The sequence below is a fragment of the Mytilus trossulus genome, chromosome 6 (genome assembly GCF_036588685.1).
Source record: "Mytilus trossulus isolate FHL-02 chromosome 6, PNRI_Mtr1.1.1.hap1, whole genome shotgun sequence".
Taxonomy (NCBI): Eukaryota; Metazoa; Mollusca; class Bivalvia; order Mytilida; family Mytilidae; genus Mytilus; species Mytilus trossulus.
In genome coordinates this window covers 15,087,889-15,232,067 of record NC_086378.1, presented here as the reverse complement: position 1 = coordinate 15,232,067, position 144,179 = coordinate 15,087,889, and the positions used below count along the sequence as shown (strand labels likewise).

Here is a 144,179-nt window from a genome sequence, read left to right as displayed (position 1 = left end):
TTTAAGTTCAGCGTTTTAGCGAAAGAGAAATATACTTTTATTCTTTCGATGCATTTTGTAAACAAAATAATTGAATCGACCAATCAGAGACTGTCATATTGCTATTGATAGTGATATTGAATTTCATATTGTCAGGAAATGACATTTTTTTGGATTGTTACTAGAACTAAAGATAAAGGATATTATAGATACAGCTAAGTCTGCCTCCTATCTTGACTTACATCTAGAAATTGACAATGAGGGTCGATTGAAAACAAAACTTTAAGTTGCCCATTGTGAACTTTTCTATGTAGCAACATTCCAGCAGCGCCTTCATCCAGAGTATATATCTCCCAATTGATACGATATTCCTCGACTTGTATTTCTTATCATGATTTGCTTGATAGAGGATTGCTACTGACAAGGAAGCCATTAAACCTAGAGTTCCGAAAGGTGAAGTTCAAACCATTTATTCGTAAACTTTACGGACGCCATCACGAGCTGGTTGCCTGTTATGAAATAACCGTTTAACAGATGATATCGGATATGCTCCTTATGTTGTTACTTCAATACTCTTCTCTTTTCACGAATGTGACCTACAGAATTATACTATTTACTTGACTTGTATCAACATAAGCAATACGACGGGTGTCACATGTGAAGCAGGATCTGCTGTACTATTATTTGTCTGTTTGTCTATTCATTTTTAGCCATGGTGTTGTCAGTTTATTTTTTATCTATGAGTTTGACTCTCCCTCTGGTATCTTTCGCCCCTCATTTTGGATACTTTTCAAACAGCATTTTCAGACATATTACATTATCTAACCAACGCATAAAAACAAAATATATGTTGGTCAATCAGCTCCTTGATCTACAAATAGGCATGGTAATATTTCGTTCAGGGGTTATGCAATCAAATCATAGTACGTCACTTCCGTGTTTTTAAAAAAAGTTCGAAAACAAAGATTCTCTCGAATTTGTCGGCTATGTGAATGTTATGCAATATTTCATTACGTAAAAAATTTCTGAGTCAGAAACATATGTCTTGGGTGTTTCAAAGCATTTTCATTTTTTATTTAGTGTTTCCATAGAATATTTTGAAAACTTGAGGTTCCATGCTAAGCTTGTACACAGGGAAAAGGGCATGTAATTGTATACAACTTCCATCTAAAGTTATTTTCGTATATGCAACGCAATGGTATGTGACGTTTTGTATATTGAACTTGCAAAGATAAAGAATAAAACTTATACATGCCAAGTATTTCTATATTTTCATCAAAGATCACAAAGGCTAATAGTAGAAACTCAAATGGTGGAATTGCACGTTCACAAATCTTTTGTTGAAATAATAAACTTCATCAGTTACACTATGGGCCTACATTGAACAACTGAGCCTGTCTCCGGTATTCGATGCTTTAAGGAGTTGCAGTTTTTGGTCCAGTACACCTGCATATTTGAATGAACTGAAAATTTAAAGACCAACAGTATCATTAGAATTATGCATATATCAAAGCACTTAAAATTTGGCGTTTAGTACATACGGGAGGCGGTACGTCTTGTTTGTGAAACTTCGAGTAGTGTGCTAAATAAGTTCCGTACTTCGTTGTTAATCGTTTGGTACTTGTTCTATATCCATGCATATTCTTACTTGAATAAGTATAACCCTGCTTTGTTTTATACTTCTCATTGAAGACGATTTTGTCGTATGATAATATCATGCATTAGAACATGTACATCAACCGGCTTAAATTTGTGTGCTTAGCCTTAAGTTTTATATGTTGTGTCGTGTGTGGTGTTATGTGTCTGTTTGCTTTTGCTATTTAAGCCATGGCGTTGTCAGTTTATTTTCGATCAATGCGTTTGAATGTTCCTCTGACATATTTCAGTGTTTCATAGTATTTAAATAAAGGTAACTGTAGTAAACCGCTGTTCGAAAATAATAAAACGATTGAGAGAAAACAAATTCGGGTTACAAACTAAAACTGAGGTTAACATATATCCTTCTAGAATGAAATAAGTACTTCACAAAATTGCACTTTCTATTTCAAGAACTATATCATGAGAATGACAAGGCGGGATTTTAAATTATGTTTTATTTCATTGCATAAGTCTTGATATAAAGAAATTTCTTTTTCAAAATTATTTTAATAGCAATTGAGATAGATAATTTCACGATATCATTATTTAACTTGTTTTAAATAGAAGGCATCAAGCGTTAACCTAGCTCTAATAAACAAAATACTGTACTATTATCAAAAACGGGTACATTATTGAATCGTAATAAATGTTTAATAAAATATGACAAATGTTTCGTTCAAAAAAGAAAGAAAGATATTAATAGACACTTATATAAAATAAGCATTTACGAAATGTTCAAATTACAGCTATTTAGATATTTAATGTTTAATATCTAGTATATTTAGTTATTTATGATGCCAGCATATTTGAATATGAAACATAGCAGGCTACCAAAGAACAAAATAAGCGCTTAGAAAACAAATTAGAACTATGTTAGAAATCCGTGTGTTTGATTAAGAATGCACTTCTGAATGCATGATCAAAAAGTTATCTATGCTGATAGAGTATTCAGTTTTGGTTCAAGTGGATTTCTTTTGCCCATATTATGACAATGTACTTCGTCAGATAGTTATTCTTTCAGGTAATGGACTGGCGAATTCGCATAAGGTAACAAGTCTTTAAACAACATTAAGACGATCCAAGTTTATCTTGTTCCATCAAAGAATAAAATGGTTCAAGCTGTTTTTGCGAATTTGATTTAGAGAATACATTTAGTGAAGTTGAGAATTAAAATGGGGAATATGTCAAAGAAACAGCAACCCTACCAAAGTACAAATAAAAACCGATAGCCACCAAACGGTCTTCAACACAGCTTAAAGATCTAACATATGGAGATCGTCTTCAGCTGGCTCCTAAATATAAATGTGTACTAGTTCAGTAAAACCGGACGTCATACTAAACTCAAAATGAACTTAAATTAACATGCAAGACAAACAAATGCATGGGACTCTGATTTGGACAATGTAGAATACACAGCAATATGCACAGTAAAACGCAGTTTTAAAGAAGTGTTAGTAAATGGGCTGATAATATCTTCGGGGTCTAGCAATATGATGTAATTTGACTGTTTCTCACTTTATTTTTCCCCCTTTTTATCTTTCTATTTTTTTAGTAAATGTACATAACTACATAACTAACGAGTTTTATGTTGTTTTTGTGTAGATTGTTTATCTTAAATAAAATGAGGAATTATTTCGAATTTGATTTCCAATTTTACATCAGCTAGCTATTTAATGTATTTAAGAACAACTGTCTTCCATTCCTTTGTTGTGTTGAAGCTTTTGATTTTGCCATTTGATAAATTTATGGAGATTCAGTTTAGAATTTTCCATGGCGTACGGTACTTTTGTTATTTTATTTTTGCAGTCAAAATTGAGTTGTTTCGCTTTTTTTTTTTCGATTAACAGGAGAACAAAATGTTTTCCTGAAATATTTCATTTTCTTATGAAGATAGTTGTTTACCTGTTGAAGTGTTCTTTCGTCTTTTTATGTTGTTTGATGGGTTTTTTCTATATTCAAAATCAATATGCTATTGAGAAGTTAAGGAATTGATACAGTTTTTCAGCATTTTACAAATCAAAAAATTAAACACAAAAATAAAAATATAGCGGCACAAATAATATAACACCTAATGCAAAAATAGTTATTCTTTCTTCATTCATACTGAGTTGTGAAATTCATATACTGTGGTGTCAGATGTCGCATTTCTAAATATTTCATTTTATCGTAAAGTAAACTAGGCATGAAAGGCATAAATATTTAATTCATCTTTATATGTATAAGGTTAAGATAGATACAGTGTCCACTTTGGTATTTTAAAGACGAATATGTTGTATATTGCTACAAATAAATATCCATTATTTACGCCTTGTATAATGGTAACATTTAGATTGTTTAAATAACCACGTTTTCTGGTATATCAATTTTACACACATTTAGATCATGAACAAGAGAGGTAATCTAATAGCTCAGTATTTGGTGCTGGCATGTTATAACAAACGACCTAGCGTTTTTAAATTTAGAAGTTATTAAGAAACAAAGGATTTAACTCTATCAGGCAAAGTTGGCCTTATATTGAGTTGGCTTTTTTCTTTTAAGTCCTTTTGGTTTCTAGATCTTCAACGTTTTCTCCTTGACACCATTTGCGAGTATGGTTTGAAAGTCCGACGGGAGGGGACGATAAATGGCGTACCCGTGTTAAGAGAGAGCCACATCGCTTGCACGTTAAAGACACCATTGTAGATTTCGAAAAAGAGCAGGATAATGCCGCTACAAGGCTGCACTCGCACTCGCAAAGTAGAAAGGGTTAATATAAGTTACAAAGCTTGTTTCCCCAATCCACTATAAATAGATATGTTTTAACTAAACTAACGTTTGCGGTGCTTTTGCATCCTCGGCTTAAAGATAAGTTGTATAAATACTTTGTTTATGTAGATGTATACAAGCTTCAGAATAATTCGTTACGAAACGTTTAATTATATATTTCAGAACTACCTACCCCCTGTTTCCCTTAACTATTCCATCTAATACTCACTATATGTTTTTCAAACATAGTTAATAAGATATATTTTTATTATTATTTTTTGCCGTTAATAGGTGTAATACATACTTATATTTTTTAACGAGTCTTAATTTCAATAAACAATGAAGTGTAACAGATCAATAGTTGACTTCCTATTCGTTATCGGGGTTTAAATTTCTGTTGATGACGCAGGTGTCTATATAAGTATATAAGTAACAATTAGTTAAATTTTCTTTACAGGTGAACAAGGTTTTAAAAGATGGGGAAAAGACGGAAAACAATGAAGAATGTTTTTCTTAGGTGTTTTATTTATTTTTTGACGATATCTTCAGCAGAATCAGGTAGGATAATTCACTAAATTAGTTTTAAATTTTGTAGCAAAATAGAAAAAAAGAAACCGTCTTCTTATGTTGTACTGTTACGGGGGTGTTCGTATCCTGCTAACACATTTAACGTCTCCACATTATGTATGACCCAAGTCAGGAGACTGTAATTCAGTTGTTGTCGTTTGTTTTTGTTTTACACATTTGTTTTTGTTAAATTTTTGTACATAAATTAGGCTATTAGTTTTCTCGTTTGAAAAGTTTTACATTGTCATTTCGGGGCCTTTTATATCTGACTATGCCGTATGGGCTTTACTCATTGTTGAAGGCCGCCGTACGGTGACCTGCAATTTCTGAGGCATTTGGTCTCTTATGGAGAGTTGTCTCATTGGCAAACATACCACATCTCCTTTTTTATATTCATATATGTTTTTTTCTATATTCAAATTTGTGATATCGGCGTATAAAAAGATAAATCAAACTGTTATAAATGAACAGTTTTATCTTATAGGAACTCTCGGTGTCAGAGCAGAAATATATCGACGACATAAACTAAAACTATTACTTTATGAAACAACTTTTGATGGATTTTCAGGACTTTTTTTTAAAATAAATTATGTAACAATTATTTAATATACATTTTACTTTCCTATTATTTGTACGGATCAGATATGATTCAGTTAACGAGGCAAGTTTGTGGTAGTTAGTTTTATTACATTCAGCATGTTTAAATATCAAATTATCTTTGTGGATTTTTGGTTTCCAAAACTCATTTCCAGATTTGCGTTCTATTAATTCGAGCTTAAATTGAAATAGTTTACATGCGTATATATTTTATAATACCAGCAATAAAATAAAAGAAAACAATTTTATGTTATATTACAAATCCAGGTAGAAAAGACTTTATATGAAGAAATCATTTTTGGTTGGGTTCGTTTTACTCAGTCTCATGTTTTTTTATCGTGTGTTTTGTCTGCTTCTGTCTGTCTGCTGGTCTCTTTCTGTTTAAACCATGGCGTTGTCCGTTTTTTCTACCTATGATTTTAAATGTCCGTCTAGTATCTTTCGACTCTCTTATAAAATTGTACATGTAAATAGATTTAGACTGATTTCATACTTCGTTTACCGTGAAGGCAAATCAGTGTCAATTTCTAAAACTGTAAAAATGTACGATTGTTTATAGACTATCTCTAATTTATTTTTAAAGACGTTAGCGATAATATTAGTGTTACCCATTTTATTCCTTTGGAAACTAATGTTTCTAATTTCGTCTCTTTGTCAAAAAGAATATGGTAGTTTTGTAATAATTTAGAATGAGTAACTAAATTCGACTACAGACGGTTTAGTCACTTGTTTTATAGGGCGTATGGCATTTGCGCCGATTATGAAAATTTTCATTTTTTCATTTACGCCGATTTTATTTTTTCTTCTAATTGGATTTTCAGGTAAGTTAATACTTGTACATGGGCTGAGCACAGAGTATAAAGACAAATTAAGCAACATTGGTTAATGACTGTCCCGTTTTTTCGGGTAACCATTCCTTCCCCCAAGTGAAATCAATGACTGCTTTACGATTGATTATATGTCTAACACTCCTTCTGATGACAAGTCTTACATTCTTAGCCTCCAGAGTAAGTACATATATATGCACAATATAACGCTATCTTCCTCATTTCTGAGCAGCTGCACCCCAACTTATATGTTTTTTTTTATAGATGTTATCATGAAAATCCAGGCCGTTACGTATGTTAAAATGCGAATTCACTCTAGAAATGCCCGTATCAGTACGTAAGACAAAGAAAAGATGGACCTCGTTATCGACAATTTTTGTCAAATATAGAACAGGGAAAATATAAAAAAAAGGAATATATTAAATGCGTTGCCTATGCACATTCGACAAGGACAGATTTATGATTTGAATGTTGTAAATAGATTTTCGATTCTTTTTCCTTTAGCATTAACAGAGTGCTTTCATTTTTGTTTTTTTTACTTCTTAATTTTAAAGTATAAAAATATATAGATTTTATATTGATTTATTCTGCTCGAAACTCTTCTTTCACCTCCCCCTGGTAAATGATAAATGAAAAATAACATGACTGGGATAGAGAGTTGTCTAATTGGCACTCATCGACATCTTTTCACCTGTAACTTACCTAAAAAAAAATCGGCGCATATGAAAGAAAAAATCGGCGCAAATGCGAAACGCCGGTTTTATATCCATGCTATCTTATATAAGACTCTTGGTACTATAAAATGATAACGCCATTGCTCAAAATGGGAAAAAAAACAGATACACAATAGTACACATGACACAACATAGAAAACTAAAGAATAAGCAAAACGAACCCCACCAAAAATTAGGTTTGATTGCAGGTGCTCCGGAAGGGTAAGCAGATCCTGCTCCACATGTGGAACCTGTCGTGTTGCTCATGTTATAAAAAATCCGGTAAATAGTATAATTGGGTAGGTCACATTCATGAAAGGTAAGGGGATTGTAGTTATTCGATGTCATCTGTTAAACGGTTATTCCCTCAGGCAAAGTTGGCTTTTGACGAATTTGGCTATTAATTTTAGGTATTTTTGACATATAGCTCTTCAACGATTTTCGGTACTTATACATCTTCGGATTTCAAATGTTTGGCTTTGAGCGTTCCTGATGAAGGTAAATCCAGAAAAGCGCTTCGGACGCAATAAATTATAAAACGTGTTGTTTTCCATTTTTTATTCCATAACGGTCAACCAACTTGTGATGGCGAGTGGCACTCTTGGTTTAATAGCTTCCTTGTGAGTAGCAACACTCTATCAAGAAAATCATGACAGGGAATACAAGCACGGGAAAACATGTTTCGAAACTAATATCAACTCTTTCTGATTATTATGTTATTTTGATAATTTAGGGTTGAAGTCCTCAAGATACTACTAATCTTGACTGACACTATTTATATGTCCAATGAGCTTATGGAAAGACATCAGCTATTTTTCTTAAATGAGACTTTTCAAAGAATTATCCTTTTTATGGGGTTTGCATCGTCTGGTCTTTAGTTTTCTATGCAGTATTTTGTGGCCTGACTTTCGGTGTTTTTTTATTTCGTTGACAGTTTCTTTTTTTTATGAATCTTTGATATGTTTTAGTTTTTTAGTGTCTAAAACCTGAAATGTTTTGAAAGTAATCATTTTATTAACATGGGTTTGTATACGCTGAAAAAATGATCTCATTTTAATTATTTAATTTTTAGGTTAACTGTAATGATCGTTCATATTAACTTTTATTCCAAATAATCTATACATTGAGGGAAATGTTTTTGTCTTTTTTGGTGCTTAAAAGTCATCCACGTGTATCCATACACACCTTACTTAAGAGGGACCTTTATTTACCCACACTTGAAATTGGTTCAAATATTTCTTTATTCAATTCTAGGCCAAAAAGTCAATTTTCTAACAAAAGAATATTTGAATATTTGTAATTAATTATTCCTATTTTATACTGTGGAAATGTGTTTAATTTCATATTAAGTCATTAGTATATAGTTTAATTTGAATAAGATAATCAGATATATGTACTTGGTACTGAGTTCTCATGCACAGATTTCTTCATTTAAGTGTCTTCCTGAGAAAAATATTGAAACATGTACTTCTGATATATGATTTTTTTGTAGGTCAATACGATTAAAGATATTTACATAACATAAAAAAAGAGACCGTTAACATATGATTCCATCGAAATATTTTAATTGTTTTTACATACAGTCACATTTAACTTATTCTATATTGTATTGAATATGTGAATCTATATAAAATTTGGATTCTCAATGCTCTTTTACTCCTTATAATGAGTCTTTGATGACCGAAACGCGCTTTTTGTGTAAAATTGAAATCCTGAAAGGAGTAGGTCCAGTAAGACCACCTTTTTGGCCCAAAAATATAGCAGTTTTACAAAGTTGTTAAAATGTAAACTTTAAGTTATTCATTGGACAGTAGAATGCTTCTGCTACATAAATATGAGCTGTTTTTGACACAACAATGCACATATATCGGGTTATTACATCATTAAGTCATGCTAGATTACCGAAATATTCACAATTCTATCATTTTAGTTAAATTTTAGACGGTTTTCGTGTAAAACGAAAGTGGCCGCATTCGTGTTCATCCTTAATATTGAAATGTTAGTTGTAGTTTATGATTATACATAATAGTTATCAAAAGTACCAGGATTATAATTTTATACGCCAGACGCGCGTTTCGTCTACATAAGACTCATCAGTGACGCTCAGATCAAAATAGTTAAAAAGCCAAATAAATACAAAGTTGAAGAGCATTGAGGACCCAAAATTCCGAAACGTTGTGCCAAATACGGCTAAGGTAATCTACTCCTGGGGTAAGAAAATCCTTATTTTTTCGAAAAATTCAAAGTTTTGTAAACAGAAAATTTATAAAAATGACCATATAATTGATATTCATGTCAACACCGAAGTGCTGAAATCAGCGAAAATGTTTCACATAAACTAATTGATTCAAACGAAGTAGACACTTAAGTGTTTAAAACGTGGTCAAAATCTTTCGTCAGATGAACCTGAAATTAGAGGCCAATATCGGTCCTTACCTGACCTACTCCTTTATGATGAGCTAATATACGTCCAGCAAAATTGATAATATACTCAAAAGAATATGAAACTTGTATCCAGTATATATACAAAGTGTCACGAACAAACCTACACACACACTGAACCGTAATTTAAAAGAGGGGCAAAAGATACCAAAAGCACAGTCAAACTCACAGATCGGGAACAAACTGACAACGTTGCTCTTGAAAAAGAGAAACTATTCAATAGAGTTAAATCATCATTGAGACAAAGACTTTTACCTTCGTTGGTCTCATCATTGTTTTCAATGCTTCTGTCGTTTTTCTGCATTTCTGATTTAGATGGGGAACATTTATAAAAAATGTAAGGAAAAAAAAACCAATGCTTTGCAATAAAATATAAACTACTTTTCAACATGATAAGGAACATGTAAGGCACTTGGACGACCAAACTAAACTGAATTAAAACTCTAATACGTATAAACTGTCAAACAATATCTATTAAAATGATTTTTGTAACTTTTAGTGACTACGGAATGGCAAAAACTTTTTAAAAAAAAAGCTAAAGATCAACACAACATAAAAAACTATAAACTGAACAAGACTCATCCCACCACAAAATTGGGGTGATATCAAATGATCCGGAAGGTTAAGCAATTCCTTCTCCACATAAGTTGGCCTTTGAAAATTAAAAATTAAGTATTTGAGTTAGTTCTCAAATCAAGTTATCACTATTTTAAATTTGGTTGAGGATTTGCTGAAATCTAAGTGTAATAATGGCGTTTTCAACTTTTTAGCTGAATATTTCAAACTTAGTTGCATTGTATTTCTTTGTATTGTTGAAAATGAAATATGATTTCTGAACTAATCTTATGTAGGAAACTATTTCCTTTTTTTTAATTTAATTGTTAAAACAATGTACAACATGGATGATTTTATATGTTTTGCTTAACATATAACAAAGTCAACTTCTCGAAACTTGCAATATTTAAAAATAACATTAATTTCAGAGTTTATAGATATAAAGCATTCTTAAACTTCAGAAAAAGGTTGCTCACCATATATTTTGTATTATTAGTACTTTCTATATACATACTCACGATAACCTGACGTAAACTTTAACTTGCGTAAGGGTACCCCGAGTGATCATTTAAAAAAAAAACAGTTTATTGCAAAACGGTTGGTGTTTTATTAGTAAAATTACAGTATTACATTTACAAATGGATAAATAATTAACATTTCTAAACCTATTTGAATATTAAGACGTAAAAAATTAATTAACCATGATTTGCTAACGGGTCATACATTAGATTTCAGAAAAACAAAATGTGAAATGTTTTTAGTAATTTAATTATCATACCCAATTCATATTTTCCCTAAACGGAAAAAAAATGGAATGTGTATTTTAAATAGACTATAAAATTAATGACAAGGTGATCTTTCAAAAGTAAATCGCATTTTTTTTAGTTTTTTATGTGCTTTTGCTTTCAATTGTTGTGACTAAATGCAACTGGTGGTTATATATGTAACGCGGTTCCTGGTTACCAAATCACGACGCTGGCATCTGATATGAAATATTTTATAGACAAATGAAACAAATACTGCAGCAAACAGTAACAGTACTGTGTTGAACAGGATTGAACACGTCTGAACATAATTAATGAAAATAAAAAGTATGAGAAAAAATCTACTAAGTATCAAATAAAAAAGGAAATTACAAAAATACCGAACTCTGAGGAAAGTAAAAACCAGAGTCCCTAATCAAATGGCATAATCAAAATCTCGAAAATCAAACGAATGGATAGCAACTGTCCTATTCCTACTTGTAACTGGCATTTTCTAAAGTAGATCATTGTGGATTAAACCTTGTTTTACAGCTAGTAAAAAGTGAAAACACAAAAATACTGAAATCCGAGGAAAATTCAAAAAGGAAAATCAAAAATCAAAAGGCAAAATCAAAAGTCCAAACACATCAAACGAATGGATAACAACTGTCATATTCCTGACTTTGTACAGGCATTTTCTTATGTAGAAAATGGTGGACTGAAGAATGGTAAACCTCTCACTTAAGTGTATCATATCTTTGAAATTATATTTATGATAAGATTTCAGTGAAGGGACATTTTTTTCAAATTCTAAGACTTAACTTATTCCCCTTAAATAAAAGAATTATTAGTAATTAAATACATTTTCACTACTTTTCATTTGTATATTGATTTAAAAATTATTTAAATGTTTGGGTTATGGATAATTTCCATTTTGTGTGTGTGAATAATAACATTATAAAGATTATCTTTAGCATTACTTTTAATAAATTGCATTTGAAGTATCAATCACAAAAGTAAAGACAAATATTAAATACAGTATGAATATAGAACTTCATTTATTTGCATCGTTTTGCAAAACATTATAAAACAAAAAGTAATCGGTGCCTACAGGAAACTTAATAGCGGATTAGAATATACGAATATACATCGCTATAAAAATGTACAAAATATAGTTTATAGTGGTGTCTTTAACGGACATTTGATTCTTACAAGTCATGATAGTCTTTTGAAGAAATGTTTTAACGGTTTGAGTTCTCAAAACACTCATAATGAATAACTTCAACGAACGTTTAATCCAATGTCTTTCTTTCTTTTTGAGAACGCTATTTGGTGTGTGTTGTATTCTTCTTTTTAACTCATATTACTTATACTCAAAATACTTCCATATTGTAATGTTTTATAACGTTTGAACAATTAGAAAAAGATCTAAAATCTTTTGAATTGATACCGGTAACTAAATTTACCGAAAATATAGATTTAATAGTATGGTCAAGTTTTGATCTGAGCGTCACTGGTGAGTCTTGTGTAGATTAAATGCACGTATTGTGTTTTAAATGATAAGCCTGGTACCTTTCATAACTATCAGAATGTCGAAACGTCTTATTGTAATGTTTATTTGTGTATTTATTGTCCTGAATGTTCTTGAATTTATTTATACTGTAGTCCTATCTTTAAATGTTGTTATTTTAATGTTATATTTATCATTGTCAATAAAGCGCGAGGTTTGGTTAGCCGCAAAACCAGGTTCAACCCACTATTTGTTGTTTAATTGTCCTGTACCAAGTCAGAAAAATGGCATTTGTTATAGTTCGTTTCTGTGTGTGTTGCATTTTAGCGCTTCTGTTGTGTCGTTGCTCTCCTCTAATGTTTTATGTGTTTCGCTCAGTTTTATTTTGTAATCCGGTTTTGTTTTCTCTTTATCGATTTATGAATTTTGAACAGCGATATACTGCTGATGCATTTATTAAAAGGGACACTAGTTACGAGATATAAAAAAATCTACCGTAAGATTTTTTTTTTTTTTTTTAAATCATTAGCAAAAATTTGATAGTGAAAGGACAATTTGCTTTTAGCCGCCAATATGGTTCAATTTTGTGAAATTAAGCTAGGAAACATTGAATCCGTATTCATGTGAACTTCAATTTCACCCCTTAGCTAGAGTTGTATAACGCATGATTGTGCGTGTTCTGTTATTTAAAGGAACATAATGCCAACATTTAAAGTGAAACAAATGTCAATCATTCACTTGACTGATTCGATTCACAAAAAAGGCATTCTTATACAGGTAAAAACGATAATTAACATATATTTTTAATTTATAATATGAAATTAAACAGACTTTAAAAAATAAAATCGCACGACTTCTCTTTCTATTTATATAGATATATATATATATATTTATTTATGGTGATATCGTTTATATGATCATCAGAGGTTTTCGGATGTCAACTCGAAAGTTAATTAGATGGTGACTGAAATACACTAGAAACAAAATTAAGTATTATCAATTCCATGTCCTGTAAATTGTTCATTTTAGACTTTTTTGAATTTTGGATAAATGTTATACAGTATTATAAATGAAATAGGATAATTTGAGTCTAATCGGTGAACATCATTTGGGAATTTAGTGCCCCTTTAAAAGGGTGTCGTATAATTATATCATACTTGTTATCCTTCGACTAATACATTTTAGCAGTAAATCGGTGGAGCTACAATATAACCAAACTTCTATCTGCCTAGAGCTTGTTGTGGAAAGAAACACTTGTTAGATAGTGCATAACAACCATTCTTTTATATTACTTTTTTTACAAATCTAAGTTTTGAACGGACTTTTGAAAATTCTAGAATTAGGTTTGACGTCACAAATATTCATACCAGTTTTGTGTTACCTTTGTTTATTATGCAAATTACACCCCTCAATATTCATTTTTGTAAATTCATGAATTACTGATAATTAACAAATTCGTGCCCCCCCCCCCCCCCCCCCCCCACCCGATCCCCCTGAAACTCTTCTAAAGAACAATGTAAGTTTGAATCATCGAAATAATTTATAAATGTAATTTCCTTTCAACATATTTTCTTAAACAAAGAGTGACTTTGCTGCATTTAATTTGTAAATATACGTTTTACTTGTACTTCATACCCGCGCTTGAGTGAGTAATTCTCTAGTAAGATGATAAAACAAAACGTTTACAATAAAAACTTTAATCTCATATTCTAAATGATAAAAACAAAATCGTCAAACAAAGAATTCATTCATTTTGTCACAAATAAAATCATTTAAAATTAAATTCATGACCTTACGAGTCGTTAACTTTGCACACAGTTTTAAGTATTAAGGAGGTTAAAATCCTTCACAGGTGTGCGTGTACTTCAATTTGCATATATAATGACGTTACATTATTTTATATCCGGGTATATGGACTGATTTTAATAGAAACTTCAAAGATAAAATACAAGACCAAAAAACGATGTTATTTTTAAGTGAAAAAAGAGACGTTTATCCAAGTGTCATATTTGCGTCTTCAAAAGATAAAACATGTGTTTAGTACATTGTCGTTTAAAAGCAACAAATATAATTAGATGGAGTTATATTTGAAGTTAGTTATATTTGAAGTTTTAAAACTTGCAATATTAAGGTTTAACTTAAGTTGTGAATTGTTTTTTGAAACGTGTTTACTCAGAAGATGTTTCTTTTTCTTTCTTTTTTATGAAATACAGAAATAAGGAACAATATGTAGTGTATAAAAAACTGTTCTTGTAAATAGTTATCAAAGGTACCAGTATTATAATTTAGAACGCCAGACGCGCGTTTCGTCTAAATAAGACTCATCAGTGACGCTCATATCAAAATATTTATAAAGTCAAACAAGTACAAAGTTGAAGAGCACTGACAAATATTAATGACTCCTTTTGTATATGTTATTTTATTGGCTTAAACTATACTCAGTACACATAGAGGACTTCACAGTTTTTCAATCAGCAATTTTGTTAAAATTGCAAAATAGATATTTGTTCAGCGTTCTTTTTAAATCAAATTTCCCACGTCTTATTTTTATTCTAAATGTGCTTACTTTACCAAAGAAATAAATGTTTCTTTAATGTATACAAAGATCTCATATAAAATTTTGTAAATGTAAGATTTAATATATTTTTAAGTCTTCGTCAATTTTTACATTATGCAGTAAAAAAAAAAATCGGGTTTTTTTTCATCATTTAAATCAACTTTGAAGTTTTATTTGTATAATCCATGGCTCACTGAATGGAAACATGAGGGTTTTTTAATTACTCCAATTACAATGAGACAAATGTAATATATGTATATATTTTAACTATTAATAACAAATAAAAAAAATAATGTTTGAAAAAAGGAAAAAAAATAATCTATAAAGCATCATGCATAATTAAGTCTAAAATAATAGTAAAATGAGTTGCATTCTTAACAACCTATGCTTTCAATTGATAACAAATAAAACATGACATCATTATAACGTTCCGAAAGTAATAAACTGTTATTTTGTTTTGGTTAAATCGCTTATAAAAAGTGTTATGATTAACTTTCTTTCTTTAAAGTTGAAAGATGGCCAACTATTCACTTAATGATTATCCTGTTTCACCAAAAACTTAACAGTAAAATTACAACCAAAGCCTTACAATGCTATTTAAACCAATAACTTCTTTCCAGCAAACTTCTATAAAACTATTTCAACCTAAATCTTACATGGTCTTTTTAACCAAACTACTTTTGTGATGTCTCTGAAATACTAAGGTTGTTCTACTTCAGGAATAGTTTTTATTAGATATAGGAAGATGTGGTGTGAGTGCCAATGAGACAACTCTCCATTCAAATAACAATTTTAAAAGTAAACCATTATAGGTTAAAGTACATCTTAGCTGTTTTTGGCAAAACTTGTAGGAATTTCTGGTGCTCAATGCTCTTTAACTTTTTACTTTATTTGACATTTGCAACTTTTTTATTCGAGCGTGTCTAATGAGTCTTTTTTAGTTCCGTTTCTTGTGTTCAAGCTGTCCAACCCTTTTTAATCAAATCTGTACTGCTCTGTAACAATCAAACATTTACAGTTTTATTGAAATCGAGTCAACCCTGTACAGCCCTTTTTCAGGTTATAATAAAGATATTATGAAATCATGAAACAGTTGGCGTCATCACTTTATGCATATTGTTAATATTGTTTGCAACATGCCATATATGTATACACTTTTGGAATACATCTTTACAGTTCAATTTCTAACAAATCTATTTAAGTCTATTTTATTTAAATCTGTACAGCTCTACTTCTATCAAATCTGTTAAATCCATTGCAATCAAATCTGAACAGTCCAATTTCAGTTAAATCTGTAAAACTCTATTTCAATCAAATCTCTACATCTCTATTCTCATCACATCTGTACATTTCTATTTCAATAGCACATGTACAGCTCTACTTTAATCTAATCTTAACAGTTATATTTCAATCAAATCTGTACAGATCTTATACTTTTTCAATAAAATCTGTACAGCTCTTAGACTATTTCAATCAAATCTGTACAGCTCTTAGACTATTTCAACCAAATCTGTACAACTTTTTTCTATCAAATTTGCACAGTCATATTCTAAACAGATAATTACAGCTATGTTTCAACCAAATATGTACAGCTCTGTTTTAATCAAATTTTACAGTCCTATTTCAATTCAATCTCTACCGTTCTATTCAAATCAAATCTTTATATTTTTTTAAATTTCAAACAAATCTCTATAGCTTTAATTAAATCATTAAACCTCTATATTGCAATTTTATCTGTACACATTTATATAAAAAAAAAGAACAAAATTTCCTTAATACAGAATGACAATTGCACAACACATTCTTCAACTCCAACTGATCCTATAAGCAGTAAATTAACAGACAATGTACATTTTCCATTTTGCGTTGCCTCCAGGACTTGTAATATAAATAGCAGTTGTATTGACCCTGTGGGAATTAACCAAAAGTTTCTTATACGTACTGACAATACTTTCGTCTGGCGTTTGCACTTTAAAGCCTGGATTCTATGACAAGTTAATGTATAAAACTTTAGGTAATTTCTTAAGGTTTACATTTATCTGTATAATTCTCAACGAGTGTTTAAAAGGTATTTACTTATTATCATATTTAACAGTTTATAGACAGATAAAATTGAGAATGGGAAGGGGGAATGTATCAAAGAAACAACAACCCGAAAAGTCATTTGAATGGAAGATCGTCAGGGTCATTTCCTCAACAGGAAATATTTACTGAATAAAGGTAGTTGGGTGTCTAAAATTTCGAAAATACATTGCAGTTTAATTTACGAATTCACAGTTAGTTTTAGTCTTATAGTAAACGATGTAATTGGTTTAATTTCATGAAATATTTGATTTTCGTAAATACTTTCGAAATATCAAATTAAATTAAAATAAACTATGATTCATAGCATTCAATAAGCAGTAAATTTAGAGAAAATGTACATGTTCCATGTTGCGTTGCTTCCTGTACTGGTAATATCAACAGTATAGCTGTAATGAGCACGTAATAATTTACAAAAGGTTAATAGTTATTACTTTCTTGCTAACGCACGTTCACAGCTTAAACTCTAATGACCTGTTATACATTTAATACTAATTGCTTAAAATGTTAATGGAAACTTGTGGAGTGTTAATTCAATTTTTGACAATTTGCCGAATTGTTCCGGATGTCACTTTCAGTGTAATGTGGTTTCGACTGTTGTATGTGTATTCAATAACTCAGTTAATTCTGATATAAAAAGAAATGAAAAGTCCCATGTTATGGGAGGTGTGGCGTCTTCATTCATGGTTAACACGGCCATATCATGTATGTGCCTGTATCACGCCATGCATCTGTAGTGCAGAGGTTGTCGTCGGTTCATATCTGTCATGTTCGTTTCTTGTAGATTGTTTTTATAAGCTTCTTATATATCATGTCGTTTGTTTTCTCGATTGAATTGTTTCTATTTTTATTTTTATTTTATTCAATTTCACATTTGAATATTGCCGTGGATATTTGTCTCATTGGAAATCTCATTGTATCTCCTTGTTTTATATCCATATTAAGTAACAGATATTTGTTTATTCACTATAAGTGTGTATGCTGTTTGTATGTTTGTTTTTCTGGGTAAGAAAAACTTACCTATTATATTTGTTAGTTTTGTTCACACATCGTTGTCAATATAATGGAATTTTATACGACTGTCATACAAGTGATATATTTAGCTAGCTATAAAACCAGGTGTAATCTATCATAATCTACATAAGAAAATGCCTGTACCATGTCAGGAATATCTCATGTCTATTTCAACTAAATCTGTAAAACTCTATATTAATTTGTTCTTTACAATTTTGTCTTTCAATCAAATATGTACAGCTTTTTTCAATCAAATAACTTCCTTGACAACCAATTCTGATCAACTTACATCTTATAAATTTTTATAATACACGACATTAAAAACCACCACCCTTTAGTATTAGATTAACAGGGATCCATAAAAAAAATAATGTCAAAACTAGAATCAAAGCAAAATGACAACCAATATGCAGAAGTGTCTTTTACTTGAACGGTCGTATCCTATTGATACTTAAAGACAGTTTTATTCGACAGAAAATCTTAACATTGTTCCAGAATATCATAACCGATACCACACAATCTCAACCTGGCATACTTTATAACATATTCAGCTTCATGATATTATATTCGTAAAGAAATAGAAGAAGAAAAAAACTGTTATTATATATATATTTTTTTTATCTATATTGATTGAGAAGAATACCAATATACTTATATATACGTAAACCTTGTTAATTAACTCACTGTCATTTTGTCAAAACTGACTGTGCTGGTCGCATTTACCAGCGGGAGAAAAAGTTATTCCGATGTCATTTTCAACCATATTGGTCCGACTTAAAAACGCGACAATTCTCATTTAGATAGAGCTATGTTATGGCATTCTCATATTTAACCCCAAAAAATCACCATCTACAGATCGATATTTAATTGATGAAAAGTCGATCTGTCATATCTATATTTTTGATACATGTATGTCATGAATGGCCAAAACAATTCAAAAGAAAGTCCCTGTATTTTTTTTTTATCTCGCTTAACAATTCGGTTATGATTTTGATGGTTTACCAGCAGTGTAAACAAGGGAGTCATCCTCAAAACAGTTAAGTAAAAAAGTTACAAAATTTCATTAAGGTAGAATGACGATTACATACAATATTCCTCGCCACCAACTGAGGAGATCAATAGTGTTCGCTGTTAAAACTTATCAAAGATGGCAGGCTTATAAATTGAAATTTGGTATTAACATCAGCACTTGTATCGATCTAGTGGTAAATAACAAACGTCTTGCTTGCACACGTTCACATCTTATAATAAATGATCTGTTACACAAAAAACATTGTTTGTTCGTATGTTTTAAAAATAATAGCTTTAAATGTTTATTTAAACTTGTGAAGTGTTAATTATGCCGAACTGTTCAGGATGTCACTTTCAGTTTTATGTGATGTCGACTGTTTTGCTATTGGATGTTTATTCAATATATCAGTTCATTCTTACATATGAAGGAATGAAACGTCCCCGGTTAAGATGTGTTGGCGCCTTCAGAAATGTTTAACCCCGCTGCATTCTGCATGTGCACACATCAGGAGCTTGCAGTGCAGTGGTTGCCGTTGGATCATGTCTGTCATTTTTGTTTCTCGTAGATTGTTATTTATTAGGCCGTTAGTTTTCTCAATTGAATTGTTTCATGTGTCGGGGCTTTTTATAGCCGACTTTACGGTATAGGGTTTTTTTCATTGTGAAAGGCCGTACGATTAACTTTAACTGCTTGCATCCATATCCCATTTGAATATTGGTGGATAATAGTCGAATTGGTAATCATATCATATCTCATTGTCTTATATTCAATTAAAGTTAACGTTTGAATGACCTTCTGGTATATTTCGCCCCTCTCTTTTTATGCATATTTGTTTATTCAAAATAAGTTTGTATGCAGTTTGTATCGGTTATATATGTTGTATGTTTGTGTATATAAAGTGTGTCTTTTCTACCGCAGGAATAGATTACCTTAGCTGTATTTGACCAAACTTTTGGGAATTTTTGGTCCTCAATGCTCTTCAACTTTGTACATTATTTGGCCTTTTGAAAATTTTGATTAGAGCGTAACTGATGAGTCTTTTGTAGACGAAACGCGCGTCTGACGTTTATATAACATTTTAATCCTGTTATCTTTGATGAGTTTATTGATAGAGCCATTTGGCTGGTACAATTTTCTGCATATCAGCTGTTAAGTCTTTTTAAAAGAATTTGAAAATCTTTATTCTATCCCATTCAGTTTTCTGATGTTGTTTCAACATCTTTGTGCCATTCACTGATACGAATTTTTGGTAACCCTACTTACAAGTGTAAGTCTACAGACTTTAAAATGTTTTACCGTATAAATTAGCTTTTTTACTTTCGAGATGGTTTTTTAGGGGGGGGGCTCAATACTCTTTAAACTTTTTGCCTTATTTCGCCTATTTAACTTTTTACAGTTCTTATATACAAGTATGCAACGCAAACCATTGCTCAACTTGCTTGCTATGTTTGTCTGGATGTTTGTAAACAACAGGTAGGAAGTTTGTTTACTACTTACTGGAATTTTATTGGGCAATAAACATTAACTTCAATTCATGTCCAATCAAATCCCAGTATATATTGAAACTCCGCCTTCCTATTGTTTGCAAACATCTAAGCAAACATAGCAAGCAAGTTGATCAAAGTTTTGTTTTGCATGCTTTTATAGAAGAGCTGTAAAAATCTTATATCACTGACGATACTTGTGTCCGTGTGAATAATGTTAAGCCTGGTATCTATAATGAGTTAATGTGTAAAGTTTACTTTTATCTGTATAATTCGTAATGAAAGTTTAAAAAGTAATCACATATTATCATATTTAACAGTATATAGGTAGAATTTATTGACATGGAAAATCGTCAGGGTCATTTCCTCAACAAGAAATATTTTCTTAATTAAGGTAGTTGAGCGTCTTAACTTTCGAAGATATATTTTTCGTATACTTCTTCTAAAGAATCAAAGGGTCAATTTAGTATTACTTTCAAATTTCAATATAAAGATTGGGGGTAACCTGCCTGGCCTTGTTTAACTCCCGTTAAAATACATTGCAATTTACTAAAACTCAGTAAGTTTATAGTCTTATATAGGGTTAGACTTTTTCATTTATTGAGAAAACATTAAACGATATAATTGGTTTAATTTGATGAAATTATCAAATTAAAATAGGGGGATTCGATCTTATTTTGCTTGAAAAATATTTTATTGGAAAATAAATTAAAACCAGGTTATGTCTTTGGTAAAACAATGTATTTTTTTTGGTCCTTGAATTTAAAAGAATATATTTTTTTTAATTTGTTAAATACACTTACTGCCATTACTTTTTTAATAGTTTAATATATAAGATTCAACTTTAGATGTTTCTACTGTTACATTATATGAATGATATTTGGTTCAATACTTTAAACCCGAAGAAGCAGTTTTGTAGCATGCGCAGTAGAGATGCTCAGAAAAAGACACCCGATCTACCCTAAAACGTGAAATTTTAAAATACACGAATGTATACATTGATTTGTTTAGAAAGTTTTTTATATTTAAATATCACGCTCAAATCATGTCGTGACCTGGCGCTATAACAATGCTACCTTTTGTAGGGGGGAGGGTGTAAATACGCACTCTGCAGGTCGTGATCTTGCGCTATAACAAAGCTACATTTGTTATTAAGGGGGTTGAATACGCACTCTGAGAACAAATCGTTGTATGACCATCTTTGTATTAAAACAATATTGTATCGAGTTTTTAAATATCATATTGTTTTACATTTAATTGTTCAGATTGTGTCACCTTTCATTTGACAGAATATATCAATGTTCACTATTGATGTTATTAGCTTATATAATTCATTGTTTGTCCTCTTAAAATGTGTATCACTTTAGAGAAGGTAGCCGAGCTACGGTATACCCTCTTCTATCAATAGAAAATTTATATATAAGGAAAAGTCTGTACCATGCCAGGAATATGACAGTTGTGCTACATTCGTTTGGTGTACTTGCTCCTTTTATTTTGTTATTTAATAAGGGAAACTCTGTTATCGATTTCTTGGACCTCGGAAGTTTTGTTATTTTACTTTTTTCTATACGCTTTACTTCGTATGGTAGTTTTCAGAAAAAAAGAATAAAAAAGTTTATCGAAAGTCTGTAGATACTCCTATGGGAACCAAATGCACCATGTTAAGGACATACGATACAGTTTCGATCCCATGATGGTTTTTTTTTCACATTTCTATTCTTTTTGATAGATATACTTAACCTTTTTGTCTCATAAGATGAACACAAGCGGATCTTTGTAAAAACATTTGGATAATCTTCTTTTAATAAGTATGCTCTACGTTTGCAAAAAAAATTAAAAAATCTTTGGAAACAATAATTTTCAAAGTTTCAGGATTTTTAGAAAAAAAACTTAATTTTTGACAAAAAAATGTTCAATCGTAATTTTTCAATTTATTTGAAACAAAGATTATGAATTTAACATAATATATTTGAATATCGGTTCTAACATTGTTTTTATAAGTTAAAAAAACTAGATTGTATGTAGTCCTACACCGTTATGAACGCGTTATGTCCACATCCTGTCAATACTTGTATTTTTGGATTGCATGCAGTGTCCAGTTTTCTTAGACTGTTACTGAAGGCTTTACACTAAATCTATTTGGTGTGTACTGATTGATATTTCAATCTGTAGCCTCTGTAAACATGATTTGTTTTACTACCTTTCTATACATGCGAGTACTCTTAGCTCTGTACTGTATGCTATTACATTGCAGTTTCGTTAAGGGAGGGTCTAGCATTCGCAAACATGTTTGCCATATTCTGTATATGGCTGTCCCATGTCAGTAGTATAGGATTCATTGGTTGTACTCGATCATATTTGTTTACATTTTGGCCATGCCGGTACCATCTATAGCTGACTACACATATAATTAAGAAGATGTGATATGATTGCCAATGGGACAACTCTCCACAAAGACCAAATAGCACCGTGAAATAAACAACTATAGGTCAACGTACGCGGCCTTCGACAATGAACAAATCCCACACCGCATACTTCAGCTATGAAAGGCTCTGAAATGACAATGTAAAATAATTCAAACGAGAAAACTAACGCCGGCCTAATTTATGTACTAAAAAATGAACGAAAAACAACTATGTGACACATAAACAAACGACAACCACTATTTACAGGCTCCTGATTTGGGACAGGTACATACATACAGAATATGGCGGGCTTAAACATATTAACGGGATCCAACCTTCCTGCTAACATGGGACAGTGGTGTAATAGTATGAACGAACTATAAAGATCAGTTGAAAAAGACTTTTAAAACTCATCAGATGGATAAAAATACCTTGATATTACCAAGTACAAGTGGACGTGGCCGGGTACTTGTACATCCCGACAACAAAAAGACACTAAGTACAAATCTGAGAGTACTTGCAGTTACTGACAGCTATAGTTCAAAGCCACTAGCCACTAATGAAAAAAAAAATATGAATCTTAGACAAAATTCATTTGTCGTTGTGGGCGGCACGGTGAAGTATTATAGTTCCTTTCATTAACGTTGTGGGCGGCACGGTGAAGTATTATAGTTCCTTTCATTAACGTCGTGGGTAGTTGTCTTATTGACAAGCATATCACATCTTATAGTTAATATTAATTATTTATTTCCATTAAAATGGTTATTTCTATCTATTCTTTCCAGTATCATTCACATTAATTTCAATTATATACATTTCATTGAGTAATTTATACTGAATCTCAAATTTATCCTGCGTCCTGTATTTAAAAGTGCATTTAATGCATTTAGTCATAAAGAATAACTTATTGTATAAATTGGCTAAACTTGAATACCTGACTCTTCAATTAGCATGGCTATTTTCCTGACTAATTGTACAAACTAAGATGGAAACATATATTCCATGTCTTCATAAATGAAAGGAAAGTAACAACGGTGTAGGATAGTCACTTTTAGCAATGTTTGGGTTGGATAATGCTAAATATATTTATTTAAAACTGATTTTTTTTTCAGCCGTCCGGTCAGTATTAAAAGTAAATACTATAGCCGGAAGTTTAAATGGAGGAACAAAGATTACAATTGACGGAACTGGATTTGCCACAAACCAATACGATGGTGGCAACACAGTATTCCTGACGTCAGATACAGAGGTAGTGGAATGTAAAGTACAGAAGGATGGAACAACAGAAGTTCAAATCTTATGTGTAACAGAGTAAGTTACATGGATAGAGAGAAAAGAGGGGGAAAAGGGGTGGGGGTGGGGATTGGGTTCCCGGCAAACCAATGATTATTTTCTTGTACTTTAAAATTGCCTAAAAAGTAAATGCAATAATTCAGGTGTATTGAGATCCCTTAATAATTTAATTTCAGAAATGAGTGTTGATTATGAATCATTGAGATATATATTACCAGAGACTAATGTTATAGTAGTCTCAGATATTAAAATATAATTTTCATGACTTTGTGTATTGGTGTGTAAACGGTAAAACTAGACTAGTTGAGATATTTGAACTTAGAGTGGATTTTTTTTTATTTGGAAAAACTCCGAGGCTCTCACAGCGTAAGAAGCTTAACTTTTAGTTAGGCTAGCGATGAATAGTAACAATACATGATACGCCGGGGACAAATGTCGATTGTTGTTTTGTCAGTTTTAATTAGATACAACACGTAATTTGTAACGTAACACACACAGTTCTACTCAAGGCCTTACATTCATCAGTAAACTTGAAAAATAGTTAAACATATTGTACCTTGACATAGATATAACCTGAGAGTCAGATTACTAGTACTATAATATAACACAGAGCAAACGAAATACTTAACGATTGTTATGTCCGGATTTGTTAATACCGACTTTGATGTCAATTTTAGAATCGTGCATATTTGGCTGCACGTGCATCAATGGAGCAGGATCCGAATAGGCGCTTCCATCCTTAGTTGGAAGGGTTGGCATAGCTGATATTAGTCATGACTTTACCCTTTTTACATATTTAGTATAACAGAAATATATACCATATCACATATTTTTGTAAACAAAATTATGTATGCCAGTACGGACTTTATAGTTTTACTTCCAGTGTCTTCCAGTTAAAATTTATCATAACGATAGTTTTCAAATATTTATGAGATCCGTAAACTAAGTGAGACACTTGGTTACTTGGAACCCTTTTATTATTGAGCTTAAAGATCCATCAGTAACAGTGGCGGATCCAGGAATTTTCATAAGTGGGGGCCCACTGACTGACCTAAGAGGGGGCCCGCTCCAGTCACGCTTCAGTGATTCCCTATATAAGCAACCAAATTTTTTCCCAAAAAGGGGGGCCCTGCCCCCCCCCCCCCCCATAATCCACCTCTGAGTAATGTCATTGTAAAAATCATGTAAATCATCTCATGTTTTTACAAAAAGTATTTTTTTTTCATGGCAATAACGTAGTGAGGGGGGATAGGACCTTTATACGGACTCCGGGGTTGGGTGTATTTAATTAAGCTGGGGGTTTTGTGATTGACCCTTTTGAGATCAAGAAATTCTTTTTTTTCAAATCTCAGGACCTCGTGATTTCGTGTTTTTCAAAGCCCAAGATTTAGGGATTCAGACCTGCCAACTATCCCAATTTTCGCGGTATCATCCCGATTTTTACCCCTCAACCCGAATCCCGATATAGGGATCGTAAAATTAGGAAAAATCCTGATTTTCAACAATTATACCCGAAAAAATTATTGTTTACCGATTTTGAAGTTTTTCTGATCAATTTTAAAAAATCAATCATTTTACCTGGGGACTTATTATGACAAGTTTATGACCCTACGCTAATCAACAGTCACAACAGGTGTCATAATTAGTGGTTGTAGGTAATCAGATTACCTAATGGGTCGTCAAAGATCTCAAAATTAATTTGTATACACAAATTTGGTCAAACAGCCTTTCAATTTTAATCAATTTATCATACAAGCACAATTTGCAACATTTGCCGTAGTTCCACAGCAAAATCATAATTAATTGAAAGATGGGAACTGTAATGAACTCTCAAGAAAACATCGTTTATCTTGATATCTGTTTAATTTTTGAAACCAGACATCGTGTGTCTGATGATTTAAAATCGACGCCATTTTGTATACACTTCTACTGTGTTACTGCATAAGCCTCCACCGGTAAGAGCACCTCTGAATACAAAGAAAGATAACTCAAATGTTATCCATTTTCTCATTGATACAAATAAGACCATAAGTAAGACTACATCAAAATCTGTCTTCATCCTTCTTACTTAAGGACATGTAGTTTTAGGTGTTTTAAGTCGAGGTTCATAGATGAGAAGGTCTTTGGAGGGGGAAAGGGGGGGGTGGTCTCTACTTTGAATCCTTTCTTTATTTTAAATGCCATTTTCTCTATTCTTCAGTTATTTTATAATTCAAAAGTATAAGAATCATGCAAATAAAAGAAATCAAGGCCTATAAACTCATCATTAGTATACCAAAAAAAAAATAAGGAGAGAACTTAGACTATTTTAGGAGTAAAAAACAATGCTCACAGAAAAGTCGCTATAATTGTAACCCTTAAAAATCTTGTCGCTCGCTAAAAGTTGGCAGGTCTGGGATTTCGTATTTTTAAGCACAGGATTTCCGGATCAGGACCCCTCCTACCCTCCCTCTTAAGTGTAAGTGAATAAAAATCTATATAATTTAAACACAGGGTTTATACCACGAAAGGTATGTTGTGATTGATTTTGGGGGTTATGGTCAGACAGGTCCTAACAAGAATTAAGGGCCAAAAAAAGGCACAACAAAGCAATTTTCTAGTTTCGATACAGAAACTTGTGGAACAGTGTATAATGAATGTCTCTGAAATTATTCCACAAGATTCCATACAACAAAGAGATAATGTTTAGGATTTGCTTTGAGTGGTAATGGCTCACACAGTTTGTGAATTGGAGGCAAAAAAGGCAGGGAAAATAAGAAATTCCTGATTAATGGACAATTTAAACGCATTGTAAGGGAGATAATCTAATTTCAAATCATATAACCAATTCTAAGTTCTTTGACTGCAGTTATTCTGTGTCAGAAACCTATTATGTGTCAAATATTTAATTACAATTCAGAGTCAGACCTGTATCAAGTGTGTGAATATTGTGTCCATTTTTACCCCGATTGTTCAGGGTTGGACTTCTGATTAGTCTTATCCAGCTGCGCTCAAAGAAACATTTTATTTTAAAAGTGTTTTATAACCAAAAAAATGAAAGCAGTAATTTCTACAATAAATGACAAATAGTTATGATATATTTTTATTTTACAGACCAGCAAAAGAAGGATATTATTTTGTAAAAGTTAATGTGGATGGTGAGGACATTCCACCAGAATTCCTCTGTAAGGGTAATCCAAAACACTCAAGCTGCAGATTTAGAGTAAGTATTTAAAATCTAATACTGAAAACCAACTATATTTTTGCGACCTATTTGCCTTTGCTCATCACAAGTAGAAAAATAATGTGAATAAAAATCATAGTGAAAATTTGAAACTCAGGATCTTTCCTTTTCTAACATGTCTAACACAGGCACTTGTCTCATAATTTTTTGTCTATATATACCTTTATATATAACACTTTCTCTTAAGGTATAGAAAAACAATTCTGATAAAACTATGTACATGATGTATGAAGTGATTTTGAAAATCGCAAAATGAAATTGCCGTGATATGGGCTAGTAAGGGTTAAATGTGAAATAAAGTATCTGCAAAAATAAGTTGGCTTACAGTGGTCCTTTGGTTTTGGCCTCTTTGTATTGCTGCTTTATAGGCCTATATTTAAGTAATGCCTGAGTTCCTGCTAGCATGCTGGGAAAAAAGGGTAGGTAGGCAAATGATATATTTTTAATTCAATTAGTTGAAACAGTTTATTAATAATTAAAAATGCTTGTTAAAAAATTAAAAATGACAAATAGAAAAAAAGGGTAATCAATAAAAGTCACACTTTATGATCAAAATGTATTTGTATTGAATCTACATAAGATCTAGCAAACTGTCGCTGTGAATTCATTATTTTACCATTATTTGTGAATATTTGATAAAGCATTTATTCTATTTGGATACTAACTCAAAACTCATTCTACTATATTTAAAATCACACCCAGCAGTTCCAGCATTATAAGCCTAATGGTGGCGCTATTTCTATATTTGTTCTAAGACCCCAACTACCTATTTTATTTTAATTTAAGTTTTTTTTGTTTGAAGAAAATGTTTATTTATAGTAATCATAGCTATCATATTTACAGTAAAAAAAGTACTTAAAAAGTTTGTAAAACCTTAAAGAAGAGTTGATTTTTTCTTACTCTTTTTAAACTTTTTATTTTAAGTATACCATTAACAACACTCCAACAATAACAGAGATGCAGCAGTCAGCACCACCTGGTGAGTATACAATAACTGGCATGCAAATGCACATGCACACATGTGGGTTAAATAATATCTTTACCATAGAGATATGTTTGATTTTTCCAATTATTTAATTTACCACGACCATTATTCAATATCTTTGAGAATGGAAATGGGGAATGTATCAAAGAGACAACAACCAACAACAGCAGAAGGTCACCAACAGATTTTCAATGTAACGAGAAATTCCCTCATCTGGAGGGGTCCTTAAGTTTAATAACTGATAACATTGAAAATGGAAACAGAGAATGTGTCAAAGAGACAACATACAGACCAAAGATCAGAAAAGAGCATAAGGCCACCACTGGGTATTATACACTGTGAGTGAGAAAATCCTGACCCCAGAAGCGTGCTTGGCCCCTAAACAAAAATGTGAACTCATTTTAAATAACAATAATATGCAGCAATGTGTCTCTTTAAAATTTATTTATTGATAAGTAGTTTTTATTACTTTTGCTCACATGACCATGATAATGTCATCATCAAAGTTATAGCCCCAACTGCTAACTGTGCCTTACCTTTCTCATATCAGTTGTATATTCAGGTTCAAATTTTTTTCTATATAAAAAACAGTCTGTTGGAGAATTTTGAAATTAACAAATCTTAAACATTTGTTAAATTCATTAGGGTTGGGAACAGGAATTTTGACAGGAAAAATAATTCATTAAAGGTTATAATTTGGGACTATTTTATGCCAAAAAATCATATGAGATATATAGTTTTTTGGGGGCAATCAAAGAGGGGCCACCCTGGTTTCGTTACTGATGAAGCATGGTAATTACTTTAAGAATGGAAAAAGGGAATGTGTTAAAGCTACAACAACCCAACCAAAGAGCAGAATCCAGACCAAAGCGCACTAACAGGTCTTCCAACACTGCAAGGAAATTAATCCTGAAGGCTGGCTGTAGCTGTTCATTCAACAATAAGTGTAAAAGTTTAACATGTTTAAGGAAAATGATCGTCACACTTAACTAAGAAACCTATAAATTAACCAGGTTTAAAAAAAAACATACAAAGCTAAACAAAAACCAGGCCTTGTGGTCATAAAACTTTTGAGCACGATTTTTGTACTGACTCAAGAATCGACCAATCAAAATACTGGATTTTATGTTTCGAGCACTTATTTTGTACTTGGAGTACTGAGTAAAGTTTTATGACCCAGTGCCCAGGGCATTTTGACTTGAAAATGTGGCAAGTTTTAACATGTTTTGTGAGATTTTAAACCTCCCCTATACCTCTAGACATTACATACCTTATTCACTTGTTCACAATTCAGAGTTCAGTATTTTTGTGATTTTACTTTTTACTGAAATTCAGAATAGTCTTCATAAAATACAACCAAGTCAAGTTTTGTTCATTTTATTAATAATTCGCATGATTTTTTGTACAACTTCTTAGAGATTACAATGTGATTTCAGGTGAAGTTATTGAAATGAAAGGTAAAATCATGTCAGCAGTATATGGCAGTAACATAATCAGTACAGCAATAACAAATAGTATCAGTGATCCTATACTAAGGTAAATACAACAACATTATTTATATTTAAGGAGGCTCGAGGGTATGAAAATTTCTGGAAAAAATAACCATTTGTTTTTCATTTCAAATTTTATTTGTTACCTTTTGTAGTTGTTACTTATCATATGGTACAAAAATCATTCAAAACAAACACTCCGTGTTGGCCCCTGATGACTCCATCATTGAAAAAGTTACAAATTATCTCCCTTTGGATGAAAAATGCCATTTTTTGGCTTTAAAATTGAAATATCCTTTTTAACTCATCGGTGACCTATATTTTTTAATATAGTTTCAATATAAGCTGTACTTAAACTAAATTATTGTAAAATTTGAGCGATTTCTGTAATAAATTTCTTTTTTATATTTCGATATTACCTTTATTTCTCCTATTACTCCAACAGAAAAAACCCACCTTTACAAAAATGTATGCCTCTTTCGAAGGCAGATTGTGAGCGCAAATGAACAGTGACCCCTCCTTTTTATTTTATTTTTCTATTAAATATAAGATAAAGTTTATGTATAGAAAAATATAGAGAAATCCTATATAAATGATTTAGACCTGTGAACCCCCTTAAACTGGGTTTTAACAAACAATGATAATTAATTTACTTGTGGGCTGTTTCATATAGAGCGCCTATGTAGTACATTTGACCCTGGGGAGGCATAGTCATGTATTGGGTATGCTTTTCATTTTGAAAATAAGGGAGGGTTAAGATTGAAGAAATACGAATAGGGCAATTAAAAGTAATTTATAAATCAAAGAAGGAGAAACAATACCATGAATACCAAAGGAAATTTTGTTAACACTGATACCTTTCATGAAAGCTGGGAAACAGAAAAAGTATTATTATTAAGACCAAGGCAAAACAGAATTGAATTTAGGCACAAGACAAAAAAATATTGAGGTGACATTGTTATAAAACTGTCATGTAAAGTTCATTTTTACATTGTTATAAAACTGTCATGTAAAGTTCATTTTTACATTGCTATAAGACTGTCATGTAAAGTTCATTTTTACATTGCTATAAGACTGTCATGTAAAGTTCATTTTTACATTGCTATAAGACTGTCATGTAAAGTTCATTTTTACATTGCTATAAGACTGTCATGTAAAGTTCATTTTTATAAAAAAAAAAAATATTTTTTTACATTAATTGAGTTTTAAAGATATATGTATTTTTTTTTATATTAGAGTTTATGCTGCCTTCCAGTTGTGTGATTTAAAGATGCCAAATGATGTGTTGTAAGTAACCATGGAAACAATTGTGCTGGATTTATTATTAAGATATAATACTTGACTTTTTTGAAATATGAGAAATTTATTGAAATGATAAACTGATGATTGATAAAAAGTGAGAGTAAGAGAAAAAAAGATTTAGTTTCTGAGCAACCTTGGCAATTGGAATCTTTTGTCCATTTTGTAATCCAAGAGAAGGAATTAAAATTTGTCTTTTAAAGGATTTAATATTCTTATATCATGTTAATATTTTATCATGTTAATATTTTTCAATCTGTAAATCAAACAAAATATTCAGAAAAAGGTCAAACACAATATGCATGTATGTCATTGAATTTTTAACACAATTAGAAATTCATGCTAAATATTATACAACCAAAGTATGAAACACATTTGAATTGTACTATATTAAAAATAGAGCAGGCTTTTTGTAGTTTAAAATTTGACTTTAAATGATTTAAGTGTGAGAATGTAATTAAAGTGTCCTAAGGGTAACCTAAACCAAAATTAGTAAGCTCACCTGACCCAAGGTCCATGTGCACTTTTGACTTCACTTTGAGTCTGTTTATCCTAAACTAACTTTGCTATAAATGTATTCTACTTGGAAACTGCTCAATGGATAGAAACCATAGTTAGCTAATTTTCATCAATTGTTCATGATTTTCTATACAGGTTGATATACCAACATGGTGGCTGTAGGTGAAACTCAGCCGAAGTTCATAACAATTACATGTCAAACTAGAGTATTAGCATATATTGAAAACTATAAAAAATAGAGAAAAATTGACAGTGAAATTGTCCAGCACAACATGCTGGACATTTTCACAGTTTATGACTTATCTTTAAAACTATAAGAGCAAGGTCAAGAGTATATATTTCTAAAGTGAGCAAAAAGCACAACAGTATTCACCTTGAAAAAGCAGAAAGAAATATATTACTGATTTGAAGTTGTTGCTCCTCAAATCTGACCCTTAAATTGGCCATACTCTGTCATTCTACAGTGGTTTTTATTGGACCGTAAAAATGTTTGCGTCAAATAATGCTTTAATGCTGTTGTTGTCTGAGTTGTATGAAGACACATTTAGTTTCCAGACAATAACTTTAATTTAAATTAATGGATCTCTATATAAATTTTTACCAGAAAGCTCAATACCACTTAAAGAAGGTTGAAATTGTTTTTGTGGGTTATGGTCCCAATAGTTTAGGAATTAGGGGCTAAAAAGGGGGGGCTCAAATAAGCATTTTTGTAGTTTTCATACAATAATTTGTGTTTCAGTGTTTTAATATCTCTGAAATTATACCACAAGTTTCCATACATACTATGGAGGGATGGTTAATATTGACTTTTTTTAATGGGTTATGGCTCAAAATGTTTTGGAATAAGGGCCAAAAAAAAAAGGGGGAAAAACTAGGTTTTTCTGGTCAATGGACAATTAAGACAATTTAACAGCAGTCTAAGGGCTGTAATTCAAAAACATTTAAAAGACAATGTTTAGTTTGTTCAAATTTACATCCTTTTTACTACTTGTAAATTATGTATAAAGAAATGTCAGGTTTTTGACTAATTGCAAAAAAAAAGGGGTGGTAGTAATTTTCATTTTTTTTCCTCCAAATTTCTAAAATTCCAAATTTTTGAAAAGCTTTAATTGCACAATATTGTGCATTAGATTTGTAAGATCTTGACATTTGTTTTGTGTAAGAAACCCATATAATGTAAAAAATTTGATCACAATCCAAATCCAGACCTGTATCAAGCTTGAATGTTGTGTCCATACTTGGCCCGATTGATCAGGGTTCGACTTCTGCAGTCTTATAAAGCTGTGCCTTGTGGAGCACCTGTTTTTTACACTGAAATATCAATTTAGTGCATTTTTGCTGTTATTTTGAAATCTACAAGTTATAAAAGAAAAAGTAGTCCGTATGACAAGATCTTTTTACTTACTAATTTACTATGAAAATTAGTTTGTGTCTAACAGTCCATGGTACAATTTTTTTCACCAGATGGGAGATACAGGCACAGGTATCATTAATGCATTGCACAGCTTATAGAAAAAGTTTTATTGAAAAAAATCATACATATCATTAACGCTTTACTATTTACAGTTATGGTATAACATTAGATGATGATGGACTAGCCAAAACAGGCACCTTGAAATGTAAAATGACTGGAACCTTCATAGGTAAGTAGTATAGATAAGATATATAGGACATCATAGGGGAGCTTGCACTGTTAGGGTCAAATACTTAGTTAGATAATGATAAACAAGTTCTAACAGGATATATGGCATCATAGGGGAGCTGGGACTGGGTCATATCATACATATGAACTTAATAGTCAACTTTCAAGTTTGATGCATTTCCTTCAAAAACTCTGGTTTTAGTGAACATCATTTGTGCGTTTTGGGGCATCTTCACTTCCATTTTAATATTGAGCCTGCAGTGGTTGGAAAACTGTAAATCTATATTGTACAAATTATCATGCATGATTATACGGCAAATTGAATTCTCAAAATTGACAATCAGCACTGCTGTCATTAAGGAATTGTCATTTAGTACCTACAGAACAACCATTATTTCTAGTTTACCCTGCACAATGATGATCCCTTAGACGCTTGACGAACGTAAATAATGTAGGGATACAGGCGATCCTCTCTATCTGGTAAATAACGTCATAAAGGCACACATAATTGAAGGAAAAACTCAAAAGTGGTCTATTAGCAATTTTGTGCTCACAGTGCTGCTGTAGGTAATCTTCACCAAAAATGCACAAAGCATTTTACCAATTAGAAAAAAGGTATAACATAAATCATGTTTTAAAAAGGTAATGTAATGTCTTTTAAATAGACTGTTATCCAATTGTGTGGGTACACCAAGTCTCTGATAGAAGTATACTAAAGTTTATCAGTTGTACTGATGGTTGCTATAATTATTCACTATTGATATCAATTTATATTTCTTGGTTTTCTTGACAGCTTTCTCAATAACATACATTGTGTGTTTTATATTTTAGGTAACAGTAATGCCAGTATTATAGTTGATGGTCCATATGGAAGGCAAGTTCCTTTTGGTTTATATATCATAGTCCTTTAGTCTCCCCTGGAAAGTTGTCTCCTGGCAAACATGCCCCATCTCCTTATATATATATGTACTAATAAAATTGAGAAAGGAAATGGGGAATGTGTCAAAGCGACAATAACCTGACCATAAAGCAGCCAAAGTCCACAATGGGTTGCTTTGAGATTTTTAAGAAAATCAACCAAAAGATTTCCTTTTTAAACTACGTCCTGACACACGGTCTCCAGAGGACATCATCAAATTTTAAAAACTACTTTTTTTCTTCTTTAAAAACTATGTTCCAAGGATATATATTTATTTGACCAGTTTTTGTTTGATTTTTCTATTTTCTATATATACAGGAAATAAAATTTGTTGGCAACACTATTATTTAAAAAAATAATGATTTTAAACCAGTTTCAAAATCAAGCCCAAATGGAACTTATTAATTGAGGTGTAACGAACTGCTCCTCTTAATCAATATTATGAATCTGAGAGATAAGATGTCTTGTATTTGCTGTTTTTATTCAATTTACAGCTTAATTTAAGATCATACAATTTATTTACAAAATATTCTACAAATACAAATAATGTTATAAAGTCAGCATTGTTTGTATGATGTTTCCAGACCAGATTTTCTATCTTATACTCCAAGTATTTTATTACAGAACGTTACCAGACCTTGATCTGCTTCGTGTATCAGGTAATGGTGAGATCTACATGATCCAGACTTACGCTGAGGTAACTGGTATATCTCCACCATTAGGGAGTACGGAAGGAGGACTCAGGTTAACTGTTACAGGGAACAATTTCGATACAAATGTTAAAGTTACAATTGGAGGTAGGTTTGTGCTGATTATTTAAACTTTTAAATTGATACATTAGATATTTATTTTTAAAATTGCTGAAAATTTTCAAAGTGTTATCTTGTTAAATGCAAATGAAAATGTACAAAATTATTTCTATTTTATTTTGTCTCATTCAAGCACAAAATACCTAGACAGACATTTATTAACATCTGCCTTTCATAATATCTGTATGAACATATATGTTACTTGTTTCAGTCTAATTTGTAAAATAAGACCCTTGTCAGTCATTTTAGTCTTCGACAATTTTATTTATATTTGTAGATACAATGTGTGAAATAGAAGGGGAGGTTACTCCTTCAAGCTTTGTATGTGTAACAGCCAAACAATCATCATCCTCAGCTTATTATGGTAAGAACCTATAACATGATATATTTTTGTTTTGAAATGTTTAGTTTTATTTTATTCACACTATCATTACCATGATTTGATAGGTGGAATTTTCTACATTAAATTTTGATCGCTTTTGAACATTTTATGAGGTCAAATCAATAAAGGCTTAATTTTACAAATTTTGAATCTTATTCAATGATTTCCACGGAAAAAATATCTTACGGCAATCAAATGATTATAAAGAAAAACTGAAAAAATATAATGAAAAAAATAAAAATAGATTTATTAAATTTCTTCCGGAGACCTACATATATATTTTTATCTTTGTCCTTCTTTGGTTATAATGAATAGTTGGCAATCATACCACAATTCCTTACTTTTATATACAAAAATGAAATGGATGCATACATGTATGAATATGATTTTTTGACATTTCCTCACATTCAGTATTTGAGAACAAAAGTGACGTACGTAACAGTATCTCTGGAGCCTCAAATTTATTAATATTTTTTTAAAGGTAATCGAGGACTCATTTGGGAAAGATGGAATGAAACAACCTCCTCATTTGCTAATTTGGTAACCACTATAGCAGGATTATCTGGAGCAGAGCTTGATTATAGTACTAGTCATATTGATGATTTCTTTTTTGAGGATGAGGGCAATGGTTTTGTATCCAGAGTGAAGGGATTTTTTGTACCTCCTTCAAGTGGAGAGTACACATTTCATATCCTTGGAAACGGTGGAGCCAGACTTTATTTGACTACAAATGCTGCAGACACACAAAATCCTGCATCAAAGGTTAATAGATTTAAGAAGATGTGGTAGGAGTTCTAATGAGACAACTCTTCATCCAAGTCACAATTTGTAAAAGTAAACCATTATAGGTTTAAGTAGGGCCTTCAACAGTGAGCTTTGACACACTCTGTACTGAAAGCACTCTATAAAAGGTCCAATAATGACTAGTGTAAAATAATTCAAACGGGAAATCCAACAGTCTAATCTATGTAATGAGGTTTTAATGCCCTTTACCATCAGCGTTCAAATGGTCATTTACTGCTACTGTTTGCATCAAATTGGTCAAAATTTTACCTCAATTTGTCAATATTTCCGTATTGTGTTTTGCCTGAGGTTCCAACTGATTATTTTTACCCAAAAAAAATTAACATGATTCATCAAAATCAGTCAATTTTTTATTGTCTAAAAGAAAGTGTATATTTTATCATCATCCACCAAAAATTAACAATTAACATCATTTGGCAAGAATATTTACAGTTATTTGTTGTGAAGGTAACCCGATTCTGACATGCAATCCTCATAGCAACAATGAGAAACTCGTCAAAACTACATCAATAAACGTCAAACAACAGGTTTCCTGACTTAGGACAGGTGCAAACAAATGCAGCAGGTTTAAACATTTTAACAAGCACTTATTTTTTGTTTTCCAGGTTGAGGTAGTAACCAGTTCTAGCAGTACTACAAGTTATAGAAACTCAGCAAACAGCTATCAATTGACTAAAGGAATGCCGTAAGATACATTTTTTTTGTTTTTTTGTGGATTTAACATTTATTTTCTTGGGTGCTAATTTTCTTTGACAAGAAAATTATTAATTTGTTTATACATAGGAATTCATGGTCTATGGGTTACCTCCAAAATCACAAAAATTAGTATCTAATAAATAATAAGGAATCCACAGTAGTTGTGAATGCCTCTCTTTTTCCGTCAATTGCTACGAACATTAGGGATGTACAATGAAAACATAAATGGGACACATAGATGGCATGATGTACGGAATTGATTTATTGTAATATATTATATTTATGCATAATCATTATATAAGATCAAGTAGATTTAATAAATTGGTCCATACCATCAATGCTTTGGTTTAAAATTTGGAATTGTTTAACCAAAAGATTATCTATCAAATTGAATGTCTTTTTTTGGTAAATTCACACACATTGGTACCAATAAGCAAATAATTTTGTGATTTCCACTAAATGTTGTTATTTTGTACTCAATTAATAATAAACTGAAAGCTATTGTTTACTTTTTTCAGTTATTATATAGAAGCAATTCACCAAGTAACTTCAGGATCAGCCAAATTACAGGTTGCAGCTCGGTTTTTAAACACAGAGTTATTAAACACCCAAACTGGTTTTGCAAAACAGGAAAGAGTTAGATTGAACTTTGGATCAACTGTAGTAAAAGCAGTTCAGACCATGACCATAACTGGATTCTCTTCCATGAACCAAACTAATGCTGCCTACCAAGTACAGGTGACAGAACAAAGTGGTGGCTTTACTGATGCTACATACCAGCTCTGTATATATAGCTCATGTACAGGTGAGTTATGCTACATACCAGCTCTATATATGGATCATGTACAGCCGAGTTATGCTTCATATATATATACAAGCTCTGTATATATGGCTCATGTATAGGTGAGTAATGCTACATACCTACTCTGTATATATGGCTCATGTATAGGTGAGTAATTCTACATACCAGCTCTGTATATATGGCTCATGTACAGATGAGTGATGCTTCATACAAGCTCTGTATATATGGCTCATGTACAGGTGAGTTATGCTACATACCAGCTCTGTATATATGGCTCATGTACAGGTGAGTGATGCTACATACCAGCTCTGTATATATGGCTCATGTACAAGTGAGTAATGTTACATACCAGCTCTGAGTTATGCAACGTACCAGCTCTGTATATATGGCTCATGTACAGGTGAGTAATGCTATATACCAGCTCTGTATATATGGCTCATGTACAGGTGAGTGATGCTACATACCAGCTCTGTATATATGGCTCATGTACAAGTGAGTAATTTAACATACCAGCTCTGTATATATGCCTCATGTACAGGTGAGTAATGCTATATACCAGCTCTGTATATATGGCTCATGTACATGTGAGTTATGCTACATACCAGCTCTGTATTTATGGCTCATGTACATGTGAGTTATGCTACATACCAGCTCTATATATGGATCATGTACAGGTGAGTTATGCTTCATACAAGCTCTGTATATATGGCTCATGTATAGGTGAGTAATGCTACATACCTACTCTGTATATATGGCTCATGAATAGGTGAGTAATGCTACATACCAGCTCTGTATATATGGCTCATGTACAGATGAGTGATGCTTCATACAAGCTCTGTATATATGGCTCATGTACAGGTGAGTTATGCTACATACCAGCTCTGTATATATGGCTCATGTACAGGTGAGTGATGCTACATACCAGCTCTGTATATATGGCTCATGTACAAGTGAGTAATGTTACATACCAGCTCTGAGTTATGCTACATACCAGCTCTGTATATATGGCTCATGTACAGGTGAGTTATGCTTCATACAAGCTCTGTATATATGGCTCATGTACAGGTGAGTTATGCTTCATACAAGCTCTGTATATATGGCTCATGTACAGGTGAGTTATGCTTCATACAAGCTCTGTATATATGGCTCATGTACAGGTGAGTTTTGCTTCATACAAGCTCTGTATATATGGCTCATGTACAGGTGAGTTATGCTTCATACAAGCTCTGTATATATGGCTCATGTACAGGTGAGTTATGCTTCATACAAGCTCTGTATATATGGCTCATGTACAGGTAAGTTATGCTTCATACAAGCTCTGTATATATGGCTCATGTACAGGTGAGTTTATATATTGACTAATGGGTATTAAACACCACTTTCAGCATGGTTGGCTGTTTTGTAAGGACCAGTTTTTATTTTTATTGAAGTCAGAGAAAACTATAAACCTTTTGTAGGAATAGTTATCAAAGGTACAAGGATTATAATTTAGTTAGCCAAACGCGAGTTTTGTCTATATAAGACTCATCAGTGAGGCTCATATCAATATTTATAAAACTGACAATCATTGTCAATATAATCATTGGAGTCAAATACACAAAAAATGATTCACTTTTTATGGATTTTTTTTATAATTTTGATTCATAATTATTTCATTTCAAAATTCCTAAAGACAACAATTAGTTTACACCTTTCAAATCAAGATTGTTAATTTGTAAAAACTTTTTGCATTGATCATATTTTCTTCAATTTAACATGATCACAGAAAACAAATTGAGCCAGAAATTTTCACATTTATGGAACATAGAAATTCAATTTAGTATATATATTTTGTTTTCAGAACCCTTGACGACTTCAGCTGATAATACAGAAGTTGAGGCTTCTATGAATGATCTTGCTTTCTTAGAGACATCTGAGTCCTTCACAGTAGCAGCTGCACCCACCACTCCACAACCAGGAACTCTACTAACAATTACCTTCAACTCAGAACGAGGTATACTCATTTATAAATGTTCATTATAATGATAATCTTAAAATGAACAACAAAAGTGTTTGTGTCATAATTTAACAGGGAACAGGGTAATCCAATTTATCATTACACTTGATTAGATATACTATTGCAAGTTTATATATCTATTTGTAATAATACTGATCAGTTGATTGTTGATTTCTTTAAGCCACATCAGTGCAAAAAGGCTGTATACAAGCTGTAACTATTGACCACAAGGCAATCTATTTTTAACACAAACAAAGTACATATAATATAGCTAAGCTAACTTTTCTTACTGACTCTTTGTGCTATTACAGTAATTTTTATGCAAGTCTGTCAACCTGTTGTCATTAACATTTTAAAAATTCTTCTCCTGAAACTACTGGGATTGATTATACTAAAATAGTCTTTAAAACAAGTCTTAGGGAATCAAGTTATAAAATTAGATCCAGATATTTGATTCATCAAGAAACTGTTGACTTGTTGAAAATAGAACTTAGGGGTAAAAATGCATTTTTGTTTTGTATCTAAAAATCTACAGCAGTTTCAGTATATGACAACACCTGGTTAAAGGACGTTCACCAACCGTGCAGGGACTGTATAACCAGTTAAGGTTGTTAAAAACTTCCATTTGTTTCTACTCTGTTTGATAAAAACAAGCTTATGAAAGATCGTTATTAATTATTCTATAGAATATAAATGAAGGAACTAAAAAAAAACAGAAAAAAATGAAGGGACAATGTGCTTGTTTTTGCTTACAAGTCATTGAAAATAAGGGGGGATTTTTCTCTCTAGATTTGCCTTACATTTAATATTTTTTTTCTTTCAAAAACTATGAAAAAAATTACAAGAATTTTCAAAGATGGCATTCTAAAATATATGAAATCAAATAATGGAAAGAAAAGTTGGGGTTACCGGACAAAATTGCCACATGGATGAAACCAGAGAATTCTGATTATCTGTAAAAAAAAGAATTAAAAACAAGAAGAGCCAACATCTTTAAAGCACTAATTGTTTTGTACAAAATACATTTTCTTGTAGGAGGACTTGGTGGAATTCAAATCATGACAACACCAGGCAGTAGTGGGGAAACCCTGGCAGCAACTGGTAGCCAGACCACTTTAGGAAGCCCTAGTGGTGATTTCCTGGCTGTATTACATACTGGTTTAACTGTTCCCTCTCCTCTATTTAGTCCAACTGCTTCAGCTCAACAGGTGAGTATTCTATCAATCTATGACTGAAATAAACCATTCATAGTTTTTGTAGATTGTTTGGATTATTTAAAACTTAAACAGAGATACATCAGCTTCTATTAAAGGTGGGACCTATTAATGAGCAGCTTCAGATAAATACCTGAACTTGCATGTTAGCTCTCATTTGGTTTTGGATGTTTGTCCTAATGTGTAGTAAAATAAACTATTTTTCAGGTACATATCAACTTCAAAAGACTCATCAGTAACTCCTGAATTGGAAATGTTTTAAAAAAGGCTTAGTTGGAGAGCATTGATGACCCATACTTTCAAAAGGTTTTGTCAAATATGAGCCTTATGAACAATAAGTGGACAACTGAATATCATGACTCATCCTAATCATGGCTTTTAATCAGTTTTTTTAACAAAAATTTTGCTGGTCATATTTTTTGACTATTGTGGAATAAAAAAGTAATGAAAAATATGGAAATATAAATTAACCCTTTTTTTTTTTAATTATCAATATTTATGAAAGTATATATTTTAGGTGGAAACTGCATTGAGTATTATGTATGGTACCAGATGCTGCAAAAAGCTGAAAAATCCAGTAGGTAAAAGTCGACATTATACTTTTGAAACATCCATTCCTACTGGTTTTGGTGGAATGTTGACCAATAAAGTGGAACCATTTTGTGGACAAAAGGTTGTAAGGAACCCAAGCTATCTATTTAGAGATATGGTGGCGACTAGCAAAGGACTATTTTTAACAACTAGTGTATTTTTGGTAGGTTTTCTTCAGCCTTAAAACATTTTTTATAAAACCTGTTTTTGGTTTGTTTTTTATAACTACCCTTATTTTTGTTTTCGAATTTTTCTCATGATAATTTATTCAAAGATTTTGAATTTTATCAAGATTAAAATAAAAAGCATAAAATAATTGTATCAGAGGAAATGTGTTTTAGCAATGTCTTTCAGATAATCACAAGAAAATAATGAAATACTTCAGAAATGCTTGCAATGTATTCATAATTGTGAAAATAACGAAGACATATGTGTTGCATAAAATAAAAATTTGCATTTTGTTATCATTTTTTGTATGAAGCATTTATTGAAATCAAAATAATTAAACACACATTTGTGCAGATTGTCAAAAAATTGCAATAATAAATGTACACAATAACTTCTGAATTTACCGTAGTTTTTTTAGACATTGGTAAGATGACAACATCAATGTCACATATTTTTTAGAATTTCAGTAGATTTTACTAAAGTTGCATGCATATTATTAAAATTTCAAAAGTGTCTGTAAGTGCAAAAATTATCTTCTATAATGTTTTAATAAATATGTAGTATGATATATTCTGTCTTTAAATAAACATTGAAATCCTCACCAGAGTTAAACAATCTAGGGGTATCAGTGTTGTAAGAGGGTATTTAAAACTATATATGCACTTTAAAATTACTAATTTCAGGTCTGCTTTGCTTACCGTGGAAATGAAATTCAGAGCAGAATTCGTCTATCCTACACTTACCAGAATGATATGTTAGAGTACACATACACCTATTATGATGTACCTGTTACGTTAAATACAGACGAAGGGTAGGTTACATTAGGCATTAGTTTGGCCAATATTAGGGTAAGGTAGTTGGCCAATTGAGTTGCTTCACTTACTCAATTTGTTTTTCTTAAAAACCTGATTTTTCTTAACTGCAATAAAGTTGTAAAAAGTATTTAAGAAAAAACATGTTTCTTAAAATTAAAAATTGTTTCAGTTATAAAAGATTTTTGACGAATGAAGTCATTAGTGTGTTATAAATGTATGTGAATTTGTGAGTGCCTGACTTTTTGCATAATTTGTGTTGGATTTCTGAAAAATTGAAATTGGTTCCACCTCTCATGATTAAATTGTTGCATCTCTTACAACATTTTGGTTAGAAATAATATTGTACAAGGCTGATGGTTTATTCAGATAGATTTTCACATAACAATAATATACACTTGAAATAATATCTAGGAGTCAGAAACAAGCAAAGTTGCCTTCACAAACCTTTCAAAAAGAAAAACCCAGTTAAATTCAGTTGTATAAAAAAAAAGTTTGTTGTTGCATATTATTTCTTAAACTAATTTCAGTAGTAAGTATATCATATATGTCTGTTTTGTTAAAAAAGAAAACTTTTTTTTGGCAAAATTAACCAGTATTGACAGAAACTCCCTACTCTGGCCAGTTCCGGCAGGCGGACCTGACCCGACAGTTGGTTGCAGGGTTGACCAGTTGACCTGACCTGACCTGACAAATGGTTGCAGGCTAATCATGTATAAAACTACATTGTAAACTTAATAATTTCAACTACTCTAAAAATGTTGAGGAAAAAAGATAGAAGTGTAACAAAGTTGTTTTACATACATTGTTCATAGTGTGCTTTTCTACTGGTAAATTATTGATTGAAATCATTGAATTTATAACTTTGATATTAACCAATTGTTTTCATGATGCAATTGCTTAATCAGAATATAACAATTGTGCAATAAGATTGATTTTATATTCCATATTTTGTTAACAGATGGCACCTTCACTGCTTAGACATGAAAGCTGCACTAAGTCAACGACATGCCATGCCTAATCAACCAGCTGCTCTTAAATTCTACGTTAAAGAAATTAGAGTGTTTAAACAGGGTATTGTCCAGGAATTCTTTATTGATGATGTGTACATTGGAAGGAAAGCTCCTGTTGATGATTTAGATAGTAAGTTGGAATCATTTCTTACTAACAGTTAGCTAATAATAAGTTTGATTGTATTCAATCATTTAATAATAACTATAAAGGTTTTGCTTTCATTTAGGATGTGAATTGTTTGACACTAATGGTGGATAGTTACCTCATTGGCAAACTCCGGATTTTTATATGAAAAAATTATACAATTTTAAAAATTGTAAGTTTATTATATGTATTAGCCATGAAGTTGTTCTTTATTACAGTTTTACTTTAGTTTGCTATGCACATTTTGTCATGCTTTTGTAAAACAATATTTGTATATAAAAGCCACACCTTCCATTTAATAAGTATCTAATTTTCAGGGATCCTGTCCCGACCACCACTTCCAATTAGTTCACATGTATGATATAGATATATATAAGTAACAAAATTTAAATCACACTTTCACTATTGCATACTTTTCTTTCTATTTTTCAGAAGTAAATGAGTATAGAATTTTACCATCAAAACCAAACAATGCCTTGATGGAATCAGTATCTGTTGTTTCACCTTCAATTGGTGTTTATGAAATAACTTTTACACCTCATGATTGTGGCTACAATTTCCCTGCACTAACACCAGTTATTCCCCTTGTTACTGGCGGCCAGGTGGCAGTATCCCGAACAACAGAGGCATCACCACCATTGACAGGAACATACGATGTTGAATTTAATGGTGAAACTGTAACAGGTAACTCTAACTAACAAAAGTAGCATGAGAAATAAAGTAAAAGATCTATGACACAATAAAGTATCTAAATCTTTTTAACCAGTCTATTATTTTCCATCTTTTAACTATTGTATTAATTTAGTATTTTAAATTTATATCTGTAAGACATAAAAAGAACTTAACCTTATAAAGTAATGCCAGTAAAAATCTTGAATGCATAACTGTAAGTACAGATATTATTACGTAAAATGGGACAAGGTTATAATCACAGCAATTTTTTTCTCAATATCGCTACAATTAAAATAAAAAACACATTTTAGTCCAAAATGAAAAATGTTTGCATTAATTTCTAAATTTACAGTATTTTTTTGTTTTTTCACCAAATCTCATACTGGTAAAAATGAAAGGTCACATGTTTATCTGAAACCTATTGTGTTGACAATTTTGTTTTGAAAGCATTATTGACTTATTAATAATATTGAACATTTTTCAGGTATTGACTACAATCTAGAAAATGAATTGTTAGCAGATGAACTGGAAACCATACCAGGAATTGGTAATCTAGGTGTTAAACGGTCAGGAGACTGTGCTAACTTTCATTATGACATCACATTTCTGTCTCGTCCTGGAGATGTCCCACCTTTGAATGTAAGTTGTATTCAAGATGTCAGTTAAATCAGGAAATCAGGACATTCAAAGCTCAGGGAACTGTGCTAACTTTCATTAGGTTATCACATTTCTGTCACATCCTTGAGATGTTCCACCTCTGAATGTAAGTACATGTACCATTTCAGAATGTCAGTAAAAACATTTAATGCTCAGGGGACTTTTATTATGGGTCCTACTAAAATGCGCCCGGGTGAAGAAAAAGCGCCCAGGGAAAATAAAAAGCGCCCGGAGAAGAAAATGTAGCGCCTGGGGAACAGAAAAAGCCCCCGGGGAAAATATTTAGATATTTTATTGGCATGAGACAACTTTGTTAAGTTATGGACATTGATTTTTTTTTTAAATTTTAGACAAGTAATTTGCAAATTCAAATTTTTGATTATTTGATTATCTAGTTTAAAAAATAATTAATGATTATGTGATACTGTGATTACTTGGGCACCCCCATGAGTGGCCTCATTTCTATTCTGTTATAACTTCAGATTGATGGTAGTGGTATAAACGGAGTTGGTGTTTTAGTTACCTCACAGAAAATAGAAGATGGTGGATTGTGGTTTGGTCCAATTTTTGGAGAGTTTTTAAGAACATTTCATTTAAAACCTCAGGTTTGTATGATTGTGTTATAAAATTTTGTCTGTGTGTATGTCCTTCCATTGAAGGAAATTTAAAGAAATGCCAGAAATAAAGCAATATTGTTTGAGAAATGCCTCTTGCAAAAATTTACAAATTCCAAAAGCCAAAACAGAGCTTTATAAAAAATCTTTTATATATTCAGGATCTATTTTATGGAATAATTTACCAATATCCCTGAAAAAATCAACATCAAGTACAAGCTCATTCAAAAAAGATTTAAAAAATTACTGGTTGGAACATTAAGAAGCTGTGTTTTTTATATGCATAATTATTTTCACACACTTACTCAAACTTGTTATTGTTGATGTTATTACTATAAATAAAGAATTATTATTATTATTATTATTATTATTGGTCATGTGAATGTTAGATGGTAATGTTAACAGCATAATTTAATTGGTGTAACGGTCATGTGACTGAAGCCTGTCTGTCAGTTGGGACTCCAATTATTATTTTCACATGTAATCAGCAAGAAATACCATTCTTGAATGTTCATTATGCTGTTATGTCAGGAATTTGAACTCTTTTGAGAAATGTCTCCAGAATATCACATCCTGTTTTCTTACAATCACATATGACCTATGGAATAAATTTAGTTATATTTGCTAAAGTATGATCATAGAATGGTGTCTTTTCTTTCTACATGTATCTTTTCAGGTGTCTGTTGATATTCAATCACTATTTTATTGGCCCCGCAATGAAGTTGTCACTGCCATATAGTTTTACCCTTGTCCGTCATTCCGTACTTCCTTCATTCCGCAACAAACTATTATACAGAGCTTATTTCTTAACGCCTTCAGATATGAGGCAGATTTTTGGAATGTGAGTTAACCATGATGACTTACAGATCAAGTTTTAGTTTCCATTTGCTCTGCTAATTTTTGCCGAAATTACGAGCTTTGGACTTTGATAAATTGTTGAAAATCACAGTTATACATCTTTTTTATTTATAGCGAACCCTATTGAACCTTTCTATAGATTCACCTGCAAGTTACCTGTCCATTTAAACTTTTGGCAGTTCTATTGTCCCATCTAACAAATACAACAGGTATTGTTCTCTGTATAGTTTATTCACCAGGACCTTTAAATTTCTTCTAAGAGAAATATATCACTCATTGATTAATTTACCTGAGTAAAAAAATTATCTGCTAAATTAGATGGAAATAACATGTGTACTATTTATAAAAAACTGTATATGAGTTTGAATGTATTATAATTTCAATCTGTTGAATGTAAACACTAATTCAAACATTAATAAAAGTTGATTCCTAAAAAAAATTAACATTCCTATTTCCAAAAAAAAATTGATAAAAAAAACCTAAAAATGTTGATGTTTACATATTAAGGCCTTCTTACAAGTATTCTATAACTAAACAAAAACTAAAAAATACAAATTTTCATACGAACAATACTTTTTATTTTAAAAACAAACTGTTTATGATTAAGTTATTATTTATTTTGAACATGTTGAAAAATATATTATAAATGTTTAATAAACATGAAATCACAGGCATTTTTTTTTATGTGAAACATGTGATTTCTATCAATTTAGCAGATAAATTTTCTACTGAGGTAGATTAATCAATGAGTGATATATTTCTCTTAGAAGAAATTTAAAGGTCTGAGTGAATAAACTATACAGAGAACAATACCTGTTGTATTTGTTAGATGGGACAATAGAACTTACAAAAGTTTAAATGTACAGGTAACTTGCAGGTGAATCTATAGAAAGGTTCAATAGGGTTCGCTATAACACCTTCAGATATTGGGCTGATTTTTATGCTCCATTTATGGGCATTATGTTTTCTTCAGGTTAAAGTTTTTGGTCGAGGTACTTTTTGATTAAGTTGAAGTCCAGTCAACTTGAAACTTAGTACACATGTTCCCTATATATATGATATGATCTTTCTAATTTTAATGCCAAATTAGAGATTTTTCCCAATTTTCATGATCCATTGAACATAGAAAATGAAAGTGTGGATGGGAACACATTCTTGTTGGTATGTAAGTTAACCATGATGAGTTACAGATCAAGTTTAAGTTTTGTTCCGCTCTGATATTTTTGGCCTAGTTCTACAGACTTTTTTCTATACAACTTCAGATTTTGAGCTGATTTTTGATATGTTAGACTAACATCATGTTAGTGATCACATGTGTTGTTGAAATTGCAGATTTTTCAACTTTTTGTGACGGGGCCATTTGTGTTGTTTTGACACATCTAGAATTTTTTCTATCTTTTCAGGTGTCTGTTGTTGTCAATAATATCCTGTAACCTGTTTTTTTCTTTCTATCTTTTCAGGTGTCTGTTGTCAATAATATCCCGTAACTAGTTTTTTTTCTTTCTATCTTTTCAGGTATCTGTTGTTGTTAATGATATCCCGTCCCTATGTGACAATGACTGTACATTTGAGTGGTCATCAACCAAAACACCTTCATTAATTGCAAGCAGTCCCCTTATAGGTAAGTGAAGTTAAGAAATCTACAAGCCATGAGTAGTTTTTAAATGGTATACAGAATTAACTTTTGATCAGCCAAAGACTTTATGGATGAAACAAAGCACAATGTACTGTTATTTCAGATTGCCTGCCGTTTCAAAATGTTTTTCAAGAATAGCAACAAGATAAAGCCCCCCCCCCCCCCCCCCCCCCCCCCAAAAAAAAAAAGAAAAGAAAAAAAGTGAAATTTTGTATTTTTTTGGAGCTTCTTTTTTTTTTTTTTTAACTCTGATTCACTCAAAAAAATCAATTTATTGTAACTAAAATAAAACATAATACTACAAAACATGATGTACTATTTTTCAGAGAGACACAAGTTTACAGGTAGAGATTTGTGTGTATTTGTTGTTTGTGTTCTTTCCTATAATCAGATAACTCATTATCAGACATGTGACAGAGTTGTCAATCCACAATGGAGATTTGGAAATTTTAGCTGGAGTTTGGGCCTCATAACTGGAGATTTTTTATTTTTTTTTATGCCCCACCTACGATAGAAGAGGGGCATTATGTTTTCTGGTGTGTGCCTATGTTCTTTCGTTTGTTCGTCTGTCTGTGCGTCCATTCGCCAGTCTTCAGGTTTTTTTGGTCAAGGTAGTTTTTGATGAAGCAGAAGTTCAATCAACTTGAAACTTAGTACACTTGTTGCTTATGATATGATCTTTCTAATTTTAAAGCCAAATTAGATTTTTGTCCCTAATTTCACACTCCACTGAACATAGAAAATGAAAGTGGAAGTTTCAGGTTAAAGTTTTTGGTCAAGGTAGTTTTTGATGAAGCTAAAGTCCAATCAACTTGAAACTTAGTACACTTGTTGCTTCTGATATGATCTTTCTAATTTTAAAGCCAAAATAGACTTTTGGCCCTAATTTCACACTCCACTGAACATAGAAAATGAAAGTGGAAGTTTCAGGTTAAAGTTTTTGGTCAAGGTAGTTTTTGATGAAGCTAAAGTCCAATCAACTTGAAACTTAGTACACTCGTTGCTTATGATATGATCTTTCTAATTTTAAAGCCAAAATAGACTTTTGGCCCTAATTTCACACTCCACTGAACATAGAAAATGAAAGTGGAAGTTTCAGGTTAAAGTTTTTGGTCAAGGTAGTTTTTGATGAAGCTAAAGTCCAATCAACTTGAAACTTAGTACACTTGTTGCTTATGATATGATCTTTCTAAACTTAGTACACTTGTTGCTTATGATATGATCTTTCTAAACTTAGTACACTTGTTGCTTATGATATGATCTTTCTAAAATTAGTACACTTGTTGCTTATGATATGATCTTTCTAAACTTAGTACACTTGTTGCTTATGATATGATCTTTCTAATTTTAAAGTCATATTAGATTTTTTATCCAATTTCACAGTCCATTGAACATGTAAATGATAGTGCGAGTGGGGCATTTGTGTACTTAGGACACATTCTTGATTTTTAAATGATAAACTGCATATCTTCCTTTTTAGCTCACCTGGCCCGAAGGGCCAAGTGACATTTTCTCATCACTTGGCGTCCAGGGTCCGTCATCGTCCATCGTCCTGCGTCCGTCGTCGTTAACTTTTACAACAATCTTCTCCTGAAACTACTTGGTCAAATAAAATCAAACTTGGCCACAATCATCATTGGGGTATCTAGTTGAAAAGTTGTGTCCGATGACCTGGCCATCCAACCAAGATGGCTGCCATGGCTAAAAATAGAACATAGGGGTAAAACACAGTTTTGGCTTATAACTCAAAAACCAATTTTTAAGCATTTAAAGCAAATCTGACATGGGGTTTAAATTGTTTATCAGTTCAAGATCTATCTGCCCTGAAATTTTCAGATGAATTAGACAACTGGTTGTTAGGTTGCTGCCCCTGAATTGGTAATTTTAAGGAAATTTTGCTGTTTTTATTATCTTGAATATTGTTATAGATAGAGATAAACTATAAACTGCAAAAATGTTCAGCAAAGTAAGATTTCACAAATAAGCCAACAGGACCAAAATGGTCAGTTGACCCCTTTAGGAGTTATTGCCCTTTATAGTCAATTCTTAACCATTTTTCGTAAATCTTAGTTATCTTTTTCAAAATCTTCTCTAAAACTATTGGGCCAAATTAAACCAAACTTGGTCACAATCCTCATTGGGGTATTTAGATTAAAAATTGTTTTTGGTGACCCGGCCAACTGACCAAGATGGCACCATGGCTAAAAATAGAACATAGGGGTAAAATGCAGTTTTTGGCTTATAACTCAAAAACCAATGCATTTAGAGCAAATCTGATAGGGGTTGACATTGTTTATCAGGGCAAGATCTATCTGCTCTAAAATTTTCAGATGGAGTGGCCAACTGGTTGTTAAGTTGCTGCCCCTGAATTGGTAATTTTAAGGAAATTTTGCTGTGAGCTTTTCTCATCACTTGGCGTCCGTCGTCCATCGTTGTCGTCGTCCGTCGTTAGCTTTTACAAAAATCTTCTCCTCTGAAACTACTGGGCCAAATTAAACCAAACTTGGCCACAATCATCATGGGGTATCTAGTTTAAAAAATGTGTCAGATGACCCCGCCAACCAACCAAGATGGCCACCATGGCTAATAATAGAACATAGGGGTAAAATGCAGTTTTTGGCTTATAACTCAAAAGCCAAAGCATTTAGAGAAAATCTGACATGGGGCGGATAAATTGTTTATCAGGTCCAGATCTATCTGCCCTTAAATTTTCAGACAAATCACACAACTCGTTGTTGGGTTGCTGCCCCTGAATTTGTAATTTTAAGGAAATTTTGCTGTTTTTGGTTATTATCTTGAATATTATTATAGATAGAGTTAAGCTGTAAACAGCAATAATGTTTAGCAAAGTATGATTTACAAATAAGTCAACAAGACAGAAATGGTCAGTTGACCCCTTTAAGAGTTATTGCCCTTTATAGTCAATTTTTAACCATTTTTCGTAAATCTTAGTTATCTTTTACAAAAATCTTCTCCCTGAAACTACTGGGCCAAATTAATCAAAACTTGGCAACAATTATCTTTGGGGTATATAGTTTAAAAAATGTGTGGCGTGACCTGGTCAACCAACCAAGATGGCCCCCACAGCTAAAAATAGAACATGGGGGTAAAATGCAGTTTCTGGCTTATTACTCAAAAACCAAAGCATTTAGAGCTAATCTGTCAGGGGGATAATTGTTTATCAGGTCAAGATCTATCTGCCCTGAAATTTTCAGACGAATCGAACAACCCTTTCATTATAGATAGAGATAGTTGTAAGCAGCAAGACTGTTTAGTAAAGTAAGATTTACAAACACATCACCATCACCAAAACACAATTTTGTCATGAATCCATCTGCTTCCTTGTTTAATATTCACATAGACCAAGGTGAGCGACACAGGCTCTTTAGAGGCTCTAGTTTTTTGGCCTCACAGTTCAATTTGTTTATTTGCCTTTAAATCTTGCTAAGTCTGTTTTGTTTTAGTTTTCCTTTTATGGTTTTTGTCTCACCTGAGACAAAAGTCCCAGCATGCAAGACATAGGTATTACTATACGGCGGCAGCAATGTAAACTATTTGTACAAATGTTGTAGAAAGCTTTATTTTTCAGAAGGTAGTAAATCTGCATATATTATTGTTATTTTTATTGAAAGTTGCAGTAGTGTAAATAGTAACTTATTATACCCCACGCAACGAGTTGCCGAGGGTATAATATTTTTGACCCATCCGTCCGTCTTTCAGTCCGTCCGTCCGTCTGTCAGTCCTGTTTCTTGTCATCGCAACTCCTCTCAAACCACACAACAGAATTTCACGAAACCTTTTCAGAAAATAAGGACATACTATGTAGTTGTGCATATCGACGGGAAATTGCGATTCAATTTTTTTTTCTAGGAGTTACGCTCCTTTCAACTTATTTACTATAATGTACTACTGCAACAGTTTGTCATCGCAACTCCTCTCAAACCACACAACAGAATTTCACGAAACCTTTTCAGATAGTAAGGACATACAATGTAGTTGTGCATATCGACGGGAAATTGTGATTCAATTTTTTTGTCTAGGAGTTACGCCCCTTTGAACTTATTTGCTTCAATGTACTACTGCAACAGTTTGTCATCGCAACTCCTCTCAAACCACACAACAGAATTTCACGAAACCTTTTCAGATAATAAGGACATACTATGTAGTTGTGCATATCGACGGGAAATTGCGATTCAATTTTTTGTCTAGGAGTTACGCCCCTTTGAACTTTTTTGCTTCAATGTACTACTGCAACAGTTTGTCATCGCAACTCCTCTCAAACCACACAACAGAATTTCAGGAAACCTTTTCAGATAATAAGGACATACTATTTAGTTGTGCATATCGACAGGAAATTGCGATTCAATTTTTTTTCTAGGAGTTGCACCCCTTTAAACTTATTTGCTTCAATGTACTTCTGCAACAGTTTGTCATCTCAACTCCTCTGAAACCACACAACAGAATTCCATGAAATTTTGTAGATAACAAGGACATACTATTTAGATGTGCATATTGGCAGGAAATTAATTTTTCTTATACAATTTTTTTTTCTTTCACTTATTTAATTTCTCCAATGACAATGTGGGGACGTGGGGTATGTGAGCGTGCTCACTAAGGTTCTTTAATTAAACCACCAATTAGATGACATAGCAAGTCTCATAAAACCAATGAGCACTGTTTACAGCCAATCATGCATTTGCTAAATTTTCTAAAAAATTAATTCAGAATTCAATCTCATAAAATTAAGAATTTTAAGATGTGATAAAAATTCTATTTAAAAGACATTTCACTACATCAGAGATTAAATTATGTAAAAGTATAACTATATTCAAATTCTTTAATACTTTGAACTTTACAGTTCATCAGTGTAAATACAAACTTTCATAGTAAACAGGTAAACAGACAGAGAATGTCTCTGATTTTAAATGCAGTAAAAATGTGTTTCTTAAACTGGTTAACTGTTTGATGATGTTCTTTAAACTTCAAAGTTCAATAAATTTAAACACACTTGGTCAAGACTATTAATATTTCTTTATGAATTTTACTCTTATATTTGGGACACACTACATGTAAGATGAAATGGAATTCATCTTCAATACTCTTGATGGCAAATTGAATATATATGAGGTGACAACTCAATACTTTGGTAGCATCCAGTTTCATTTCTTATTTTTGAGCTCTTCGGTAGACAATAGGAATATATTTTTGTCGAGCCTGCAACTTTTGTTGCAGAAAGCTCGACATAGGGAAAGTGATCCGGCGGCGGCGGTGTACGCTCACTTCTTAAAAGCTTTATATTTTAGAAGGTAGAAGACCTGGATTCTTCATACTTTGTATATAGATGCCTCATATTCCGAACTTTCCGTCAGTCACATGTTCATGGTTCAGTGACTACTTGAAAAAAAAAGTTTAGATTTTTTGTAATGTTAAATTCTCTCTTATTATAAGTAATTGGATAACTATATGGTATGTGCGTACCTTGCAAGGTTTTCATGCCTGTCAGACAGTTTTCACTTGACCTCGACCTCATTTCATGGATCAGTGAACAAGGTTAAGTTTTCGTGGTCAAGTCCATATCTCAGATACTATAAGCAATAGGTCTAGTATATTCGGTGTATGGAAGGACTGTAAGGTGTACATGTCCAACTGGCAGGTGTCATCTGACCTTGACCTCATTTTCTTGTAGTGTTGTTCCGATGATCGGAATAAGTCGTAAATCAGTTGGTTGGGACTGGCGATGTCGATAATCGATTGGGATTTTGTTCAATCAATTTGCGTTAAAGGTTCCGGACGTTGAGCTTGTCAACTTCCGGTTCGTTTACTGTTTGCATTTCATATGCGCAGTCAAACAATATTAACCAAAAAATATCAGTCGATGACAGTAACAATGTCAAACATCCTATAATTAAAGAAATAACTAATTTCCTTCTTTATAAACGTGACAAAAAGCATTTGCAGATTGATGGAATGGTATTTAAGATTAATAACTTTGTATGAAATACTTTCTTTCAATACCGGTACTTGTTACTTGAGAGCGTACAAATAATTCTGATTTTAGACAAAATAATTCCGTTGCTTCATTAAAACGTGTTGCAAGTTGCCTTTTATTAATGTGTTATCCATTTGTAGCATCAAAAACGTCATATTCCTTTCCAGATTGCTTGCCAAACATCGTTTACTTTTGTAAATTTTCCGAAATTTGTCCGCCATTTATATTAATATAAGAATCACGAATCGGATACGGTTCAACTATGTAAAAATTCCGCATTCTTGCAATTATAAGTTCAGACGCACGAATGACACAATTGAAAGAAAATAATGATTACAAAAGTAATAAAAGCGTTCTACACGAATAAACAGACAGTGGCTTTATACCCATGTTTACTGTAAAATGCAAATGCATTGTTTTATTTTTTTCTGTTAATTTTAAATTTCTAAAAGTTAAAAAAAACTTTATATCTTTTCCTAATTTGAAGCATTCAAATGTTCATACAGCTATGTTATTGAAATTTTTTTGTGAGTTTCACCATTGAAATTTAGAAATGTTAGTGTCACTGTTGGTAATTAATGTTGTAATTATGAGATAAAATATGTTCAATATGAATCTTGATTCTTATATTAATTCATTGTTTTAACTGCCAAATAGATAATTATCAAAGGTACCAGAATTATAATTTAGTAGTAAGTACGCCAGAATATGAAATGGAAACAAAAGATCAAATATGAATATATAAACTCTGCAATGATATGGATATACACATTAGACAAGTACAATGAGACTAAATGCATGATTTCCTTTAAAAAAAGAGGGCAAGGCGTTATGATCCGATTATAACCGATAGTTGGTTGGTTGCTGTCAACCGATTGTAATAGATAATCGGTTGGTAATTTCAACTGATTATCCAACACAATTTTCTTGGTTCAGTGGTTATAGTTAAGTTTTTGTGTTTTGGTCTGTTTTTCTTATACTATATGCAATAGGTCTAATATAATTGGTGTATGGAATAATTGTAAGGTGTACATGTCTAGATGACAGGTGTCATCTGACCTTGACCTCATTTTCATGGTTCAGTGGTCAAAGTTAAGTTTTTATACGACCGCAAATTTTGAAAAAATTTTCGTCGTATATTGCTATCACGTTGGCGTCGTCGTCGTCGTCGTCGTCGTCGTCGTCGTCCGAATACTTTTAGTTTTCGCACTCTAACTTTAGTAAAAGTGAATAGAAATCTATGAAATTTTAACACAAGGTTTATGACCACAAAATGAAGGGTGGTATTGATTTTGGGAGTTTTGGTCCCAACATTTTAGGAATTGGGGGCCAAAAAGGGCCCAAATAAGCATTTTCTTGGTTTTCGCACTATAACTTTAGTTTAAGTTAATAGAAATCTATGAAATTTTGACACAAGGTTTATGACCACAAAAGAAAGGTTGGGATTGATTTTGGGAGTTTTGGTTTCAACAGTTTAGGAATTAGGGGCCAAAAAAGGGCCCAAATAAGCATTATTCTTGGTTTTCCCACAATAACTTTGGTTTAAATTAATAGAAATCAATGAAATTTAAACACAATGTTTATGACCACAAAAGGAAGGTTGGTAGCGATTTTGGGAGTTGAGGTCCCAATAGTTTAGGAATTAGGGGCCAAAAAGGGACCCAAATAAGCATTTTTCTTGGTTTTCGCACCATAACGTTAGTATAAGTAAATAGAAATCTATGAAATTTAAACACAAGGTTGATGACCATAAAAGGAAAGTTGGTATTGATTTTGGGAGTTTTGGTCCAGACAGTTTAGGAAAAAGGGGCCCAAAGGGTCCAAAATTAAACTTTGTTTGATTTCATCAAAATTGAATAATTGGGGTTCTTTGATATGCCGAATCTAACTGTGTATGTAGATTCTTAACTTTTGGTCCCGTTTTCAAATTGGTCTACATTAAGGTCCAAAGGGTCCAAAATTAAACTTAGTTTGATTTTAACAAAAATTGAATCATTGGGGTTCTTTGATATGCTGAATCTAAAAATGAACTTAGAATTTTTATTATTGGCCCAGTTTTCAAGTTGGCCCAAATCGGGGTCCAAAATTAAACTTTGTTTGATTTCATCAAAAATTGAATAAATGGGGTTCTTTGATATGCCAAATCTAAATGTGTATTTAGATTCTTCATTTTTGGTCCCGTTTTCAAATTGGCCTACATTGAGGTCCAAAGAGTCCAAAATTAAACTAAGTTTGATTTTAACTAAAATTAAATTCTTGGGCCTCTTTGATATGCTGAATCTAAACATGTACTTAGATTTTTGATTATGGGCCCAGTTTTCAAGTTGGTCCATATCAGGATCTAAAATTATTATATGAAGTATTGTGGAATAGCAAGTCTTTTCAATTGCACAGTATTGTGCAATGGCAAGAAATATCTAATTTCACAATATTGTGAAATAGCAAATTTTTTTTTAATTAGAGTTATCTTTCTTTGTCCAAAATAGTAAGCAAGAAATATCTTATTGCAAGAATTTTTTTTAATTGGAGTTATCTTTCTTTGTCCAGAATCAACTTAAATCTTTGTTATATACAATATACAATGTATATTCACTTTTTACTACCAACTGATAAATTCAAATAATCTTTACCATTCAGTGATAACAAGCAGTTTTTTTACATTTTATTTACATTTTATTTTATGATGTATTTAAATGAGTAGTTATTGTTGCAAACTCCATTAGAATATTTTAATTGAGATTAGTTTTGGAATAAGGGAGAGGGGGATGTGATTAAAAAATTGGGTTCAATTTTTCTCATTTGAAATTTCATAAATAAAAGAAAATTTCTTCAAACATTATTTTGAGAGGATTAATATTGAACAGCATAGTGAATTGCTCTAAGAGAAAACAAAAATTTTAAGTTCATTAGAACACATTCATTCTGTGTCAGAAACCTATGCTGTGTCAACTATTTAATCACAATCCAAATTTAGAGCTGAATCCAGCTTGAATGTTGTGTCCATACTTGCCCCAGCCGTTCCGAGTTCAACCTCTGCGGTCGTATAAAGCTACGCCCTGCGAAGCATCTGGTTTAGTTTTGGTCTATTTTTCTTATACTTTATGCATTAGGTCAACTATATTTGGTGTATGAAAATATTTTATAATCTATATGTTGGTAACCCAGGTTTTATTTGACCTTGACCTCATTTTCATGGTCCGTTGCTAAGTTTTAAGTGTTTGTGTTTCGGTCTGTTTTTCTTTATTTAATAAGCAATAAGTCAACTATATTTGTTGTATTGAAGAATTGTTAGCTGTACATGTCTGCCTGGCATGGTTCATCTGACCTTGACCTCATTTTCATGGTTCATTGATCAATGTTTCATTTTCTGTTCAATGTTGAGTTTATGTGACAGTTGTAACAAAGCTTTATATTTAGGTCTATCAATATAGTATCAAGGATTAGTAAAGAAGGCGAGACATTTCAGTATGTGCACTCTTGTGTCAAATAAAATTGTTATTTAAAACTTTTTATAATGTATTTATAGATATTATAAGTCACCATAACTTGCAGCTGCACATTTTGGTAATATTTACAGAGGGTCCTAAAGGGGGTACTGAAACATGTGAAATAAAAATTGCAAAAACCAAGCACTAGCAATAAAATTGTAAATATTAAGGAAAAAAGTACTAGCAGTTATTACTCGGCCATTCTTTGCGATCATGTAGCCATTATTGATGGACATGAAGACTTTTAGCATCTGCTACTTGTATCTGATTTGGAAAAAAAAATATTATTCATAGTAATTTGATGGACTTAATATTACACAGAGTTGGGGTAATTGTAATTGTAATCGTTAATCAGCTGTAATTGATTACAATTTTTCAAGTAATCATTGTAATCATTAATCAGCTTAAATTCTGATTACATGTAATTTAATTTAATCAATTACTTTTCAAAATGCCCTGTAATCCTGATTACTTTATGATTACATTCTGATTACAATGCAAAAAATCTTAAACTGTGGTCAATAAATGAAACTTTTTGTTATTCTTATTTAATTTATATTGAACATGTTTAAAAAGATAGTTTGGTTTACTTTTTTTTAATATAAAACATGACAATTAGTTTGTTTACTTCAGTAAAAATAAACTGTTTCAGTATTAAAAAGTCATCAATAGCCTAAAAAGAGACATATAATACAATTATATGTTTCTGGCCTTAGCAAAAGACATTGTACATATATTCACAATTTAAAGATGTACATATATATATATTTGATGATAACTGGTATATTCAAGTAATACTTTTCTTTTACCCTTAATTATAATCTTTTGTTAATGTTGTGATTTTTGTCATCTTTGAATTGACAAGTAGGAAACCAATTAAGGTTTGTTTTTATTGCAATTACCAACTGAGTATAGCTGTAGGACACTATATATGGTAAAAGATGAATCAGACATGTGATAATTTATTCAATTAGCACAAAATTAATTAAAAGTTGGACAAATATCTTGTTTAAAATAAGCAAATATTTGTATGTATTTGGACTGGACATGTAAAATGCAATGATTTTTAGCACTGGTATTTTGTTTACAATTTGATTAAACTGTTACAATATTTCATCCATATTTTAACTCCCATAAACTGCACCTTGAAACAAATATAAATTAAAGTCTAGAATATGTCAGAAGACACACAGCAATTGCTTTTTATAAAGCTATATTCAATTGAAGTCAAAATAATTCAGAGATTAATGATGATAAAGTGCAATGGGTCGTAACCAGTGACACAATGTTCATGTATGTATGAAGTGAACTTTTGAGGTTTATTAAATAGTCGAAGTTTGAAGTTATCATTTTATAATATAGCAAACACAATACTTTCTAAAAACTGCTACAGTTATATATTAAATGTTTATTCATTCCCATCATTCAAAATGTGTGTTTTTTAAATTCATTGTAATCAGATGTAATCATGATTACTTTGACAATGTAATCATTAATTTGATCAGACACTTTCAGAAATGATGTAATCATTAATTTAATTTAATTGTACAAATGACAAAGTAATTGTTATTTAATCAATTACATTGAAAGTAATCGGACCCATCTCTGATATTACATAGCATACATATTAGATTACACAAGTTTCAAAAGGTACTACAACACACTGACTTTGAGTTAGTTCTAATTTACTTCTTAATCAACAATGCAAGCTTGTTGTTAGGTGTGAGCCAAGGCTCCTGTGTTGAAGGCTGTACATTGACCTATATTGGTTTACTTTTATAAATTGTTATATAATAAATGGATGGAGAGTTGTCTCACTGGCACTTACACAACATCTTCCTATATCTACTAAGCACAAGAAAATAAAAGCACCGATACAAAACACAGTCAATAAATAAGGGGAAACTCGAAGCATGCACATCAAACCAAACACGAGAAAACGAGAAATAAAACACCAAAACAAGAAAATAAAAAGGCCGAAAATGTTGCACGAAAATAACCCTTTACCACCCTCTTTACAGGCTACTGTTGTACCAATGTGAACATAACCTTATTAGAAGTGGGACATTTAAAGACGTATCGTATCCGTTTCTGATACGTTGACGTATCTGAGAAAATATCTATGTGTTATTGTTTATTAGATTATTTTCAGGTTTAAAGATATGTCTTTCTATGTTTGATATCTTTCTTCAATTTATACCCATTGCTATACTCTTTTAATTACATTACAGTTTTCAATTTATGAATACTAGTACTCGTGTATATCTATTCACTCGATATTTAAACCATCACCACTTCTCCGTCGTGAATTTAAGATTGATGAGCAATGGTACAATAGAGATTTGCCATATTGTGCATATATACAAAGGAAACTACATTCAGAAAATCGGGACTGTGTGGCAAATATACTAAAATCTACAGACTTGAATAAAGAGATTTTTATCATAAAATTTTAAACATAGTTTACACACTTCTTAATGTGCTAGCGTTTATTGTTACCAAAAAGTCATTTAATACCAACTATTCAAAAACAAAACTCGTATTAATTCCGAGATTAAGTCACTAAAGTCGAGCGCACCCTAAAAAGTGTACTTCACTACATATTTGAAAAAAGGATTGCCTGCTACATTTTAATTTATAAATTTAGTTTAATGGTAATCAGTAATCAATTCGACTCATATGATGTGGATGATTCAATTCCCTTTTATAAGCAAATCTAAAGTAAGTGTATGAATGGATAGTTCTAATGATTTAAATATCAAGTTTCAAAACATATACAAGTATATAGACTGACACGGAAATCACGTGATTGTTATATGTGTGTAAATGTTAGCTTCTGTTGTCGTCCGTGTAATGTTTTCATAATTGTATTATAAGTACTGAAATAAAGTAGAAACATCATTTTTAGGGCAATAAATATAATCAAGTCCAGATTTTGACATACAAGAACCATGTATGTAAACATAACTAATACATAAATTAAACATTTATTCAACATTATTTAAATATCAGAAATGAAAGAGATACAAAATATACATTGCCCTTTCCTTTTCCCCCAATCTCTTTTCCCTTTTTCTCGATTACTATTACTATTTTTTAAAGCACGTAAATAATTACTTGAATAATAACCCATATATACGTTTAGATACGTCAACGTATCAGATACGGATACGATACGTCTTTAAATGTCCCACTTCTATTAAGATGTCATCCGTTTTACAGGAGAGTCTGGTACAAATGTCACTATAACTGGATCAGGATTTGATACTTCACCGGAAAATAACATTGTAATGATTGGAGATGTTGACTGCTACACATTTGAAGCAAAAGCCGATGGGACAGAAATCCAGTGTACTGCAGGCGAGGGTCCTAGAAATGTTGAGGATATAACAGTGAGAGTGATTGAAAAAGGCTATGCTACTGGAACAAGGACATTTATTTTCGATGGGAGTGTGATTGATTTTTCACCAACAATAGTCAGTTTAGGAGGTAAGACTTTTACTTATAGTTTACTGTACTGATATTTTCAGTTGTCAGTTTAGTTTGTTCAGGAGGTTAGACTTTTACTTATAGTTTACTGTACTGATATTTTCAGTTGTCAGTTTAGTTTGTTTATGAGGTTAGACTTTTACTTATAGTTTACTGTACTGATATTTTCAGTTATCAGTTTAGTTTGTTTATGAGGTTAGACTTTTACTTATAGTTTACTGTACTGGTATTTTCAGTTGTCAGTTTAGTATGTTTAGGAGGTTAGAGTTTTACTGATAGTTTACTGTACTGATATTTCAGTTGTCAGTTTAGGAGGTAAGACTTTTACTTATAGTTTACTGTACTGATATTTTCAGTTGTCAGTTTAGTCTGTTTAGGAGGTTAGACTTTTACTTATAGTTTACTGTACTGATATTTCAGTTGTCAGTTTAGGAGGTAAGACTTTTACTTATAGTTTACTGTACTGATATTTTCAAGTTGTCAGTTTAGTTTGTTTAGGAGGTTAGACTTTTACTCATAGTTTACTGTACTGATATTTTCAGTTGTCAGTTAAGTTTGTTTATGAGGTTAGACTTTCACTTATAGTTTACTGTACTGATATTTTCAGTTGTCAGTTTAGGTTGTTTATGAGGTTAGACTTTTACTTATAGTTTACCTCTACTGATATTTTCAGTTGTCAGTTTAGTATGTTTAGGAGGTTAGAGTTTTACTGATAGTTTACTGTACTGATATTTCAGTTGTCAGTTTAGGAGGTAAGCCTTTTACTTATAGTTTACTGTACTGATATTTTCAGTTGTCAGTTTGGTTTGTTTAGGAGGTTAGACTTTTACTTATAGTTTACTGTACTGATATTTCAGTTGTCAGTTTAGGAGGTAAGACTTTTACTTATAGTTGACTGTACTGATATTTTCAGTTGTCAGTTTAGTCTGTTTAGGAGGTTAGACTTTTACTTATAGTTTACTGTACTGATATTTTCAGTTGTCAGTTTAGTTTGTTCAGGAGGTAAGACTTTTACTTATAGTTTACTGTACTGATATTTTCACTTGTCAGTTTAGGAGGTTATACTTTTACTTATAGTTTACTGTACTGATATTTTCACTTGTCAGTTTAGGAGGTTATACTTTTACTTATAGTTTACTGTCCTGATATTTTCAGTTGTCAGTTTAGGAGGTTATACTTTTACTTATAGTTTACTGTACTGATATTTTCAGTTGTCAGTTTGAGAGGTTAGACTTTTACTTATAGTTTACTTTACTGATATTTTCAGTTGTCAGTTTAGTCTGTTTAGGAGGTTAGACTTTTACTTATAGTTTACTGTACTGATATTTTCAGTTGTCAGTTTAGTATGTTTAAGAGGTTAGAGTTTTACTGATAGTTTACTGTACTGATATTTCAGTTGTCAGTTTAGGAGGTAAGCCTTTTACTTATAGTTTACTGTACTGATATTTTCAGTTGTCAGTTTGGTTTGTTTAGGAGGTTAGACTTTTACTTATAGTTTACTGTACTGATATTTCAGTTGTCAGTTTAGGAGGTAAGACTTTTACTTATAGTTGACTGTACTGATATTTTCAGTTGTCAGTTTAGTCTGTTAAGGAGGTTAGACTTTTACTTATAGTTTACTGTACTGATATTTTCAGTTGTCAGTTTAGAAGGTTAGACTTTTACTTACAGTTTACTGTACTGATATTTTCAGTTGTCAGTTTAGGAGGTTAGACTTTAACTTATAGTTTACTGTACTGATATTTTCAGTTGTCAGTTTAGGAGGTTAGACTTTTACTTATAGTTTACTGTACTGATATTTTCAGTTGTCAGTTTAGTCAGTTTAGGAGGTTAGACTTTTACTTATAGTTTACTGTACTGATATTTTCAGTTGGCAGTTTAGGAGGTTATACTTTTACTTATAGTTTACTGTACTGATATTTTCAGTTGTCAGTTTAGGAGGTTAGACTTTTACTTGTAGTTTACTGTACTGATATTTTCAGTTGTCAGTTTAGGAGGTTAGACTTCTACTTATAGTTTACTGTACTGATATTTTCAGTTGTCAATTTAGTTTGTTAAGGAGGTTAGACTTTTACTTATAGTTTACTGTACTGATATTTTCAGTTGTCAATATAGTCTGTTTAGGAGGTTAGACTTTTACTTATAGTTTACTGTACTTATATATCAGATATCATTTTAGGAGGTAAGACTTTTACTTATAGTTTACTGTACTGATATTTTCAGTTGTCGGTTGAGGAGGTTAGACTTTTACTTATAGTTTACTGTACTGATATTTTCAGTTGTCAGTTTAGTTTGTTCAGGAGGTTAGACTTTTACTTATAGTTTACTGTACTGATATTTTCAGTTGTCAGTTTAGTTTGTTTATGAGGTTAGACTTTTACTTATAGTTTACTGTACTGATATTTTCAGTTATCAGTTTAGTTTGTTTATGAGGTAAGACTTTTACTTATAGTTTACTGTACTGATATTTTCAGTTGTCAGTTTAGTATGTTTAGGAGGTTAGAGTTTTACTGATAGTTTACTGTACTGATATTTCAGTTGTCAGTTTAGGGGATAAGACTTTTACTTATAGTTTACTGTACTGATATTTTCAGTTGTCAGTTTAGTCTGTTTAGGAGGTTAGACTTTTACTTATAGTTTACTGTACTGATATTTCAGTTGTCAGTTTAAGAGGTTAGACTTTTACTTATAGTTTACTTTACTGATATTTTCAGTTGTCAGTTTAGTCTGTTTAGGAGGTTAGACTTTTACTTATAGTTTACTGTACTGATATTTTCAGTTGTCAGTTTAGTATGTTTAAGAGGTTAGAGTTTTACTGATAGTTTACTGTACTGATATTTCAGTTGTCAGTTTAGGAGGTAAGCCTTTCACTTATAGTTTACTGTACTGATATTTTCAGTTGTCAGTTTGGTTTGTTTAGGAGGTTAGACTTTTACTTATAGTTTACTGTACTGATATTTCAGTTGTCAGTTTAGGAGGTAAGACTTTTACTTATAGTTGACTGTACTGATATTTTCAGTTGTCAGTTTAGTCTGTTTAGGAGGTTAGACTTTTACTTATAGTTTACTGTACTGATATTTTCAGTTGTCAGTTTAGAAGGTTAGACTTTTACTTACAGTTTACTGTACTGATATTTTCAGTTGTCAGTTTAGGAGGTTAGACTTTTACTTATAGTTTACTGTACTGATATTTTCAGTTGTCAGTTTAGGAGGTTAGACTTTTACTTATAGTTTACTGTACTGATATTTTCAGTTGTCAGTTTAGTTTGTTTAGGAGGTTAGACTTTTACTTATAGTTTACTGTACTGATATTTTCAGTTGTCAGTTTAGTATGTTTAGACTTTTACTTATAGTTTATTGTACTGATATTTCAGTTGTCAGTTTAGGAGGTTAGACTTTTACTTATAGTTTACTGTACTGATGTTTTCAGTTGGCAGTTTAGGAGGTTAGACTTTTACTTATAGTTTACTGTACTGATATTTTCAGTTGTCAGTTTAGTTTGTTAAGGAGGTTAGACTTTTACTTGTAGTTTACTGTACTGATATTTTCAGTTGTCAGTTTAGGAGGTTAGACTTCTACTTATAGTTTACTGTACTGATATTTTCAGTTGTCAATTTAGTTTGTTAAGGAGGTTAGACTTTTACTTATAGTTTACTGTACTGATATTTTCAGTTGTCAATATAGTCTGTTTAGGAGGTTAGACTTTTACTTATAGTTTACTGTACTTATATATCAGATATCATTTTAGGAGGTAAGACTTTTACTTATAGTTTACTGTACTGATATTTTCAGTTGTCGGTTGAGGAGGTTAGACTTTTACTCATAGTTTACTGTACTGATATTTTCAGTTGTCAGTTTAGTAGGTAAGACTTTTACCTATAATTTTTGTCGAGCCGGCAACTTTTGTTGCAGAAAGCTCGGCATAGGGATATTGCAGTGTTATCTAACTTCTTAAAAGCTTTATATTTTAAAAGGAAGAGACCTGGATGCCTCATACTTTGTATATAGATGCCTCATGTTACGAAGTTTCCGTCAGTCACATGTCCTAGGTCCTTGACCTCATTTTCATGGTTCAGTGACCACTTGAAAAAAAAGTTAGGATTTTTTTATAATGTTGATTTCTCTCTTATTATAAGTACTGTGGATTCATTATTATTTGTTGGATACCAATTATCGTGGCTTTCCTAGGTAGAGTTTAACCACGAAATTAAATGTTCAAGGAATAACAAATTTTCTATAGGCTTGTATGCAGACTTCGGCAAAACCACGAAAGTTTTTCTTTAATCAACGAAAATTGGTACCCACAAAAATAAATATATCCACAGTTACAGGATAACTATATGTGCTTTCCTTGCAAGGTCCTCATGTCTGTCAGACAGTTTTCACTTGACCTCAGCCTCATTTCATGGATAAGTGAACAAGGTTAAGTTTTGGGGTCCAAGTTCATATCTCAGATACTATAAGCAGTAGGGCTAGTATATTCAGTGTACGGAAGGACTGTAAGGTGTACATGTCCAACTGGCAGGTGTCATCTGACCTATACTGATCAGTCCATCCGTCCGTCTGTAACACCTTAACTTTGTGTCCGCTTCATATCTAGAGAACCATTATGATTTCATACTAGGTCAAAGGTCAAGGTTAAAAAACTTTGGTTTCAGTTGACAACCCCGTGTCCTGTGGTGAAGATCGTGTCCGCTCCATATCTAGATAACTGTTATGATTTTATACTTAATACTGAACATGTTTATTAACCAACACCAGAGGGTGTGTCATGATGTATGTACAACTTCCTAGGTCAAAGGTCAAGGTCAAAAACTGGTTTCAGTTGACAACCCCGTGTCCTGTGGTGAAGATCGTGTCCGCTCCATATCTAGATAACCGTTATGATTTCAAAGTTTATACTTGACATCCATTTTAACCACCACCAGAGGGCGTGTCATGATGAATGTACAACTTCTTAGGTCAAAGGTCAAGGCCAAAAAAACTTTGGTTTCAGTTGACAACCCCATGTCCTGTGGTGAAGATCGTGTCCGCTATATATCTTGAGAACCGTTATGATTTAAAATATTATACTTGACATCCATTTTAACCAACACCAGAGGGTGTGTCATGATGTATGTACAATTTCCTAGGTCGAAGGTCTGTCTGTCTGTTGGTCTGTCCATCGCTAACAAATTTGATCCACACTATATTTTGAGAGGACAGATGTTATTATTTCATACTTTATACCTAAACTTTTTCAACTTAACATATATATTAACCAACACCAGAGAATGTGTCATAATGTATGCATTCTAGGTTAAAGGTCAGTCTGTCGGTCTGTCCATCCATTCGTTGTTCTTGACAAATTGTGTCTGCTCTACCTCTCGAGAGCCGTTAATATTTCATACTTTATACTTGACTGTCTGTCTGGCGGGACTATGTAATAACTTCAAATAATGCTTCATATCAGATTATCCATACAACTTATTTACCCCACGTTATTGACAGCGGGGCCCACAGAGATGGCTCCCATCTCAATGGTATCTAGTTATCTTGGTTAATGTTGAGTTTATGTTATAGTTGTAATAAAACTTAGAACTATCAACATAATATCAATGATTAGTATAGAAGGCGAGACATTTCAGCTTGTGCATTCTTGTAACTCATTTACTCAGGAACTGTTGGACCAAAGTTTTTCAAATTTTAATATATTGACAAAATTGAGGTCAAGAACCATAATGGCAATTTTCACTTTTCCTGTTCATGAGTTATGGTTCTTGAAAGATTGAAAAATAGTGTTTTCAATCATGTTCTTGCATTTACTCATGAACTTTTCTACCAAAGCTTTTTATATGACCGCAAAAATTGAAAAAAATTTCGTCGTATACTGCTATCACGTTGGTGTTGTCTTCTTCGTCCGAATACTTTTAGTTTTCGCACTCTAACTTTAGTAAAAGTGAATAGAAATCTATGAAATTTTAACACAAGGTTTATGACCACAAAAGGAAGGTTGGGATTGATTTTTGGAGTTTTGATCCCAACATTTGAGGAATTAGGGGCCAAAAAGGGCCCAAATAAGCATTTTCTTGGTTTTCACACAATAACTTTAGTTTAAGTAAATAGAAATCTATGAAATTTTGACACAAGGTTTATGACCACAAAAGGAAGGTTGGGATTGGTTTTAAGAGTTTTGGATCAATAGTTTAGGAATTAGGAGCCAAAAAAGGGCTCAAATAAGCATTATTCTTGGTTTTTGCACCATAACTTTAGTATATGTGAATAGAAATCAATGAAATTTAAACATAAGGTTTATGACCAAAAAAGGAAGGTTGGTATTGATTTTGGGAGTTGAGGTTCCAACAGTTTAGGATTAAGGGGCCAAAAAGGGTCCCAAATAAGCATATTTTAGCTCACCTGGCAAAGCCAAATGAGCTTATGCCATCACTTGGCGTCCGTCGTCTGTCGTCGTAAACTATTTCAAGAATCTTCTCCTCTGAAACTACTAAGCCAAATACTTCCAAACTTTAACTGAATGTTCCTTAGGGTATCTAGTTTATAAATTGTATCTGAAGTTTTGATCTATCAACAAACATGGTCGCCATTGCTAAAAATAGAACATAGGGGTCAAATGCAGTTTTTGGCTTATATCTCAAAAACGAAAGCATTTAGAGCAAATCTGACATGCGGTTAAAATGTTCATTAGGTCAAGATCTATCAGCCCTGAAATTTTCAGATGAATCAAACAATCCATTGTTGGGTTGCTGCCACTTAATTGGTAATTTTAAGGAAATTTTGCAGTTTTTGGTCATTATCTTGAATATTATTATAGATAAAGATAAACTGTAAACAGCAAAAATGATCAGCAAAGTAAGATCTACAAACATGACAGATAAGTTAATATGACCAAAATTGTCAATTGACCCCTTAAGGGGTTATTGTCCTTTAATGACAATTTTTCACAATTTGTTCATCATATTTGATAACTTTAAAAAATCTTCTACTCTAAAACTACTCAACCGAATTCAACCAAACTTCAACTGAATGATCAGTAGGGTGTATAAAATAAAGTTTGTGTTTTATTTTCTATTTCATCAAAAAACATGGCCGTCATGGCTAAAAATAGAACACAGGTTAAAATGCAGTTTTTGGCTTACATCTCAAAAACTCCAGCATTTAGAGCAAATAAAACAAGAAGTTAAAGTATTCATTAGGTCAAAGTCTACTTGTCCTGAAATTTTCAGCCAACTCGGGTAACTGGTTTTGCAGGTAAAATGCCCTTGAATTGATGATTTTAAAGAAATTTTGCAGTTTTTGGTTATTATCTTGAATATTATTATAGATACAGATAAACTGTTAATAGCAAAAATGTTAAGCAAAGTAAGATCTACAAATAAGTCAATTTGACCAAAATTGTCAATTGACCCCTTAAGGAGTTATTGCCCTTTAAAAACTTTTTCACAATTTGTTCATCATGTTGACTTACTTTAAAAAATCTTCTCCTTTGAAACTGCTGTATCAATTTCAGCCAAACTTAGGCTTAATGAGTTTCAGAATATCTAGTATAAATTTTATATTTTATTTCCTTGTATGTCAAGAAACATAGCTCCTATGGCTAAAATAGAACATAGGAGAAAATGATTTTTTTTTTGCTTTTGAAGAAAATAGGACGATTCAAAGAACATTTAAATAAATTGAAAAGCCAAAATAATCATTGATGAGAGATTTAACCAATAAAATTAAGGTGAGCGATTCAGGCTCTTGAGAGCCTCTTGTTTTTTAGTTTCGTACCATAACTTTAGTACAAGTAAATAGAAATATATGAAATTTAAGCACAAGGTTTATGATCATAAAAGGAAGGTTGGTATTGATTTTGGGAGTTTTGGTCTGAACAGTTTAGGAATAAGGGACCCAAAGGGTCCAAAATTTAACTTTGTTTGATTTCATCAAAAATTTGGAATAATTGGGGTTCTTTGATATGCCGAATCTAACTGTGTATGTAGATTGTAGATTCTTAATTTTTGGTCCTATTTTCAAATTGGTCTACATTAAGGTCCAAAGGGTCCAAAATTAAACTTAGTTTGATTTTGACAAAAATTGAATCCTTGGGGTTTTTTGATATGCTGATTCTAAAAATGTACTTAGATTTTTGATTATTGGCCCAGTTTTCAAGTTGGTCCAAATCGGGGTCCAAAATTAAACTTTGTTTGATTTCATCAAAAATTGAATAAATGGGGTTCTTTGATATGCCAAATCTAACTGTGTATGTAGATTCTTAATTTTTGGTCCTGTTTTCAAATTGGTCTACATTAAAGTCCAAAGGGTCTGAAATTGAACTGATTTTAATAAAAATTTAATTCTTGGGGTTCTTTGATATGCTGAATCCAAACATGTACTTAGATTTTTGATTATTGGCCCAGTTTTCAAGTTTGTCCAAATCAGGATCCAAAATTATCATATTAAGTATTGTGCAAGAGCAAGAAATTTTCAATTACACAGTACTCAGCAATGACAAGAAATCTTCAATTGCACAGTATTATCCAGTAGCAAGAAATTTTTAATTGCACAGTATTGCGCAATAGCAAGAAATCTTTAATTGCACAGCATTGTGCAATAGCAAGTATTTTCAATTACACAGTATTGTGCAATAGCAAGAAATATCTAATTGCACAATATTGTGCAATAGCAAGAAATTTCAATTGGATATATATCTTTCTTTGTCCAGAATAGTGGTTGAATCAACTTAAATCATTGTTTTATACAATATACAATGTATATTCACTTTTACTACCAACTGAAAAATTAAAACAATCTTTACCATTCAGTGATAACAAGCACTTTTTTTACATTTTAATATTTTATGATGTATTTAAATGAGTAATTATTGTTGCAAACTCCATCACAAATTTGAATTGAAATCGGTTCTGGAATAAAGGAAAGGGGGATGTGAAGAAAAAAATTCGGGGGGTTCAATTTTTCTCATTTTTTAAGTTCATTAGACCACATTCATACTGTGTCAGAAACCTATGCTGTGTCAACTATTTAATCACAATCCAAATTTAGAGCTGAATCCAGCTTGAATGTTGTGTCCATACTTGCCCCAACCGTTCAGGCTTCAATCTCTGTGGTCGTATAAAGCTGCGTCTTGCGGAGCATCTGGTTACAGATGAAATAAAAGGATAGATATAATATGTGTCTGGTGATAATAGCTGTATGCAGTATTTATGCAATATGTCCATTAAAAAGCATGTGAAAGCAACTGGTTTTGACCAGTATGTTCAAAATAGAATGTTTGAAAAAAATCATCTGAATATCATTCAGTGCATAATACTGCCACTCAGTATTGATTAAAATGTCCTGTATTGAAAACTGTCTAATGATTTTCTTTTGATTTAAATTGATGTTACTTATATAAATATATATATATATAGTCAATGTTTACATACAAATTTGACCCCTTTAGGATTAATTTTTCCTGATTTTTCAGGTGGTATTCTACTTGATGTAAACGGCAAAGGATTTCATGAGATTGTTAAAGTATGGGTCAATGGAGTTCCATGTGAAGTGGTTGAAGGGACAACACGATTAGCTCGATGTATTCTTCCAGCACTGGTATATTTATTTGCTCAGTTTGTTCTCTTTGGTTACAATATGTTTAGTTAGTTGTATTTTTCCATCACTAGCAAAGTACTGCTCAGTTTGTGCTGTTTGGCTGCAACACGTTTAGATAGTTCTATCCTAGATTTGAACTAATTTGGTCATTTAAGACATTCAAATTCCAGCTTGAATTATTCAGCCAGATTTTTGTGACAAAAATGTTGGTTATTGATTTGGGGATGTACAATGGTCGGGCATTTATTTTGTGACAAAAATGTCGGTCATTGGTTTTGGGGTGTAGGGCGGTCTGGCAGTTGGGCGGTCTATTTGTTTTTCGGGTGTACGACGGTCTCGCAGTTGGGTGGTCAGGCGGGCAGCAACCAAATGTTGTCCATGCATTTACTCATGAACCGTTCAATCAAAGCTTTTAAAATTTTAATTTGTTGTTACTGACAACAAAATGAAGGTCAAGTTCAATAATGATGATTTCGACTTTTACCGTTCAGGAGTTATGGTTCTTGAAAGATTGAAAAATGGTGTTTCCCATTGTGTCCGTGCATTTACTTATGAACTGTTCCACCAAAGCTTTTCAAATTTTAATATGTTGTTACTGATGACAAAATGAAGGTCAAGTTAAATAATGACGATTTTGACTTTTGCCGTTCAGGAGAAATGGTTCTTGAAAGATTGAAAAATGGTGTTTCCATTCATGTTGTTGCAATTACTCATGCACCCTTACCGAAAAAAATGCCTTGTGGCAAAAAAAAAAAACATTTGCTGCAATGTTTGCTGCAAACTTGCCACAACCATTTTACCATGCAAATGAAGTTTGCGGCAAGCTTGCTACAAACATAATTATGCAAATTAGATATGCCGCAATAGTTTGCTGCAAGCTTGGGGCAATTGTAAATTGTTGCAGACTTGCGACAAACTTGCAAGAACTACACATAATATACTAATGTCATGTGTGAAGACACATTCAATTTATATCTCTTTCAAAAATTACACAGCAACATTTTTAAAAAGTCAATTCCTGTCTTTGCACAAACTGTCATTGGAAGAATTCTTGCAAACTCATGAGATTTAAGGAAATACATACATGCATTTGTGTTTGAAAGAGGGACAGGAGCCATTCTCAAATGACATAATATACCTGTATTAAATCAAAGCGCGAAAGCGCTGTAAAGGCAGTTAATTACAGGTTGTGTGTATTTCTAGTCCAGTTATATCATTATCTTCCATAGAACAGAGGTGGTCTGTAGCATTTAAGATTTAAAGTTCTTTTGTACCTAGTTCACCTATATCTATAGTCTACTGTTTACAGTATATTTTCTGTGCCTCCCATGAAATGCATTTTTAGCCATGGCCTTGTCAGTTTGCTTTAAATTTATGAGTTTGACTGTCCCTTTGGTGTCTTTCGTCCCTCTTCTTTAGACATATTATGTCACATATAAGAACTTTTCCTTTTCAATATAAATAGACTATTTTTAATTATTGATTGTATACGCATATTCTATGACTCCCATAAAAAATAGTTCACAAAGATTGATTAGTCTCTGTACTGTGTGTATAGTAAGTACATCAAGTAACATAATGGTAAATGTACATAGTAACATGTCAACTTTTTTGATGACCATACCTGCCAACTGTCAGTATTTGCAGAGTATTTCCCCCATCGAGCTCGAGGCTCCCAAATGGAAATTTTGTAAGAGCAATTTTGTCGACTATTTTAAAGAAAATAATTAATTCAACAATGGCTATGAGCTTGTAAATGCACCAAGAAGCGAAAAACCACATTAGAATATATTTGAAGGGAATCCATGACAAATCGCCCCACTTTGAAAACAAGAGTGCACACACTGAAATGTCTTGCCTTCTTTACTAATCATTGATATTATGTTGATAGTCCTAATAATAAAGCTTTATTACAACTGTCACATAATCTTAACATAAACCAAGAAAACTAAACATTGACCTTTGAACCATGAAAATGAGGTCAAGGTCAGATTAACCATGCCAGGTAGGCATGTACAGCTAACAATTCTTCCATACAACAAATAAAATTGACTTATTGCTTATAGTTTAAGAAAAACAGACCAAAACACAAAAGCTTAACACTGAGCAATGAACCGTAAAAAATGAGATCAAGGTCAAATAAAACCTGCGCGACTGACATGTAGATCATGAAATATTTCCATTCACCAAATATAGTTGACCTATTGCATATAGTATTAGAAAAAAAGGCCAAAACTCAAAAACTTAACTTTGACCACTGAACCATGAAAATGAGGTCAAGGTCATATGACACCTGCCAGGTAGACCTGTACACCTTACAACCATTTCATACACAAAATATAGAAGACCTATTGCAAACAGTATAAGAAAAACAGACCAAAACACAAAACTTAACTATAACCACTAAACCATGAAAATGAGGTCAAGGTCAGATGACACCTGCCAGTTGGACATGTACACCTTTAACAGTGCTTCCATACACCGAATATACTAGACCTATTGCTTATAGTATCTCAGATATGGACTTGACCACCAAAACTTAACCTTGTTTGCTGATCCATGAAATGAGGTCAAGGTCAAGTGAAAACTGTCTGACGGGCAAGAGGACCTTGCAAGGTACGCACATACCAAATATAGTTATCCTTTTACTTATAATAAGAGAGAATTTAACATTACAAAAAATTTTACTTTTCTTTCAAGTTGTCACGTAACCATGAAAATGAGCTCAAGAACATTGGACATGTGACTGACGGAAACTTCGTTACATGAGGCAACCATATACAATGTATGAAGCATCCAGGTCTCCCACCATCTAAAATATAAAGCTTTTTAGAACTGAGCTAACATCGCCGCTGGATCACTATTCCTATGTCGAGCTTTCTGCGACGACAAAAGTCGCAAGCTTGACAAAAAAACTGCCCCAACCTGGATTACCAAATCGCCCCACTTGTGAACTGTGTTAAATCCCTTTAATATTACTCCTGCCAACTGGTCCCACCTAATGGAAATAGGTGAAATCTAGATAAATATATTATTAACCAGGATGAATTTAGTAATGCCAACTCGCCCCACTTATGGAAAAAGATGTAATCCCATTGAATATAGGTTCAATTCCTTATATTGCATTATGATACATTTAACAGGTTTCTTTTCAATTGTTATGCAAATAACTAAGCTTCAAAACTTACAGTTATTCTTCAACAATCAGTTTTTTTTTTAGAATTATAATTTCAGTATATATCAATAATAGTAATTAAATTAATTTTCGGTTTGTTTGTATTCTGCGTAGATTAGTTTTCATTAAAGTGGTGCGAGTTTTTATTTTTAATTATATATATATTAATCTAAATATTACGGTTTTTTTATAAGTACATAATATGTAGGGCGAGTTGGCAGGAGTAATATTAAACACATACATGTGAACCTCCCGACGGGAGTACAAAACTCCCGTTTTCAGGGGTCTCCTCCCGTCCTCCCGTTCAGGAGAAAAAACTCCCGTGTATGAAATATTTCATGAATGAAAATTTTCAGACGCCATATTTGATCATTTCTTACTACTGTACGGGTGTAATTGACACCTGTGTTAAATTTTACCTGTACATCAAAGAAGATGTATAATTAATTGGCTTCACTTGACAGCTGGGGTGTCAAACATACTGGTAATCAACAATGTTTACCTCTGGCTAACTGCCGTTGTGTTATAAAAACGATGTGTATTGGGAATATTGAAATACATTTTTGTTACTTCCCTTTGTTTTATCCTGTTTTCAGTTATTTTGCTTTTAAAAATGTAAATTGTAAAAAGACTATAAATGATTAATAATTTAATCAAATAATCATAAACGGATGTTGATTAAATGAATTTAAATGTTTTGGGACAAATAAAAAAATATAAATTTATAAATTATTTTAGCAATCTAGACCTCCTTTCAAGGATTAAATTGAAGTTTATATTATAAATCTGTTTCTCATTAATGTGATTTACCGACCGTGGGAGGGCTGAAAGGCCAGTCAAGGTCGTTAAACACTTCCATATATATTAAGTGATTGGAACATACAATATGTACATTTAGACTAATAAATTTCTAGTTAGTTTAATTGGGATTATAAAACCTTGGGTTTGAGAATTGTAGATATTAGAATATATAAGATTTTATTGTGTAAGCTAGAAATAGCAAAACATTTTAAAATGTTTAAGTCTTTTTAAGTTTCTACAAATAAGACTGTCATAATGCTTAAAAGCCATGCAGTACTACTGTTAGTGTTTGTTATTTTTTTAATTAATTTATGATGTTGCAAACAAACATGTAGAGCTTATTTCTTTCTTATTTGTCTATACATTTACCAATGATAAGGAGATGGAGACATGAATAAAAATCTATACAGATAAGATAGATAAATATAATGATTTATTTGCAAGCAGTGAACAATCATTTATCAAAAACAAAACAAAACTAAACAGGAAACAGATTCTTCTTAATATTTTATTTTATTCAAATAGAAAGGCAATAAGGGTACTTTAAACATATTACAATTTGTAGAAAAAACACAATTTCTACTTCATATGGTTACAATTACGACAAAATTTATGTCGATAAGAAACCTCCTGATCTGAGTCCTAATCTCCTGACCAAAATTTCCAAATCTCCTGATCTGAGTTTCACAGTCCATCACATGTATGTAAATTTTAACATGATTTAACCAATTTCACATGTGGGGCGATTTGATAAATCAGTTTATGGCGTTTTTTTAAAAAGTGGGGCGATTAGCCAGTGGGGGTCCTGCTTCCATTTGAAGGCCCCCTTGAAGGTTTTGTATGACCATATGAACCATCTTTCACGAAAACCCCCATGTGCATTTTGAAAAGTTGGCAAAATCTACCGGTATGAATGAAAAAGAAGTTTTCAATTAAGTCTCTGTGGCCATAACAGCTGTCTCATTAGCATTTTAACCACTTCCAATATTTGCAATTAAAACAATAGAAGAAAATTATTCAACGCAAAAACAAAACTTGCTTGTAAATATGAAATTCTCTTTACGGTATGAGTTTTTCTCATTGTTTGAGATTGTACAGTAGTACCTGTAACTGCTTATACCTATTTCTTATTCACTTTTGCTTGATAAACTCACTAAATATCATATACATTGTACCACATGCACATCTCCTTATTTTATAAGCATTCCAATAACATGAACAATTGTAATTCAATTCTATATACCAAAGCAAAATGAACTGCACCACTTTCATTCACTAGTATGCATCTTTTGGCAAAATACAAGTTCTTAAATGACACAATATATATTTATTGAAAAAATAAAATTTAGTATACAACTCTTTAACAGGTATAAAAAAAGCACAGCTGTGTCATAACTTGTGAAATCTGTGCTGAAAACATCCATAGACATTCATGGTATTTGAGTAATTCCATATGTGAAGCTCAACATTCTCGTCAGTTGGTGGTGGACAGTTATACATGTAGTTCCTTTCTGCAGGCTAGGATGAATGACTTTTCAGGAAAACCAATTTCACAAATCAAAACTTTCCTCTAGATTTCTCCTACAATGTTCATCCAGTTTAGTTCTTTTGTTTTAATTGGACACCGCCTTTATTTTTAATTTTGCAAACCATTCAGTCTCTTGCTTGCAAATGGTGCATGAAAATAGGATGGGTATGGCAGTAGACAAGTCTCTTAAAGTGGGTTTGTGCCCTGAAAAAAAGTTTTATAACTTAAGTTTTTTTAAAACTTGTGCAACACACATACCTAAATAACTATAACATAGAAGAGAGCATCATTCGTGTCAATGTTTTGTTCCTGTTTACATTGTCATTGATATTTTTTCAGAAAGCCTGAGGCATAGCTCATGAATTCCTGTCATTACATCTTAAATTAACATAATTACTGCTAAAATAATTATCAGTATGATATACGTACACTATCATTGTACAGCCCAAGTCTTCAGTATATATAATTGTTGCATTCATTCACTCCTGTGTTCAGTCATTCAAAAATATTTAAACATCAACAAATGAACTTTAATAAGGACAAGAAAACACTAGAAAAGATACGTACTGTACATACAACCTGTGTTTAAGTGTATTTGCAAGAGAAATATATCTGGTAGTGGTTAAACGATTTATAAAGGAGAAATATATCTGGTTAAACGATGTATAAAGGAGGAAAAATTGTAGATATTGCATTACGATGCTTTCTACCTAATAGCATGTGGATATGTTTACATATTTAGACTTGACCCAGTATGACCCGTTACTTGTAGGTCACCGCCGTCGTTTAAACACTAGACTACAGTCGTGTATAAGACAATAAAAAGCTTAAGCCTGTACTATTTGTGTGAAGTAAATGTGTTTGTTCTGTACATTTATTAAATTGTTTTACCTGATAGCAAGGACGTATATCTATCCGTTTCCTTCTCAGTTCACTTTGTCAAATTCTTCGAGCTTCTTCAAAACATACGTATTACTGCGCCCGGAAGTGAGAAAAATATGAGAAATCCTCGTAAAATAATGCTATTTTCAATTTTGTGGAATCCATTTTGTTATATTTTTTATACAAAGATAAAAAAAAGTTACAATTAATTATGAATTTGCATATCATTATACGGAACGTTTATGGACTATTTTTCCAAAGCTGTAAGTCGGTCATTTTGGCGGGAAATCATGTACACATACACACGTAGATTGGCTGGTACCCGATCATAATGTTACACATCACATATATCAAATAGCTAATACCCGGTACGTAGTACCGGGAACCAGGACAATACGTAGACAACATACATAACTAATACCGAAATTGAAAACGCTTTACGGTTTCTCGTTCATAAACCAAATTCCGCTTTGAATTATAGAAGATGCAATATTAATTATGTTCAGTCGACTTTTCATTGCTATATCAACGTCTGAACTAATTAAAGAATCTTTAGATGTCAGATAACACTCGAAATTGACCCGACCTCTTTCCACACGGAATACACATAATGATAGTTTGTAGTCAGGTTGACTGCTTATGATGCAAAATACACACTAATAACAAGTTCTATAAAACGAACAATACACACTGATCGTTTCTTTAGTCCCAATGTAAATGAAAGAAACAAAAACCATATCATGCCATAAAAAGAAGAGGAGAAATTCGAACATTTCCAGATCTATTTCTGGCCAAAAGACCCCCTGCATAGATTGCGTATGAAAAGATGAACCTCATGACTTAAAAGTCAGGCCTTAAAGCACTGCCTTTAAAAATGAACAAGGTAAAATCTCAAATGTGTATTGAGACTATAAAGCTAGGTAATAATTGCTTTACATTTCGCAGATCAAATTTATTCGTTCATTGTGTAATCATACGTTTTTTGATTGAGTTAAGTCTGCCAATTGATATTTTATCGTATGTTTTTATATGTTGTGATGTTATGCTATTGTTTCAGAAAAAGGGAGAAGGTTTGGGCCCATTAAAACGTTTAATCCCGCTGCAAATGTTTGCACCTGTCCTAAGTCAGGAATCTGATGTACAGTAGTTGTCGTTTGTTTATGTAATATATACGTGTTTCTCGTTTCTCGTTTTGTTTATATAGATTAGACCGTTGGTTTTCCCGTTTGAATGGTTTTACACTAGTTATTTTGGGGCCCTTTATAGCTTGTTGTTCGGTGTGAGCCAAGGCTCCGTGTTGAAGGCCGTACTTTAACCTATAATGGTTTAATTTTTGAATTGTTGTTTGGATGGAGAGTTGTCTCATTGGCACTCACACCACATCTTCCTATATCTATTTACAGAATTTAACTTAATCTTAATAAACATGATCATGATGGTGCAGTACATCAGTTACAAATTCAAACTTATAATGGCTTAAGTTTTTCAATAACAAATACATGTATTTATAGTTGCTTACTTAATCATGTATGATGATAACATTAATTATTTCATTAAAACATGAAGTTTTTCAAATTTTGATATGTTGGTACTGATGGCAAAATGGAGATCAAATTTGATATATTAACGATTTTCACAAATTTCACTGTTCATCAGTTATGGTTTTTGTGATATTGCCAGGACACAAATAAATGTTAATAAATCCGGTTTTCTGTGGTTGTGACAGCCTCTTGTTTAAAATATGTTTTTTTTAAATATGTTTTTGTTTGAAATGTAAGTTGTCTTCATTTATGTTCAGTCTCAACCATTATATATGTTATGTATTATTGTCAAATACAACACTATGCTTAATTTCATGTATTGAGACCAAAAACAAATGCAGCAACTTCTATTTTAGAAAAAATGACTGGTCCAGTAAGGACCGATTTTGGCCTCAAATTTCAGGTTCATCACACGAAAGATTCCGACCACTTTTTAAACACTTAAGTGTCTATTTTATTTGATTCTATTAGTTTATGTTCAAGATTTTAACTGATTTTGTCATTAAAAAGGATCAGATTCAAGCTCACATATGAAAAATCTATAAAATATGCTGAAAAATGTCACTTTTCAGATGGTTTTTGTCAAAAATGAAAGTGGCTGCATCTGTGTTCATCCTCAACCTTTATATATGTTATGTATTATCATCAAATACAACTTACATTTTAATATTAAGGATGAACACGAATGCGGCCACTTTCGTTTTACACTAAAACTGTCTAAAATTTAGCTAAAATGCTAGAATGTGAAGATTTCTGTGATTAAGCATGATTTAATAGTGCTATTACACGATATATGTGCATTGTTTTGTCAAAAACAGCCCATATTTATGTAGCAGGAGCATTCTACTGTTCAATAAATAACTAAAAGTTTACTGTTTAACAATTTTGTAAAACTGCTATATTTTGGGGCCAAAAAGGGGTCTTACCGGACCTACTCCTTTCCAACAAATCCATTGCTTCCATAAATTAATTCTTAATCAAAGTAAGTTTCATAAATGTTTTTTGTGCATTAACGTCATTTCAAAACATGACTTCATACAAATGAAAACACCAAAGCTGAAATTTTTTCCTTTCCTCTAACCCTCTAAATTTTGATCATATTGCATTTAAATTAAGTTTTATGCCCCACCTATGATAGAAGAAGGGCACTGTGTTTTCTGCTCTGTGCATCCATTCGTTGGTTTTGTCTGTTTGTTCGTTCTTTTGTCCCGCTTCAGGTTAAAGTTTTTGGTCAAGGTAGTTTTTGATGAAACTAGTCCAATCCACTTGAAACTTAATACACATGCTCCTTATGATATGATCTTTCTAATGCTAAAGCCAAATTATACTTTTGACCCAAATATCACGGTCCATTAAACATTGAAAGATAGTGCAAGTGGGGCATCCATGTAATTTGGACACATTCTTGTAAGGTAGGTGTTGGGGTTTTCAGTTTAAGAATTAAAATGATTTTTTAACAGCATCCTGTAACAATTACTTCTTGTTTTTCAATACAGCCAGCAGGAGTCTATATAGTTAAAGTGAAAACTGGAGGTTTGACTGCCGAATTCCTTGAACGTATACAGTATGATGCTTCTACTACACCCATGATAACCAACGTTAGTCCTACCACAGAGGGAGTGATAGGTATGTATATTACAGTATGATGTTTCTACTACAACCATGATAACCAACGTTAGTCCTATTACAGAGGGAGTAGTAGGTATGTATATTACAGTATGATGTTTCTACTACACCCATGATAACCAACGTTAGTCCTACCACAGAGGGAGTAATAGGTATGTATATTACAGTATGATGCTTCTACTACACCCATGCTAACCAACGTTAGTCCTACCACAGAGGGAGTAATAGGTATGTATATTACAGTATGATGCTTCTACTACACCCATGATAACCAATGTTAGTCCTACCACAGAGGGAGTAATAGGTATGTATATTACAGTATGATGTTTCTACTACACCCATGATAACCAACGTTAGTCCTACCACAGAGGGAGTAATAGGTATGTATATTACAATATGATGTTTCTACTATACTCATGATAAATAACGTTAGTCCTACCACAGAGGGAGTAATAGGTATGTATATTACAGTATGATATTTCTACTACACCCATGATAACCAACGTTAGTCCTACCACAGAGGGAGTAATAGGTATGTATATTACAATATGATGCTTCTACTACACCCATGATAACCAATGTTAGTCCTACCACAGAGGGAGTAATAGGTATGTATATTACAATATGATGCTTCTACTACACCCATGATAACCAACGTTAGTCATACCACAGAGGGAGTAATAGGTATGTATATTACAGTATGATATTTCTACTACACCCATGATAACCAACGTTAGTCCTACCACAGAGGGAGTAATAGGTATGTAGATAACAGTATGATGTTTCTACTACACCCATGATAACCAACGTTAGTCCTACCACAGAGGGAGTAATAGGTATGTATATTGCAGTATGATGTTTCTACTACACCCATGATTACCAACGTTAGTCCTACCACAGAGGGAGTAATAGGTATGTATATAACAGTATGATGTTTCTACTACACCCATGATAACCAATGTTAGTCCTACCACAGAGGGAGTAATAGGTATGTATATTACAGTATGATATTTCTACTACACCCATGATAACCAACGTTAGTCCTACCACAGAGGGAGTAATAGGTATGTATATTACAGTATGATGTTTCTACTACACCCATGATAACCAACGTTAGTCCTACCACAGAGGGAGTAATAGGTATGTATATTACAGTATGATGTTTCTACTACACCCATGATAACCAACGTTAGTTCTACCACAGAGGGAGTAATAGGTATGTATATAACAGTATGATGTTTCTACTACACCCATGATAACCAATGTTAGTCCTACCACAGAGGGAGTAATAGGAATGTATATTACAGTATGATATTTCTACTACACCCATGATAACCAACGTTAGTCCTACCACAGAGGGAGTAATAGGTATGTATATTACAGTATGATGTTTCTACTACACCCATGATAACCAATGTTAGTCCTACCACAGAGGGAGTAATAGGAATGTATATTACAGTATGATATTTCTACTACACCCATGATAACCAACGTTAGTCCTACCACAGAGGGAGTAATAGGTATGTATATTACAATATGATGTTTCTACTATACTCATGATAACCAACGTTAGTCCTACCACAGAGGGAGTAATAGGTATGTATATTACAGTATGATATTTCTACTACACCCATGATAACCAATGTTAGTCCTACCACAGAGGGAGTAATAGGTATGTATATTACAATATGATGTTTCTACTATACTCATGATAACCAACGTTAGTCCTACCACAGAGGGAGTAATAGGTATGTTTATAACAGTATGATGTTTCTACTACACCCATGATAACCAACGTTAGTCCTACCACAGAGGGAGTAATAGGTATGTATATAACAGTATGATGTTTCTACTACACCCATGATAACCAACGTTAGTCCTACCACAGAGGGAGTAATAGGTATGTATATTACAATATGATGTTTCTACTACACCCATGATAACCAACGTTAGTCCTACCACAGAGGGAGTAATAGGTATGTATATTACAGTATGATGTTTCTACTACACCCATGATAACCAATGTTAGTCCTACCACAGAGGGAGTGATAGGTATGTATATTACAATATAATGTTTCTACTTTACCCATGATAACCAATGTTAGTCCTACCACAGAGGGAGTGATAGGTATGTATATTACAATATAATGTTTCTACTACACCCATGATAACCAATGTTAGTCCTACCACAGAGGGAGTGATAGGTATGTATATTACAGTATGATGTTTCTACTATACCCATGATAACCAACGTTAGTCCTACCACAGAGGGAGTAATAGGTATGTATATTGCAGTATGATGTTTCTACTACACCCATGATAACCAACGTTAGTCCTACCACAGAGGGAGTAATAGGTATGTATATTACAATATAATGTTTCTACTATACCCATGATAACCAACGTTAGTCCTACCACAGAGGGAGTAATAGGTATGTATATTACAGTATGATGTTTCTACTACACCCATGATAACCAACGTTAGTCCTACCACAGAGGGAGTAATAGGTATGTATATTACAATATAATGTTTCTACTATACCCATGATAACCAACGTTAGTCCTACCACAGAGGGAGTAATATGTATGTATATTACAGTATGATGTTTCTACTACACCCATGATAACCAACGTTAGTCCTACCACAGAGGGAGTAATAGGTATGTATATTACAGTATGATGTTTCTACTATACCCATGATAACCAACGTTAGTCCTACCACAGAGGGAGTAATAGGTATGTATATTACAATATAATGTTTCTACTATACCCATGATAACCAACGTTAGTCCTACCACAGAGGGAGTAATAGGTATGTATATTACAGTATGATGTTTCTACTACACCCATGATAACCAATGTTAGTCCTACCACAGAGGGAGTGATAGGTATGTATATTACAGTATGATGTTTCTACTACACCCATGATAACCAACGTTAGTCCTACGACAGAGGGAGTGATAGGTATGTATATTACAATATGATGTTTCTACTACACCCATGATAACCAACGTTAGTCCTACCACAGAGGGAGTAATAGGTATGTATATTACAGTATGGTGCTTCTACTACACCCATGCTAACCAGCATTAGTCCTACCACAGAGGGAGTAATAGGTATGTATATTACAGTATGATGTTTCTACTACACCCATGATAACCAACGTTAGTCCTACCACAGAGGGAGTAATAGGTATGTATATTACAGTATGATGCTTCTACTACACCCATGATAACCAATGTTAGTCCTACCACAGAGGGAGTAATAGGTATGTATATTACAGTTTGATGTTTCTACTACACCCATGATAACCAACGTTAGTCCTACCACAGAGGGAGTAATAGGTATGTATATTACAGTATGATGCTTCTACTACACCCATGCTAACCAGCATTAGTCCTACCACAGAGGGAGTAATAGGTATGTATATTACAGTATGATGTTTCTACTACACCCATGATAACCAACGTTAGTCCTACCACAGAGGGAGTAATAGGTATGTATATTACAGTATGATGCTTCTACTACACCCATGATAACCAATGTTAGTCCTACCACAGAGGGAGTAATAGGTATGTATATTACAGTTTGATGTTTCTACTACACCCATGATAACCAACGTTAGTCCTACCACAGAGGGAGTAATAGGTATGTATATTACAATATGATGTTTCTACTATACTCATGATAACCAACTTTAGTCCTACCACAGAGGGAGTAATAGGTATGTATATTACAGTATGATATTTCTACTACACCCATGATAACCAACGTTAGTCCTACCACAGAGGGAGTAATAGGTATGTATATTACAATATGATGTTTCTACTATACCCATGATAACCAACGTTAGTCCTACCACAGAGGGAGTAATAGGTATGTATATTACAATATGATGCTTCTACTACACCCATGATAACCAATGTTAGTCCTACCACAGAGGGAGTAATAGGTATGTATATTACAGTATGATGTTTCTACTACACCCATGATAACCAACGTTAATCCTACCACAGAGGGAGTAATAGGTATGTATATTACAGTATGATGTTTCTACTACACCCATGATAACCAACGTTAGTCCTACCACAGAGGGAGTAATAGGTATGTATATTACAGTATGATATTTCTACTACACCCATGATAACCAACGTTAGTCCTACCACAGAGGGAGTAATAGGTATGTATATTACAGTATGATGCTTCTACTACACCCATGATAACCAACGTTAGTCCTACCACAGAGGGAGTAATAGGTATGTATATTACAGTATGATGTTTCTACTATACCCATGATAACCAACGTTAGTCCTACCACAGAGGGAGTAATAGGTATGTATATTACAGTATGATGCTTCTACTACACCCATGATAACCAACGTTAGTCCTACCACAGAGGGAGTAATAGGTATGTATATTACAGTATGATGTTTCTACTACATTCATGATAACCAATGTTAGTCCTATAACAGAGGGAGTAATAGGTATGTATATTACAGTATGATGTTTCTACTACACCCATGATAACCAACGTTAGTCCTACCACAGAGGGAGTGATAGGTATGTATATTACAATATGATGTTTCTACTACACCAATGATAACCAACGTTAGTCCTACCACAGAGGGAGTAATAGGTATGTATATTACAGTATGATGTTTCTACTACACCCATGATAACCCACGTTAGTCCTACCACAGAGGGAGTAATAGGTATGTATATTACAGTATGATATTTCTACTACACCCATGATAACCAACGTTAGTCCTACCACAGAGGGAGTAATAGGTATATATATTACAGTATGATGTTTCTACTACACCCATGATAACCAATGTTAGTCCTACCACAGAGGGAGTAATAGGTATGTATATTACAGTATGATATTTCTACTACACCCATGATAACCAACGTTAGTCCTACCACAGAGGGAGTAATAGGTATGTATATTACAGTATGATGCTTCTACTACACCCATGATAACCAACGTTAGTCCTACCACAGAGGGAGTAATAGGTATGTATATTACAGTATGATGTTTCTACTATACCCATGATAACCAACGTTAGTCCTACCACAGAGGGAGTAATAGGTATGTATATTACAGTATGATGCTTCTACTACACCCATGATAACCAACGTTAGTCCTACCACAGAGGGAGTAATAGGTATGTATATTACAGTATGATGTTTCTACTACATTCATGATAACCAATGTTAGTCCTATAACAGAGGGAGTAATAGGTATGTATATTACAGTATGATGTTTCTACTACACCCATGATAACCAACGTTAGTCCTACCACAGAGGGAGTGATAGGTATGTATATTACAATATGATGTTTCTACTACACCAATGATAACCAACGTTAGTCCTACCACAGAGGGAGTAATAGGTATGTATATTACAGTATGATGTTTCTACTACACCCATGATAACCCACGTTAGTCCTACCACAGAGGGAGTAATAGGTATGTATATTACAGTATGATATTTCTACTACACCCATGATAACCAACGTTAGTCCTACCACAGAGGGAGTAATAGGTATGTATATTACAGTATGATGTTTCTACTACACCCATGATAACCAATGTTAGTCCTACCACAGAGGGAGTAATAGGTATGTATATTACAGTATGATGTTTCTACTACACCCATGATAACCAATGTTAGTCCTACCACAGAGGGAGTAATAGGTATGTATATTACAGTATGATATTTCTACTACACCCATGATAACCAACGTTAGTCCTACCACAGAGGGAGTAATAGGTATGTATATTACAGTATGATGTTTCTACTACACCCATAATAACCAATGTTAGTCCTACCACAGAGGGAGTAATAGGTATGTATATTACAATATAATGTTTCTACTATACCCATGATAACCAACGTTAGTCCTACCACAGAGGGAGTAATAGGTATGTATATTACAGTATGATGTTTCTACTACACCCATGATAACCAATGTTAGTCCTACCACAGAGGGAGTGATAGGTATGTATATTACAATATAATGTTTCTACTATACCCATGATAACCAATGTTAGTCCTACCACAGAGGGAGTGATAGGTATGTATATTACAATATAATGTTTCTACTACACCCATGATAACCAATGTTAGTCCTACCACAGAGGGAGTAATAGGTATGTATATTACAGTATGATGCTTCTACTACACCCATGATAACCAATGTTAGTCCTACCACAGAGGGAGTAATAGGTATGTATATTACAGTATGATATTTCTACTACACCCATGATAACCAACGTTAGTCCTACCACAGAGGGAGTAATAGGTATGTATATTACAGTATGATATTTCTACTACACCCATGATAACCAACGTTAGTCCTACCACAGAGGGAGTAATAGGTATGTATATTACAGTATGATATTTCTACTACACCCATGATAACCAACGTTAGTCCTACCACAGAGGGAGTAATAGGTATGTATATTACAGTATGATGCTTCTACTACACCCATGATAACCAACGTTAGTCCTACCACAGAGGGAGTAATAGGTATGTATATTACAGTATGATGTTTCTACTATACCCATGATAACCAACGTTAGTCCTACCACAGAGGGAGTAATAGGTATGTATATTACAGTATGATGCTTCTACTACACCCATGATAACCAACGTTAGTCCTACCACAGAGGGAGTAATAGGTATGTATATTACAGTATGATGTTTCTACTACATTCATGATAACCAATGTTAGTCCTATAACAGAGGGAGTAATAGGTATGTATATTACAGTATGATGTTTCTACTACACCCATGATAACCAACGTTAGTCCTACCACAGAGGGAGTGATAGGTATGTATATTACAATATGATGTTTCTACTACACCAATGATAACCAACGTTAGTCCTACCACAGAGGGAGTAATAGGTATGTATATTACAGTATGATGTTTCTACTACACCCATGATAACCCACGTTAGTCCTACCACAGAGGGAGTAATAGGTATGTATATTACAGTATGATATTTCTACTACACCCATGATAACCAACGTTAGTCCTACCACAGAGGGAGTAATAGGTATGTATATTACAGTATGATGTTTCTACTACACCCATGATAACCAATGTTAGTCCTACCACAGAGGGAGTAATAGGTATGTATATTACAGTATGATATTTCTACTACACCCATGATAACCAACGTTAGTCCTACCACAGAGGGAGTAATAGGTATGTATATTACAGTATGATGCTTCTACTACACCCATGATAACCAACGTTAGTCCTACCACAGAGGGAGTAATAGGTATGTATATTACAGTATGATGTTTCTACTATACCCATGATAACCAACGTTAGTCCTACCACAGAGGGAGTAATAGGTATGTATATTACAGTATGATGCTTCTACTACACCCATGATAACCAACGTTAGTCCTACCACAGAGGGAGTAATAGGTATGTATATTACAGTATGATGTTTCTACTACATTCATGATAACCAATGTTAGTCCTATAACAGAGGGAGTAATAGGTATGTATATTACAGTATGATGTTTCTACTACACCCATGATAACCAACGTTAGTCCTACCACAGAGGGAGTGATAGGTATGTATATTACAATATGATGTTTCTACTACACCAATGATAACCAACGTTAGTCCTACCACAGAGGGAGTAATAGGTATGTATATTACAGTATGATGTTTCTACTACACCCATGATAACCCACGTTAGTCCTACCACAGAGGGAGTAATAGGTATGTATATTACAGTATGATATTTCTACTACACCCATGATAACCAACGTTAGTCCTACCACAGAGGGAGTAATAGGTATGTATATTACAGTATGATGTTTCTACTACACCCATGATAACCAATGTTAGTCCTACCACAGAGGGAGTAATAGGTATGTATATTACAGTATGATGTTTCTACTACACCCATGATAACCAATGTTAGTCCTACCACAGAGGGAGTAATAGGTATGTATATTACAGTATGATATTTCTACTACACCCATGATAACCAACGTTAGTCCTACCACAGAGGGAGTAATAGGTATGTATATTACAGTATGATGTTTCTACTACACCCATAATAACCAATGTTAGTCCTACCACAGAGGGAGTAATAGGTATGTATATTACAATATAATGTTTCTACTATACCCATGATAACCAACGTTAGTCCTACCACAGAGGGAGTAATAGGTATGTATATTACAGTATGATGTTTCTACTACATCCATGATAACCAATGTTAGTCCTACCACAGAGGGAGTGATAGGTATGTATATTACAATATAATGTTTCTACTACACCCATGATAACCAACGTTAGTCCTACCACAGAGGGAGTAATAGGTATGTATATTACAGTATGATGTTTCTACTACACCCATGATAACCAACGTTAGTCCTACCACAGAGGGAGTAATAGGTATGTATATTACAGTATGATATTTCTACTACACCCATGATAACCAATGTTAGTCCTACCACAGAGGGAGTGATAGGTATGTATATTACAATATAATGTTTCTACTACACCCATGATAACCAATGTTAGTCCTACCACAGAGGGAGTAATAGGTATGTATATTACAGTATGATGCTTCTACTACACCCATGATAACCAATGTTAGTCCTACCACAGAGGGAGTAATAGGTATGTATATTACAGTATGATATTTCTACTACACCCATGATAACCAACGTTAGTCCTACCACAGAGGGAGTAATAGGTATGTATATTACAGTATGATATTTCTACTACACCCATGATAACCAACGTTAGTCCTACCACAGAGGGAGTAATAGGTATGTATATTACAGTATGATGCTTCTACTACACCCATGATAACCAACGTTAGTCCTACCACAGAGGGAGTAATAGGTATGTATATTACAGTATGATGTTTCTACTATACCCATGATAACCAACGTTAGTCCTACCACAGAGGGAGTAATAGGTATGTATATTACAGTATGATGCTTCTACTACACCCATGATAACCAACGTTAGTCCTACCACAGAGGGAGTAATAGGTATGTATATTACAGTATGATGTTTCTACTACATTCATGATAACCAATGTTAGTCCTATAACAGAGGGAGTAATAGGTATGTATATTACAGTATGATGTTTCTACTACACCCATGATAACCAACGTTAGTCCTACCAGGGCTCGACATTACCGTTTGTCCGATTGTCCGGGACAAGTGGAAATAGGTGTCGGGCAAGTAGATTCATCATACTACTTGTCCGATGGGACAAGTGAAATAATCGATGTCAGATGTTAAAAGATTTATATTCAAGACTTATACATTCCTAAATATATGAATGATTGTTTTATTGATCATACAAAATGAAATAAATATTCATTGATTGGACCAGAGACATATAAACTTGTATAATATGTCTCTGACTGAACGTATTTGAACATGCTGACAGCCGGTATCAGGTCCGTTCGCGCCCAATATACTTTCGCACCTAACACGTTCGCACCCAAGGTCCGTTCGCACTCTACACGTTCGCGCCCAATTTTAATTCAAATTCCAGCTGAATATTTGGAAAATCAGGATTGTTGTTTTTAATTGCTTTGACGTAAATACTGAATGTATTTGTAGCTTGGTATGAGTAAAAGATTGAATATTGTATATGATAAATTAAACCCAAAAGATAATTGTTTTTAATAACAGCTTGGTCCCTTTGATCTGAAACAATGAAATAATGAAATATAGCAATACACTATTATATAAACCAAAACATGATTAAATTTATTCAACTCACAAAAAAAAACGTAGTCAGAATCTCACTTCATTTTGAAACAAGTCAATGCAACAAAGTTATAGGCAATACAATAAACAAAACATGATTAAGTGTTATTCAACACAAAATAAAACGTTGACAGAATCCCACTTCAATCATAGAAAGAAATATTATTATTTTTAACAATACGCTCTAAAAAAACATCATTAAGATTTATTCAACACTTAAAAAATGCTGTCTCGCTTTATTTTGAGACAATGAAATCAATTATACTTTTAATAATTCTACTTGCCAAAACTTGATTGCAAAGTTATCAAACACAAAACCAGAGACATATACTATATGTCTCTGACAAAACCAATTAAAATTGGGCGCGAACATGTAGGGTGCGAACAGACTTTGGGTGCGAACATGTGGGGTGCGAAAGTGAAAGGGGGCGAACATGAGTGGGTGCGAACGTGAATGGGCGCGAACGGACCCGGATTCCTGACAGCCATTGACCAGGGGAAATAAGTAAGGGGAAGGAAACCAATGTAAATGTTTCTTCTTATAAGCCTCTTGAATTAGGAGCACCTCCATATGCATGATATGGAGTTTTACCTAAACTTTAAAATTTTAATTTAAAGTTTGTATCATTTGATTTTGCTTTTAGGCATAACATCAAATTAAAAAAGGTTTTATTTAATAAGATCTATATGTTAAAATAACAAGTTAAGATGTTAAAATTAAATAAAATCTAAAGAGGCAGAATTTTTACTAAAATGTTTTATTTACTTCATGATAATATATCAATGTATGTAAAAATCAAAATAAATTGTAAAATCCTGTTTGGCACCATCAATAAATTAAAAAAGGTTTAGTTGTAAACAAGGTGCCAGGTGTATTTGGTTTAAACCATACCACTACTTCAGAATCAGTCTATTTATGTACATTGTGTATCATCACTGACAAATGGGGTCTTATTTTAAAGCAGTGTTTAACTCTTAAAAATGGGTCTGTAAATTTAAGTTTCATTCAAATTCATGGTTTATTTTAAATTTCCCAATTTGATGAAAATGATGCATATTTTCCCAATAAAAAAGGGTAGAAGTAGTTTTGAAAAAAGCCAACAATGTACATGTATGGTTATATATATATTTTAACTGTAAAGCTAAACCAACAACATAGAAAAACAAATATTTGATTTTTCCTCAAAATAATTATTTTCATGCTTGAAGGAAGCAGTTATTTGCAACAAGGTATTAAGATTATGTAAATTCAAAATAGTTGTGTTAAGTTTATCATTGCAATTTAAAGAAAGGACACATATGTGAGATAGATGATTGTGATTTCAGGAAAATCTGCATATAATTAATGAATATAGGTCCATGAATAGGAGAACCTAGTGATATGGAAAGAGATATGATTTAATGATTGACACATGATAGTGACAATGAGTCACAGAGCTCAGTCTTGCAAATAATCCCTCATTCTGAAATTATAAAATTAAAATTGATGTGGTATTCATGATAACATAACAAAATGCTCCCTTTATTGATCTTTATTAGGTGCAATCAAAGGCAAATGTTATTATTGCATATAACATGTATCATCAATATGGAGGGTTTTCAATTATAAATTCGGACAAGTGAGTTAAGAGTTCGGACAAGTTGATTTTTTTGCAACTTGTCCGAAGGGACAAGTGAGAAAAAATGATAATGTAGAGGCCTGCCTACCACAGAGGGAGTGATAGGTATGTATATTACAATATGATGTTTCTACTACACCAATGATAACCAACGTTAGTCCTACCACAGAGGGAGTAATAGGTATGTATATTACAGTATGATGTTTCTACTACACCCATGATAACCCACGTTAGTCCTACCACAGAGGGAGTAATAGGTATGTATATTACAGTATGATATTTCTACTACACCCATGATAACCAACGTTAGTCCTACCACAGAGGGAGTAATAGGTATGTATATTACAGTATGATGTTTCTACTACACCCATGATAACCAATGTTAGTCCTACCACAGAGGGAGTAATAGGTATGTATATTACAGTATGATATTTCTACTACACCCATGATAACCAACGTTAGTCCTACCACAGAGGGAGTAATAGGTATGTATATTACAGTATGATGCTTCTACTACACCCATGATAACCAACGTTAGTCCTACCACAGAGGGAGTAATAGGTATGTATATTACAGTATGATGTTTCTACTATACCCATGATAACCAACGTTAGTCCTACCACAGAGGGAGTAATAGGTATGTATATTACAGTATGATGCTTCTACTACACCCATGATAACCAACGTTAGTCCTACCACAGAGGGAGTAATAGGTATGTATATTACAGTATGATGTTTCTACTACATTCATGATAACCAATGTTAGTCCTATAACAGAGGGAGTAATAGGTATGTATATTACAGTATGATGTTTCTACTACACCCATGATAACCAACGTTAGTCCTACCACAGAGGGAGTGATAGGTATGTATATTACAATATGATGTTTCTACTACACCAATGATAACCAACGTTAGTCCTACCACAGAGGGAGTAATAGGTATGTATATTACAGTATGATGTTTCTACTACACCCATGATAACCCACGTTAGTCCTACCACAGAGGGAGTAATAGGTATGTATATTACAGTATGATATTTCTACTACACCCATGATAACCAACGTTAGTCCTACCACAGAGGGAGTAATAGGTATGTATATTACAGTATGATGTTTCTACTACACCCATGATAACCAATGTTAGTCCTACCACAGAGGGAGTAATAGGTATGTATATTACAGTATGATGTTTCTACTACACCCATGATAACCAATGTTAGTCCTACCACAGAGGGAGTAATAGGTATGTATATTACAGTATGATATTTCTACTACACCCATGATTACCAACGTTAGTCCTACCACAGAGGGAGTAATAGGTATGTATATTACAGTATGATGTTTCTATTACACCCATAATAACCAATGTTAGTCCTACCACAGAGGGAGTAATAGGTATGCATATTACAATATGATGTTTCTACTACACCCATGATAACCAACATTAGTCCTACCACAGAGGGAGTAATAGGTATGTATATTACAATATGATGTTTCTACTACACCCATGATAACCAACTTTAGTCCTACCACAGAGGGAGTAATAGGTATGTATATTACAGTATGATGCTTCTACTACACCCATGATAACCAATGTTAGTCCTACCACAGAGGGAGTAATAGGTATGTATATAACAGTATGATGTTTCTACTACACCCACTATATCCAATGTTAGTCCTACCACAGAGGGAGTAATAGGTATGTATATTACAGTATGATGTTTCTACTACACCCATGATAACCAACGTTAGTCCTACCACAGAGGGAGTAATAGGTATGTATATTACAGTATGATGTTTCTACTACACCCATGATAACCCACGTTAGTCCTACCACAGAGGGAGTAATAGGTATGTATATTACAGTTTGATGTTTCTACTACATTCATGATAACCAATGTTAGTCCTACCACAGAGGGAGTAATAGGTATGTATATTACAGTATGATGTTTCTACTACACCCATGATAACCCACGTTAGTCCTACCACAGAGGGAGTAATAGGTATGTATATTACAGTTTGATGTTTCTACTACACCAATGATAACCAACGTTAGTCCTACCACAGAGGGAGTAATAGGTATGTATATTACAGTATGATGTTTCTACTACACCCATGATAACCAATGTTAGTCCTACCACAGAGGGAGTAATAGGTATGTATATTACAGTATGATGTTTCTACTACACCCATGATAACCAATGTTAGTCCTACCACAGAGGGAGTAATAGGTATGTATATTACAGTATGATATTTCTACTACACCCATGATAACCAACGTTAGTCCTACCACAGAGGGAGTAATAGGTATGTATATTACAGTATGATGTTTCTACTACACCCATGATAACCAACGTTAGTCCTACCACAGAGGGAGTAATAGGTATGTATATTACAGTATGATGTTTCTACTACACCCATGATAACCCACGTTAGTCCTACCACAGAGGGAGTAATAGGTATGTATATTACAGTTTGATGTTTCTACTACATTCATGATAACCAATGTTAGTCCTACCACAGAGGGAGTAATAGGTATGTATATTACAGTATGATGTTTCTACTACACCCATGATAACCCACGTTAGTCCTACCACAGAGGGAGTAATAGGTATGTATATTACAGTTTGATGTTTCTACTACACCAATGATAACCAACGTTAGTCCTACCACAGAGGGAGTAATAGGTATGTATATTACAGTATGATGTTTCTACTACACCCATGATAACCAATGTTAGTCCTACCACAGAGGGAGTAATAGGTATGTATATTACAGTATGATGTTTCTACTACACCCATGATAACCAATGTTAGTCCTACCACAGAGGGAGTAATAGGTATGTATATTACAGTATGATATTTCTACTACACCCATGATAACCAACGTTAGTCCTACCACAGAGGGAGTAATAGGTATGTATATTACAGTATGATGTTTCTACTACACCCATAATAACCAATGTTAGTCCTACCACAGAGGGAGTAATAGGTATGCATATTACAATATGATGTTTCTACTACACCCATGATAACCAACATTAGTCCTACCACAGAGGGAGTAATAGGTATGTATATTACAATATGATGTTTCTACTACACCCATGATAACCAACTTTAGTCCTACCACAGAGGGAGTAATAGGTATGTATATTACAGTATGATGCTTCTACTACACCCATGATAACCAATGTTAGTCCTACCACAGAGGGAGTAATAGGTATGTATATAACAGTATGATGTTTCTACTACACCCACTATATCCAATGTTAGTCCTACCACAGAGGGAGTAATAGGTATGTATATTACAGTATGATGTTTCTACTACACCCATGATAACCAACGTTAGTCCTACCACAGAGGGAGTAATAGGTATGTATATTACAGTATGATGTTTCTACTACACCCATGATAACCCACGTTAGTCCTACCACAGAGGGAGTAATAGGTATGTATATTACAGTTTGATGTTTCTACTACATTCATGATAACCAATGTTAGTCCTACCACAGAGGGAGTAATAGGTATGTATATTACAGTATGATGTTTCTACTACACCCATGATAACCCACGTTAGTCCTACCACAGAGGGAGTAATAGGTATGTATATTACAGTATGATATTTCTACTACACCCATGATAACCAACGTTAGTCCTACCACAGAGGGAGTAATAGGTATGTATATTACAGTATGATGTTTCTACTACACCCATGATAACCAACATTAGTCCTACCACAGAGGGAGTAATAGGTATGTATATTACAGTATGATGTTTCTACTACACCCGTGATAACCAATGTTAGTCCTTCCACAGAGGGAGTAATAGGTATGTATATTACAATATGATGTTTCTACTACACCCATGATAACCCACGTTAGTCCTACCACAGAGGGAGTAATAGGTATGTATATTACAGTTTGATGTTTCTACTACATTCATGATAACCAATGTTAGTCCTACCACAGAGGGAGTAATAGGTATGTATATTACAGTATGATGTTTCTACTACACCCATGATAACCCACGTTAGTCCTACCACAGAGGGAGTAATAGGTATGTATATTACAGTATGATATTTCTACTACACCCATGATAACCAACGTTAGTCCTACCACAGAGGGAGTAATAGGTATGTATATTACAGTATGATGTTTCTACTACACCCATAATAACCAATGTTAGTCCTACCACAGAGGGAGTAATAGGTATGCATATTACAATATGATGTTTCTACTACACCCATGATAACCAACATTAGTCCTACCACAGAGGGAGCAATAGGTATGTATATTACAATATGATGTTTCTACTACACCCATGATAACCAACTTTAGTCCTACCACAGAGGGAGTAATAGGTATGTATATTACAGTATGATGCTTCTACTACACCCATGATAACCAATGTTAGTCCTACCACAGAGGGAGTAATAGGTATGTATATAACAGTATGATGTTTCTACTACACCCACTATATCCAATGTTAGTCCTACCACAGAGGGAGTAATAGGTATGTATATTACAGTATGATGTTTCTACTACACCCATGATAACCAACGTTAGTCCTACCACAGAGGGAGTAATAGGTATGTATATTACAGTATGATGTTTCTACTACACCCATGATAACCCACGTTAGTCCTACCACAGAGGGAGTAATAGGTATGTATATTACAGTTTGATGTTTCTACTACATTCATGATAACCAATGTTAGTCCTACCACAGAGGGAGTAATAGGTATGTATATTACAGTATGATGTTTCTACTACACCCATGATAACCAACGTTAGTCCTACTACAGAGGGAGTATTAGGTATGCATATTACAGTATTCAAAATTGAAAAGTTTGTTCTATATCGTATGTAGTTGACCATAATATACCATTATTCTGCCATTTTTATATAGGTGTAATACCACCATTGCTTTTCCCCTTTTAGTCTTTGTTAAATTGGCATTGTTTTAAGAATTTTACAGTATTTACCTTTATTTCAACCAAAGAAATACTTTGCATGAATAAAGTTTAATCCTGTCCAGTGCTACAGTGAAAATTTCACACTACATTTCATTGCATATAAGAAAGTAACCATCAGCGAAAGTAAACAACCCACATTTTACACTGTTATTTACTGGTTACTTGCTTTGGTAACTATGTAACGTTAAATTTCCAAAATTATATATTTAAGACCATCAAATAAAAAAGGAATGATGCTTCGACACCCTGTCATGGAATAGAAATTCCTTCATGATGAAAGTTCCAAAAGGAAAATATATTCTGGAATATTATTTCCACCAAAATGAATATTACAGAATATGTTCCTAACGGAATAAATGGTATAGAATATTAGTTCCAACAGAAATAGAAAAATTTAAGTGCACTGAAATGCAGGGTTAATTTTCTACAACTGTCAAATTCAAGGGAATATTTTTTATGCCCCACCTACGATAGCAGAGGGGCATTATGTTTTTTATGCCCCCACCTATGATAGTAGAGGGGCATTATGTTTTCTGGTCTGTGCCTCTGTTCGTCCGTTCGTTCGTCCCGCTTCAGGTTAAAGTTTTTGGTCGAGGTAGTTTTTGATGAAGTTGAAGTCCAATCAATTTGAAACTTTGTACACATGTTCCCTATGATATGATCTTTTTAATTTTAATGTCAAATTAAAGTATTGACCCCAATTTCACGTTCCACTGAACAAAGAAAAAGATAGTGTGAAGCTCAGGTTAAAGTTTTTGGTCAAGGTAGTTTTTGATGAACTTGAAGTCCAATCAACTTGAAACTTAGTACACATGTTAACTATGATATGATCTTTCTAATTTTAATGTCAAATTAAAGTATTGACCCCAATTTCACGGTCCACTGAACAAAGAAAAAGATAGTGTGAAGCTCAGGTTAAAGTGTTTGGTCAAGGTAGTTTTTGATGAACTTGAAGTCACATCAACTTGAAACTTAGTACACATGTTAACTATGATATGATCTTTCTAATTTTAATGCCAAATTAAAGTATTGACCCCAATTTCACGGTCCAGTGAACATGTAAAATGATAGTGCAAGTGGGGCATCCGTGATCTATGGATACAATCTTGTTTTATTCACAATCTCTAAAACATGAATAACAAGAATGTGTCCATAGTACACGGATGCCCCACTGGCACTATCATTTTACATTTAGAATCCTAATTTAAAAATAATCTGGGGCTTATGTTTCTGAAAATAGAAAATGAAAACTGACCTAGAAATGTTATTTATGGAATAGTTTTGGGAAATGAAATCTCTGTTTAAAAGCTCATTACAATTAGTTTGTTTTCCTTTGGTTTTAATCATAATGCTGAAAGATTTCTTATCTTATATATATATAAAATTGACCCATACAAATGTGAAAGACATCAATTTAAAAGCAACAGATATTAGAATTAGAATTTACTTGTTTTATAGGTTTAAATAACAAATCTGTATATTTAAATATCAAGAGCTTGATTGCCAACCAAATGATTAAAGTCCTCGGTTTTTTTAAATTGGTTTGATGGCTTAGTTTGTGACATGTCGCCCCGGTATAGCGTTATTTCCGTGTAACCTGTTTGTAGATTTATTACTTAAAGCATTGCTTGGCAATAATACCTGCCTAACTTTCAGAGACCAATCAGTGTTGGTGTAAATTTAGTTAACCTGTCACCTGACAAGTAAATTTCAGCTGTCCGACAACCAATTAGCCTTGATTATAATGAGCAGGTATTAAAGTAAGGTTTGTTTTCATCATCATGTTAACTCATGAATTTTTCAACCAAAGCTTTTCAAATTTAAATATGTTGTTATACAGATGACAAAATGGAGGTCAAGTTCAATAATGACAATTTTGACTTGTACAACTTCAGAAGTTACAGTTCTTGAAAGATTGAAAAATGGCGTTTTCAGTCATGTCCATGTATTTACTCATGAATTTTTCAACCAAAGCATTTCAAATTTAAATAAGTTGTTACTGATGACAAAATGGAGGTCAAGTTCAATAATGACAATTTTGACTTGTACAACTTCAGAAGTTACAGTTCTTGAAAGATTGAAAAATGGCGTTTTCAGTCATGTCCATGTATTTACTCATGAATTTTTCAACCAAAGCATTTCAAATTTAAATAAGTTGTTACTGATGACAAAATGGAGGTCAAGTTCAATAATGACAATTTTGACTTGTACAACTTCAGAAGTTACAGTTCTTTATAGATTGAAAAATTGCATTTTCAGTCATGTCCATGTATTTACTCATGAATTTTTCAACCAAAAGCCTTTCAAATTTAAATATGTTGTCACTGATAACAAAACAGTTGCAATTTTAATAATGGCGCTTTTCACTTTTCCTGTTCAGGAGTTATGGTTCTTGAAAGACTGAAAAATGGTGTTTCCAGTCATGCATTTACATAAACTCATGAACCATTCAACCAAAGCTTTTCAAATTTTAAAATATTGTTACTAATGACGAAATGGAGGTCAAATTTGATATTGATGATTTTCACTTTCACCATTCAGGAGTTTATGGTTCTTAAAAAATTGAAAAAAATGTTGTTTCCAGTCATATCCTTGCTTTAATTGATAAACCATTCAACTATAAAAGCTTTTCAAAAAAATGTTGTAACAAAATGTAAGTCAGGTTTGATATTGACCATTTTCACTTTCACCGTTCAGGAGCTAAGTACACACATGTATGGGTCTTGTGATGCCAGGACACAAATAAATGTTAATAATTCCAGTCTGCTGTCCTTTCAGCCTTTTGTTGTAGATGAAGTTATTTGAAACTTGCACTTTACATGTGAAGTTCTTTTTATGCCCCACCTACGATAGTAGAGGGGCATTATGTTTTCTGGTCTGTGGCTCCATTCTTTCGTTTGTTCGTCCGTCTGTGCGTCCCTTCATCCGTTCAGGTTAAAGTTTTTGGTCAAGGTAGTTTTTGATGAAGCTGAAGTCCAATCAACTTGAAACTTAGTACACTTGTTGCTTATGATATGATCTTTCTAAGTCTAAAGCCAAATTAGACTTTTGACCCCAATTTCACAGTCCACTGAACATAGAAAATGAAAGTGGGAATTTCAGGTTAAAGTTTTTGGTCAAGGTAGTTTTTGATGAAGCTGAAGTCCAATCAACTTGAAACTTAATACACTTGTTGCTTATGATATGATCTTTCTAATTTTAAAGCCAAATTAGACTTTTGACCCCAATTTCACGGTCCACTGAACATAGAAAATGAAAGTGGGAATTTCAGGTTAAAGTTTTTGGTCAAGGTAGTTTTTGATAAAATTGAAGTCCAATCAACTTGAAACTTAGTACACATGTTCCCTATAATATAATCTTTCTTATTTTAATGCCAAATTAGATTATTACCCAATTTCACGGTCCATGGAACATGGAAAAGGATAGTGCAAGTGGGGCATCGGTGTACTTTGGACACATTTTTGTTTATTTTTGCATTATATAAAGCAATGAACCAATGAAAGATTTTATACTGTGATGTACTCTTATTTTTTTTACAGGAAATGCCTTTTGCACCTTTGCGAACATGGATTGACAGGCCACATAAAAGACAATGAGCATTGTACTTTTAAAAAAATATATTTTACATGTTTACTTTTTACATATTTCATTAATAGGTGGTTCTCAACTAACTATTACTGGTTCTGGGTTTTCTAATAGTGGAACTCTTCGTATTGGAGATACAGAAATACCAGATGCTGTATTTACAGACAATACCATCACAGCTACTCTTCCATCCATGTCACAAGGAGTTAAAAAAGTCTGGGTGTTTGCTAGTACCACTAATGGCGCAGCTGTCAACAGGTATACATATTAAGCAACATTAAAATTGATTTTTGTGGATCTCAATGTTTCATGTAATTACTGGTCTGTAAGTCTATTAAAGCACAATATACACCAATTTTCAATTGATTTTGTCTTTATTTCCCCATTTTTTTTTTGGGTCAGTGGTCTTGATTTTATGACCATGAGCCATAATTGTCAATTTCATTTAAAATTTACTAGAGGTAATTACTTATGGTCATTTCTCATTCGCAACAAAAAGTCCATTCAAAAATTAAATTTATTCTAATTCTTAACCGAAATACTGTAAACCAACTTAATTTTGTGAGTAGAAAAATAAGGTGAATATGAATTGTCGCGAAAATGTAAATCTTTGATCTTTCCTTATTAAACTACATCATGTAAATTTTTAAATCGTGAAATTAAATAGCCTCGAAGTGGCCTAGAAATGATAAAAAGCGAAATAAAGTATCCGCTAAAATAAGTTGGTTTACAGTAGTTTTAAATTTACTCTACTTGAAGCTTAATTGCAATGCTCAGTAATTTACATAATTTTCTCTATACAAAAAAAAAAATAGTTATTAGCACTTTAGCCTGACAAGTGGCTTTTCAGTCTATTGCATAAACAAAAATTGCCATCTATATTTGCTACGCTGAAGTCTGACATTTTTTTTACTGGAAATTACAATAAGGTTTTAATTGAATTCTTTCAAATCATCCTTCTCCGTGATAATTAGAAGATGTGGTATGATTGCCAAAGAGAACTTTCCACCTGAGACAAAATGACATAGATTAAGTAACAACTGTAAGGTACTGTTGGATTTATTTTTAGAGATTTCTTGGTCAATACTGAGCTGTACTTTAGGGAGAGATTATGATCAGTCATTTGAACAAATGAAAGATCTTTTAAAGTTACAGCGGTTAACTATAATAATAATACCTCATTTAACATTTTTTGTAATAGTTATATTATATATATGGAAGATACAAGTTAAAAAATGTTTTCATATATGTCTTCAGTTTGAACAAGGTTCCAGAAATAGAGTATTTGTTAAAAGTGACTAATGTATTCCCTAAGTCCGGATCCCTGTTTGGTGGTACCAGAGTAACAATAACAGGTGCTGGGTTCAGTACAAATAAATCACTGACAGAGGTTAAAGTTGGTGACACTGACTGTAATGTAGACTTGGCCAGTGAGACACTGATTGAGTGTACCATACAAGATACAGGAGATGTTGTGGAGATCACCAATCAAGGAATACATAAAGGTATTGACAATTCAAGTATTTATAAGACATACCACAAACTTGTTTATATGGCAATATTTTAACCATACACTTTTATCATCATGATATTAGCATAAGATGTATAACAAAACTTATCAGAGTTATTTTAAACTATTTACTTCATTGTTGTCTTCAAATTTTCAGCAAAACTGATCAGAGTTATAATGTATACCCTAGAGAAAAAAATCAGTGGAATTACACTGGAATACCACTGATATTCCATTGTAATTTCCACTGGAATTCCAGTAATTATCAATGGAATAATTTGGCTGGAATTCCACTGGAACTACATTGGCTTTCCACTGGAATTACAGTGAAAATTCCAGTGTTATTTCACTGGATTCCAGCCAAATTATTCCACTGATAATCACTGGAATTCCAGTGGAAATTACAGTGTTATTTCACTTGTATTCCAGTGGAATTCCAGCCAAATTATTCCAGTGGAATGCGAATGTAATTCCAGTGGTATTTTGCTGCAACTCCAGTGGAATAACTACAGTTCCAGTGGAATTGCTACTCTGACATATACGCCCTATTGCTGGCCTTATCACTACTTCTGAGAAACACAAAATATAGTGATTCATCATATGATTGATCTGATCATATTCAAATAAATAACATTTTTAACATCCTATCCATGAACAGAAAAATGTCCTGCATGGTTTGTATAAGTAGAATAAAAACAGTGTCTATATGGTCAGCTTAAACCGTACCCACAAACTGATTAACTAATATAAAAATTATGTGTGATATATAAACTTCTCTTCCTTTCTGTAATTCAAAACTTGCTGTCTCTGTACTTCCAACTATAATTGCTGAATAAAGGTATTAAAATGGAGTCTGCATAAAATCTGTTTCATATCATTGCTGGCAGCTCATATTTAATCCCCTAAAAGTACAAAAATATCCACAAAGAATCAATTGTTCAAGAGGTAATGATTGTATGAAGCAATAAATTCAATAGAAACAGCATTATGCATCTTAAATTGCATTGGAAGTTTAAGTTAAACTCAAATTTAGTACCCCCCCCCCCCCCCCCCCCCCCCCTTTAACCCTTGAAGATAAAACTGGCGACTTAAATTATTATTAACGTTTCAAAGTTAATTTACGATGAATATTATTCACACAATTTAATTTCTACATATCAGATTATCATATATACCCATGTACCATTTACATGTCAGATTACGATATGTCTGTTATGAATGTGACAACAATATATCAATTTATCATTCTTCATTAATTTATTGTCTGCCTAAACTTTCTGGTGTTTTGCTCAGATTAAAATCCTAAATGTTTTATATTGCCTCAACAAATTGTATTTCATAATCATTATATGTTAAATCAAATACTTATCTGAAAACATCTGCGTTTGGATTCTCCATTTTTGTTATCCAGCGTAATCATATGACGTCATATTTGCAAGTGCGTTTAAGTCAAGGTGTCAATCTCGTCCCATATAATATCGGCCCGAAGTTGATTTGTCCCTGTAATGGTATTTCAGTGAACTTCTCAAAACCGGTCGTCCGTTGGACTACGGAAACAGCCGATTTGCGGGGTTTGCCGGTTTGTAGAAATTTAAAATCACAAGAGTTACTTCCCCTTAATATGGGTGTTTGAGAATGTTTTGAAAATGTATTTCACTTTCATTAAAATATACGTTTTCCTTTTTAAATTTTAGTTTTGTATATAATATCTATCTTAAAATACAGCTACAACTTCTATTTCATCTTATTTTATTTTTTTATTTTGCAGGAATAAAAAAATAAAAATACCATACATTTATGATATTTCACGAATAATTAGATAAAATGATCTATTCCAATTGGTCGAAACGGTACCTATGATACTCATATATACGTGTGCTGTAAGTTATAAATGTTACACCTTGTCATAACGCAATAAAAAAGAAGAGTTATGAAACGAAATTGACAGGTGAACAGATATTACAGCCTCGGACTATTAGGTGACCTGATTGAATTTTATTGACGGAACAAATTAGGTTACAGTTATACAAATGAAACAGTAATTTTAAATCATTTCAGATGACAAGGCCCATTTTTCGAGAATGAGTTATAATGATATAATTATTTAAATACAACAATACCGGCTGGTATCCGATTTCAAGGAATAACCATTTAATATAATGCAAATCTGCTGGGTCTTCTTAATTTGGCCGGTATGGTGGGAGAGGCTGCAGTATTCAGATAAATTTCAATATATAAGAAATAAATAAGGGTGATGCATTAAAACATTTTTGAACAGAATGGCAATTTAATTTTTTTTTCTTTGCACGTTGCTGCAGAAGTTGTCATTAAAGCAACAATTAAATTGCCTTTCAATTAAGACATCATAATTATTTTGACTAGGTACAAATGAATTGTACTGAGAATAGTCATTAGAATATAATATAAATACTTTTTCTACCCCAAAAAATGGCCATCAGTATCTAAATGATAAATCATGCAACCCAACAATGTATTCCAGTGGAATTACAGTGGTAAAATTTTCAAATGTCATTATTCCAGTGGAATTACAGTGGTAAAATTTTCAAATGTCATTCCAGTGGAATCACCAATCAAATTCCACTGGAATTTTTAGTTTTAAATGATTTACCAGTGGAATTCAAATGAGTCACTGTAAACCAGTGGAATTCCAGTGGAATCAACTGGTATTCCACTGGAATTCCATTGATATTTTCTATGGGGTATGTAACTGTTAGTGATAGGTACTTTACAGAACCTGACAGCTCAACATGTTTCTATTTCAAGCCAGTAGAGGTTGGGGAAATACAAACGTTATACTACTACTCTGAGGGCATTTAAGCTCTGATTTATGACAGTTGTTTCTTTATAATTCTGTTACTTGTTAACATACAAGTTACATTATTTTTGTCAGTTTTCATAGCTAAATTTCCCTTTTTGAATATACCTTGGAGTTCAGTATTTATGTAATTTTTTTTTTTTATCGATAAATCATACTATTAATGATTTCTTCTTTTATAGCCTCCATAGAAAAATGTATGAAAGCCAGCATTCTATTTATGATTGTTTTATGTAAAATCTATTGGTGTATTTCAATTATTTGATGCAATCAATTCTTGTTTTCAGTACATGGTAAGGGCTATGCATGGATTCCTAAGAATGCCAACGCAAAAGTAGGTGATACGATACGATGGACATGGACAACTTATCCCTATATAAATAACTTTAACCCTTGTGTTAGACAGACCGTGAACCTGACATCCATGGTTCTACCAGATGATGGATTTATCAGTGCAGCATCACCAAATGGTACACATTTTATTGCATTAATTAAGATGCATATGAAAATTAGAATACACATTTTTGTAATTACAGATAATATAAATTTTCTTTTTACTGTGCCTATCCAATAAGCTTTGTGGTAGAGAATTACCTATTGCCTGACCAGTTTAAAAAATTGTCAATACAATTTGTCCATTTAAATTGTACAATAGGTATTGTGAGAGCTATTATCAACAGGTGGTCATTTAACTACCTGTAGATTTATTTACCTGGTTTGTTTTTGACAGAGCTAATTTAAATGAATGATACATGTAGCTAGCTTGCTTTCCTCATGTTTAATGTCCTGAATGAACTATTCTATTTAGGTATGGGACATTTTACATTAAATACAATATTTGTTCTTTTTAATCAAGATATTTATTGTAAATTTATTTATTTTGCTTACAATCACAAATAAATCATTGCTGGTATATCCCACTTTCATAATGAAGAATAAAGCACTGAAATTTCTATTCACTATAAGCCATTTGTACTTTTTTTGATATATTGAAAATAAATTTTTAACAGTAATTCCAATTGAAGTAGATCCTGAATATTAAATGAAACTCAGCATCACTACTATTCCATTTCAGGAATCTTAATATAACATGAAAATATATCCCATTAGAAAACACTACGCCACACATAATTCATCTTGTAGAATTATTCACATATCCAAAAAAATCCATTTCACAAACACTTTAATTCCATTCAGGAATCAAAAACTTAAAATACATCCCACATTAAAAACACCATGAAGCAAACATATATCTCCTTTTTTATAAACTAAATCCACTGATTGAAATTTCCATCTTGACTATTTAGAGACACAAAAAGAAATGGCTTAAAATGTCCCATATCTTATTCAGGACATTGGTCATGATGCATGAGGAAAGCAAGCTAGCTATCGGTCATATAAATTTTACCTTTTAGAAATAGTGAATATTTTTTTACTGGGTAGTTAAATGACCACCTGTTGATGAGCTCTCACAATACTTATTGTACAATTTAAATGGACAAATTGTGTTGACAATTTTTTATTCTGGTCAGGCAATAGGTATTTAAATACCCCAAAGGTGATGAGATAATGACAGTAAAATGGAAAAAAGGTTGAAATAGGTGAAAACACCTGTAAAAGTTAGAATCTGAAGCATGCCAATTATACAGTGTTCTACCAGAAAACAAATGATGTAGATATTTCTTTACAGTAAACTTCAAAGTTATAAAGTAGATTCTAATTAGACATCTCAAAGTAGACAAAAAAACTTCTCTTTTCTCTTTTGTTTTTTGTTTTACTATATTTCATAAATTGATACTTTATATTCATAATCATAGAGTATTACTTGAATGTAATTTATTTCAGGTGTGTTTGAATACAGAGTATCAGAAGCCAATGTGACCTATTATTATTCCAGTTGTTGGATAGAGGAGTATGAAATCATCCGTTACGTTGGAACATTGATTGTAGAAGACAAACCTCAGTCTGTTGAGGAGGTCATGGTAAAAGTAGGAGGATATGAGGCCACTTACGATGTTAATTCAGGTACTAGGTTTATGTTTTCACCAATTGGTCTTATATATGAGCTGCGTGGGATAGAAATCGACCTTATGGAAGTTCACATACACATAAACATGTATAAAGCCTTTTGTGGGATTTTGGAACATTAACATGTGAAATAAAAGAATCTGGGCTTATTTTGTAGGGTTCTTATAACAACTAAATTTTCAAATAGTTACAGACTTTGCATAGAGATTTTGTCAACTGTCAACCTGACATGAGTTAACATAAACATGTATTGAATTTCATTTGCATAATATTGATTTCTATCTGAAGCAGCACATATATAGTAGTGCTGTGGTATAAATATAGATTCTTACATTGATACCAGTGAATTATCGGATTTATCCAATTGAGATAGTTAAATTATCAATTTTAAAGTCCGGGCCGCCTCAGCGAGGACTTTAAAATTTATAATTTAACTATCGAGATTGGATAAATCCGATAATCCACGAGTTACTATGTAAGAATCTGTTTCTCTAATGATTAAAAAGACATTTTCTTTTTTGGTTAACCGAAAATCCCCTTCGAGTGCCTTTCACATTGCACGAAGTTGTCAATTTCATTAACACCTGTTATCATATTTTGAGTCATCCAGTTAGCTAAAAAGGTCATGACCCTTAAAATCATCCAATGATCTTTTGAGATCACCAGCAACCACACATTGATTAATTTTTTTTTATACAATGGGTTCGGAAAGGGATAAATTTCCATAGAATTAGAGAATTAGTTTTCTCTAATTCTTCGTAAATTTATCCCTTTCTGCACCCATTGTATAAAAAAATTTAATCAACGTGTGGTTTGTTTGATCTCAGTACTCCATTGGTTAAAATCCGATTATGTCGTTAAATTTTCTTGCTTTTCTCTGAATTTCCTATTGTGACAGCATGAAAAAAGGCGACCATGCCTGATGACGTCACATAGAAAGAACACATCTTTTTGCAGATCATTGAAAAGAAGGAATAACTTTGACTGCATACTGTTAGAAAATCATTAGAGAAACAGATTCCACCACCAAATCTCGTGTAATACGATATTTATCCACTCTCGACAGTTAAATTTTAAATATTTAAAACGCTCGGACAATTTGAAAATTTAACTGTCTCGAGTGGATAAATATCGTATTACACATGATGCAGTGGTAGAATCTATATTTAACTGTGTTTATACCTTTAACAGTCTGTGTTTTATAAATTTACCCAGTAAAGAGTTGCCAAGGTCATGTGCAGAAAAGGGAAGGTGCACTCAACATTTCCTCCTGTTCATACGTAGTTTATGATATATTAGAATAAACTTATTTTCCACCATTTGATTGTTTTTGCTGGGTTGTTGTTTCTTTACTTATACTTGTGATTTAGGATTCTCTAAAAAAAACCACTAACACTCCACAAGTAATTTATTCATATTGAACCATCTGCAGTTAAAGATTTGATCAGGAACTGCCATTTTTACATTAAAAATATCTTTTGCATTTCAGGTGTTTCCGACCCAAGTGCACCATCAGGGTGTAGTGAAATAAGAACACCTAAAACAGGTTGTACCACAGCTGCACCAACAGGGGGAGCTGCTGACAAGTTTAACTTCCTGTTACAGACATGCTTCACGCCAGTAGTTAATTCCTTCAGTACAAATGATGGGACAACATCTGATAGTATTACAATCTTAGGTGAAGGTTTCTCCTCTACACCCTGCCAAAATGAAGTTTACGTTGGAGAAGACATGTGTTCTGTTCAGTCATCTACTGATAGTCAGATAGTATGTTCACTGGATGCAGCTAGTTCGCCATTGGTATGCAAGCCACAAATGTTCAATGTTCAAGTCGCTAATCGTGGAAATGCCAATATAGAGGTCAGTGGTCAGAATGGTAGGCGATTTGTGTTGTATCCAATGATCAGTGATATCTCTCCATCCTCTGTATCCATCAATGGTCAAGGTTTACTGACTATAACAGGATCTGGTTTCCAGGGTGATGAGAACTCAATTGTTGTTACAGTTGGTTCATTGACTTGTGCAATCCAGTCTGTTACCTACACTGAGATAACTTGTACAATGCCTGCATTTTCAGAAAGTAACCAGTTGGTAGAGGTTAAGGTCGGTGCCTATGGACATGTGTGTGATGCAAGATGTGAAGTTTCTCCATCCTGTGAAATAAACTATGCTCTGGCTAGCACACCAGAAATGACAAGTGTTGCTCCCATAACATTTGATGGTACATCTACTCCAGTAACAATTACAGGTCAAGGATTTGGTACAGATAGTTCAAATGTAATGGTTACAATGGGTGGGGCTGATTGTACTGTTACCAATGTGGCTGCTCAGACTGTTGAATGTACAATAACCAATGTACCTGTTGGATCTCAACCTGTAGTTGTATTGCTGAAAGACACTGGATTAGCAACAAACACTAACAATATACAGATAACAAGCCAAGCATTCATTTCTAGCATAACTCCATCAGAAGGGAGTATCCATGGTGGTACTATGATTGATATTGTTGGAAATGGATTCACAGATGATACAGTCGTCACAATAGATGGAGCCACTTGTCAAATAAGTCTTGTGACCTTGTCCTCTGTCAAGTGCATGACACCACCACATGCTGCACAAACAGGAGTAGCTGCCAACGTCATGGCTAATGGTATCAATTATCCCACTCAGACTTTTGATTACACAACAGCAGCAACCCCACAAGTCGATAGCATCACCTTCACAACGCCTCATGCAGGAGAAATTGTATTCATCAATGGTGCTGGATTCTCAAGTGACCAGACTAAAAATAAAGTAACCATAAATTCTGTTGATTGTCCAGTGACCTCTTCGACGTCTACAGGAGTTCAATGTACAGCCCCTGCCCTACCTGATGGAACTCACAGTGTCGTTGTTCGTGTAGAAGGGAAAGGATTATCAAATGACGATCAAACAGTTACTTATGTCATTACATTATCAGCAATAAATCCAACTCAAGGTAAGATAACTCAGAAACAGTATTAACTGGATGTCAAGCTTAGTTAAAATCTTATTACTAACTTATAATTAAAAACACTAAAAATATCATTCTTTTAAAAACATAGAAAATCATGGCAAAAGGATTGAGAGGGTTTACATTGTGTATATAACCAACTTATAATAATTGAAAATTGATAAATTGGTTGTACATGTCAGCACAACTCTCATTTCTCACTAAATTTCAGTGACACGAACGCAGATACTTCTTCATTACCAATAACAATATACATGTATGTATATCAATAAGATTAAGATCTCCTTGGAATTTATAGAGCTTAAGGAAGTATACCCCAGGGTAAGGAAAATTACTCTTTAAATCACAAGTATTTTTGTTTCAATCATTTTCATAAAGATATTCTATGCTTCTATGTTACATAGATTATTTCCAATCTGTTTTTAAAAAAGGTAAATACTTAAAATACTTTGATGAAACTTTACTTTACAAAAACATAAATGATTTAAAGAGTTATCTCCCTGAACCAAGGTCTATCCCCTTGAATGCATCTAACAATACAAATGATTTCTTTTTATTGATTACAGGTAGTGTTGGTGGTGGACAGAAGGTTACCCTTACAGGATCAGGATTCAGGAATACAACAATAGTTGAAATTTGCAATCAAGAATGTGAGAGAGACGTGTCTGAGGTGCAGACAGCAGCACAAATAATATGTTTAGTTCCACCAGCTAGTGGTTAGTTCTATTATTTTTTATACCATTGTCATATATTTATATGGGGATACTATAAATTCAGAAATTTTAAGTTGATAAGGATTTTTAGTTGCATTTTTAAAAGTCAATATAAACATATATTTTTGGTTTGAATTTCTATGAATACATGTTTATCCAATGTTTTAAAATGTAGAAACTCACTAAATCCCCCCAAAATTTGCTCTCAAACTCCAGGCGTAAAAATTGGCTTCAGTGTTATGATGTCATAGGAAGGCGTCCCAGAAAAAAAATAAAAGAGCCAGAAAATTGCCAGACGTCATAATTATATTTGGACTAGTCTGGCATGTGATGCAGAGGTTTAGTCAATCTAAGTTAGACTTGAGCAATTTGATTTTCTTGTTCTTTATATATTTACAGGTTCAGTAACAAGTGACTTAGGATGTAATGTAGAAGTCCAAAACTCCCAGTCAGGAAGACGTAAAAGGAATCCAATTACCTTTACCTACATGGCAAGCCTGACTCCATCCATCACTAATGTAACACCACGTCGAGGGGGCACAGGTGGAGGGGTAACAATTACCATTGAAGGATCTGGATTTGGGTAAGTATTATAAAAGGGGAAAGGTTGGGATAGCAAAATACCAGTTTTACTTCTGCACATATGTATGTGGTGGTGTCGTATATAAAATCACTACTCATTAAATCCTACATCCTGCTTTGTTTTCTATATAAATCAATATAATGCTAAAACAATCATCTTTATCTATGTTTTTTTTATGTACTACACATCTACTTTTGCATAGGTACTATTTCTGTACTAAAAACATGTAGTACTGGAAATTAGCACTATTTTGTTACTCTAAAATTATTTTAATATTAAGGTACCTGTATTTTACAGTACTTTATTTGTACTTGAAATTTAGGTACTACAGGTTTTTGGTTACTACCGTTACATTTTTAGCATTTTGAAAGTTTTTCTATTTCAAATCTCTTAAAGTTATGATTTTCAAACATGGAATATTGTATTATTTTTGTTCCAAAATATTTAGTACAGATCAAGTACTGTAAAATACAAGTATCTGAATATTACAACAGTTTTAAAGTAAAGAAATAGTACTAAATATTAAAAGTAAATTTCCAGTACTGCATTTTTTTAGTACAGAAATAGTACCTATGCAAAAGTAGCTGTGTAGTGTTTTGAAACAATGTATGAAATCTTGCTGTTCCAATATACTTATCCAATCAAAGACATCACAACTTTAGAATAGAAATGTATGTATATTCCTATGTACAAGATTGTGGCTGGGAATCTTCATGTTATTAAACAGGAACTTGTCAGACAGAAGCTTGTAGAAATATATAAAGGGCAATTTTATATTTTTAAAGTCTGTTGATTGGGTATTTTAATTTTGTATTATAAATGAACAGGAACCTATAAGACCGATTCCTTTGATTACTCTGTTGCTGGATTTGTTGGTGTTATGGTAGCATGAATCTATAAAGCCTTTAACCATCTCTCTCCTCTTACATTCCTTTATATAACAGAACGGTTGCTTTGTTTGAAGATGTCATGGTAGCATAAACCTATCCCTGTTACATTTTTATGCCCCACCTACGATAGTAGAGGGGCATTATGTTTTCTGGTCTGTGCCTCCGTTCGTCCGTTCGTTCGTCCTGCATAAGGTTAAAGTTTTTGGTCGAGGTAGTTTTTGATGAAGTTGAAGTCCAATCAATTTGAAACTTAGTACACATGTTCCCTATGATATGATCTTTCTAATTTTAATGTCAAATTAAAGAATTGACCCCTATTTCATGGTCTTCTGAACAAAGAAAAAGATAGTGTGAAGCTCAGGATAAAGGTTTTGGTTAAGGTAGCTTTTGATGAAGTTGAAGTCCAATCAACTTGAAACTTAGTACACATGTTCCCTATGATATGATCTTTCTAATTTTAATGCCAAATTAAAGTATTGACCCCAATTTCACGGTCCAGTGGACATGTAAAATGATAGTGGCATCCGTGTACTATGGACACATTCTTGTTTTTATATTTTACAGGACTGTTGCTGGTGATGTTGATGTTAAGATAGCAGGGACACCATGTACAGTAATTAATACTGTGGTGGATACTCAAGTAACATGTATGACAGGGGAGCACTCACCAGCAGAGGTCACTAGTGTCATGGTCCAAGTTGGTGGAAATGGATATTCTATTGAGGTAGTTTTGAAAAAATCTTTTTAATAAGCAGGAAAAAAGTACCTTCACATGTAAAATAGGTCATCAAGGTGTAACTATTTATTGTTTTCTGTTCTCTGTTATATATATTAATTTCATGAATTTGTTAGTCCATAACTCCCCTCAAGGTATTTTGTCCCCTCAACTTATTTTGACAGAGAGCAACCAAACTGGCACTAACTGTTCTACATATATATAAGTTTTTACACATAAATTCAGGATAAAAGACCACTTTTGAGTGTTCCCATCACCAGAAAAAACTTATCAGTTATGCGCGCCTTTATGACGTCATTTACCAGATAGAGGAGATCACCTGTATCCCTGCACTACTAACGTTCATCAAGAGGTACTTAATCATGAATCCCTAATGACAGCAGTGCTGATTGTTAATTATGAGAATTCAATTTGCTGAATAATCCGTTCAATATAGCATCATAGTTTTCCAATCACTCATTCAACATGTCAGTAAAACCAAAGTTTTGGACGGAAATGGATTGAACTCGAAATTTGTCTATTGATTGCATTCAGAAAAAGTTGCAGAAAGTTGCAGACACAACGATTATTTAAAAATACCAGTTGATGTACTAGCCTTTATCAAAATAAGCTGTTATGTAAATCTTTTCATACAATGACTTCCAGGCATCATGTTGGAAATAGAATGTCACAGTTCAAAGATTTGTGAACAATGACATGTACATTTGTGTATTTGGGAGCTACAATTTGATTTTTAAGGGGGGGGGGGGGGGGGGGGGGACAGTAGGACAATATTTATTTTTCATCCTAGTCTCTCATAGGAGACAGTGGGACAATATTTTTCATCCTAGCCTCTCATAGGAGACAGTGGGACAATATTTTCCATCCTAGCCTCTCATAAAAATCAAATGGTGGCTCTCTTAGCTTAATATTGAATATGGAAATATACCTTTTTAGCTCACCTGGCCCGAAGGGCCAAGTGAGCTTTTCTCATCACTTGGCGTCCGTCGTCCGTCGTCGCCATCCGTCGTCGTTAACTTTTACAAAAATCTTCTCCTCTGAAACTACTGGGCCAAATCAAACCAAACTTGGCCACAATCATCATTGGGGTATCTAGTTTAAAAAATGTGTGGCGTGAACCGGTCAACCAACCAAGATGGCCGCCACGGCTAAAAATAGAACATAGGGGTAAAATGCAGTTTTTGGCTTATAACTCAAAAACCAAAGCATTTAGAGCAAATCTGACGGGGTAAAAATGTTTATCAGGTCAAGATCTATCTGCCCTAAAATTTTCAGATGAATCGGTCAATCGGTTGTTGGGTTGCTGCCCCTGAATTGGTAATTTTGAAGAAATTTTGCTGTTTTTGGTTATTATCTTGAATATTATTATAGTTAGAGATAAACTGTAAACAGCAATAATGTTCAGCAAAGTAAGATCTACAAATAAGTCAACATGACCAAAATGGTCAGTTGACCCGTTTAGGAGTTATTGCCCTTTATAGTCAATTTTTAACCATTTTTCGTTAATTAAAGTAATCTTTTACAAAAATCTTCTCCTCTGAAACTACTTGGCCAAATTAATCCAAACTTGGCCACAATCATCTTTGGGGTATCTAGTTTAAAAAATGTGTGGCGTGACCTGGTCAACCAACCAAGATGGCCGCCACGGCTAAAAATAGAACAAAGGGGTAAAATGCAGTTTTTGGCTTATAACTCAAAAACCAAAGCATTTTGAGGAAATCTGACATGGGATAAAAATGTTTATCAGGTCAAGATCTATCTGCCCTAAAATTTTCAGATGAATCGGTCAATCAGTTGTTGGGTTGCTGCCCCTGAATTGGTAATTTTGAGGAAATTTTGCTGTTTTTGGTTATTATCTTGAATATTATTATAGATAGAGATAAACTGTAAACAGCAATAATGTTCAGCAAAGTAAGATCTACAAATAAGTCAAAATGGTCAGTTGACCCGTTTAGGAGTTATTGCCCTTTATAGTCAATTTTTAACCATTTTTCGTAAATTAAAGTAATCTTTTACAAAAATCTTCTCCTCTGAAACTACTTGGCCAAATTAATCCAAACTTTGCCACAATTATCTTTGGGGTATCTAGTTTAAAAAATGTGTGGCGTGACCTGGTCAACCAACCAAGATGGCCGCCACCGCTAAAAATAGAACATAGGGGTAAAATGCAGTTTTTCGCTTATAACTCAAAAACCAAAGCATTTTGAGGAAATCTGACATGGGATAAAAATGTTTATCAGGTCAAGAACTATCTGCCCTGAAATTTTCAGATGAATCGGTCAATCGGTTGTTGGGTTGCTGCCCCTGAATTGGTAATTTTGAGGAAATTTTGCTGTTTTTGGTTATTATCTTGAATATTATTATAGATAGAGATAAATTGTAAACAGCAATAATGTTCAGCAAAGTAAGATCTACAAATAAGTCAACATGACCAAAATGGTCAGTTTACCCCTTTAGGAGTTATTGCCCTTTATAGTCAATCTTTAACCATTTTTCATAAATCTAAGTAATCTTTTACAAAATCTCCACTGAAACTACTAGGCCACAATCATCTTTGGGGTATCTAGTTTGAAAAATGTGTCCGATGACCTGGCCATTCAACCAAGATGGCCGCCACGGCTAAAAATAGAACATAGGGGTAAAATGCAGTTTTTTGCTTATAACTATGAAACCAAAGCATCTAGAGCAAATCTGACAAGAAGTTAAATTGTTAATCAAGTCAATATCTATCTGCCCTGAATTTTTCAGATGAATTGGACAACTGGTTGTTGGGTTGCTGCCCTCCAATTGGTAATTTTTAAAGAAATTTTGCCGTTTTTGGTTATCTTGAATACTATTATAGATAGCGATAAACTGTAAACAGCAATAATGTTCAGCAAAGTAAGATCTACAAATAAGTCAACATGACCTAAATGGTCAATTGACCCCTTAAGGAGTTATTGCCCTTTATAGTAAATTTTTAACAATTTTCATTAATTTGGTAAATTTATGTAAATTTTTACCAAATATAGTTCTCTGTTACTAATGGGCAAAGTTCATGATAGATATAATTGTAAGAAGCAAAATCGTTCAGTAATGTAAGAACTTCAAACACATCACCATCACCAAAATACAATTTTGTCATGAATCCATTTGTGTCCTTTGTTTAATATGCACATAGACCAAGGTGAGCGACACAGGCTCTTTAGAGCCTCTAGTTTTACTACTTACAGGCTAGTCCTGGAGATGCCAAGTTCCAGTATGTTGATCTGTGGTCTTCCCCCTGGACCTGGGGTGGAAACCCCCCACCAGGGGATGGCACTTTGGTGGTTATAAAGAAAGGACAAACTGTTGTATTGGATCAGAATACAGCATCTCTGAAAGCTTTGTTAATAAAAGGTGAGTTGATTGTGTCAACAGCTGGCAAATCAAGTCAACAGTTCACAAAGCATTCACAAGACATCAAGACATACATGTATGTAAGGTAGATTTATAGATTCTTTCAGAAGTTATTAGCATATAAAAAATATTAAAGCAGAAATGAAGTATATCTGCAACCTATCAGCACAAAAAACATTTAGACTGGGATGTACTCTTTCCTGTGTAGACAGCATCAACACTATCAAAAGTTTATTAGTTTGTTGATAAATCTACACAAAACTCAGTGTAGTAAACAATTATTTTAAATAAGCTTGCTATTGCAACACCAATTTTTATTATCTGGATTATTGTAAACTTAGATATAAAAAGAACACTTGGTATGATTGCCAATGAGACAACTCTACATAAGAGACCAAATGTCATAGAAATTAAAAACTATAGACCACCATACTGCCTTCAACAATGACCAAAGTTCATAAATAAATATGTTTTTGTTAATTAATCCTCAAGTTTTGTATTACAACTCCCAAGATAATGTTATTTTCCTCAAGGAAGCTATTAAACCAAGTTTCAATATGACCTACCGAATTAGACTATTAACCAGATTTTTTATCACATAAGCAACACGTGACGGGTGCCACATGTGGAGCAGGATCTGCTTTCCCTTCTGGAGCACCTGAGATCACCCCAGTTTTTTTATGGGGTTCATGATGCTTATTCTTTAGTTTTCTATGTTGTGTCATGTGTACTATTGTTTGCCTACTCGTCTTTTTTTCATTTGTAGCCATGGCGTTGTCAGTTTATATTCGATTTATGAGTTTGACTGTCCCTCTGGTATCTTGTGTCTCTCTTTTATCTCACAAGAAAAAAATGATGATATATGATATATTTTGGTTTTAGGTGGTGAGCTAATATTTGATGAGGCAGATGTAGAAATAAAGGCAGACAACATTTTAATCCTAGATGGAGGACTATTACAGGTAATTAATTTAGTATTTGAAGAACTATATAGCAATAAGCTAAATTTGCATTTTTTAAATGTCAAAAGTTGGTGTATTTACAAGATCAAAAATGAAAAAGCATTTAAGTTTAGTAAATCTGTGCTGATTCTTATTTCTTCTAATGATTCATAAACTTTTGACTTAACATAATATTCATTAATTTTATCTAGTTTTATAGTTATTTCACAATTTTTGCTGTTGTGACAAAATGAAAAAAAACACCTTTGAACTGTCTTATAAATGATGAAACAATAGCACTGTATTTATCTTGTTTTTATTAAAGGTTGGTACAGAGGATAAACCTTTTCAACATAGAGCCATTATCACTGGTACTGGACATGTCAGAACTAAAGAACTGCCTATTTATGGAACTAAGTCAGTTGGTGTTAGAGAAGGCAGACTAGATCTTCATGGTTTGTTTAATTTGATACTGTTTTAAATCTAACTAAACTTAACCCAGAGTAAAAAGGAAAACATGTCTTAATGGAACCCTGTGTAATTTTAAACCTGACTCAAGGGCCATACAGGAAATAATTCCTTCGTTGATTTTTTATTTTTTTAGTATTTTGACACTAGGTCAATTTTTATATACACTATGAAAATTCAACTTTCTGCAATTATTGACATTGTATGACAAGCATATATTTGACCCTAACTGCAATATAACTTGTTTTTTTGTTACAATAATGTGATGATCAATATAAATTTATGACCATTTTAGAAATTACTTGAGATAAGCATCAAGGGTAAAGATTTTTAGCAATAAATTTATAAAAATATTCATTAAATTGTGTCTGTAAATGTGTTACTACTCACATATCTTTATTTTAAGAATGTTCAATCTATTTTAAAGGTCAGGTCATAGATTTTACATGGACAAAGTTAGCCATGACTGCAACTGTAGGGAGTAACACAATAAAGGTTAAAGACTCTGTGGGCAGTGGTACAAGACCATGGAGAACTGGAGATCAAATTGCTATAGCATCTACTGGTCACTTCAACTCTCAAGTACAGAATGAGTTACATACTATTGATTCCGTTGAGTTAGACGGGGTAACTATACATCTGACTGATACCCTGAAATATGAACATCTTGGAACGTCTGAAACAATTGGTGGACACACTCTAGATTACAGAGCAGAAGTAGCTATGTTGACACGAAATATTCTCGTAAGAGGGTTTAGCAACCCCCAATGGGAAGAAGAGATTGAAAAATGTGATGCAGGATTTAATACAGGTTTGTAAAACATATTGAGAATGAAGATTAAATTGAGAATAATAGTTTGGTCAATTTTACCTTGACGTCTACTACAGTGAACTTTTATCTTACTTGTGTTTTGATGCATAACTTTTGTACTGTAGAACTTATATTGACAAAACTTTGTATGTAGAGGTATCATATTGACCTTCACTTTGACCTTTAATTTATATATTTACAGTTTACTAACCTAAGATGTTGTTCCTTAATCAGTATAATTCTGTCAGATCAACCTTTTTGTAATCATGTTAATAACTAACTAACTCAGAGGCAATGATTAGTACAATGAATGACTGAAACCCATAATAACAAAATGCCATTGTCTTAATATCGAATTTCATATAGTTAAAAATACATTTAAGAGGGGAGGGATTATCTGTCTGCTATGTTGAAGAAAAACTCTGGTAACTTTATTCAACTGAGAATTTTATTCTTTTAGTTTCCATGTGATAAATGAGGGTGGTAAAGGGTTATTTTCGTGTAACGTTATCGCCCTTTTTAGCTCACCTGGCCCACAGGGCCAAGTGAGCTTTTCTCATCACTTGGTGTCCGTCGTAGTCCTGCCTTAACTTTTACAAAAATCTTCTCCTCTGAAAGTACTGGTCCAAAATAAACCAAACTTGGCCACAATCATCATTGGGGTATCTATTTTAAAACTTGTGTTTTGTGACCGGGCAGTTTTTGGCTTATAACTCAAAAACCAAAGCATTTAGAGCAAATCTGACATGGGGCCAAATTGTTAATCAGGTCACGATCTATCTGCCCTGAAATTTTCAGATGAATTAGACAACCCGTTGTTAGTTTACTGCCCCTGAGTTGGTAATTTTAAGGAAATTTTGCTGTTTTTATACGACCGCAAATTTTGAAAAAATTTTCGTCGTATATTGCTATCACGTTGGCGTCGTCGTCGTCGTCGTCCGAATACTTTTAGTTTTCGCACTCTAACTTTAGTAAAAGTGGATAGAAATCTATGAAATTTTAACACAAGGTTTATGACCACAAAAGGAAGGTTGGTATTGATTTTGGGAATTTTGGTCCCAACATTTTAGGAATAAGGGGCTAAAAAGGGCCCAAATAAGCATTTTCTTGGTTTTCGCGCTATAACTTTAGTTTAAGTTAATAGAAATCTATGAAATTTTGACACAAGGTTTATGACCACAAAAGAAAGGTTGGGATTGATTTTGGGAGTTTTGGTTTCAACAGTTTAGGAATTAGGGGCCAAAAAAGGGCCCAAATAAGCATTATTCTTGGTTTTTGCACAATAACTTTAGTTTAAGTTAATAGAAATCAATGAAATTTAAACACAATGTTTATGACCACAAAAGGAAGGTTGGTATTGATTTTGGGAGTTTAGGAATTAGGGGCCAAAAAGGGACCCAAATAAGCATTTTTCTTGGTTTTCGCACCATAACTTTAGTATAAGTAAATAGAAATCTATGAGATTTAAACACAAGGTTTATGACTATAAAAGGAAGGTTGGTATTGATTTTGGGAGTTTTGGTCCTAACAGTTTAGGAAAAAGGGACCCAAAGGGTCCAAAATTAAACTTTGTTTGATTTCATCAAGAATTGAATAATTGGGGTTCTTTGATATGCGGAATCTAACTGTGTATGTAGATTCTTAATTTTTGGTCCCATTTTCAAATTGGTCTACATTAAGGTCCAAAGGGTCCAAAATTAAACTTAGTCAAAAAATGAATCGGTTGGGTTCTTTGATATGCTGAATCTAAAAATGTATTTAGATTCTTGATTATTGGCCCAGTTTTCAAGTTGGTCCAAATTGGGGTCCAAAATTAAACTTTGTTTGATTTCATTAAAAATTGAATAAATGGGGTTCTTTGATATGCCAAATCTAACTGTGTATGTAGATTCTTCATTTTTGGTCCTGTTTTCAAATTGGTCTACATTAAAGTCCAAAGGGTCCAAAATTAAACTTAGTTTGATTTTAACAAAAATTGAAATCTTGGGGTTCTTTGATATGCTGAATCCAAACATGTACTTAGATTTTTGATTATGGGCCCAGTTTTCAAGTTGGTCCAAATCAGGATCTAAAATATTATATTAAGTATTGTGCAATAGCAAGTCTTTTCAATTGCACAGTATTGCACAATGGCAAGAAATATCTAATTGCACAATATTGTGAAATAGCAATATTTTTTTTTAATTAGAGTTATCTTTCTTTGTCCAAAATAGTAAGCAAGAAATATCTAATTGCACAATATTGTGAAATAGCAATATTTTTTTTTAATTGATGTTATCTTTCTTTGTCCAGAATCAACTCAAATCTTTGTTATATACAATGTATATTCACTTTTTACTACCAACTGATAAATTAAAATAATCTTTACCATTCAGTGATAACAAGCAGTTTTTTTACAGCTGAATATCTTATGATGTATTTAAATGAGTAGTTATTGTTGCAAACTCCATTAGAAATTTAATTGAGATTAATTTGGAATAAGAGAAAGGGGGATGTGATTAAAAAAAATTGGGTTCAATTTTCTCATTTGAAATGAAATTTCATAAATAAAAAGAGCATTTCTTCAAAACATTTTTTTGAGAGGATTAATATTCAACAGCATAGTGAATTGCTCTAAGAGAAAACAAAAATTTTAAGTTCATTAGAACACATTCATTCTGTGTCAGAAACCTATGCTGTGTCAACTATTTAATCACAATCCAAATTTAGAGCTGAATCCAGCTTGAATGTTGTGTCCATACTTGCCCCAACCGTTCAGGGTAAACCTCTGCGGTTGTATAAAGCTACGCCCTGCGGAGCATCTGGTTGGTTATTATCTTGAATATTATTATAGAGATAAACTGTAAACAGCAATAATGTACAGCAAAGTAAGACCTTAAAGTAGGTCAACTTGACCAAAATAGTCAATTGACCCCCTAAGGAGTTATTGCCCTTCATAGTCAATTTTTAACAATTTTCACAAAATTTGTAGATTTTCACTAGCATTTTCCACAGAAACTACTGTTATCGATAGAGATAATTGTAAGCAGCAAGAATATTTAGTAAAGTATGATCTACAAACACATCACCATCACCAAAACACAATTTTGTCATGAATCCATCTGTGTCCTTTGTTAAATATTCACATAGACCAAGGAGAGCAACACAGGCTCTTTAGAGCCTCTAGTGCGTAAATCTTAGTATTCTTTTACAAAAATCTTCTACTCTGAAACAACTGGGCCAAATAAATCCATACTTGGCCACAGTCATCATTGAGGTATCTAGTTTAAAAAATGTGTCCGGTGACCCGGCCAACAAACCAAGATGGCCGCTATGGCTAAAAATAGAACATAGGGGTAAAATGCAGTTTTTGGCTTATAACTCAAAAACCAAAGCATTTAGAGCAAATCTGACATGTGGTAAAATTGTTTATCAGGTCAAGATCTATCTGCCCTGAAATTTTAAGATGAATCAGACAACCTGTTATTGGGTTGCTGTCCCTAAATTTTAACAAACATTTTCCACTAAAACTACTGGGCCAATTACATTATAGATAGAGATAATTGTAAGCAGCAAGAATGTTCAGTAAAGTAAGATGTACAAACACATCACCATCACCAAAACACAATTTTTTCAAACACTTGGCAGGGATCGTCAAGAAATATTTTTTTATAAGCTATAAACCAAGTATACCATAAATGTGTATACTAAATCAGGAATATAGAGTAAAACAAATAGTTAATTTAATATATACAAGAAGACAGTGACTCACTCAGTCACAAAAGGTTCACATAAAAGTATTTATTTTTCGTGCAACGTTCATTACAGAAATTATTTTACGTTCAACGTGAAATTATGTCTTATTTCACGGTTTTTTTGTGCAAGCACCCCTCCCCTGTACCACCCTCATAAATGGTACCATTTGACAATATCTAATAAAACTTTGAATAAAGTTTATAATTTCAATTTAAAGTTTGGTTATGGCATTCACAGTTTAAGACTTTTTCTATAAACAGGGATTGGTGATCACTAGATCATATAATTATATGTCTAAACAGTGGAATCTTCAATGTTTTATTATGTTATTTGTTGGGTAATTACAGGTGAATTCGCTGTACAAAGCTGCTTTCTTGGAAGATTTGGTGAAGAACTAGGAAATGATCAGTTTGGTGTTCAAATTATAGTTCATCCACCAGAATATGATAAACATCTAGCCCAGGCATATGTTGAATATGTGGAGTTTACTCATGCAGGACAAGCTTTCCGTCTTGGAAGATATCCAATGCATTACCATTTGAATGGAGATATGACAGGATCTTATGTTAGAGGATGTGCCTTCCACCAAACATTTAACAGAGCTGTCAATATCCATGGTACTCACAATGTTTTGGTTCAAAATAATGTGGGATTTAATGTAATGGGTGGAGCTTTCTTTTTGGAAGATGGTATTGAAACAGGAAACATTTTTGATAGCAACCTTCTGATATTTGTACGGGAAAGTTCAAGTTTACAGAATGATGACATAACACCTGCAGCCTTCTGGATAACTCACCCAAATAATACAGTAATACACAATGCAGCTGCTGGGGGAACTCATTTCGGTTTTTGGTATCGACTTAAAAGCACTCCAACAGGTCCATCTCGTACCAACTCTATCAATCCAAAACATGATATAATGGGTAAATTTGAAGATAACTCATGTCATTCATGTGGATGGTTTGGTTTATGGTTATTTGAAGATTATTTGCCACGAGATAATGGATTATCTAGTGGAAATCCAACAACTGCTGTATTTAAAAATATGTACACATGGAATTGTGACAAAGGGGCGGAGCTTGTTAATGGAGGTGCAGTACAATTTGAAAACTTTAAAATGGTCAATAATAGGAAAGCTGGATTTGAGATTAAACAAATTAAGGAAGGTGATTTCTATGCCGACACTGGAGCATTGATTAAAGATGGATTTGTTGTCATGTCTTCACCATTGCTAGGATCTGCCAGTAGCCCAGGTGGCATAGTTCTTCCACTAACAAATAGGTAAAAAAAAATACACAACACATTAAATAATTTCATGCGTTCTTAGTGCTGGATTTATCTTAATCAAACATGCTCAAATCCTAATATTTAATAGCCAAGGATGCATATGAAATGAAACAGTTCAGAAAGCATGAAATATTTGATGGACACTTGTCTATTATGAACAATATAATAGGTGTCTAAACTGGTTCTAATCGAGGGCATGTACAATCATGATCATGATCTACTGTTGTTTATCTGTCTACCGTCTATTGGTCACTCAAAAGCAACACAATACTTTGAGCAAGTTTCATGAATTTTGTACTGAATATATATATTACCAACTATAATAAAAAAAAAAAACTGGGTGACAGTTAATTTTAATACTAGTAACTTTATAATAGTTTTTTGAAATATTTTTTATCTTGACAAAATTTTTCACAGGTTGTTAGTAGATGGAGTAGAGTTTCACGAATGCACCCAGTCAAACTGTGCAGCTTTTAAATATGCATCTATAACGGGTAAAAGCAGTACTTATAGTGGTGGATGTATGGCTCAAACTCAAAATCTGGTATTCAATAATGTTGGCCCTAACCATCGAGGTATATTTGACTGGGAATTCCATGGACGTATAAAAGATTTAGATGGAACTTTGATCGATGATGTATCAAAAGCAGATTGGACTATTGCCACAACGACAGGACTATTACCAGACACCTGTGTGGCCTTCCCAGGATTTTCACACCCTGGAAAAAGCCCAGCCAGTATATGTCCTCCAGATGTCAAATTCCACAGATTTTCATTCAATAATATCAAACCTGAATCGTTAGACTTTAAAGATTTTGAGATAGAAAGTATCAATGGTAAATCTGTAGGCCCATGGGCAAGGAAAAGGATGACACATCCAAAAGGCTGGATGGTTTATCTGGTCAGCCAGACAACGTACACACTTACATGGAAAGATGCAGATCAAACAACAAACATCAGTTTTACTGGTGTTCTAGATTCAATGGCGGTATGACTTATGTTTTTTTCATATTAAAGGGGCTCCTGGGTATAAATCCATTTTTTTTTCTAATATAGAATTTTTAAAACATGAAAGATTTAATACAATTGAGAATGGAAAGGCTGAATGTGTCAAACACATATAAAAAAATCAATGTTGAGAAATTTGATATTTTGTCAATAATGCATGTAGTTCCAGCTTTTGTATGATAAACAGGATTTTTTTCCCAAAAAAATGTAGAGAACTGGTCCAGTGGGACTACTTTAAAGACATTGATAAGAAAAACAACAGGTCACTATCCTGTCTTCAACAATGAGCAGATTACTGTACGACCTTCTAGAATGGTCAAATTTTGTAGAAAAATGCACAGATTCCTTAAACTTGTTTATAGGTTTATGTTAATGATATCAATTACATGTTCTTTTTTTCTTAGGATGGGGACTGGGTCATCTTTAAAATGAATGTAGCACAGAAACCTGATTGTGTGGAAACTGATGGAATCTGTGTCAATGAAACAGATGCTGCATTACTAGATGGCAGCACTCATTTCCATGGAGATTGGATTTATTCTCCAAACGATATGACAGTCACTTATTTAGGTTTGTATTTATTGATTGATGATTAGTTGTATGGAATAATAGAAAAAAGATATCTACTTTTTAATCAAACATAAAATTAAAGACACAATTTATGTTATTTCTAATTTGAGAATTGGCACAAATCAGTCATGTGTGAACCGATCAACAAAGGCCATACTCCAACAACATGTTGAACATAAAAAAAAACACTTTTGAACCACATCAACGAACAACAACTTCTGAACATCAAATTCCTGACTTAGGACAGGTACAAACAATTTGCAGTAGGTTTAAACGTTTTAATAGGTACCGACCTTCATGCACCCTTATCTGAAACATTAGTCACACACATCACAACATAGAAAAACACAAGTACATAAAAAACTGTAAAAAGTTTATAAACTTTCCATTTTTATAAATGACTTACACAATTAATTTCAAATCTAGATTAAAGTATTGCTTGTGTACAAAGAATATCTGTTAGCTAAGAAATAAAAAAAAATAATGCAAATGATTTTTTTCACAAGTTTCCTTGACAAAACGAGGTGCTGCAAGACGAAAGAGAGCTACAAATGATCTGTACCAACAAATTAATCTGAACTTCCAGTTGTTTAGGTGTGCCTATGCAGATTGCCAGGTACCATTAGATCCTTATGATATAGCTCCTGTGGATTTAAGACCAGCAGATGCTGTATTTTGGTCAGCTAATACATCATGGCCGAATGAAACACTTCCTGAAGACGGAGCTTGTCTCACAATTCCTGAAGGTAAGAGTACAAGGAGATCTTCATAATGATACACAACCAAACAATTTATTGTTGTCTAGTAAATATGTGGTATACCTATGTTTGTGCATTACACTGATGAAATATATAAAGTGACATGCAAAGAGTGGTCAAAACTATTGGAATTGATAACAGGAAGCTGTTTTTAATATGTTTTTAATTTTCCCATTTGTTGTTCCAGAGTTAAGGGACTTGGACCATTTGAAGTAAAGAAATTTTTCACATATATCTCAGTTAATCCAGTATTCCTTGATTAAATTGCTCCAAACCTTACAATATCGTTTGAATGGATAAAAATAAATGATAGAATTTTAAGTGATACTTTTTTGAAAATAATAGTAATTTTAATTTTGTATATTTATATACAATGTAGACATAGGTTGAGTAATATTAACTATCAATATTATTATGTAGATGTATGGATGGTAGCTGATACTACAATTCCTCCTTTGTGTGAGCTGATTCTGTATGGAACATTGGAACTAGAGGCTGACGATGGACAGGGAGGAAAACGTAGTTTTGAAATCAAGACACCACGTATAATTATCATGGGAAAAGGTCGACTGATTGCAGGATTCAACATCAATCAACCATTCTTAGGAAATCTACATATAATCCTACAGGGAAGCCATAGTTCTCCTAACTATATCCTTGAACCTGATGGCAGAGACATCGGAAAGAAGGTCATAGGTTAGTCGTCATACGTTTTGTATATCTGAAGGACAAATTTGGTTTGATTTTTTTAACAGGAAAATTTACTTTAATTGTTTAATTATACCAACTGTTTAAGTGAAGCTCATAGTTTGTTGGAATACATGGGGTTTTAATCTGATATTTTCATATATATGCCAAAATTTATACATATATTCATGTTAAGGTACTTGTTGATTCGAGTGTTAAGATACATAATGTGAGTTTCACTGTTCAATATATTTAAAAAGAAGATGTGGTTTGATTGTCAATAAGACAACTCTACACACAAGTGACCAAATAATACAGACATTGACAACTATAGATCACTATATGTATGCTTTCCTTTAAGAATAAAAGTTAAAATATGACAAATTTAAATTGATTTGTAAAAAAATTATTGTAATTGAATTGAGAGTGGTTGATGGTATGTGAAAACAGATGACAAATTATAATTTTAATAAGTCATAAACTAATCTACTTACTCTGATTATTTTACAGGTGTTTTTGGTGGTCTTGATTTGAATGGTAAACTAATAACAACATCCTGGACAACATTAGCAGAGATGGCAAACATTGGTGACCAGAGTATAAATATAACTGGGGATGTCGGCTGGGTAGCTGGAAATGAAATTGTTATAGCACCAACAGGATACAGTGCCTGGGAAACAGAAACGTTCAAAATTAATGCAGTGTCTGTTTTCAATGGAAATACAATTCTCACGCTTAATGATACCGTCAAGTATAAACATTTAGGTGAGAGGTTTTTTGGTGTATGTTTATATTCACTATGTTTGAGGTTTATTATGTGATGTTAATTTGAAACTATGAATGCATTTAGAAGTATACTTTTACTTTATTTTTTTATACTTCAAATAGATTGTGCGACCTCCATTGCATGGTTCACAGATAAATGAGAGGACATGTGTTAATGAAGGTTTGAAATAATAAGATTTGTTATGTTTCCATATCCTTCAGTAAAAATATCATGATCGAAACAATTTTAAAAATTGTCTTTTATCTTATGTTATTTCATTTGTTTAAGCTTTGGTCAAAAATCATCCTAGCATGTCAATCTTTTTCATATTGAAAAATAGAAAAATTGATTTAGTAAATTAATCTTTTTTTTTTAGCTCATGAGGAGACAATAAATGGTAAAACTCTATCAGTGAGAGCTGAGGTTGGATTGTTTAGTCGGAATATTAAAGTAGAAGGGGAAGATTACAGTGATCTTTACCCAGAATCCTTTGGTGGTTACATCCTTGTTAGTGCTTCATCTATTGGAACAGGTCAGTATATTATATAGCTACACCTTTGATGCCAGGTTAAAAATTCCAGAATGCAGAATTTTAATTTTTGAAACTTTATAGTTCCTTTGAAACATTTATAGTTCCATTGATAAAAAGAATTTTCAGTTTCCTGAGTTGAAGTACAATCAATTATATATTGAAGGGTTTTCCCTTTTATCACTCTAAAATGGATTATTTCGATTTCCAGATAAGTGCTGTACTTCTAAATAAAATCTTTTTAACATTCACAAAGTTGCATGATCCATAAAGAGAGGATTATTTGATAAAACATTCAAGATTTATGTCCCTTTATGATTGAGAAATTGTCCTCATATTGTATTATGGAGAATACTTTATAAGCATTTGAGTCTAATCCATTTTGCTTAGATTTAGCAAATGAAATATGTAATATTGAAGCTTTTTGGCATTCTTCATAATAGTTATGCCTCTTGTGATAAAAAATAATTAATAATCCTGCTACTTGTTTAAGAGATAATAATTTGCCAAAATTTTGTTATAATGATATTAACTATGTTTTAGGCCATGCTAGAATATCAAATGTTGAGTTCTACCACATGGGACAAGAAGGCTATACTGAAGATTACGATCCACGATATGCCATTGCCTACGTTGACCATGGTCCCGTCAGTAATAATAAACCATCCTATGTGAAGTCCAATGCCTTCCATCATGGTTTCTCACCTGCAATAGGAGTATACAACACACAGAGTCTACCTGTGGAAGATAATGTCATCCATTTTACTATAAAATATGGTGAGTAACTACAGTATACTGTAACGTTACAACATATAATCTGTATAGTTTTTCAGTCCCACCAACCATAATACAGATTGATTTTTGTGCCCCATGTATGGGCATTATGTTTTGTTGTCTGTGCATCCATTAATTCGTTCGTTTGTTTGTCCTGCTTCAGGTTTAAGTTTATGGTCAAGGTAGTTTTTATACACAATGAATGTTGATATATCCAATGAAAGTTATATGTCTAGTGTCATGTTCCCTATGATATGATCCTTTTAATTTTAATGCCAAATAAGAGTTTTGACCCTAATTTCATGTTCCACTGAACATAGAAAATGATAGTGCTAGTGGTGCATCTGTGTACTATGGACACATTCTTGTTTTGGTTACAGCAACTGTTAACCATGAAGTTTTGGTCACATCAATTTAAGACTTTTTTAACTATCAGACAAATTATAATATTGACTCAGATTTCCAAGTTTTCTGAACATGGACATAGGATAGTGCAAGGGGGACAAATTGGGGTCCTATTGATTTATATTTTTGATTTTTATTGTTATGGTTGGTTTTGATAAATTTTACCCAGTTATTTACAGGCTCATACATGTATATCAAATTTGATGGAAACATTTTATAGTAAATTCATAATGATATATTTTCCTATATTTAGTGAAAACTTGCATATGAAAAAAAACTTAAATGTTACTGCATGAATATAATAACACACCCCTTGTGATGAATTTTAGGACAATAGTTTATGTACAAGGTGTTTATGTTACTTTGTTATACTATTATGAGTCTTAATATTATCTGACAATGACAGTTACCTCATTGATCAATGACATTTCAGGACTGAAAGTGTTTGAAGTACAAGAACCTCTAAGCCTTACAATAAAAAATCAAGGGTTAAAAAATCTATATTTGTATGCAATATGGGTTTGAATTAACTATTAAATGATATCAAGCAACAACAGCTTGAATAAGCATAACAAGCAGAGAAAAAAGGATAAACATTAAAGATACACAAAGTCATTGATAATTTGTAAAGGTTTGTAAGGTGTATATTTTTATCTTTGCAGCAATAAAGTCTAATTCTATGAACACACAGCTTAGAAGAAATTTGTTAGTCCTGAATGTGTGGGAGGGTACTTATCTAAACAGACACGAAATCAGTAACTACGATCACGATGGGTCCATGTCATTGATGGAGGCATCAAATGTAGTACTAGAAAACAATGCCGTGTCCGGTGGTGAGAGGTCTTGTTACCACGTTCCTCCCCAGTCATGTGACTCAACCACAGGTTTATACTCCGGAAACATTGCAAGAACATGTCTCCTTGGTGTTATGGTACTTCCAACTGATTCTGTGCCAGGAACTTGTGCCAAATTCACTGGATTTGCTATGTCTAAGTGTGCATACTTTGGAATATATTATAACAATAGACCAAGTCTTGTAGTTGATGATGTTTGTATTTCTGACAGTGCCGTAGGTATATTCCCTATGATCATTGGACCATCTGCTACTTCACACCAGTATGATGATAAAACGGCCCTTATTTCTAATTCCTTGATTGTTGGTAAATCATCAGCCTATGATTGCTCCACTGATGTTCTTGACTTAAGTGACGCCAATATACAAATAGCTGTCCAAAGCAGACCTACAGAGCTCAATAGAAGAATTGGTGTTGTCTTTACAAGTTTTACAAGTGGATCCAATAAATGTCCAGAGAAACCATGTTTCAACATTATGGCCTACCAAGCAATCAAAGGATTAACCCGAATTGAAGGTTAGTATATAGTACAGAGACAAAGCCATTTTCAACACAAGTTGGTTTAGTTTTCAAAACTTTCTTCTTTTTGAAATGACTTTCATTTTATTTTCAGTACTTTTGTCTATTATTGTTGAGTCTATTTCATACAAAAATTTTATTGAAAACAAGTTGTCACTTCGAAACTTAATGCTGGAGAAAATTTGACCAATCCCAATTTTTATCTGAATGGATTTTGTTAAATAACTATAATTTTCTGTGAAACCCCAGGTATATAAGATTATAAATTATTAAAGATAATCCATGGGTTTTCAGACAAGAGGGCTTTTCTGAATTGTAATCTCATCAAGTGCAACAGTCCTAAGTTGAGATGATGAGATGTGAAAAGGAAACATCTCAGAATTTCACAAATATATACTGTTTATCTTTATTATGACTCTGACGTTGTTTCTTGCAATAATTTCTGTATCAATATAAGAAAATATTTTTCAGGTGTAACATTTTCTGGATTCAATAATGAGTGTTCAACCAACGGTGCTGCCATAGCAACCAACAACAATAACGATGATGGCCAACATCCAGTAGAGGTACAAGGATTGACATTTGATAATGTTGACATGGCTCATCGTGTATTTTATCATCGTCCTAGACTTTCGTAAGTTTATTGAAGTATTTAGAAAGAAAAGAGTTGTTTTTCACTTTCCATAATCCCTAGTTTGAGTTGAATATGCATATAACATGTACAAGTTATTGTAAAGGGAAGACTATGTTCTGAAACAAAGATCGAAAAGACTATTCAATGTTAAATATAATCTTCACATAGTTTTATTTAGTTAAAATGCACAAGGTTAATAATCGCATTGAACTTTTCTGGTCCTCATTGAAGGGAATCATTTTATATTTGACTGTAGTTTCAAAGTGTTGAGTTATATCGTTAATCAATCTTTATATCTACTGTTTAGCTACCTCATTATTTCTGATAGTTTGAAATCTCAATATAAATTGTACATAGAAAATTCAGAACAGGTATTGATCTTCTTCACCTAAACTCTGATTCATAAGGCTAAAGGACTTTACGACAAAATGTCTTTTCTTTGTATTGAACAGTTTCTCAAAAATTGTTAAGGTGGCAACCAACAACTTGACCAAAATTTGTGACAAAAATGACGGTTATTGATTTGGGGATGTACGGCAGTCAGGCGGCAACCAAATGTTGTCCGTGCATTTACTCATGAACCGTTCAACCAAAGCTTTTAAAATTTTAATATGTTGTTACTAACAACAAAATGAAGGTCACGTGCAAAAATGACGATTTTGACTTTTACTGTTCAGGAGCAATGGTTCTTGGAAGATTGAAAAATGGCATTTCCAGTCATGTCCGTGCATTTACGCATGAACTGTTCAACCAAAGCTTCCCAAATTTTAATATGTTGTTACTGATGACAAAATGGAGGTCAAGTTCAATAATGTCAATTTTGACTTATACTGTTCAAGAGTCATGGGTCTTGAAAGATAAAAAAAAAATGGTGTTTCCATTCATGTTGTTGCATTTACTCATGAACCATTCAACCTAAGCATTTCAAATCTTAATATTTTGATACTGATGACAAAATTGAGGTTAAATTTGATATTGACAATTTTCACTTTCACCGTTCATCAGTTATGGTTCTTGTGATATTGGCAGGACACAAACAAAGGTTAATAAATCCGGTTTGCTGTCGTTGTGAGAGCCTCTTGTTTAATATATCTTAAAATTTTGACAAAATAATTACTTTGATCTTTTGAAAAAAGAAAAGAAAAATATAAAAAACTTGAACAAATTACTTTCTCAGAATAAAATGGTTAGGATATTAGCAGTTTGACAAACACTAACTTTGATCATTGAGAAGCTTAATAATTCATTAACAATACATCGAGATTAAAACGTTTAGCCATTTTACAGAGTTATCTTCCTGTAGTGTTAGGGTCCACCTGTAATGAAGGAAACCCTCAATAACTTTGTTTGTAACGAAATCTATTGTTAGATCTTGACATTTTTAGTAGGTTGAAAAAGCCTTAGTATTGGAATGTAACTGTATATTCCCCTCCCCTTCTACCCCGCCCTCCCCCCCCCCCCCCCCCCCCCCCCCGCCCTGAAAAATTACATGTATGACAATATTTAACAAATTTTATGAGATTGCCTACAACACTAGGAATTCTCTTATACACTGTGGGTCCAGTTCATGACCAAGATTGTAGGAGTCAGAAATGATAGGAAATATTACCTAAACGGGTTTTATTCTTGTAGCCTTTTGCTGGTGAATTATTATTAACCACCTGTTGAGCAATTCAATTTTATGGATTTCCTTTGTAAAGTAAAACCATGATTTTAGGTATTCAATGAATATAATTTTTCCATGTGATTGTATGCAGACTTTTGCATGTCAACAAAATCAAATATCCACTATAATAAAAAAAAAATATTCTCAATCCTCAATAATTCTCAGTATCACATGAAGGAATTTGTCAACTCATAGAAACCACAAGAGAGTTTACCAGAGTGAGAAAAGATAGGTTTTACATTATATACATGTACTCCTTTTTTTCAGAACAATCAATGGTGCTGACTGTGTAGACCTGGACTGTGATGGGTTAAAGAAGGCTTTAATTAAAGATAAAGACAACAGTCTGCTGGGTGCTGTAGGAGCTGTGGTTCCCCAGTCTGAATTCATGTGGAGTGATGACGTTCAAAATCCACGTGGTCTTGGAGATTACAGACTTCCAAAATCTATGTTGACTACTGTCAGTGGAATCAGGATTGATGCTGCAGAATATAAGGGTATGTTCTGTCTGTTTCCTTTATAATGTATTGGTGGAAGAACTGTCTGCTGGACTTGTATTTATAATCTGCCTTTTGGCGTTAATCAATCACTAGTCACTTGTTTTTGTAAATTTCTATAGATGTCTTTCTTAAAGTTGATAAATTCATTAAAGGTCTATTTAGGTCAACACAAAAAACAGTTCAAAAACTCAGTTGTAGACCTATGGATGAAAATTTTGCTCTTCGAAACGTATAAATGGATAACTACATTAGTTGTTATAATCTAGTCCTTGGATAATACCGGTAATAGGGAGTAAGAAGAATAAAAGAATAAAATGGCTGTTCATATACAGATAAAACTTGCAAATTGTTTTCAGTGAAAGATACAATCAGAAAGGTTGAATCAAATATTATTTAAACTGAATCAATGTAAGCCAACAAAACCAAAAGTCATATCACTATATCAAAGGTTAAATCACCTGAAAAAAGGTTTAGGTCACCTGAATCAAAATTCAAGTCAACTGAATTAAAGGTTAAGTCAATTGAATTGAATGTCAAGTTACCTAATTCAAGGGTCTAGTCACCTGAATCAAAGGTCAAGGCACCTAAATCAAAAGTTAAGTCATCTCAATCAAAGGTTACTGGTAAATATCTGGAATCAAAAATTATGTCACCTAAATCAAAAGGTTTTTAGCCACTAAAGCAAAGATTAAGTCACCTCAAACAAAGGTGAAGTCATCTGAATCAAAGGTCAAGACATGGGAATCAACGTTTAAATCTCTTGAAGATTTTTAGCCACTAAGTAGTTTCAGCACCTGAATCACATGTTAACCAATAATGATTTATTTTAACTAGGTATTATAAGAAACCAGTCCTGTACATACCATACTGAATGGCAAGCTTATGAATGCATTGGAATGAATTATGAAATGTTAGTCATTGAAAGTATGGATGAAGATACAGAAACCCGAAGGATATCACCAGTGGGTATCATGTCCTATGATCAGAATGGGTATGGATATGTGGACCTTATTAATGGACCCCAAGATCATGGATGGTGTAGTGGTTACACATGTAGAAAACGTTTATCCACATTCCAGGCATTAGTCATAACAGGTAATTACAAGTTTTAAAGAAAATAAGAATGAAATTCTGTATACACTTCAGCACTTGAATGTATTAATGATAGAAAAAATTGGAGTGAGTTAACCGACATGTAAATTATAGAGCTATATAAAATTCTATTTGTATCGCTCCTTATTAAAAAAAAAATTATTGTGAAGACTGGGCACACTGCACTGGGGTCTTTGCTCATTTACTTTGGTACATATAGGAATATTTTTTACTAATTTGAAAAATAAACTTTATTTTATACTTACACCAACTAATTTAAAAGAATTAGACAGGAACAATGATCAATTGAAGTACTCCATATCCCAAAAGGTTTATTGCATGATTGAAATTGTAAAAATAGGCCTCAGTTTGTTCAAGTGTATAACAGTTAGTCCAAATGACTAACATGTTTCTCAATTAAATTTATATAGGTATGTCAGGTTTGATAAAGGACCAATATATTACAGAATTTGATGACTTTCCTGGCCAATAACTTTAATTTTTTAAAAGTGAAGTACTTTTTTGGCTAGCTAATTAAGATTATTGTTTTATTTTCAGAAAAATCTTACGTCATACATTTCACTGGAACCACTCCACAAGGCATGAGGTATTTCTTACTTAATACAGATGACACACAAGCCATAGTCCTGGGAGTATGGTACTCCAAACCTTTCAGACTGGATGTATATTATAAAGATGTACATGTTATGCCACAAAATGGTGAATATAAATCCATCGGCGGTCAACAAGTCTACAACCTCAAACCAGAAAATGTAATAAATGAGTACGTTCCTCTCCCAGAGGATCCTGCAGGCACCAATTGGTATGATAGGGACGAAGGAATGTTATACTTTGTTGTCCGTGGACCATCTGAGATAGAAATAAAGACAGTTCAGGCAGTTATTATCAGCTTCAAATATCCGCCAGCCACAGTTGATGTTTTCTATGGAGCACAAGTTGTACAATATATTGCTGATTTCTTTGATATTGACCCAGAGAAGGTGCGTTTGGTTAACATTATCAGTGCTAATTCTGGAGGCGGAAGGAGACGTAAAAGAGCTGCTGATTCCGATGTATTAGTTATTGAAATTGGAGATGAACCCTCTTATAGTAAGCATTCATTATTCTGTGATATTTTTTTTTAATTCAAATTTTAATTTTACAACATAGATATGATAGAGGAAGTTTATCAGATGATAGAGGCGTATATACTAAATTTAGTCCTGGTATCTATGATGAGTTTATTTATATTTTCAGAAATGAGAAGGAAAGAAATTGGTATTCTGCAAATTCTGAATTTATGCCCTTAGCATTTTGATTGATTACCTTTACTAATTAAATTTATTGAAAAATTATAACTGATAGTTTAAATTTGAAAGTCATATGAAACTTCAAATTTTTTTTATAATTTAAAACAATTAACTAGCTGCCATATTTTAACATCATAATAGTCCTGGAGAATATTTTTTTAACGATTATATGATTTGGATGAGCAAAAAATTATAAAATTGTGCGCAGAAGACTAAGTTTATGATATATATACATTCATTGGTTCAAGAATTGGATAAACATTATTTTTCACCAGTCACTCGTTTCAAATGACTTTAAATACAAAATACTATAATTTTAACCAGCTCTTCAAATAATAGTTAACCCGTATTCATGAAATTGGTTCAGATAAAGACTTATCTCTAAAAGGAGTTCCTGTGTTAACAAATATTCTTTAACCTGTATCCTATTAACAGAACATATACTTAATATTTGTACAAGTGGGAAAAATATTCCAGACTATTTTTTTATTTTTTTTAGATTATAATGGAACTGTTCCAAACCCATTGACATGGGAACAACTACAGCAGGTTTTGTCTATGTTTGTGGATCAAGGTCAGCTGGGTAATTTTAGCGCCATTCTGAATGGTAAAGTTATTGGTGTGTCAGTAGTTCCACCACAGTCCCGTAATGATTCTACGTGGGCCACGATAAATGATGGGACACTTGAAGGATACAGGATCCTTGTGGTAGTAGATAGATTAGCCATTCATCAGAATATAGTACCAACATATGAAGGATTGCCATTTACTAAACAGCCTAAGATCAAAGTCTTAGATACATATGTAAGTATATGTCTATACAAATAGAAACGAATCAGTTTTCAATTCCCCCATTGTTGTGATTCAGTTACTGTTGTTATAGAATAGAATAAAATTGAAAAGAATATTTTTATTTACTAAATTAGGGCCCCAGGAGGGCATACGATACAGACAATATTATTATAAACAATAACATATGCAATACACACACAATAAAAGATATGTAACAAGTGTTATAAAAATAATAAAATAAAATAATATACCACAGAAAATACACTGAACAAAATAGTAGCAATGTATTATTATTCAATGAATACTATGTTGAAATTGACTCAATTAAAAAAAAGAATTGCAGGAAATATTGTGTTTGGTTTGTATATTTTGGTTTGCCTCCTTATTGTGATTATGTGATTACCTTGCTGTTTTTATAGTGATTATTTGATTTGTTTTACTAGACCAAATATTTCATGGTTATTGGATATTTGATAATCTAGGAGTGTATTTTTTATTTTCTTGTTTATTTGGACACCCCATGAGGGGCCTCTTTGGTTGTATCAGGAGGGTTTCATTTGGCATACATCAGTCAGTGGCATTGAGAGGCACAAATTTAAGATCAGACATATATTTAGGGGAACTGGGTACATGTCATGTGATTACATATTGTTATAATGTGATCATGCATCTAAAGAATTCTTTATGTTAGATATTATTTTATTCCAATTCATTTAAATAAAACAAAAATTCAATATTCTCATTTACAGGGAAACAGAATATCAGAACTTGGTACAGAAGAGTACCCCTGGTTTGTAACAGCAACCTTGAGGGGAGGTAACCCCTCTGGTGAATTGATGGGAAACACAACAGTACAGTTTGTTGATGGCTGGGCTAACTTTACCAATCTAGGAATCAACTGGTTTGGTTCTGATTACATCGTAGACTTTAACATATCATCGCCACAAGAAGGAGAGAATTACACTGTATCATCTGATCCCATTACTATACCAGCTCGACAAATACATGCTGTTATCCTTGATGGAAGCATACAAGCAGTAGAACAGAGCTCAATGTCTGTAACCATAGAACTGAGGGATTCTATATCAGGGATGGTTGTAGAGGATATAGCATGGAGGGTAGGTGTTATTAGTATACAGAAGTGGTAAAATATCTGAGGTATTGTAATACAACATAAGCTAAATGTTACCAGCCAAGAATTAATAATCTGATTATTGTCAATAACTGTTTTGATGTAGTGATTCATTTAAAAAAGCAGATGTGGTATGATTGTCAATGAGACAACTCCCCACAAGAGACCAAATAACCCAGAAATTAACAGCTATACTTCACAGTACTGCCTTCAACAATGAGCAAACCATATGTTATAGGTTTTTCTCTTTGATGATGGCCAAACAGTAGTCAATAATAGCTTACTTCAACATCATTTTAAGTCTAAGACTGCTGAAAAGTTCTCATTGGAAATCATACCACATCTACTTTTTTTATAATTAATTCAACTATAGTAAGGTAATTTCAAATTGATAGTAGCTGGAACCACAATACATAAACCCATTAGTTAAAATGATGTGAATTCATAAAATTGAGAATGGAAATGGGGAATGTGTCAAAGAGACAACAACCCGACCATGTATGTATCCCCATAAAAAATGAATTTATTTATTTATAGCCATGTCTTATTTTTTTACAGGACCATGTATGGAATGTAGAAGCTATGTTAAGTAAACCTGAATTATACATGGGTACTTTATCTGGATCAAGACAGATTGTATTTCAGACATCTAACTCGATAGCCTCGTTTTCATCTATACAAGTATCATCATATGGGATGTACATTGTGAAATATCATGTAACATCCGTTCCTGCAGACTACGACTTTTATGTAGAACATTTGGTCACAGCTAGAGGGCAGCACCATGTAACCATGCCAATGGATCAAACAGTGGAACTAAAATTGAAGTTTAGTGAGAATTATCAAACTGTTATAGGAAGTGAAGGGAATTATGCTGCAGCCTACTTAGGAAGCTGGTTTGCTCATGAAAACCAGAACATTGAAGTTCTCACATCAACAGTTTCTTCTGGTAGGTGTTTTATTTCTAGCAGAGAGAAGGTAGATGCTAGATTGGACACCACAGTGTACAACAACATAGGGGATAGCTTAGAGAATTTTTTATCTGTAAATCTGAAGAAATTTGTTTTAGTCACATTCTAGATGTTTGCCATTAATGTTGAATGATATAAATCCAAATTTCACAAATATAGACAGTTTTTGCATACTAATTCTAAATCTACTGTTGTAAAATCTTTAGATATTTGCTTATGTTTTACAAAATGTTCCCTTGAACAAACCTCTAGAGAAATTGCAATATAAAAAAAGAAAATCAATATCTAACAATAAAGAAAATTAAGAATACTTTCACACAAAATATTACATAATGCTTTTACATAATATGAGTTTTTTTATCTTTCCTATTCATAGCAGGGAATGACTTTGTTTTATATCAAACCATATTAAATGTTTTTACAAAAAAAACATTAATTGAGGATTGAGTTTCATTTTAAATCAAAGTACAAGCTAGTTTTTGACAAAAATATTGTAGATATATTTGTAGCTATTAGAACCGAACAAACTTTGGAATATCTCTGTTCAACAAATTATCAGTTCAGTGCCATAACTTTTTATCAATGAACGTCAATCTAGACTACCATTCAAATGCAACATTGTTTGTAATTGTATCATTTTAATTTGATAATGCACCAATTTTAATCGCACCAACTAGTGATTTGATGGTCGCAAATACCTGCATACTGGCAACACTTTAGCAGATTTAGAGTCAGTAAACTTAATTTTCAACCATCAAATCACAAATTGATGCAGTCGGACCTTAACATTAAAAACATTTATCTTCTAAGTACAGGACGTTAAGCAACAAACAATCAATCAATCTAAGTACAAGACACTTGGTCTTTTCTTGGAATCTAGAAAGTATTTTTAACACTTCCTTTTTGCTTTTGAACCAATTTCAATAATATATAGATATACATTTTACTTATGCCTTTATTCACAGGAAGTATAATTTGGATCTTGACAATAAATGGCACAACTACCAGCATCAACAACACCTTGCATTCTACATGTAATGTTATTGGTAATGGAATAACAGGGCTGTCTTACAATGGTTACAATATGACAATGGCCAAGTTTTTGACTCGTGATGGCAAAACATTCACGGAAGACCAATGTTATGAGGTTAGTGAGAACTGAAATGTTTTTGACAGAATTCTTGGAGCTATATTAGTCTTGTTCATGTAGCACATTTTAATATATATACATGTGGTACTTATCACCTGACTGAAATTAATTTGGCATGTTAATTTTCATGAATAAAAGAACATGATTAAAAATGTTCAGCTGATTTTTACAGAGCTATCTCCCTGTAGTGTTATGTTCTACCTTGAATTGAAATTTTATGAAGGAAAACATAATATTCAACACACAATGATTGATACTCTGACTTTTTCAAACATTCAGAATACAATATAAACAAATTAGAACATTGATTATATGATTGGTTGATGTTGATGTTTTATCACAGAACTCTGGGCTATATCTTGGCAAACAGCTTGTTTTGTGAAGATACTGTAATAAAACATATATCTTGTTTCATAACCCTTTTTCAATCTAGTTATCTAATTCTAAGAAATCACTGACAGAAACTTCTTAGATAAATACAAGATGCCCTTTAAAAACAACTTTAAGCTTTCCAATATTACAAATTTCTCATCCTGATTACAAATTATTTGCAACTCTAATAAACACCCTAAGCATTATTTGTGAATAAACTTGTGTATCTTAGTCCTACACAGTTGCAATATTGATTAATATATTAGTGTTCCTAACTGTTAGCATGTATCATATTTGTAAAGTAATGTGCAAATGATTTGATTTGGTATGAAACAGAAGGGGGAGGGGGAAATGAATGAAACTGTTACTGTGGTTAATCAAGTAAAAATCATTCTGTCAATAATTATAGCAGTTTATGTAATACTCTTCTTTCTTGCAGGAATCTGATGACGAGAAGAAAGATTTTATGCTGGCCATAATTATAGCCTGTGCTATGATTGGTGTAGCTCTTCTTGCGTTGATTATCTTCTGTTGCCTGTGGAAATGTAAAGTCGTTCCAAAGACTAAAACTGCAGGTATGTCAATTTGTAAAAAAACCAGCCCAAAAAAATATTTTGGAATCTAGATTATAACATGAAGAGAAGATATAAGATCAGATTACAAAACAATACATAGGCTGAGAGTCCTCATTATTTGGCCTAAAACTTGCACAAATAGGTTTTACAATTTTTTGTGTTAATAAAATTCATGTATATGTGCTATGTTTAAACCTTTAAAAAAAATGTAAGTTCACTGATAATATGAGGTTGAAATATTGATTGATTGGTATTTAAAGCCACTTTCATCAATGTTGAGCTATTTTGCGGGGGTTAGTTTTTAATTGTGGAGGAATCCAGAGTCCCAAAAAAGTACTTCAAACTTTGGTTAAGAAACTGACAATCATATATAAATCTAGTCAATTAGGGATAGAAAGATACAGCAGATTTGATTTTTATACCCCCATAGGGGAATTATGTATTTCGGTCTGTTGGTCAACTTGTCTGGGCATTATGTTTTTCAGTCTGTGGGTCAGTTTGTCTTTCCATCTGTCCCACTTCAGGTTAAAGTTTTTGGTCCAGCTATTTTTTGATGAAGTTGAAGTCTTATGATATGATCTTTATAATTTTAATGTCAAATTGGAGTTTTGACCCCAAATTCATGGTCCACTGAACATAGAAAATGATACTATGGACACATTCTTGTTTAAAAATGTTATCAACTGATTTTTATGTATTTTTTTAAAGACAATTAACTTGGAAAATGTTCACTGTCATGCCTGATGTATATTCTTTAAATGAAGAGTGTGGTTTTTTTTAACAATAATTGTATTTTCTTTTAGATTTGAAGCATGAGTATTATAGTAGAGATGTAGACAGCATACTGTTCAGGGAGAAATCATTTATGAGTATAACATCCAATGACAAATCAGCTGCTCCCAAGTCTACTAATCTGGATTTTGGTTATTACCATGGAAAGAAGTCCCCAGTAGCTCCTCTTCCTCTCGACTTCTAAAGACTTGCTAGATTTTTCTTTTTATAACATATAAAGACTGAAAATTGTTATAACACATTAAGACTGAAAAGGGCAAACATAAAATTGTTAACTTAATAAATTTTTTTGGGGCGGGGGATGAAATTAATAATGTGGTAATAACTGTCACCCACAGAGAACATACTGTGTTTACAAAATATGCTGATAAATTCATTTTTGAATAGATAAATTGAAAACATCGTTTTGGAATATTTCATTATTTTTTTTAAGACACATGAGTATTTATTTAAAGATAAAATTTATTGATATAATCTGATGATCCGTCCAGTTATAATATATATTTTTATATTTCTTTACATTGACTTATTACTGATTGTATTTTATTTAGTCCTAGATTAATTATTTTGCAATTAGGAAATGTTGTGCCATCACTGATGTTATTTTTTTTTTAAATATTTTTGATATTTTTTTTTAAAGTTTTCTAATTAAAAAAGAATTTTGTGTATTGTTTTTTATATTGTTAGTTATAGTTAATGTATATAAGCTTTTGTATTTATTATTTATCTTGTATTTATTTCTTTGTTTGCTGTTTTGTTGACAAAAGTTTTTGACTTACATTTTTGATTCAGAATCTTTCTACTTGACCTTGCTGGCAAGGACAAACTATTTAATTTTATTTTGTATTTAACTATGACAATAAATATTACTATGACGTTGAAAGATGTAAAAAAACCAGTTTAAAGGTATATTCTATGTTATAGTTCTAATTACAACATAAAGATAAATGGTAGGGTGTTAAATACAATCTAGTATTACTATATTACGAGAGACAATTATTTAAAATTAAGATGCTGAAAAGGATTGAAAATTGGAAGTATTCTAAAGTCTGTGATATCTGTAACTTTTTTAAAACACCATTTGTGACTGTACAAGGGTAGGCAAAATAAAGTCAGCTGTGCTGGAACATATTCTAGCAACCTATAAGTTGTGAAATATACACACCAAAGAACATCGAATAGAGGAAAGTCTTCATCTAGGGTAGTTTGTTATTACAAATTTAAAATTGTCCCACTTGTGGTATATCAAAGTTAGGATTTAGTCCCTGCCAAGTATCCAGTACCCACTGTGCCTAGTTGTAAAATCTACAATCACAAATTGATTTATAGATGTAAAAGTTTTTAGTATGCTATTTCTTACTACACCAAAATCTATTCTTATGTCTTGAGAATATTTTAATAATTAGACATATTAACTTAATTAATGATCTTATGTCCTTTATTTTTCTCAGATGAAACTAAAATTTATTTTACAATATTTGAGACAATTTTTGAAAAACAAATTTATTATATATTTAAGAATAAAGAAATAGTCTTGTTTCTATAAATTGCATGTATTTAATTTCAGTATACTGTTAAAAATTATAAACCTTACTGTGATATATACCTACTGTTGTGATAACTTTATGTATTGTTTAAAATATTTTGTTTTGATATATATTTCTTTAATAAAATCTCTATTTTTCAATTAGATTTTAAACATGTGTTTGTTGGTAATTTCAAGAAAGAGGTCTTTAAGACCAGTGTTTCACAGTGTTAAAAAAGGGCAGACAATACCAAGGGGAAATATAAAAAAAGGCTATAAATAGAAGAAAAACATGCAACATCATGACAAAAAAAAGATAAGACATAAATCACAAACACTAAAATAGAAAACTGAAAATTAAACAAGGTTAACACCATAGAAACCAGGTGTGAACTCGGGTACTATGGACACTTGTGTAAGCAGTTCCTGCTCCACATGTGTAACATCATGTTTCTCGTGGCAAGTACAAAATTTTAAAGTCCTATTCAATGATGTGAAAAGAGAGAAAAAGAAGATGAGATTGAATAAAATTGAGAATGGAAATGGGAAATGTGTCAAAGAGACAACAACCCGACAAAAGAAAAAAACAACAGCAGAAGGTCACCAACAGGTCTTCAATGTAGCGAGAAATTCCGGCACCCGGAGGCATCCTTCAGTTGGCCCCTAAACAAATATATACTAGTTCAGTGATAATGAACGCCATACTAATTTCCAAATTGTACACAAGAAACAAAAAATTAAAATAATACAAGACTAGCAAAGTTGATATTTGAAATATATTCATGATCATGTGTGAAACAGATATTCAGTTATAGTCAGCCTAACCCTTAAAACGTCAAAAAAAATGGAGGGATGAATTAATCATTAATAGCTTCCTTCTTCAGTGATTAAGAGGACAATACATTATAATACAATCTTGACCACTGCACCCTAATTTTTCACATTATAATTCTTCATGTCTTTGTTTTGCTCACACATTGTTGTTAATATAATGGAATTCTATGTGACTCATACAATTGAGAGTTTAAGCTAGCTATAAAACAGGTTAAATCCACCATATTCTATATAAGTAAATGCTTGTAACAAGTTACAAATATGACAGTTTGATTTGTTGAGCTTTTTATTTTGTCATTTGATAAGGGACTTTCTGTTTTGAATTTTCCTTGGAGGTTGTTATTTTTGTTATTTTACTTCTTATAAAGGACAGGAAAGCCCTGCTATATTGTATCAAATAGGAGATATATGTTCTTGGCAGGGAGATGTTGGAATGTTGCTGATCAAAATGGAAACTTGAAACATGGAAAAATGACTAAAAATTTAAAATATAAGACACCATTCGAAACAATACAAAAATAAATGTATTTGGGCATATTTTTTTGGGGATAGAATAATGAAGCCATATTATTTTCTAATTATGTTAATTTATTTTCGATCTCCCAATGCTTTTACTTAAGGATGTATTCTTCTGACTTTTCAGTCTCGTTGAAATCTCGTTCTTGAATTATTTCCCAAACATGTGTTACGAGTGGAAAATATCAATGAATTTTAAAAATATTTTAATCAAACATAACTCTGTGAAAAAATTGTGTTTTTACAATGAACGGTTTTTGAGTAATCGCGTTTTCAAATTTTGCGACCAATCAGATCAGCATTTTTAGCCAAAAATGGGTATGGGATACAAAAAATGATTTTACAAGAATCGTGTACATCCCATA

At 32.6% G+C, this 144,179-nt stretch overlaps 1 protein-coding gene and 1 long non-coding RNA gene across 2 annotated transcripts; both read left to right on the top strand.

Moving 5' to 3' along the window:
- Positions 1 to 27,254: 27,254 nt before the first annotated feature.
- Positions 27,255 to 29,875, top strand: LOC134723217 (uncharacterized). Its single transcript, XR_010108016.1, has 3 exons — positions 27,255 to 27,365; positions 28,311 to 28,365; positions 29,808 to 29,875. It is a non-coding gene; the product is annotated as an uncharacterized LOC134723217 (long non-coding RNA).
- Positions 29,876 to 31,131: 1,256 nt separating this feature from the next.
- Positions 31,132 to 141,223, top strand: LOC134722341 (fibrocystin-L-like). The gene is made up of 51 exons (XM_063585954.1): positions 31,132 to 31,148; positions 33,246 to 33,322; positions 34,153 to 34,195; positions 34,865 to 35,037; positions 35,327 to 35,413; positions 35,913 to 36,193; positions 36,841 to 36,920; positions 37,450 to 37,736; positions 39,574 to 39,726; positions 40,765 to 40,937; positions 41,461 to 41,697; positions 42,386 to 42,513; positions 43,476 to 43,657; positions 44,105 to 44,356; positions 44,829 to 44,983; positions 45,484 to 45,606; positions 47,989 to 48,094; positions 60,809 to 61,075; positions 70,541 to 70,665; positions 80,089 to 80,218; positions 100,247 to 100,433; positions 101,433 to 101,680; positions 104,809 to 104,991; positions 106,367 to 106,546; positions 108,039 to 109,526; positions 110,108 to 110,257; positions 110,654 to 110,837; positions 112,292 to 112,451; positions 115,676 to 115,841; positions 116,724 to 116,803; positions 117,108 to 117,237; positions 117,678 to 118,061; positions 122,144 to 123,077; positions 123,501 to 124,071; positions 124,496 to 124,661; positions 125,168 to 125,407; positions 125,840 to 126,115; positions 126,617 to 126,871; positions 127,249 to 127,404; positions 127,945 to 128,178; positions 129,243 to 129,950; positions 130,425 to 130,587; positions 132,521 to 132,750; positions 133,588 to 133,848; positions 134,404 to 134,955; positions 135,655 to 135,959; positions 136,697 to 137,065; positions 137,638 to 138,028; positions 139,016 to 139,197; positions 140,012 to 140,147; positions 140,951 to 141,223. Exons 1-51 carry the CDS (start codon positions 31,132 to 31,134, stop codon positions 141,121 to 141,123), a joined length of 12,918 nt encoding a protein of 4,305 aa, XP_063442024.1. The 3' UTR covers positions 141,124 to 141,223.
- The last annotated feature ends 2,956 nt before the right edge of the window (positions 141,224 to 144,179 follow it).

Bases quoted from the DNA above. Each gene is read 5' to 3' on its own strand.
- LOC134722341 (XM_063585954.1), top strand. The intron at 36,194-36,840 runs GTTAATAGATTT...TTTGTTTTCCAG, and splicing joins CACAAAATCCTGCATCAAAG to GTTGAGGTAGTAACCAGTTC. The intron at 36,921-37,449 runs GTAAGATACATT...TACTTTTTTCAG, and splicing joins CAATTGACTAAAGGAATGCC to TTATTATATAGAAGCAATTC.